The sequence below is a fragment of the Protopterus annectens genome, chromosome 9.part0 (assembly GCF_019279795.1).
Source record: "Protopterus annectens isolate FY-2018-M chromosome 9.part0, PAN1.0, whole genome shotgun sequence".
Taxonomy (NCBI): domain Eukaryota; kingdom Metazoa; phylum Chordata; order Ceratodontiformes; family Protopteridae; genus Protopterus; species Protopterus annectens.
Genome location: NC_056743.1, coordinates 541906229 through 542050407, shown reverse-complemented (window position 1 = coordinate 542050407; position 144179 = coordinate 541906229).

Sequence of the window (144179 nt, the reverse complement as noted above, 5' to 3'; positions counted from 1 at the left end):
TAACCTGCAGTAGCTAGTAATTCCCACTAGATGTCATGAGAGGGTTAGTTTATAGCTTCTATGAGAGAGCTAGTAAGTCTGGATGTACTTTATCCATGCAGAAGGTTATTAATACATACATAAATTTATTTTCAAATTTAGAATTTTTAAATTGTCCAAGACAGTTTAAATAAATGTATTTCGTAGGATCATAGGAGATTACTAGGCTAACCCAGCCACTGGGGATGCACAAGCCAGTGCATTTCTTTGTGCCGGTCCCAAGCCCAGATAAATGTAGAGGGTTGCGTCAGGAAGGGCATCTGGAATAAAACTTGGCCAAATCATTCATGCGGACACCAGTAAATATTTACATACTGGAGCGGTCGAGGCCCAGATTAACAACGACCACCACCAGTACTGTTAGCCAACAGGGTGCTGGCGGAAATTGGGCTATGGTTGGCCGAAGGAGGAGAGGAGGGGGAAAACATGGCCGAAGGCAGGAAGAGAGGAGAAAGGCTAGGACTGCGGTAGTGAGGGCCGGAACTTTGAATGTTGGCAGTATGACTGGTATAGGGAGAGAACTAACCGATATGATGGACAGAAGGAAGGTTGGTATACTGTGTGTGCAAGAGACCAGATGGAAGGGGAAGAAGGCTAGGTGTAAGGGAGGTGGGTTCAAATTGTTTTATCATGGTGTGGATGGGTGGAGAAATGGCGTAGGAGGTTTCCTGAAGGAACAGTATGCTAAGAGTGTTTTGGAGGTGAAAAGAGTGTCGGATAGAGTGATGTTTATGAAGCTGGAAATTGATGGTGTAATGATGAATGTCTTTAGTGCATATGCTCCACAAGTTGGGTGTGCGATGGACGAGAAAGAAAATTTTGGATTGAGTTGGATGAAGTTGTGATGACTGTACCCAAGGGTGAGAGAGTGGTGATTGGAGAAGGTTTCAATGGGCATGTTGGTGAAAGGAACAGAGGGGATGAGGAAGTAATGGGTAGGTATGGCGTTAAACAAAGGAATGCAGAAGGTCAGATGGTAGTGGATTTTGCGAAAAGGATGGACATGACTGTGGTGAATACTATTTTAACAAGAGGGAGAAGCATAGGGTGACATACAAGAGTGGAGGAAGATGCACACAGGTGGATTATATCTTATGTAAGTGTGTCAGTTTGAAGGAGATTGGAGACTGTAAAGTGTTGACCGGGGAAAGTGTAGTTAGGCAGCATAGGATGGTGGTTTGTAAGATGACGTTGGTGATCAAGAAGAGGAGGAGGAGTGTGAAGGCAGCACCAAGGATCAAATGGTTGAAATTTAAAAAGGGTAATTGTGAGGTGGAGTTCAGAGAAGAGTTAAGACAGGCAGTGGGTGGCAGTGAAGAGTTACCAAATAGCTGGGTACCTACAGCAGGGCTAGTAAGGGAGATGGCTAGAAAGGTGCTTGGTATGACATCTGGACAGAGGAAGGATAACAAGGAGACATGGTGGTGGAATGAGGAAGTACAGGAGAGTATACAGAGAAAGAGGTTGGCAAAGAAGAAGTGGGATTGTCAGAGCGATGAAGAAAGTAGACAGGAGTATAAGGAGATGAGATGCATGGGAAAGAGAGAGATGGCGAAGGCTAAGGATAAGGCATATGAAGAGTTGTATGAAAAGCTGGACAATAAGAAGGGAGAAAAGGACCTGTACCGACTGGCTAGACAGAAGGACCGAGCTAGTAAAGATGTGCAGCATGTAAAGGTGATAAAGGATAATGAGGGAAACATACTCACAAGTGAGGAGAGTGTGTTGAGCAGATGGAAAGAGTACTTTGAGGGGTTGATGAATGAAGAGAATGAGAGGGAGAGAAGGTTGGATGATGTGCAGATAGTGAATCATGACGTGCAATGGATTAGCAAGGAGGAAGTAAGGACAGCTATGAAGAGGATGAAGAATGGAAAGGCTGTTGGCCCAGATGACATACCTGTGGAAGCATGGAGGTGTTTAGGTGAAATGGCAGTGGAGTTTTTACCCAGATGTTTAATGAAATTTTGGAAAGTGAGAGAATGCTTGAGGAATGGAGAAAAAGTGTTTTGGTACTGATTTTTAAGAATAAGGGTGATGTGCAGAACTGTAGTAACTACAGAGGGATTAAATTGATCAGTCACAGCATGAAGTTATGGGAAGGAGTAGTGGAAGCTAGGTTAAGAAGGGATGTGATGATTAGTGATCAGCAGTATGGTTTCATACCGGGAATGAGCACTACAGATGCGATGTTTGCTCTGAGAGTGTTTGTGGAGAAGTACAGAGAAGGTCAGAAGGAGTTGCATTGTATTTTTGTAGACCTAGAGAAAGCATACGACATGGTGCCTAGAGAGGAGTTGTGGTATTGTATGAGGAAGTTGGGAGTGTCAGAGAAGTATGTAAGAGTGGTACAGGATATGTACGAGGGTAGTGTGACAGCAGAGAGGTCTGCGGTGGGAGTGGCAGATGCGTTTAAGGTGGAGGTGGGATTACATCAAGGATTAGCTCTGAGCCCTTTCTTATTTGCGATGGTGATGGACAGGTTGACATATGAGATCAGACAGCGGTCCCCATAGACTATGATGTTTGCAGATGACATTGTGATCTGTAGTGAGAGTAGGGAACAGGTGGAGGAGACTCTGGAGAGATGGAGATATGCTCTAGAGAGAAGAGGAATGAAGGTCAGCAGGACTAAGACAGAATATATGTGTGTGAATGAAAGGGAGGATAGAGGAATGGTGAGGATGCAAGGAGTAGAGGTGGCGAAGGTGGATGAGTGTAAATACTTGGGATCAATAGTTCAGAGTAATGGTGAGTGTGGAAGAGAGGTGAAGAAGAGAGTACAGGCAGGATGGAGAGGGTGGAGAAGTGTGTCAGGAGTGATTTGTGACAGACGAGTACAAGTAAGAGTGAAAGGGAAGGTCTACAAGAGGGTAGTGAAACCAGCTATGTTATATGGGTTGGAGACAGTGGCACTGACAAAAAGGCAGAAGATAGAGCTGGACGTGGCAGAGTTAAAGATGTTAAGATTTGCACTGGGTGTGATGAGGGTGGGCAGGATTAGGAAGAAGTATATTAGAGGGTCAGCCCAGGTTGGAAGGTTTGGAGACAAAGCCAGAGAGGCAAGATTACATTGGTTTGGACATGTGCTGAGGAGGGATGCTGAGTATATTGGGAAAAAGATGCTAAGGATGAAGCTGCCAGGTAACAGGAAAAGAAGAAGCCCTAAGATAAGGTTTATGGATGTGGTGAGAGAGGACATGCATGTGGTTGGTGTGACAGAGCAAGAAGCAGAGGACAGGAAGAAATGGAAACAGATGATCCGCTGTGGCGACCACTAAAGGGATCAGCCAAAAGAAGATGATGGTAGGAGATTACTAGGCTATTGGCCCTGAGGCCCTTATAAGCCTAGCTACAAGTTTAGCCTATGTTTAGACAAGTCCAGAGCCTCTGTCCAGCAGGGACACAGGTGGAATACCAAGGGTGTTTTTTTTTCTGTTTCCCATCCATCCAGTTATCCAGGTTGCACTTAAAAAGGGATAATGAGGTACTCTGGTTGACATGGAGAGGGAGTCTATTGAACAGATGGGGGAGTCTCTGGGACACAAATCTGTCCCACCAACAAGTCCTATTGATATCACAGACCAGGTTGATGTCGCAAGTATGGGTTGCTCTAGTGGAGCTTGACTTGCAGATATGTAGCCATCCCACCAAGGCAGGTTCTGAGATTGATTTGTATGCGAGACAGAGGTTACCTCTGAGCAGTCTGTATGAATCTGAGTAGAGGGACAGAGCTTTCAGCCTGTCTGTGTAGGGGCAGATGTTTGAGACCATGGATTCTCCTGGTGAGGAACTTCTGTGGTCCTCCAGCTGCTGCATGTGCTTTGCAAGTTACATGCCGAAGGGGGCACTGTACTCAATAACTGGCCTTATAAGGGAAGAATACAGGGATCTTATGACCTCTTTGTCCCTGAATGAGATACCCTTACTTATGAGGTGGCCCATGTAGAAATCTTTCCATACAACGGAAGCAACATGGTGGTCAAAAGTCAAATTGCTATCAACCTGGGTTCCCAAATCCCTCACTACTGATTGTGTGTTTAGGAAGTTGTTATTAATGTAATATATGGGGATGTCACTCTCTCCAAAGGGGATGAAGCATTTTTTGGAATTCATCTTGAGGCCATGTTTCTAGCACCAGTCATATGTTTGGGTGAGACCCTCTTGGAGGACGTCTACATCACTTGGGGAACTGATGACTGTGCCCAGCTTGCAGTCATCTGCAAACCTGGTCAGCCATAGCCCACTGATTTTGGTGTGCACTTCAGAGACGTATATTCCAAATAACAGAGGCCCCAAGACTGATCCCTGGAGAACGCCACTCATTACGGGTCTACTGCTTGTGGTGGCTTCCCCTAGTTTGATTAGGTGTGCTTTATCAGTGAACCAGTTTGCAAACCATCTGGTAACATATGGATTAATGCCTAGTTGACAGAGTTTATCTATTATGTCTGAGTGGGGAATAGTGTTGAAGGCTTTGGCCAAGTCAAGGTAGGAAGTGTGCAAGGTCTTCCACTCTTCCATGGCTTTGGTGACGGTCTCAAAGAGGTTGACCAGATTTAAGAGACATGACTTCCCTTTGCTGAAGCCAAACTGTGTGGGATCGAGTGTTTGGAGGTTGCCAATGTCTTTGTTAATGAGGTCAACGATAATCCATTCCATGGCTTTGCAGATCAGGCTAGTTAGGCTGATGGGTCTATAATTTCCCAGATTGGTGGACGCTCCAACTTTGTGTAAAGGGATGATAGTGGCTGTCCTCCACGTGGCTGGGACAAAGCTGGTACTTAGGCTTTGGTTGAATTGGGTGCCTACTGGTGCTGCAAATTCATGCCTGAGTTCAATTATGACATCATTTGTCATAATGAATCAAGGAAAGCACTTTTCTATTTTACTTATAATAGCAGTCTCCATCAAATGATATTTAACATAATATCTATTAATGTCAATGGATTGAACAACCCCGTGAAAAGGAGTAGTGTCAACAAATATTTAATGTTACATGTAGCAGATTTCTCCTTCATTCTGAAATCCCACTTAGTACCAGAAGATCTAAACAAATTAACCTTTAAGGATAATAAGATTTTGGTAAGTTCAAACTACAACCACAAAAGAAGAGGTGTCCTAATTTTGCACAGAAAATCAATGAGAATTCCAGAAATAGTTGACTCATACTCAAGCAATGGTGATAATAAGGGTTGGGAGGGTGGCCTAATGGTTAAGGTGTTTGCCTTACAAGCACAAGGTGCAGGGTTTGAGTCTCTAGGATAGGATAATTGGCTACTTACAACAATGGCTCCTAGTAGCAGCTAGCCTAGTACTATAAGTTTGCTTTTGCACTGTATCATATTTGTTATCATCACTGAGATACGTATGCTGTTTTCATAATCAGTTTTGTCACTAACTTTCAACAGTTTAAATTAAGATATTTATGCTGCTGTCATAATCAATTTTGTTACTAACTTTCAAGTGTTAAAATTGCTGCTCATGTAAATATTCATTGTTGGACTATCGCACACTAATTACTTTGTATATAGTCTCTCTTACTGTGAATTTTCTGTAAATACATTGAAGCTTTTTTTCCTCGGGTCTCCACTGAAAATGGGCTTCTAGCTTCAGTTAAACTAACCCGGTTAACAAATGTCAAATAAAGTAAATAAATAAATAATAGTCTTACTAAAACTCGATAAAAAAGATGTACACTTTTGCAAACACCTACTGGATACCAGGTATTGGAACTAAAACTGTGAAAAAACATTTAGACACCATAACATTAAAGTCTAAAGGTAAGTTACTATTAGCAGATGATTTTAATTGTATCTTGTCCTCAACTGATACCACAAGCTGTAAGCCCTTCAAGATGTCCCCTGTTGCCAAGCACTTGAGCAACTACATAAAAGACAGAAATCTAATTGACATTGACGATATAAAAATATTATTCTTTCTGAAGTATTCTCACTACTCTTACAGATTTGGCACACACACCAACATTGACAAAGTCTTTGTAATCAGTTCTTTACTGGCCAAAACTGATAATGTAATACTGACATCATGCCCTATGTCTGACCACAATGCTATTACCTTCAATGTAGCACTTAATACTGACCCCTTACACTTCTGTCAAAGAATACTTATTTAGTAAAAGTACAAGGATTTAAAGAATGTTTTTTAAAAGCAATAAAGCTTTACCAAGATGCCAATAATAATGGAGAGGTTTCAGATATTATCCTATGGGACACTTTAAAGATAGTTTTACATGCTAAAGTCAAAAGTTGGTATATAAATAAAAGGAAAAAGTGGGATAAAAAACTGGGAGACATACAAAAAGAAATTGATGAACTAAAACTTACATCAAATGACAAATCTGCATTAGCTAACATATGTAAACTGAACAAGGAATATCAGGATATCATGCAGCATAAAATATCAATAAATCTGGAAAAAATCAGATTACAATCTTATTAAATTAATCCCAAGATTATGCACAGGATTGTGATTAGATCTAAATATTTAAATGAGAAAAGTCATATAAAGGAAATAATATACACTAGAAGTAATCAGACTATAAATGTTACAGGTCTAAAAAAATACCTTATTTTTTAAAAACCATAATAATACTAATAATAATAATAATAATAATAATAATAATAATAATACTAACTCATCTACATGTGATAGCAAAAGTATAGACAACTTTATTGCTAATAATATTCAAAAGAAGCTATCCAAACACAATATTAATAACATAGATAACCCATTTTCCTTTAAAGAATTAAAGGAACAAATAAAAAAATTTAAGACAAAAAAGGCACCAGGGCTGGATGGTCTTATTCTGGAAGTGTAAAAACTCTTACCTGATAACATCTTGAAAATCTTAGCCAGTGCATTCCAAGAAGTTAAAACTACAGCAAACATCCCTCTCTCATAGAAATATTCTATCATCTCTCCCATCTTAAAACCAACCAAAGAACCGAACCTTTGCATATCATACAGGCCAATTTCTTTACTCAAGATTGATTACAAGATATTCATGTCTATCTTAGCAGACAGATTAAATAATATCCTTTTAATATTAATTCATGAAGACCAAACCAGGTTTATCAAAAACAGAAAGGTACAAGACAATGTAATTATATTACTGTCTTTAATAGATTTAGCAAACAAGAAAAAAATGAGCTTTCTATTTTAAGCCTTGATACAGATAACGCTTTTGACTCCCTAAGTTGGCCATATTTGTTTAAAGCTCTACAGAAATAGAATTTTTCCACAAACTTTATAGGATTAATTAAAACATTGGGACTATATCAGAATCACGAACATTCACAATGTCGATTCTGACATTGTTGACACGTAAACAGCGAAACCGCAGAACATCCAAGAGGTAAACAAAATCTCTGTAAAGGGAGAGTTCCATTTACTTCAATGTAGTGCGGTCTTGCAGTTGGAATATTTAAGTAGCGGGGGGGTGCAGGGGGGCTTGCCACCCTGTTTAAAGCAAGTAGGTCTATTTTTTGACATTTTGTAATGTTTTTATTAGGTGTTCGATGTTACTGGACTTCAACGATATGGTGTCGATCATATCATATTCGTAGTTCAGTAACTTTGAGCACCTAATATAGACCCAAAAAATTATATAAAAAGTCCATAGCCTATATAAAGATTGGATCTTATCTATCTTTCCCATTCAAAATATTAAGAGGTACTAAATGGGGATGCCCCCCTCCCCATTACTCTTTGCCCTTGCTATTCAGCCTCTTGCAAATTATGTTAGAAATGACAGCATTAAAGGATATAAAGTGTCAGACAAATCATCCCCCAAGATACAACTGTTTTCTGAAGACCTCCTTGTTGTTGTATCTTTCAGCTTTTCCTGGTTAGGGGTCGCCACAACAGAACTCCAGTCCGCTAATGATTGGCAGTAGATTTTATGTACCGAGTTGCCAGCCCTGATGCACAACCTTCAATGAAGGTACGCCCGTTCACGCATGTCTCCACACAGAAGATGCTTTAGCTGAGAATCGAACAGGACAACGTCTTACTGTGAGGCAACAACGCTACTGTAGCACCACCACAAAGACCTACTAATAACTTCTAATGATACTGAAAATTCAATAGATCACATATTACATAATCTACACTTCTTTGCAAACATCTCTGGTCTAAAATTTAATCACAACAAAACTCAGGCACTTCTAGTGAATAAAAATGTTACTATAAAACTTAGATCAAAAAGAGACCTGAAACTGGGAGGGCACACATATTAAATATCTAGGTATCATTATTGAATCTAATCATAAAACAACAGTCACATCTAATTACCAATGTATAAACTCAATGACTAGTCTAATAGCTGGAACAGACTCTTCTTCACATTTAAAGATAGACTAACTTTAATCAAAATGATACTGTTACCTAAAATCTTATTCATTGGCCAAGCTCTAATAATCCCACCTGTAAAAAATTAAACAGAAAATTAATAACTTATTACTCAACTTCCTTTTGTATCTCAAAAATACAAGAATTCTCTTCTCTGGCACACCACAAGCTGGGATGAAGGAGGTATGGTTTTTTGATTTTTTTTTTTTTTGCTCGCTCATTTTATAATAGTATTGCTTTGGAATAATACTTCTTATACATCATATTGGAAATCAGTACATGAAACCTTACTTCTTAATAGCAATAGGACATTGCTTGAACCATATACTCAAATACATACAAACATCTTTATATGGATTTTAAAAATATACATTCAAAGTGAAAGGTCAAAACTTGTTGTCACATCTATTATAAACCAAATACTGATGTTGCTTAAAAAATTATGTTTTCTAATCAATTAATTAAGAATTTATTAATAATTATGTTTCCTATTGCTTACACAAATGGGGCGGCCATGGTGGTGCAGCGGTTAGAGTTTCCGCTAAACAGCAAGAGGTTCTCTGGTTCAATCCTCAGCTGGGGTGCCTTCTGTGTGGAGTCTGCATGTCCTCACTGTGGTGGGTTTCCTCCGGGTGCGCTGGTTTCCTCCCACATTCCAAAGACATGCTGCAGGTGGAATGGACACTCTAAATTGGCCCTAGGCGTGAGTGCATGTGTGTGTGTCTTCTGTGGAAGGTTGGGCACCGGGCTGGCAACTCGACACCGTAAAACTCCACTGCCAATCATGAGCGGACAGGTGATCCACTGTGGCGAACCCTAACCGGGAAAAGCCGAAAGAAGAAGAAGATTGCTTACACAAATGAATGCTTGATATCTTTTGATACTCAGAAAATGTTAGAATTTAAGACGGGTGATCTATTATATTGGAATCAATTTCTCTCAGAAAAAAAATGAGTTCTGCAGACTATTTAATCAGCAGATATAGTTTTCAAAATTGCAATTGGCTAGACATCCAAATACGTAAGGATTTTATACATTCTAAGCTTGTACCCTCATTAGAGGCATACAATAAGTGTAACTCAAAAATCTTGGATTTTATCTCAATAATTATTCATAGCTCACATAGGAACACTTTATACAAATCTGTTATTTATAAAATTCTCAGAAATGATTTTAGCAAAACAGAATTTTTTTTGGAATTATAGAAGTGAAGTTAATAGACAAGTACTCTCAGAAAAAAGGATATAAAACTTTGTTTACAGTCAGTGAAGGAATCCACATCTTCCCTGTTCTGGCATATATACACATGGAAATGTTTACATAGTTGTTTTTCAACCCCACATAGACTAGCAATAATGTACAAGAAAGATAAAATAAATTGCTGGAGATGTGGACACCCTGATGCTGACATAGATGCATAAGGTTGTTAATTGCAAAATAATTTCCCCATTTTGGTTAGACTTTAAATATCTTTGTAAAGCTCTATGGAATGACATCTGTATAATTTCTGACTCCCTTATCCTTTTTAATCTTCTTGTTCCTGAAGTCATACCTAACAAACAAACATTTTTGCTATGGCCTATCCTCTCTATAGCAAGGAAGATTGTTACTAAAAATTGAAAATCCAACTCTACTCCTGTCTTTAAAGTTGAGTTTATTAATCTTGCGAAATACATTTGTAAGAATGAGATTACTACTATAAAAGCAAGCACTAACAACATAACTCATCATTCAATTGCTTGTACAAAATTGTCTAATCTGTTAGAGAATTATTACGTGTTCTCCTATGTATATTGCTTTCTTAGTTGTTAAGGACATTGTATATAATTTATGTGTTTTTTTCTTGTTACTATACTGTTAAATTATTGTGTTATAAAATGAATAAAAATATTGTGGAAAAAAAAGATTTAGCCATGAGTAAGAACTATTTATCAACACCCCCAACAGACACCAACTTGGTTAACAACAGGAAAAACAATACTCCTCCTTAAGAGTGAACCTGCAAGCTATCCTAAAAACTTTAGACAATTAACTTATCTTCCAACAATATATAAACTATACACTGGAATTAATACGGATAGAGTTTATAGTCATTTAGAGGATAACTCAATCTTAGCAACAAAACAAAATGGTAACAAAAGAAAGTCATATGGAACAAAGAATCATTTGTTGTTAAATAATATCTTAATGAAGAACTGTAAAAAGGGGAAGAATCTAAGTATAGCATGGATACACTGCAAAAGAAAAAAAGCATTTGACAGTATCCCACATTGATGAATAAGAGAGTGCTTAGAAATTTATATGAGACACCCTACACAGATCGATTACATTACACCGACAATGAAGCAGCTGCAAACCACTTTGCAGTTAAGCTATGATAAAGGACAAATTATTATTCCTGGGTTAAAAATTCAAAGGAGGTTATTCCAAGGTGACTGTTTGTCACAGCTGCTCTTTTGTATTGCCCTTAACCCATTAGGTTGTCTAGTTAAAAGATTAAGTCATGGCTATAATTTGTCTCCAGGAAAACAACAAAGTGTAAAGACTTCTCATCTTGTTTTTTGTGGATGATTTAAAACTGTAAAGTTCATCAGATGAGAAGCTAAAAGTACAACTGCAAGTGGTCAAACTTTCTCAGATGATATAAGAAAGTAATTTGGTCTTGACAGATGTGCAAAAGCAACTTTTAAAGTAGAAAAGCTGCAGCACCAAAAAAAAAAAACACATCAGTCTGGGACAGGAATGTGATATAAAAGGAGTTTAGCAAGAGGAGGTTTATAAATATTTGGGACTTGATGAAGGATCAACTGTAAAACATGAACACATGCAAATAGATCTTAAGTAAGAAATATTTTAGAAGACTAAAATGAATACTTGAAACAGCTCTGACATCTCAGAACAAAGTCCAAGATATGAACCAATTTGTTCTTCTTGTCCTAATTTACAGTTTTGGAGTGACTGACTGGCCCCAAAATGTGTTGGATTAGTTTGACAGGAAAACAAGTAAAAAGCTTCATGCTCATCAAATGATTTATAATAATCAGTGTTTACAATGATTATATATTCCCCATTCTGAAGGAGGTATGGGCCTCCTCAAAATTGATTACATGTATAGATCCACAATCGTAGGACTGCATACATATCTGCTAACCTCACAACACTCAACCGTAGTGATTAAAACATAGTGAAAATAAGTCTAAGATGATTTCCCTGCTTAGTTTATCAGAAGTATGTTGGTGTAATGTGGAAATGGAAATCAAACAAGAAATGGATAAAAAAATCAGGCAGCAATTGGATGTGCCAAAAAACAAAAGAAAGAATATAAAGTTAAAGATCAGATGAGAAGGTAAGAAATGTGGAAAATGCATCAATATAGTTGCAAGTACAGAAAACTTTTGGAACAACCTCATGTCTATCAGGAATGAATGCAGGTATGGTTAAGGAGAGGTGAATTAAAACCAAAAGATGAAAGGTTAATATTGGTGGCCTAGGACAGTGGACTATGTACATATTGGTTTACAAAGTCCACTGAACATGTGGAAGAAACAGACAAATGCAGGTTCTGTAAAAAAGAATTGAAAACAGTCACACATTTTGTTGCTGGGTGTAATACACTAATGCCAGAAGGACTGTAAAATGAAAGGCATAATAACGTGGCAAGACTGCTGCATTGGGAATTGTGTAAACATTATAATACTGAAGTAGCTGAAAAACACTGGAAACATGAGCCTCAAAGCAATATAGAAAATGATTAAGTGTATATCACATCGAATCACCCATTACCAACAAACCAGATATAATAATCCATGAAAAGAAGACAAAATGTAGCATTAATCATTGAAATTGCTGCACCCAGTGACTACAGTGTCTTATATACAGAGAGAGACAAAGTCATAAAATACCATGATTTGCAGGTAGAGATGAGAGTAACGTGTAAGAAGGATAACTAGGCAGTTCCAATAGTTATAGGAGCAATGGGTCATATAAAAAAAGAATTTCCTTCATTCTTAGATACGTTAGCCGATACATGTAACTCCATATGAAGTGCAGAAGGAATAATTTCTGGGCACACTGCAGGCACTGCAAAGAGCACTTCTGGCTAACATCAATGATTAAAACAATAATCATTTCATTAACATTAATTATACTTTTATAGTGTTTAGTATGTTAGTTTGAGTTGGAGTGTTCGCTCTGTTGGTTGTTGCTGCTACTAGCCGTCATTTCTTCCTCTAGGCCTTTTCCTCTTCCCTATCCTGGCTAGATTTAGAAATAATTATCCAAGCTTGTTTAAGTTATAGAACTTGGTAAATTAAAAACCTTGGTTAACTATGTTATTCCGAAGAGGAGCACCTGGAGAGCGGCAATCAATCCACGTTCTGTTATGAAAATAGATTATCCACAGGGTTATTGACCTAAGTTTCGTCCCCACATTGGGACTTCATCAGAGTGGTTGGAGACTCACATACATTCCTTTTTGTTTGTGTCCACCCATTAAAATGGTTGGTTTCCCGGCAAATTATTTAAAGCTACATAACCATTTTGCGGGTGCAGTGGTTAGCATTGCTGCCTCACAGCAAGAGGTTCTCTGGTTCGATCCTCAGCTTGGGTGCCTTCTGTGCGGAGTCTGCATGTCCTCCCTGTGGTTGCGTGGTTGTTTCCTCCAAGTGCTCTTGCTTCCACCCACATCCCAAAGACATGTTGTAGGTGGATTGGACACTCTAAAATTGGGCCTAGGTGTGAGTGTGTGCATATGTGTGTGTGCCTTCTGTGGAAGGTTGGGCGCCGGGCTGGCAACTTGACACCGTAAAACTCCACTGCCAATCATGAGTGGACAGGTGATCCGCTGTGGCGACCCCTAACCGGGAAAAGCCAAAAGAAGAAGAAGAAGATACTTTGATTTAGGAATGGGGTCTATTACCATCATAGTATTAGAACCCCAAAAGACTTGGAGAAATTAAACCAAGTACTGCCCATATTTACATGAGTAGGACAGCATCTTTCTTCAACTTGGTATGCTTTTGTATGTGTACACAGCTTGTCTGTTTGGGAAAGAGTGTTGTCTGGAGTCTTTCCATATTCTTTCATAGTAGGTTCTGCTTTTAAAATATTGTTGTTTGCATAACTAAATTTCACTTTCATGGAACTAGAAGAAGTTGTACAACACAGAAAAATAGAGCAGTTCTAGAAAGTTTTCTGTTCTTTTTAATAATAATAGTGTTGCAGATGGATGCGGTACATATACTTCAGGATAATAATCTGTGCTTTGATAGTTTTCTTCCAAATAACTGTAAGCATATAAGGGAATGCTTTAAAACTGGCAATTTCTCATTATGTGCTGGTCATTCTCTTCATATTGCAATGTCCACTCTGGCTAATTTGTGGTGCCTTACTAAGACTGCATCCATCTTCTATGTGCAGTTAATATTGGAAGTGGAAGACATGACTTTGTTATGCAATTACTATACTGATAAACATTTTCTGGCTTACACAAAGAAAATCATTTCCTTACAAAAATGGTCTTTGTGTAGTATAACTTCTAAAGTAATGTGATACTGTAAATGATATTATTTAATAATGCAAGTATTTTGTCTATAAATAGATACATTTATATACATAAAAAATAGTTGCAACTCATGGAGATGTGAATCTTTAATCTACAGACATATATTTGCAGACTTAGATGTATTTCATCACTCATACGTATATTAACACAGCTGTATAAATACAGATGAATCACCAGTATTCCCTATATTTTTATACAGATGCAGTTCGGTGTAGAAATATATTTATGCTTTTTTTTGCATTATTATAATATTAGAGATACGTATTTATAGTGACACATATTTCCCCTAAGAAATGCCTTGACTTATAACATTCATATAGTTTATTTTTATCTTTAATATGACAAAAAAATAATTAAAAAAAAAAAAGTAATACTTATTATACAATAACTCTGGCCTTCTCAATGCAACCTGGTCAACCCTCTTGACCAGGTCGTTGGGCCTACCCTTCTGTAGGTCATTGTATCTACGATGGCATTATTGGCAATGGCAAGTACTCCCTGTCAGGGATGACAGGCGCTCAGCCAACCCTGCACTAGCACTTATGCACACCTGGTTCTGATCCAGGTATGGCTCACTCAGAAGGAAGACCATGATCTTGCACTCCTTATATGACCAGCTGGAGCTCGGTCTCATGCCTTTATAGGTGAGGTCATTATTCAAACTGGCAGAACCAAAATGTAGAAAGTATGAGCATGGCCGTGATCCACAGGTTTAGAACCACTCCGTCTAGTGCATGACATCACCCAGCTAAACCCAGTTAATCAGCAATGGCATTAGTCCAGGTTCTGTTATTATTGGAAAGTTTGGTTTTACCAAAAATACTTTGTCACCTACCTGTTTTTTTTTAATGCAATATATTCACATTTCACTTATATGGCAAATAAAAGTCATTAATGCAATCATATTTTTTTATATTAATTAAAATTGTTGCTGTGCATTGCCTTAACTACCTGTTTGGAATATTACACATCCATGCCTCATGACATACAGTAACAGAAATATTATGTTTTTTTTTTGGGGGGGGGGTGCTTTTTGCAGAAATAAATATTTGTGTGTGTGTGTTTGTACCAACTCTTAGTAGACAATGAGTTTTCTGTGGTGATAAGGAGTGCCATATGATGTAAGATGGGCTTGGAATATGCTTTACAGTTGTGCAAACTCACATGCATATGACTCGATCCTGTCTTTTCCAAGCATAGTCAGCCACGAGCATAACAGTGGCTCTCCATACATTCCCATGGCTTGCTAGGGAATGTTCAGCACTGCTGCAGACTCTGCTTCTTTCTGCAACGATTTCATGTGAACCTGGGGTCATGTTCACAAGGAGCAGAGCCTTAACTTTATACAAATGTGGCTGTATACATTTGTGTATTACTGCAATTCATAGAGATAAGTGAAAAGGAGCCTAATTTGCATACAAAATGCATTAATGAACCTAAACTTAAGTAGTAAAAAAAAAAAAAGTTTACCACCACTGTAATGACTTAGGAAAACAAGAATTAATAACAGAAATATTGTAAATTAACATGAAGCAGTTCAAAATAATGTAAATGTATTGCATTCACTTCAGTAAATGTTTTGTTACAATCATATGATGGCACACTGCAATCACTTTAGTGAATACCATACTGATGTCATTTGCAAAATGAAAATCATTACAGCAGCAGTAGAAATGATTAGTGAACACTGAGAAAATCATTTACTTTGGTGTCATTTACCGATTGTGCATAGCTGAAATGCAGTGATATAACTGTCAAATACTGAAGTGGCAGGTATGTTTTATTGGCTGAAAATACATGTGTTTTTACTTGGACATTTCTGAGTGTGACGAATAAAAACAACAGGCTTAGGATTACAATAAAGTGGTAGAAGTTTTGGAAAGAATGAATCTGTTAATAAAATGATTGGTTTATTGTTGTGAATGCACTTCAGCACAACATTACTTGGCTGAGCTGAGATTCTGCATGTGTATGTAATTGTGGAGTTTGTGTCACCTAACTTTTTTTTTTTTTTTTGTTATGAGAATGGCAGGCATGCTTTCATTGTTGTGTTATTTGACTGATGATAACATTTGACTGATGATAACATAGAACGTTTTTTTCTGTATGGCTGTAGCATGTTTTTATGTGAAGTGATGATACAGAACACGGGATCAAGGCAGAGAAAGGACAGGTTTAGCCATGAGGAAAACAACATCCCCATGGCAGCCCTTAGGACATATGACGAACTTCTGTTTGGTAAATACAGGCCCAAACAAGCTAACCAAGAAGAGGGCAAATAATAAGGTTGGTTCTACTAGAGCCAATGTGAGGCTAAATGCAATTGCACAGGCCAGAACTGGGTGAATGGGGCACCTCAAGCACTTATTCCTTTAACACCAGAGAAGGAATACCCCCTCTCTATTTGTGGGGATGACCATGACACAGAAGATGATAATACTGGAATAATCAGAGGAGTTTGGACAGTGGCTAGTACTGTCTGTAGCGGCAATCCTCATTTGCTAAGAAGGTCGGTTTATAAGCCAGTAACATATATTTATATAGAAAACTGATTGTCAACATGGAATGATTACATTAAACACATGACAATTACTATTGACAGGTGAACCTTCCTCACCTACACAGAATGACAAGGAAGGCCGTGAACATGGTAAGTGCTCATGTCTATAAATGTCTGTATTTATACAGTAAAAAATTGCATTGCCTCATAATTTCACCTCCTTACTAAGCATGCAGAAGGGTAAGCTACTTTTTTATTGGTAATGCTTTCAAATATTTTTTACAGCATTAGCAATGGGAAAAAAAAAAACAGTTCTATTATACCAATACATTTGGAGAAAATCATCAGCAGAATGTCTGTTTTAGATGTCAGTGATGATAACATGGTTATATTTATGAGGCAGCAGGAGGAAAGTTGCATTCAGTCCCCAAGTTTAACGGCATGATTTCACACCCTACAACATGCTAGCATCTCTTCAGGAAGTGACAGCACATGACAAAGTCAAGCACATTTTGACATTACACTCCAGCTTGTACATTGAGAAAAATCATGAATCTCTAATCCAGTATCTCCAAATCCAGTTGAACACTTTTAGGATGATGGCAGAAATTCAGGGGGGAAAATGTGTTTAGAGAGCCAGGTGCAGGAATTTGTTAGAGCTACCTTTGCCTTAGTAATACTAGTTTTACACTGCTTTCCGGAAATAGCAGTACATTGTGCAATCAGTACTCTCATACCAGATAAGGGACTTTCATGTAGCAGTCGTCAGAAATAATGCGTACCTGTCACTGTCCCTGATTTCACAGAATGTCCCTGATATTACCTCATATTTTTGTCCTGTCCCTTGTAAAAATGTTGATTTGCTGGTAAATCTTTCAGGATTACAGGCAGTTAGTAATGCCAGGCATTAGAGTTTCATACTTTTTATTTTCCATAAATGCATGTTGATGCAAAACATGTTATTCTAGTAACTCTGTAACAGAACTAGAGCAATATTTAAAATGTGTTCCTGACTTTAAACATTTATTCTGCCATCTGAATTCCTGAGCAAAGAACATGAGAGTTTTAGTATCTGGTGTATTGACAGTGTTTATAACGCTTCCTGAAAGAGAAAAAAGAAACATCTCTGAAGATCAAAAGGGTTTGATTCTCTTATTAAAGTCCCAAGAAAGCACGGAGATTGGCCATTCTGGGCTATAGATCTCTAGTGCTTACTTTGCTCAAGTTCATTCACTAATAACCGGCTTTATGTTAAACAGGGGCATCTCATAACCCTGGTTAGGTAACGCGTAATCAGAGAATGAATTAACTTTTATTTTCATTTGTTCTCATTGTCTCCCAAACATCATCAGTTTTTGCAAGGCACTCACGCAGTTACGGATGACTGGGGCCTCCCGGCTGCTGCAGGCATTGTGGGTACCTAAAGCCATTAGGAATGTTAGTTTTAGTGTAGAGAATGGCCACCAGCAGGATCTGAGTAATTCAAGGGCACTATGTTAGTGGTAAACATTTACTGAAATTATGAAGCCTGCTACTTGACAAAACAATGTTATAGCAACCAGAGTTATCTTTGAATGTTAAAGGAAACATGGCATCAATCCTTGGGATTCTTCATCTTAAGAGTTATTATTACCTTTCTTATTTAAGTACACATGATTACTATACTGGATTGTTGTGGTTGAGGGCCCCCAGCAACCACAGGCTTCACTGTGCTCTGCTGTTAGGATGCAGCCTCTTGCAACACACACTACCTGGCAATTCAAGGAATGGTGTCCCTTCCAATTGGGGTACCACTCCCTGTGTGGACCAGATAGGGCCACATTTTCAACATGGGTGCAATGTATTGCACCAGTTACCTCAGGATAATTTGCCAACATATAAATGGCACACAAAGTCCTTGCTCATTCCTGAGGTAACTGTGGGAAACAGATAGACTCATCCACACATACCAAGTGTACATCCAGGAACTCCTGCAGTATCCTCAAGGCAGAAGTCTGTGAAATATGTAGCATGTTCACAGTCTGTCTCTGGAATGTCACATGCCAAGTATAGTGAGGGCTTTAGAAACCTTAGTATTCACAGTGATAGAAGGTTCACACACTCCTAAAGTATCCCTATAAGGATCATAAATTCTCACTAAAACCTTTACAATATCCCTATCTACTTTAAACCTTTCAAATATCTTATAGGTTCATACGTTAGTACTAAGCTAACTGCTTTTATTGGCCATTTGAAGCCTAGTCAATTATCCCATGTAAGAATCAAACCTTGCACCTTATGTCTGTAAGATAAACACCTTAACCATTATACCAGCCTCCCACCTGATTAGCAAAATTCTAGTGGTTTATTTTCTGCTTATATCTCTAACTTTTTGACCAGCAAGCACAGCTGGGCACAAGCAATTTTAGCTCAGCCAAATAGCTCACACTGGGAAATAGCAAATCTAGCTGCAAGTCACAGTATCGTCACTATCTGAAAAGTAGACAGGATAGGTGCAAATTCCTCTTTATATAATGACGTGGGACAATTTAAATATAAATCCCAAGTAATTCAGCGAATACTTTGTTAGAGTTTGGTCTTTTACATATCATTATGACTTCATTTGCTAGGCTTATTCATGGTCACTGAGCTTGAATGTAAGTGGGGATAGCCTTAACATGTTTGCATTATGACTAGGAATACCACTCCTACTACCAAATGTCCTGATTTGAATTTAAGGGTAAAGCACAGTGGGTCAAAAATATTTTTGTGTTTTTTAATGAAATTTTTGTGGTTTTAACCTCACTGCAGATCTGTTGACTTTTACAATTTATTATTGGACTGCTAATATGGGTGTTGTGAATGGAAGTTTAGTTTTAGTCCTCTGGAATGGAAGACACTGTGATTTGTGCTTGACTATTGAACAGATCATCAGGAGTTATACGATGATTTTATCATGGCTGAGATGTATGACATCATTTGGTGTGCCATTTTCAGGTTAATTACATGTATTTTCCTTACAGCACTGTATAATAACATTTTAATCATGTTTATTTTATTCATTTTCTCTACCGCTCACTTGACGCGATGAGCTTTATTTACTAGAATAAATAAAAAAAGAATGCAAATGGGCAACTTCTAAAGCAAAAGTGAACGAAAAAAGCTTGTGTTCACTAGCTCATGAAAAAAGAAAAAAAAAACTTACCAGAACTTAAAAAAAAAAAAAGTTGCTTAAGAATAAAGCTGGTTGTTCAAGATGTGATGTTGTTGCTGCACATTAGACTCTGAGCATAGTAATTTCAATGCAGAGTATTATTGGTGACATGATATGGTAGCCCTTAGAGAAAGATCAAGACAGGTGCTCTGTTCCCCCTCACGGATCACTTTCTCTACAAGGAGCAACTACTTGAGTGAGAATAAAAATGAGTGGTATTGCCTGGAGAAGTCATCCATGTATGCAGTACAACAGTGCTTGTCCTTCTGCAAAAAAAAAAAAAAAAATATATATATATATATATATATATATATATATATATATATATATATATATATATGGGTCTACCTCGACAGTTAATATAATCATATAATCGACACTCATTTTGTAACAACAACCCCCCCCCCCCCCCCCCCAATGTTGTGCAACTGGAATTGATATATATATATAGTTGGGGGGTGGGGGGGGCCCCAGGGGGGTAAGCCCCTAAAATGCTTGGTCGCGATCAAATGCCATATACCAACAAGATTCCCTGGCTTACGCCACCCAAGAAAGTTATTTTCCTGTGCCACTGTCAAGCAGTGACAGAGAAGTGATCCCCGGGGTGTATTTCCTATTTCCCATCCACTCATCAAGATTTTTCTTGAAGAGTGCTAATGAAGAACTTTGCTTGACATAGATGGGTAGCCTGTTCCAGAGTATGGGAAGTCTCTGGGACAAGAATATATCCCTCTAGCATATCCTGTTTATTGTGGTGACAAGGTTTAGGTCCCTAGAGTGTGTAGCTTAAACGGATTGGGATTTCTTTAGGTGTAGCATGTCCAACAGCTCTGGGTTTGACATAGCTTTATGTGTTAGGCAGAGATCACCTTGGAGTAGGTGATATGCTATGGAGTAAAGCTGGAGTTTTTTGAGACGGTCAGCGTAGGGCATTTGTTTGAGGCCAGTAGTCCTCTTTGTGAGGTACCTCTGTGGCCTTTCCACCTGCTGCAGATGTTTTGTGAGGTACATTCCAGAAGGGGCGTTGTACTCTATAATGGGTCTAATGAGTGTCGAGTAGAGGGGAGCAATAACCTCTTTTTTTCCTGGATAAGAACCCTTTTATGATGAGGTGTGCCATGTAGAAGGACTTCCTGACTACTGTGGTGATGTGACTATCAAAGGAGAGACTACTGTCCACCTGGGTCCCAAGGTCTCTTATCACGCATTCGGTGTTAAGTAGATTGCTGCCTATGTGGTAGTTCATGGGTCCAGGGTGTTTTACTTTTGTTATTAATCATAGGCGTGACTCGGACAGGTACTGCCTCCTCTGTGCAGTTATGAATGTGGGTATACAGTGCTTTTGTATACAGCTCAGAGTAGGCCTCAGTGTCATCCAGGTTTGGTGGGACTCAGAAGTTTAATAAGCTTGATGTAATTAGCTTTAGCAAAGTTATTAATATGTTTGGAGTTTGATGGGGATTCTAGGCTAGTTTTTATATTGAAGGAGATCATTTTGTGATCAGATCTTACCAGGGAGGACTTAATGCATGGGATGGAGCAGTATCCCCCCATGTTCATGAGTACTAGTTTCTAGGACATTTGTCCTTCTAGTTGGGGAGCTAACTAGATGCACCCGGGGGTTTGCACTGACAAACTCCAAAAAACACTGAGCAAGTGAATTATGGGTCATACAAGTCCACCAGGTTATGGAAGGGTAGTTGATGTTGCCCATAAGTATGATGTTAAGCTGAATGTTAAGAGATTTCAGTAGGTTTAAGTATGAGGTGTGGTTTTCCACACTTATGTTAGGGTATCTATAGCTAATAAGATATGATAAAGGATCACATCTATGGGCATGGGCATGGAGCAGCTCAAGTGAGTCATTTTGCTGGACCAGTCTAGCAGTGTACTAACTGTACTTGTCCTTTATGAACAATGAAACACCTCCTCCCTTTTGTTTTATCCTGAGCTGGAAGGGGATCAAAGTGTATGAAAGGCATTGTGGCCTTTGATAGTGGGGTGGTTTCCATGGTTCTGAACCATGTTTCCATGACTGTACATATCTCAGCATTCTCCAGGGTGAGGAGTACCTCCAGGGAATGCATTTATTTATTTAAACCCAAACAAGTAATCTCTGTCGTATCCCTGAAGTCTCAAAACAATCCACTAAACAAGTGTAGTTGGTCCAAAAGCAAAACAGTGTAAGAAACTTCTCTGTTTGGAAGATTTTCAGTTCATATATTTCTAGTTAATCACTGTATATTAATCAGATCAGGCAAAAGTCATAGAAGTAGCAAACTTAATCTCATCAAGTCAAAAAAAAAGAATAAACAAATAAATAAAAAATATATAATTGTACAGAATTACTAAGTATATGAAAGTAATCCAAGCAAGGCAGGCAGTCTGTTTCAAGTCAAAAATCCTTTATTAAGTACACAGACAAACAATATAAGTAAAACAAAAATAGAGTAATAGTTTCTCACAATATATATATACAAAAATATATATATATATATATATATATATATATATATATATATACTTTTTATCAGGCAAGGGAGTGGTTTATTGTGCTGTAAAACATACTGTTATTGGTACAGATGTTAAATTCCCATCCCTTTCCCCATCAGTGTGACATTTGAGCTGGTCCTGTCCTGCTTAGTAGCTGTCATAATACTTAAGACTTAATAATCCACTTAATAATCTGGATAAATAAGTGGTACCACATCATTATAAATTTTATTTAAAGTACATACAGGTTATATTATTATGACAGCTACTAAGTAGGGCAGTACCAGCTCGAATGCCACACTAATGGAGGAAGGGTTGTGAATTTAACATATGTACCAATGACACTGTTTTACACCACAATAAACCACTCCCTTGCCTGATTAAAAAAAAAAAAAATATATATATATATATATATATATATATATATATATATATATATTTAGAAAGCTTGTGAGGAAACTATTACTCTATTTTTGTTTTACTTGGATCGCTTGTCTGTGTACTTAAAGGATTTTCTACTGGAAACAGACTGCCTGCCTTGCTTGGATTACTTTTGAATATTTAATAATTCTGTACAATTATATATTTTTTATTCTTATTTTTTTATTTTTGTTTTACTTAAGATGAGTTTAAGTTCGCTAATTCTACTACTTTTGTCTGATCTGATTAATATACAGTGGCTAACTAGAGATATATGGACTGAAAATCTTACACAAAGAGAAGTTTCTTACAATGTTTTCCTTATTTAAACTCTTAACATTGAGCAGCAGTACCCCTAGGTAGTAGTAGTAAGTGTTTTTCTTAAGTTAAAGGATTTAACATCTTGGCACAGCCCAAAAAGGCACTGTGGGGATAGATAAAGTTTTTGCCAGTATCCAGAAGCCAAGTGGTGACAAGTACAAACCCTCTCTGGAAAAGCATTGTGTTCTGTCAATTATGTCTCCCCCAGGCAGACAGATATTGGGTCTCTCTGTTGTGACAACAATAACTAAGCCAATTGTTAAAGTTAATCATTAATGCTGGTACTGCGGCATCATCATTGGTCAAGGTAGGATGCTTCTCAAGGATAGATTCATACCCGCATGGGACACATATTCAGACAGCTCCATCATGTCTCTCTTCATATAGTCCCGTGAGTTAAGTCTTAGGTCATTTACTCCTACATGGAATATGACTGTTTCATGCTGGTAGTTGTGGTTTAAAGACCTAAGTACATGTGCGGTCTGGTGGATCCTAGCTCCAGACAGACAGCTCACTGTGATCTTCTTCTTGTTTAGCCTGGTAAGGGGGACATCGCTATGCCTTACAATGGAATTTCCAATAACCAGAATGTTTGTCTGTATGGTTTATTTCGTTATGTGCTTGGAAGCTGGGCTAGTATGATTTTCAGAGTTATGTGTTTTATGAGGTGCTGTCTCTTTTAAGAGCATGTGGGACCAATGAAATATGTTTTTAGTAGGTATGGAAGTCTGGGTAGATTACAACTGAGTACTTCCACATATGTGGGTCAATGTGTTTGTTCCTTAGTGTTGCTAATGAATGTTTTGGGTGTATTGCTGACAACCTGGTTTGCATGTTTTGTGTGTGTATGTGAGAGCTTGCCTCCAATGACATTATGTATCTTCATTTCTCATACACTGTGTTTGCCTGTTCTAAAATTAAATGGTTGTCAGTGAACTCTCATAGTAGAAACAAAGAAGACAGAGTAGTGCCTATCCATTATACCAGATCCTTAGTACATGGGAAGGCGTAGGGAAGAGTCACTTAAAGGTCTAAGTGAGAGTGTTTAGTAGTATACTATTAAATGATCTGCAGTGGTGCTGCAGGCTGCACAAACTGACAGCTCTTTGAGACTATGGAGAGTGTTTAGAGAATTACAAACTTGAGACCTTTGCTTAATATACAAGGCAGGGGTAACTGCATTTGGATGATGTGCAAACACAAAGCTTTTATATCAGGAGAATGAAAGACTTTTACATAGTTAAGATCTCAGATCAGTCAGATGAACATACGATAAGACTACCACCAGCAGTTCCCAACTCGGATGGGTTGAATCCGCTTGAATCTGCTTCCACCAGAGTGCAGAAAAAAATCCTTTTAATGTAAAACAGATTGGTTTTGAGGTCAATTGCAGTTACAAATACTTTACAGCAAAAAGCAGAATTCCCGCTGTATCAGGAATCCTTGGGAATAAGTTGAAAAACCCTGAGAAAAGTTCTCAAATACAGGCAAACATATGCAAATATAGGAGAACTTATACTAACACAGAAAAAAAATTTGCAAAACTTAGAAATATGTTGGCAAACCTGGGAGAACTTTTTCAAACTCAGAACAGCTTTTGCAGTATCAGAGGAGGTTAGGAAATATCAAAAAAACAGTTAAAACAATTTAAGAGTAGTGTAGTAACAAAATGTGCAGGCTAAAATAATAGTGATATATTTAACCAAAGCAATAAATACAGCATAGAACTGTTAAATATCACTGAGACAGAACAAGTGCAAAAAATAGTTATATTAGCTTGTTAGATCCACAGATGGTTTCAGATGAACCCAAGGTCCTGAAGTCACAGGTGTTCAAGCCAGGCACAGTGAAACTCTGAATATATGATTTAGTTCATATTAAACTGCATTCAAAGAATCTCTAAATCAGTAAAAAAAAACAAAAATACACTCTGAAATATCAATAAGATTATATATTAAAGTTTTGCTGATGTCATTTTCAACACTGGTTTTACAGATAAATAATTATTCATCCCTGACGGTATACTTGGGTTAGTTTTCAGTTGCCATAAAAGCTCTCTGTGTTAGAGCTGTGTGTCCCATTTCCCACCATGTGGATCAATCTCAATCTTCTCGGTAATCACAAAATTAAATTGAACTTTTTATATCATGTACACTGAAAAGAATGTTTATATAATGCATTCTTCACATTGGCTGTGTTGGTGTTGTTGCATATGTGCTCAAAAATTATTTTTCTGAGCTGCTGCTCAGTCTTTGCTATATAGAATTGATTACCTTACTCACCAGGATTGAGTGATCATATACCTGTAAAACCAGTGTTGAAATACAAGCATTGGCAATTTGGATGGGCTAAAGGGGTGTAAAGCTTTCCCCCCTCTTCCCCATTTCTTCTTTATATTATTAATAATGTTTAAAATAAAAAATGTATCCATAAAAATAACTTGAACATTTTGAAATACAGGATAAAATAAGATACACCCAATATTTGAGTAATACAGATATTATGCATGGGTTGCAGGATAAGTTAAGCAAACATAAGATATTGCAAAATATGAATGATGAAAGCAACACAGTTTTAAAAACTGAAGGATAAATGAAAGTCATTCTTCAAAACTTGCTATAGATGGGTTATTAATTTAGAAAACAAATCAAAGTGGGATAAACTGCCAAATGTTTGCACATAAACAAAGACACTATGATGTCTGCATTTCTTTCAGGAGAGGGTAATATTAAGTGAAAGAAATTGATATGGTCGAGAGAAAAAAATTACAGATTTTTTCTTCTAATTGATAAAGTCTTTTATATATACAAGTGGAGTACATGTATAAATCCATATCTGACTAGACACACCCACCTTTCATTAAATTATATTTTTCCATACATCGAGGAATGCAGAATTTCCTACAGTTCCTCTTCAATAGGTAGTTGTTGATGAAGTGAGATCCACTAAGGTGGGCTATAGTGAGCTGAAGCAGTTTCCTGGGTCTATATTATATGCTTGAAGAGACTTTTCTTCAAACATATAATCATCGACACATAAAAAGTGGATGCTCTAAAGTGTGGCCACATCCACAATTTTTTTCCTTGGAAAACAATTCATTTGGCCATTTTCGGGAATTGCCATTTTCCCCAACGTAAAGTGATCTCAGAGATGGTATATTTAGTTAGGGGGGTGTGGGGGGCACAGCCCTCCACTTGATTATGTTTTGAAGTTTGTGTTTTTTGTGTACGGCCAGCTTCTCCTCCTAGATGAGAAAAATAAGACTTCGCTCTGAACAAAAGAAATCATATTAAACTTAACAATGGGAAGGCTAATGGTTGTTCTGTTTAGTTTGTTCTTATTAAAGTGTTAGGAAAAGAAAAAATAGAGATTGATGGTAAATGATGTCTCCATATTTCTACAGTGCTTTTTGTGAACAAATGATGGCTATACTGGGAGAGCTAAAGTTGAATTTCAGAAGGTCTTGTGAAAATAAACTGCTATTACTAGAACATAGCTTCTTGGACGCTGTGATGAAAAGTTTTCTTCAAACTACAGAAATATCTTTAATCTTATGTGGATGCCAAAAAGGAAATTTGAGCCCCTATATTAAAACAGTATAAAACACTGTACATAAGCAGATGTCTTCCCATCTCCCATCGCAGTGCATGTTCATATACACAGAGACCCAAATGCGTCCCTGCACATACGCACAAACTTAAAATAATCAAGGCAAGTGTGTGGTGTAGAAGAACTGCCATGGCATGGCTAGCTAACCGATGGCTCTAGATGATTGCTACTGCTGAAGTGACACCCTGACCCTATGTGCAAAATGTGGGAAAAAGAGGATGAGGAAGGCTGGATAATTACACACACTTTTTTTTTTTTTTTAATTTGTTTACAGGGTTTGTCTGACTGGGTTTAATCACAAAAAAAAAATCATTAGAGGTGTATTAGTTTGTCAGCTATGTAACGGATCATGTAATTAGAGGTTAGAAAATTAAATAAATGCAGATGAGGGAAGGAACTAAGTAGAACAGAAACTGTCAATATTTTAGTTAAAAGATGGAGCATAAAGCAAGCTCAGAGACAAAATAGATGTGTGTATATGGTTTAGCTTCAAAACATCGTAGTCCACATTGTCAAAGCTGAAAACAGCGAGACTAAAACATTGTAAGTGTAGAATTACGAACTCCCGGAACATCGTCTTTCCTCTCTGGGAAAGTAACCATTTGGCCATTGATAAAAAAAAAACACAACAGGTAAGAAATCACACCCGTTGAAGTGGGGAGCTTCACACCCCACACCCCCCCTACTTAAGTATACCAACTGCGATTGCACTGCAGTGGAGAAATGGCAAAGTTCACCATGGTTGCCAAGTGGTTACTTTCCCAGCGATGAAAGACTATGTTCTGGGACTTCGTGATTCTGCAGTTATGAAGTTTTGGTCTTGACATTTTCAGCTTCAACAATAGGGACTGCAAAATTTTAAAGGGGTCCATGTATATATATATATATTTACTTATTTATTTAACATTTGTTAACTGGGAAAGTCCAACTTGGAACAAAGCCAATTTTCAGTGGAGGCCCGGGGAGAAACACTCCAGATGCATGTCTTTGAATGTGGGAAGAAACTGAACACCCAGAAGAAACCCACACAAATGTTAGGAGGACATGCAGACTCCACACAGAAGGCACTCCAGCCGAGAATCAAACTGGAGGCGACAAGCTACCACTGCGCCATCCATATATATGTATGTGTGTGTGTGTGTGTGTGTGTGTGTGTGTGTGTGTGTGTGCGCGTGTGTGTGTGTGTGTGTGTGTGTGTGTGTGTGTGTGCGCGCATGTGTGTGTGTGTGTGTGCGCGCATGTGTGTGTGGCTAGCATAAGGTTTAATTTAGAAGTACAGAGCTGGGGTTGAGCAGTGTCAGAAAACAATGTATAAAGCTGGGAAATGCTAGTAAACTAAGAACCTGCTCTGGGGCACATGATTCTGAATAAAGAGAAATGGTTTGAAGATATGGCAAGCAGAAGATAACAGAGGCATTTAGCTTGGAACCACTGATTTGATAGGTGTAGTCTTAGTTGTGTTTTAATTAGATTTCATCCTGAATTCTGTAAATATATATGATATATAGCTAGTCTATAAATATCTCCCGAAGTCCTATTCAGATATAGGACATCGTTATTATTTTGGAAAACTTGGAGGGGGTTAGAAAGGCCCCTGGGTCATTACCTAGAAACAATCTATAAATGCATTTCAGTGGTAGTCGAATGTGATTCCATACTTTAGCTACACTATTTTAATAATGACAGTTAACTGCAGTAGTGGAGGATTTGGTTATGGTGATTAGTGATTTTTCTAAAGAGCATAACATTCTTCTGTGGGTGTAGTGTTGTATTAAGTTGTTAACAGACTGGACAATTTTCTGGCTTATAGAGAAGTCTGTATATTGCAGTTAGCTGAGAAAGAGGTAGGTGATGTGGTAATTCTTATTTATTTATTTTATTTTTGTTAATTAGGAAGGTCTGACTGGACGAGGTCTGTTTTCAGTGGAGGCCGAGGGAGAAAAACTCCATTTATGTCAAAAATAGGACATTATAACATCACTTATATCCAAAATGGTACATTAGAGCAATACAAATATTATACAAAGTGTGGGAAAAACCCATTGTTCAACTAGCAGTGTCAATGAAGTGAGAGATGAAAGACAATACAGAGTATTCAAATAATTAACATTCTACTATTAGTATCTAGTGAGACAGAGAAAGGGTTCCACAAGACAAATAGGACATTACAGCAATATTTACATCAAAAATGGCACATTACACCCATACTAATACATATAGAAAGTGTGGAACAGGCATTTGTTCTTCTAGAAGTGTCTAGTGAGAGATCAAAGGCCTTACAGACTATTCCAGTTTGTGACTATTTACATATGTACATTATGTTTGTAGTGAAAAACAGGCAGAGAGTGCATCACGTATAACTCTACTTTGTCGGGGTGTCAAATATTTGAAGAACCATGGCTACTGGGCATAAACAAGAGATGCAGGGATAGTACAGAGACATTAGAGTTTAGGACTATGTGACACATGGACAAAGCCAGGAGCTTATGAGATGGGCCTTAAGGGTGTTTTTGAATTGATTGGAATTTGCTGCAGCAGTCACAGGTGTGGGGAGATTATTCCAAAAAGTAGCTGATCAAGACATCTATTTACATAAAAAAGTGAGAAGGGAAAGAAAATAAATCAATCACAAATGGTGAATTCATACTTTTAAACGAATAGTACAAAAAACAATATTGTTAAAGTGAGTTGGTTCTTATCTTTACAACACTCATAACAGATGAGTGATAATAATATTAAGACCTGGAAAACCCTCAATACTCTCAAAAGACTCTGAGCACAATGTTGTAACTTTAGGAAATTTACATTTTTTTTTTTAATCTGCGGTAGTGTTGTCGCCTCACAGTAAGACACCGTCCAGTTCGATTCTCAGCTAGAGCGTCTTCTGCGTGGAGACGTGCGTGAATGGGCGCACCTTCATCAAAAGTTGTGCATCAGGTCTGGTAACTCAGCACGTAAAACTCAACTACCAATCATTAGCAGACTGGAGTTCCGCTGTGGCGACCCCTAACCGGGAAAAGCTGAAAGACACAAACAAACATTTTTTTTAATCACTGATAATGTGGTGAGGTCTGACAGAGATGATGACCCTGACAGCTTGTTAGAATTCAAAGATGTAGTTTTTTCAGTTAAAGCATCTGCCTTTCCAGGTCTTGTGCAGAGTTATAACAGTTACAGTCCTCCATTCACATGGCACAAAGCCTCACTGAAGGCTGTGTTTAAGTACTGACTACAGAGGACCAGATAGGTTAAGCTTCATGCTATTTAGAAGGTATCTTTGGATATCATCAGACCCATTAAACCAGTGTTCTTAGCCTTAGAGAGTGCACTTAGGACTGGCTTCCTAGTGTTAGTTGGGGGATTTGTTTGATGGTTTGGAGTGTGGCTGGGAGGGGTAATAAAAACTGGAAATTAATTTGTCAGCTAGCAGATTTGGTATATATTCCAGCTCCATCTAAGTGACTCTATTAACAATCAGTTCAGTGCACTGCTGTGTACTGTCTGAGGATGCAGCCATAGCTAAAGAAAGCCTTGTGGTTGTCCTTAAGTTGTCTGGCGGTTTTTAGAACAAAATTAATTTTGGTAGACTTCATTTGCCATTATAGCTGCTTGATAAGATTGTGTATATTTTTCTGGGCACTGCACTTACTAAGTTTATCTGCAGCTTTTTTTTATTTTTGTTTTACAATCTGTTTATGCTTAGATTCCATCAGGGTAGTTTGTTTTTTGAATTTCTTCTGGGCTTGTTTCTGGTAGGCATAGCTGTCTCTGTGCATCTATCAGCATAGTAGTACATGGCCACCATGTACAATTCTGTAGACAGCTGTGTTTTCCTGGTTTGGAGAGGCTTGAAATTATGTCAGGTAAGCACTTAATAGGTAGTTTGCTTTGGAAGAGTTCATACGTCCTAGCTATTACAGGGATTGCTGGGGTCACATCAATGACTTTTATTTTGAAAGAGACAGCTTTATGCTTTGACCATACCAGTGAGGACATTACACTGGGGGTGGGGGTGCAGCTTTCTCCCCTATTTGTGAAATCATATCCAGTATGTCTGCACCCCTAGTGGGAAAATGGACTAACCAGAGTGTTTGCACTCAAAAGATAAGGAATCTCTGGTTAAGCAGGTAGGAGTTATGAAAGATTCCCACTTTTATAGAGGAGTAGTTAAAGTCCACCATGAATATGGTATTCAGTGGAATCGTAAATGTCTCCAGTAGGTCAGAGTATGAACTATACGTTTCATTGGTCATAGAGAGTGATCTATAGCTTACAAGGATATGATATGGACTTTACCTTTTGTATTCTGGACATGGAGAAGCTCAAATGCATCATTTTGTTTAACCAACCTTGAGGCGTATTTGTTTTAGATGTAGATTCAGACAACTACATGTTTAGACCCTGCCTATGCAGTAACTGTTCTAAATGTGTGCAAGGCATTACATCCCTGCCCTCTATGGCTTTAAACCTTCTCTCAGTATCTGCACAGATACTGACATTCTCCAAGGTGAGAAGAGCTTAGAGTACGTGGAGTTTTTTTAGACTCCTAGTACTGAGTAGCAGCACCTATAGATTCCCTTGTGATGATTTTGTCAATTTGGCATTGCATAAAAAGGCACTATGTGGAAGGACAATGTTTTAGCCAATATTCAAAAACATGAAGCAGGAATCCCTACCAAACAAACCAGGATTCCTGCTTCATGGTTTTGAGTTTTTAGAAGAAATTCTTGCCCTGTGGTTTTGAATTTGTAAAATCCCTTAGTCCTTTTGTTTATCAAGATGCAAAAGCCTAATGGGGGCAGGTGTAGAACATACTTGGAAAAGCAACATGGTCATTTGCCACTGGTACTTGTGGTTCAATGACCTGAGTCCGCAAGTGATTTTGTTAGGGTTCTTAATTGTCTATATGCTAGCAGAGTAGGGTTATTCATGTTTTGTTGTATGAGTTGTTTAGTTGCTAAGGATAGCCATGTGGCAGGATTAACTTTGACTCTTTTGATTATGGGGGTGGGGGTGGTGTGCTACTGCATTAAGAACACCTAGGAAGATTTTGTTGAACTCAGAGATAATGTCATCTATGGGAAGAGTCTTTAGTGAGTCCCAGATGAGGAGATGTAGTGCAATAATAGATGTGCCTTCTTGAAAAGTAATGTTCTTACCATGCTGTAACAACTATTTTGGGAGGTCGCTTGATACCTCATAGTACAGACTAGTAAGTGATCACTTAAACTGGTTGACAGGGCTCAGTGGGATATTTTATTTGGAGATAATGTTTGAATCCAGTCACAGATTGATCAGGCTTAGTTAAATCTGATTGGTTTGGTGATTTGGTGGGTTAACTTGTACAGATTGATATTACTGGTTGGACATATCAGACTGAATGGTTTGTTAATCTATATTAACATCATACTCTATCACAGTTTCCTAAGCGATTTTTTAGGAAGCCCAAAAGAGCATACATTGCAGTGTCTTAGCATTGTTACATGGAAGTGTGCTCATACCCATGATTGTGATTTTCTTGTGAGTGTTTAGTTAGCAAGACTAGCAGAATCTCTGAGTTAGAGAAAATTGGCATGGTGTGGGGGTACAAGGAAGATATTAACTGTGCTTATGTAGAAAACAGCAGCACAACCAGCGTTTTTGTTGGGTCTGTGTAATCTGATAGTGCTATAGCCTGGCAGTGCAATTTCTTTATTTTTCATTTCCTGGTTTGTATGGCAAGAAAGATGTCTGGAGTGCACAATGCTATCGATGCATACACTTCAGGGATTTTGTTATCGATATTTTGCAAGATGGAACAGTATACATATGAATACTAAGGTGGAATGTGAGCGAGGTGGATGTGATAAAGGAGCTGATGAGGATATGCTGTCTGTTGTCTGAATGTGCTGAGTGCGGCACGGGTATGGGTTGATGTCACTGCTAGGTTATATGGTTATGGAGGTGTGCACACGTGTCCTTGCCTGTTTTTTGGGGTTTTATGTCTTGCATCTTTCTAATAATACTGACATTGATTAATTTATATGCATGATAACTGATATATATAATATGATAATATATTATATATATATATATATATATATATATATATATATCATATAGAATATAATATGATAATAATATCATATTTTATATATATATATATATATATATATATATATATATATATATATCATATATGAACATAATATGATATATACTGATCCCAAAACAGACCATCTTCAGAAATATGTAAACCAGAATGTCCGTGTGTTAGAATTTATGAGTATATTCATTTCAATACAGCACAAAAACTGTGTTAATAACTGCAACTGCAAAAAGATACATTATACCATAGCCTACAGATATTAATAATGGGATGTTTTGCTGAGAATGGAGCAGGCTCTCCAGCAGATGCTACCTTTTTCTTGCAGTTCCTCAACAGAGCTGAATAATAAACATTTTACACATGCTCATATTTTATTAAAAAAAAAAAAAAGCAACTACATGAGAAGCAATCAGCAAGTTGCAGGTATGGCCCTTTAAGAATGCTAAACAATCTGAATTGTGGCAGAAGCTTTGTTTGGAGAAAAGGGAAGTTGGAGAATCTGCAACAGTACAAACACGCTAATGTTTGATGAAAAAATATAGCATTGTGAAAATAACTAAAGAAAAGATAAATTATATGCAGCACAGGATAAACATGCACAGAAATAAAACAGATTAGAGAATTGCTCTAGGTGCTTAAAAAAATGGTAATCGTAGTACCCATCCCAGGAAATCACCTAAATGAAATTATAGCTGAGAAAATACAGATTCTGACAAATTTCTTCCCACTAGCAATAAAAAAAGAAAAATCCCCAGGATGAAGAAGAGGTAAGGTCGTTCCCCTCCAAAGCATGTGTTAGTCATATTATATTCTTTCCATGCAATAGACTATGTCTTAAAAATGACTTCAATAACAAAACTAGCGGCATGCAAAGACATAAACTTAAAATTAGTGCAAAACTATTTTTTGCCTTGTATGACAACATAATCAAAGGATCATAGGAGGTTACTAATCTTACGGCCCCAGAGCCCTTTTAAGCTTAACCAAGTTCATCCTATGTTTCCAAGAGTGTCTAGTTCAAGCAGACACTAAAATCAGCATATAGTACACTTTGGCAGCAGTCATTGGTCTGTTTTTTTTTTAACTCAGATGGCATCAAGTAAGAAACTAAAGCCTGCCTTGTTTTTTTATGGTCAAAATGGCTAACACCGGGCATTAATGTCTGAAACACAGAAGGGGGAAGAAAATTACTGCAAGTGTTTTGGACTGGTGCAAGCCTCCCACACAACCCCGATGCAGAGGCAAGACTCTCCAACCCCTTAAAAACTTATTTATACAAATTACACAGCTGTAGCAACCTGAAGAAGGGAGAAATCTCCAAAAAGAAAGGAAATACTGACAGTGATTTCCTATGGAAAACAGTGATGAATGTTGTGACCCTTGATGTATTGTTCCTTAGCAAGTAATGCTCAGGAAATTTCATCTCAGCCACCTGTTCATGGGAGAACACTAGGCTAACTGCCCTGAAAGGCCATTTTAAGCCTAGTCAATAACCCAATGTCAGAATCAAACCTTGTACCTTTTGATTATGAGGTAAAGACCTTAACCATTATGTCAAGCCCACCACTTAAATAATTATTCACAGGTTAGTACTAGACTAACTGCCTAGTCAATTACCCCATTTCCGAATCAAACCCCTTATCATGTGTTTGCAAGATAAACACCTTAACCACTATGCCAACCCCCCCCCCCCCAACAACCTGTACTTATACCATGGCTAAGAGAAGAGAGTGACACACAGCTGCTGTCAATTAAAAATATCAAGTGACAAAGAGGTTGAGGCAATGATCATATGATATGCTTTGTTCAAAAACATTCCTCACAGTAAAACAATACTGCTAATATTCTAAAGCTCTTTTTAAGATATAAAGGTCATAATATTAGCATTATGAACACATACTTTATAAGGGGTGTGCATTTATAATATTGTTTCAAATTGCTTTACTGTGCTGTTCTAAAATGTCACAGACTTTACAAGCTCTTTGCAAATGCCCAGTGGAAGACACATTCATAGGCTTATAGCTATAGAGGATCATACAAGGTCACTGATCTAGTATATAATTTGTAGCCTAGCCAATTAAACCACCCATTTACCAACACATGAATTTATAAAAGACCACTGGTCCCTGACCTAGTTTGGCTCCTTTCCAAGGAATCATATCTAGGAAGGAGCAAATGAAGCAGCCAACCCAGATGTAAACTGTTAGGGGATGCAATCAGTAAATCCATTTTAATTTTTGTTCCCCATATGTCCACTATGGGGCTGTAGAGCATGAGGGTGTTAGGATCTGGTGCTCCCCGTAAGGAAAACTGCAGTAAGAGATCAGAGACGGATCCCGTTGTTTGACCTCATGTACAGCATTAAGAGCATTTCAGGTCATACATGAGGAGTAATGTGAGAGGATTACGTATTTATTTTTTTGGGGCTCTTACATAGGAACTATGGACTAGAGCTTTAGGACTAGGCAAGGAGCACCAGATGGGAGGATGGACTTTTTAAGAGCTGGAAGGGGGAGCACACAAGGAGTGGACTTATGACTGGCCTTCCAATCATCCAGACTGAACTTAAAAAGTGTCACTGAGATACTTGTATATATGAACATAGCTTTCCTAATGCCTCTTAAAAAAAAGTCACAAATCTGATAACCTGTCATAATTTGCCTTATAGATGAAAGCTTGTTAATCTCTTAAACTGGATGGTATATGCTCAAACTCTAGGGCCATGCATTGGCTTATTATTTCTCATAGAATGCAATGGACAGAAGGATGAATGGGTTACATATATCATCAACCTGTATGAAGTGTCACTAGAAATATCTGATTTGACAGTCATGAGTTTCAGAGCCAAAAGGCACTTCCTTACTTATTTTGATTTTAGGGGTATTCCTGGAGGTATGGGATAGATGGCTGCCCTGGTGTATTATACACTAGTCTAAATTATGTTGACATCTATCACTGTTTTTCGAATGAGATGGGTTGTGTGAAGAAACATTGCATATATCATGCTGGACAGTATGAGTAGAAAACAAAGTTTTGCACCACAAAGCATAAATGCTGACTTACTGATTGTATTTCTGATGTTTAGGTTAAAGTACCAGTCATAGTTTGTGTCCTGCAATGTAAATTAAGTCAGCAAAATGTCGTCATGCAAAATAGCTGTGGCACTCTTGATTAAGGGACATTTTGTAAAATGGGCAGCCTGTGGAATGTATGAAGTTAGCAAAGCAACTTGTTGATGTGGGCATCAGATGTACACAGGCAAGTGGCATTTGTAGACAGAAAATGGGGGTAATATTCCAGGACATATCAGTACAAGATGATGAAAACAAGAAAGTATGCTTTTGGGTTTTGTAAGTTTATGACACCGTATTCTATCACTTCTTATGTAAACGGATTCAAATTTAGTGTAAGTATCTATCAGGAGTTTGCAGGACACAACTCCTAAATACTGGGTCATGAGGTAAGAGGCATGCTGCAAAAATGCTTTAAAAGTGTTAACACTGAGTTTCATGAATCACTGTTTTTTTTTTTTTTTTTTGCATGCACAGTTTATCTAAGTGTCAGGACTCATAACCCATTTAAAATGTCCACACTTTAATACTTTTAGGAGAATGCTAAACTAATAAAGGAAATTGGCAGGCATGAATTCCAAGCAAACATTCAAAAATGATCACATGCTAATAGGTTGGGACGTTTCCTACAGTGCCTCTAATTATACTGAATATATTTTTTTAGGAATTGGGAATTTAGAAAATCTTACGGTTCAGCAAGGCTTGATTTAAGAAGAGTTTGCACATTTTCTACTGAAAATGCAGATTTGTTTAGGAGTATCCTATTAACTGTTAGACTTCTGTGAGTGTATTTTTCTCTCTCTGAAATGCAACAAATTTTGTGCAGACTGCATAAAGCAGAGAGATAAATAAAAGGTACAGTAATCCATAGGGATTTAGTTTCTACATACTTTGCTAAAGTTCAATCTGGCATTATTTAGAATTATGGGTTTTAAACCTTAATGTTCCTGCACAATAAATATAATAATATTTAAGACAAATTGTTATTTCCACAAGCAAGATGGTGTTTTATGCCATGTAGATTTAAGAGATTTTATATAAGGGGCACTACAGAAACCTTTCAGTTCACATTACAGGACATCAGAAATATTAATACTTCAGAATTTCAAAAACTCAGAAATAAAACCTTTCTGGAAGCACATCAAAATGATAACTAAAAACTGAGATGTAAAAAACATGTTTACTTGGCATTCATCTATTAGATGGACAATATGACTAAAAATAAGCTGCATCTAGAAAGGTGGAAGCAAATTAAATATTCACATTTCAGACCTTTGGTCTTTCTCATATTAATAAAGACATAGCTTTAAAACCATAATTATTAGCTTGAGTACATTTGTTATAATTATAGCATTTGTTTCAATAGACGCATTGGTACTGTCTAAGGATTTTATTGTGATGTGATGAATTGCTTGATCTTGCACCTCCAGATAATCATTGACTGTGTAATTATATAATTGGATAACTAGATTCTTAGTCACTGAACAAAAGCATGTTTTAAATGATGCACTTTTATCACCTTGAAGGCCATGAGCCATGGCAACAGGAATTTATTGGATTCTTAGTAGAGTTCTTTTGCATTCTTGAGTATGGTTGTGCATTCCTAAATAAAGGTCTACTAAGATTTTTTTCTACATATCACAATTTGTAGTACATTTCTTTGTGTTACAAAATTATTTTATTAATATCTGAGATTTTCTACAGATTGACAAGTATTACAGTTTACTTTTTTCTGTATTCCAAAATGATTTTATTCATAATATTTACATGGCAATCAGCAGCCATTCTTATAGTAGCATCATGATTCTGTCTTTGCAATGACCAGTAATAACCAGTTTTCATAAAATCAGTTGTATAACAGTCTTATTTTGAGTTCCAGCTGGTCGTTATTAGCATGTGCAGCGGCAAGTGCGTGTTAAAGATTTAAGGTGCGACCAAAGACTGGAAAACAAAAAAAATATATAAATCTTATGGAAGAGCTAAAATGTATACTACTTTTGTAACCCTGTGTCCAAACTTGTCACTTGTTCACAAAAGAGTTAGAAATGAATACTTTTATTGATCATATTTATCGAGCAAATAGTTATAGACTGGAATGAATATATATATCTATATGTATCTATCTATATATATATATATATATATATATATATATATATATATATATATATATATATATATATATAATATGGGTCTACCTGGTAACACCAACATGCCAAAAAAACGACAACGAAATAACTGACACAAAAACACCGAAAAAAAAGTTCAAAAACAGGAAACTTCACATGCTCAACAAACCAAAATCCCAACAAACAACAAAACAAATACCTTTCCCAAAAAACACACACACACAACACAAGCACACCAAAAACCTTACAAACCTACACTAAACCTTACATACACAACTATCTATGCACTAACCTTAAGCTTAACCCTAAGGTCTGTCACTATCGCACACTTACCTTACCCGCACCCTAACCCTAACTCACTTAATCCACCACTAACCCTAAAGTCCATCACTATCGCACACTTACCTTACCCGCACCCTAACCCTAACTCACTTAACCCACCCCTATACATAAACTCCGTCACTATCGCACACTTACCTTACCCACACCCTGACCCTAACGTCCGTCCCTATTGCACACTTACCTTAACATGTCGGTGTTCTCAGCATCGGGATTCTCAACTGTCGGTCTTCTCCATTGTCGATCTTCCGTCTTCGGTGTTCTCGTTGTCGGCATTTTCAGGTAAACCCATATATATATATATATATATATATATATATATATATATATATATATATATGTGCACATATACATACATACACACACAAACATATACGCACATACGGAAATGCACATCTGTCTATATGTATATATGATTATATAACGAATGTTCAACATGTTAAATGGCTGATGCAAAGTGACTGACCACAACATTGCTGAAAATTCATTATACTGAAAACAGTATTACTTCAAAATCTGTAGATTAAAAACACATTTATTTTCTGATTTAGAAATAACTATCAAATATTTAGTTCAAATTTGTCTGAATAGTGGTAGTGTTATGAAAGTATTTTTCTAAGGTAAGGTGCACAGTTTGGGTTGGGGGCAGGATTAGTACATCATATTAAGTTGGGCAGGGGTGTGAAGCTGACCTTAACCCTACATCTTACCTATGAAAAAACATTTCTATAACACTACCACTATACAAGACAGCTTGGGCACTCACTACACACACATACAAACACTAGCCAAAACCTATCCCCTTACCTAATCCGGTACTTTTCTGTTATCGGGGCAACAATTGTAAAGAACACTTAGAATGCTAGAACGTACTCAAGGATTTCACAGCTGATGCGGATTTGTTGTGTTCTTTTCAGGATAGTCAGAAGACACTAGTGTATTTATTGAGTCAAAAACATCTCAGGGGAGTTGGGTAAAGGCAGTTTCTGTGATTTTTCTACTGAATCTTTAGATCGTTCTGCTACAGACTGTCATCCACCAAGTAATTACGAAGATGTGAATTTGGTTTTGAATTCGGATTATAACTCTTTCTGTTTGGACAATGAAGTGGACAACGGTAGTTGTGGCAGTCTAAACATGGATGAAGTATTAACTAATTTAGAAAAGGCTCTAAAAAAATCTTGTGCTATTATTATGAAGAGTCACTGTTTTGAACATTGTGTTAAAGCACGGAGAGTGCCAAAGTGTCTCCATGTTTTGAAAGTGCCTAATGGGGTCAGCATGGATGATTCTTTTTTTTTTTTTTTTTTTTACAAACTGGTGCAATGTTTTAATAAGGTCACCCTATAATTTTTGAAGTTAGTCATTAAATATAATCATGAAGTGTTAGTTGAACTCCAACTACAGCTGGAACACTGGGATCGAGAAATCCAAGCACTCTTTTCTACTTTCTGTGAAACAAGACTCCAATATGAGCATATGCTGATTGGAGATGATCGTTATGAAAAGACAGTGGGGGCTCATAAATTAAAGAAGATGGAGCAACACCACATAGCGTACAACAATAACACAGCTTATTTGGTACACTTGACTTTTACTATGCAGCAGCAACATGCAAGGAAATCAGTTAATTCAAACAGATTTCAGCACTGCTCCTTTACACTACATTCTGTGATGAGAAACAAGTTTAGCCAATCACAACCCAGGTCTTATCCTATCACAACTCAGATCTTAGCCAATCACAACCCAGGTCTTCCTATGTATCTACAAATACAGCCAGAAACAAAACCTATAATTCTTTGAAGGAGGCTTACATACAGACTGTTAACAACTGCTGTGTTATAAATTATGAAGATAAGTTTCCTGAACTAGCTCCACACAGATCTAATGTCTTAGAAAACAAATCATCTGTGATTGTTATGCATCCAGAACAAAGCAAGGAGCAAAAAAAGTTACAAAGAATGAATGTCAACAAGAAACCAATATCTGACAGTTCAGTTCTGACAGGAAAATGACTGTCGGTGTGGTACCCACATCAGCGACAGCTGTGAAATCCTTGCGAGTGCGTTCAACCATTCTAAGCACTCTTTACAAATGTTGCCCTGAGAACGGAAAAGTATCACTAATCCTTAATGCAAGCACTCATGTATACACAAAGTATTTCCTTACCTAACCCACAAACAAACACACACACACACACACACACACACACACACACACACACACACACACACACACACAGGCTAAAGCTATTGGATTACCATAAGCCTAAGATGTGCATAGCAAAATCTTTCCTTTTAACTAATCCCTACCTGAAATGTAAGCCATGCACACACATTCCCCAAGAGTATCACTTTTTACCTTCCTTGGCAAAAGAAGATGTCAGCCAACCCAACATTTCATTGCTCTGCTTATCAGTCAAACTAACATGCCCTACACTTTGTCAATCAAAGAATAGTAAAACATATTATATACGTTTATAGAGGATTACGCATGAAACATTCCTTCTTAAAAGTATTAGAATTATTTCTACCTTTTTATCTAAAGTCATAGTCTATCGACAGATGAATCAAATATCATTTTTATTTATTTATTTTTCTCTTTGCTGACTAGGTTAGCACTAATAGGCTATTGTCCTGTTTACAGGGGTTTTCCTACTTATTATGGGGGATTGACCAGGGTACAGGGGAACTACCCTTACTTTTTTTACAATATGTGCAGCGGTATCTTTCACATCCATCTAAGTCACAAGCAACATAATCAGATGGGATCTCAGTTTAATGTCTCATTCAAATGATGGCACTCTGCCAGTGTTGGAAATTCATCAAAGTACCTGGTGTGGGACTAAAATCCACAGCCTTCTGATCTTCTACCACCAAAGGTGAATGTGCTACCTGTTGAACCACTAACGTTGATATTATTGAAGTATTAAGTATCAATAATGATTACGGCATGTATTTATTTGTTTGTGTGTTTTAACTGGGTGAACAAGGTGGTCCAAAGACCCTTCTCAGTCATAATCCAGTCCACAATGCAAAAAGGGGTACATTCAGATCAAAATATATGAGTGTGAATAAAGATACATTCAGTAATGATATAAAGAAGGCAGTATAACTGTGCAGATTTTGTTATATAATTATATATAAAAATGTTATATATTGTTATATAAATTACATACGGTTTATATAGCTGTTCTAAGCAAAGAGATATTATGCTTTTGTTTATTAAGGTGTTTCAGCAGGGAGTAGAATGGAGACAGCTTTGTTTGTGGCCCAACTTATTAGGAAATGGGAAAAACAGTAACATAGTCAGACAGTAAATATGCATCTACTGTAACAAATGCTATAATGGTAGCACTGTACATGCATTTATATGCAGCTTACTCCATTTTAAACCTAGGACCAAAATAGAATGCCATGCACCAGTCCATTGTTTGATTCCTTCAGCTACTATTGACCTGACTTTAAGTAACTTATTCAACCAGTAAGTGCTCTTGGGTATTTGGGCTTGCCTCCACAATGGTCTTTTGGACAGCATGCCTAGCAGCTATCACCTATGAGCGTGCGATGATGAAGAAATAATGAATTAAATTTGAGGGACACATGGAACCGGTCCTATGTGTAGACCAGCAAGCTGCCATTCATTTGTTGAAAAGTACCAAAAAAAAGAAAATTTCACATCTGGTAAAATAGTTACTATATATATGAACATTAGCTGTTTGTTATTTGTCCTTCAAAACCTGTAGCAAAGAGCTGTAGCAGCTCCTTGCTATACTTGCTAACATATAGGGAGTATTTTGAAAAATTTACTTGGTCTCAGTATTAAACATGTCTGCTTAAATGATAACTAGCACCTGGGCTGAAAAAAACAATCATTTACATACGATGGTAAAACAGTATACAAATATATAAACACCATGGTCTTCGCACTTGTAACTGCTGTACAACATTCCAAAAAGCCAACTGGCTGACATTTATCCCGACTTTTAAATTAATAAATGAAAATTACTGTCTGCTATTAAACAGTAACTTTCAGATTAAAAGTTTCTCCCCCTCTTAGAAACCGAATGACATAAATCTAAACAGAGCTCCGTTTTCTCTATCTATAGCTGAAAGTGCACTTTCAAAAATCACATATTTGTTGCATGGAACAACTTACCCAATTAAATAAAAAGGAATGTACAAGCTCCTTTGCACTTCCTTACAGAAGTTCCACTTCTACTATGCGTAGCAACCACATACATTCTTTTTTTTAACATATTTTGAAATGAAACTTCTTCAGGTGAGGTAGTGTGTACATGGAGTGAAATGGAAGTGAGATTCTGCTGGACAATGGCGCTGTTTGGTGCCCAACAGTACAATGTCACACCCACACACACAAACACTTTTTTGCTCATAGCTCTTTGTCAGGGACAAATCTAGAAATAATCAGAGACACGTTTAAAAGCTAGTAGTATTAACTTGACAGATTGACAGAATAAGAGAATATAAATTAATAAACATTTTCTGAAGTAAAAGTATTCTGTAACTTTAGTCAGACAGGTGAGAGGTATGCCTGAATCACTCTGTGTGTGAGAAACTATGACATAAACACACACACACACGAACACACAGATGCGCGCGCGCGCACACACACACACACACACACACACACACACACACACACACACACACACACACACACACACACACACACACACACACACACACACCTTCTTTGTCCTAAACTGCTTATTATGTAAGTCTTTGGTCTATTTTAGTTGTAGATACATGGAAAATAAGTCTTTGATTGTTTTTATTATCGTCAGCAGTGCTAAATCCTGGAATGTTGCTCTTCCCATTTTACAAAATTATTACTTTTAAAAGCAGAGTGGTGAAATTTATGAGGAAGTGCACCTTCAGCGGCATGTCAGGCAGTGTAATAACTTGAAATGTTAGGATATGTGACCATTTGGGTTGCTGACTGATGATTATACACAAGCCCCTGGATTCACTAATCTTCCATGCAGGACTAGCGTGGTCCTGCACGGAAGCGCCCATGTAGGAGAACAGCAGCGCGCCATGCATATTAATGAAGGCGCATTGCCCGACTTCCCAGGCTTACATGGAGCATGTATGAGTGCAGGGGGCGTGTTTAAGAGCAGAGCTCACAAAATAAATACGCCCCTGCAATGTTGAACAGCAGAAAGTAGAAATAAATGAGCGAGACAGCTCAAAGGTGTCCACATATCCCCACCAACAATCCACCATATGTACAACAGCAACAGGACATAAAAATCAAAAGAAAAAACCCTATATTGTTTTTTAAACTCTGAGTACAGCTAACAGTAGGTACACGGGTGTGCCCATTGCTTAACTACGGTTAATGCTGCTTAAAAGCCCGAAGAGGATAACAAAGAAGATATATGCAAATGAAGCAGCACAGTAATAGTGTAGTGGGCAGAGCATTTGCCTAATGAGCAGGCATTCCCAGTTCAAGTCCCACTGCAGCACAGTCTATTTTACATGGCAAAGCATGGTATAACCAATATTTGTATTGCAAAATCCACTAAATAACATATAGTTATGAACTGGAGTACTGTAGGAAATGTACATGTGAAGAGTCAGTATCATAATAAGACAGCAGTAAGCAGGTGTAAGCACAGATAAGCAGTAGTAAGCATATGTAAGCACTAGTAAGCATGTTTAAGTGCGTTTGCACGGGGGTAAGCACTGTCTACACAGATTAAGCAAAGGAGAAGCTAACTGGGTGTAAGAAACTGTGACCGGAACTTAGCAGTGCTTACTTCTGTGCAAACCCACTTACAACTGCTTTAAAGTGCCTGAATAACACTGTATACAACGGCCGGTGCTCTGCCCAGCAACAAAATAAACAGTCTCTGCAAGGCTCAAACCCAGGACCATGCACAGCATACACAAAATGATTTACCACTAAGCAATGCCAGATATGCATAAATCTTATGTTTTCAGAAACATAACATCCAGCCCAGTCATGCAACAGTACAGAGAATGTATACCTACATCTAGATGTATGTGTGTGTAAATATATTACTATCTAAATGGATACAACATATCTATATATGTAGTTACATATATAAATATCCAGAAATATATATATATATATATATATATATATATATATATATATATATATATATATACACAAATATATGAACACTTATACATGCAAATGCTGACATCTACACACATATATATATATATGTCAACACCAATATGTCCACATATACACAGCAAGTTACATATATGTACTCAGATATATATCTCTGTAGGTATATACCGACATAGTTCTAAATATGTAAGCAAATATATATACCCATATAGGTAAATATGGCCAGACATCTGTAGATAGCAATGGTAGATTAACAGAAACATATATGTCCACATGCACCGCAATACACTGATTTCATTTTATTGTACGTGTTTCATTTAGATAGGGATTTAAATTAGTCCCCTTTTATGTTTCATGTGTTTATATCACATTCCCCTCTCCCCCACCCACTAGGCGGGCTGACCAGTACAGGCCCATCCAACCCAGGCCATCCTCGACCCATACATTCATTACCCACAGGTCCCCCCACTGCACACATGCAGCCACCATCCCTTCCCTGGTTACCAGCCCGTAGCTACCACACCACCACACATTGCCCACCTGACACTCCTACCCCCCTTGGGACTCATCCTGTACGTTGTCTCGACCCAAGTATCCTAGGTCTGCCACACTCTGTAGTCCATGCACATAGCCATGCGTACCTTTGCAGCCATGGTTTTAGAGGAAAGCATAATACCCAATTTTTGGGTTGTCCCGCATGGGACAAATGTTTCCATGGTAATAACAATAGACTTCACATGTGACTTTGTTTATACTAACGGTTTTATTTGTAGGTATTGCAAAGCATACGTGGCACACAAGGTTGCCCGGTATGCACACGAAACCTAATAGGAACGTCCAGGTCAGGTATACGGGAAACACACATGGGTTAAAGCCTGTTTGTGCACGGGTAAGCACTGCCTACACAGGTTAAGCAATTTAGAATCTAACTGAGTGTAAGACACCGTAAATGGAAGTTAGCAGTCCTTACCTCCATGCAAACCCATGTACAACTGCTTTAAACTGCCTTTAGCACTCTGTATCCAATGGCCGATGTTCTGCCCAGCAACAAAATAAACAACTCCTACAAAGGTCAAACCCAGGACCCTGCATACCATAGTCAATATGATTAACCACTAAGCCACCGCAGATATACAAAACCCTGATGTTTCCACAAACATAGTATCCAGTAAAACCAGTCAACATTCCAGGACATGTAGCTACATATGTAGATGCAGATGTGTGTGTGTGTGTGTGTGTGTGTGTGTGTGTGTGTGTGTGTGTGTATATATATATATATATATATATATATATATATATATATATATATATATATATATATATATACATATATATATATATATATATATATACCTAACTAAATAGATATATACCTTTCCCTCTCTGTAGTACATATGTATACATATACAGACATAATATATATAAATACCCACATATAGATATATATATATGCAGACAACCATACATCCACATGTCATTATATATATATATATATATATATGGATCTACCTGACAACATCGACACTTCAGAACAGTGACAACGACTTCACCGGCGCCAGAAGATCGACAAGTCAGAAGACCGACGGAGGAAAACACCGACGCTGAGAACACTGAGATGGGGAAAGGATGTGTAAGTTTGCGGTAGTGACGGACGTTAGGGTGCGAGTAAGGTAAGTGTGCGATGTTGACGGTCTGTAGGGATAGGGGTGGGATAAGTGAGTTAGGGTTAGGGCGCAGGTTAGGTAAGGGTGCGAGTAAGGTAAGTGTACGGTGTTGGCGGTCTGTAGGGATAGGGGTGGGATAAGTGAGTTAGGGTTAGGGCGCGGGTTAGGTAAGGGTGCAGTAGTGATATTTTGGGTTAGTGGGTTAAGTGAGTTAGGTTTAGGATGCGGGTTAGGTGAGTGTGCGATAGTGACAGACCTTAGGGTTAGGGTTTCGGTTAGGGTTGTAGATAGTTGTGTATGTAAGGGTTAGTGTTGGTTTGTAAGGATTTTGGTGTGCTTGTGTTGTGTGTGTGGGTTTTGGACAGGGGATTTGTTTTGTTTGTTGTTATGATGTGTCGAGTGTATGAGGTGTCGTGTTTGTGAACTGTCAATTATGTGGTGTCGGTGAAGTCGTTGTCGGTGTTATGAAGTGTCGATGTTGTCAGGTAGATCCATATATATATATATATATATATATATATATATATATATATATATATACACACACACACATATATATATATATATATATATATATATATATATATACACACACACACACAAGTGTGTGTGTATATACACAGATATATATCCATGATATGATACAATACATAAGAATGACATATGATCACAGGCACTGCCAATGGGGGTGAGGGGCCCAATCAACATACGTGTAACACGTACCATTACTCCCCAATCAAACAGGGGAAGCATACAAAGTAAATAATCCACTGCTCCCTAAACCACAGGCAGGATACAACTAGTGGGGGAAACTCTGTGGACCCGTTAAGTCTAATCTAGAAACATAGACAGGAACGCCTGGTGCCATGGCCAGCTCAGGTGGGACAGGTGGGTTGACTGACATCAGCATTCCTATATGGGCTATGGTGTTGCCATTTTTCAACAGATAAGGGCCAGTAATAGTTAACAGCAGTCAGGATTACCTATAACAGCATGCATAGATATTCCCATTACCACAACACTAGATATAGAACAGCTGCAGAGCAAGGGGAACACATGCACATATCCTGCATGACATATGTACAAAGGATGACAGATGTGTGAATAGTGCTATGAACACTGGCAGAATATTGGCATGGTGCTGTGGTAACCACAGACATATACTGTCATACCACTGTGATTTGTGAAGTATGTCCTATCTGGGATATGAAGTCAATGGGCCAGATTCAGGAAGCCTCCGTGTAAGAGTTATAACTCTTACACGGAGGCTGCAGTTAAACGGTGTGATGTCAGCATGTCATGCATATGCATGAGGTGCATGAGGCATGCTGAATCACACTGTAACTCTTACACGGTCCATGTAAGAGAGTAGGGGGCGTGTCCGTAGGCTAAGCCCTGCATGCGGACACGCCCCCGTAAGTGTAGAATGGCTGAAAGTAAACAGCCACGAGAGGCCATGGAAATGTAAATAAACACACTACACAACACATTCCCCTACAGACCATCAGTGTACAAAGTGAACAGAGGCTATAAAATGAAAATAAAAACAGTTTTATTTTTTAACCCCGTAAATGTGTGCTACTGTAAGGCCAGGTGCTGGTGTGCTACTAGCAACTGCAGTTAGCAATCAGTGAAAAGGATATGAGAACTAAATATGCAAAGTAAGCCAAGAAGAAATAGCTTATAGGTAGAGTTGCTGGCTTAAGAGTAGGCAGGCAGGGTTCGAGCCCACACAACAACCTTTTTTGTAAATAAGCACTAAAAAAGCCCCTGACAGTATTGTCCATATGTAAAAGTATACCCTTTTGTAAAATGGAATGAAATGGAGCATATATATTGAAGTAACACAATAATAAAAATAATTAGAAATGTACTGATAGCTAAGCTGCTGTGAGACAGAGTGCCCAGAATCATGTAGTGTTTAAAAGCTGCAAACTGTATGCCCGTTGCTAAGCACCGGTTTAACAGGCTGAAACTGTTTGCAACTAGCTGTGCTTAGCTTAACATGTGTGTCACTAGCCAATTAAGGTGTATCCCAGCGCACACCATTTGCGCGCCGCTCCCACAAGCTAACTGGCAGTGCGCATGCGTTAGCTCCGCACAAACGAGCGCAGACCTGCTTTTAAGTGCTTAAAAGTGCTTATGGTATGTTTGATTGACAGGTCCTCAACTCATTTCTGTCAGGAAAATTAAAAATCGGTGGTTAGATTCGAACCCAGGATACCATGCACTAGAGTCAAGGTACTAAACCACTAAGCCATGACAGCAATACCTAGAAATGCAGAAATAGCATATATATGGGATAAAATCCAGAATGGAGCATGATAAAGCATTTTCAGTGAAGTAGATACAATTCCAAAATGGCCAATCAGAGAAATGTGCGGGAAAAGTGGCATATATAAGCCCCATAGGCAGGAATACACAGCAGAACCAATTGTAGAACAGACCTGCAGTCAGAATGAGTGGAGTAGGTGAGGGACGTTGCTATCGAGCACAGCGTTGGGGCATTGAGGAGTCCAGATACATGGTCTGGCTCCTTGTCTGCCATCACGAGGCCCAACTCATGCAGGGCCAGGTCTCATGGGGAGCGTACAGGGCGGAGGCATGGGACCAGTTGGCTCGTGATCTGACCAGTGCTACTGGCATTCCACGCACTGGTGAGCAGGTCCATCACCACCATGCGGACCTGAAGCGACGTAAGCAAGAACAGTTGACCGAATGGATCCAGGAGGCCCGGGATATGCCCAACGTCCCACTACTGAGTAAGTTACATTTTACTTATGTATGTAAGGATTTCAACTGGCTGATACCGTGGAGATGTGTAGTCCAATATTACTTCTTTCGTATTACAGCTGCAGGTGTCCGCTCTGCAAACCGCGAGACGCATGCCCGTAGGCTGCCGCGCCACCATGCAGGTTAGTAACCCCACCCAGTACTTGTAAATAAATATTATACTGTAGCATGTATCAGAACACTGCAGTGTATTGATTAAAAGTAATATAATGTGCAAGCAAGAATTGAAAGTCTGCAGGTATGGCTGCAACAAGTTCATCAGTATGCAAGTGTAACTGGAAATATAATTGATAGAAATAAATAGTGCTGTAATACAGATGTCCCACCATTAATTAAATATAGTGTAACCTGCAGTAGTCTCAAGAGTACAGCTTCAGAATCTGAGGTAGTCACATGTGAGATATATCCCCTGTTGAAATGCTGAATCATGACAGAAGTGAGGCTTTTGGAAAGTGTTTGAATCACCACCAGTCTAATATGTGAACAAAGCCTAGAAGTACCAACCTGAACTGTGAAGTTGCAGGATGTGTGAGAGTGACAGAAAGGGTCATGTATGAATAACTAAAGTAGTAATAACCCCTGAATATATTAGCCCCAGTGTGTTTCTACAGAACTAAATGCATGTGGGAAGTACTAATTAACATCCCAAACTGATTTCAGTGTGTCAGAATCTGGAATGTCTAGGCCAAAATCTGTATATGGTGATAACAGTAAACAATTTGCAGATAGAATGAATGATTATCTGACAGACTAAACAGCCATAGTTGTCCCCTGTCCTGTCATCAAAGTGTAGCAGGATGATGTATCTGATCAAATTCAAAATAAGTAGGATAGTGATGTATTTGTAACAGGTGTAGCATGACAGTCAAATAAAAATTATTTTGAAACATCAGCCTCAACTTAATTGTGTACCTATTACAAATGTATATCAATGTGTAACATGAATGTGTCATCACTTTCTATCTCCACCCAACCCTATAATTCCATATAACAACACCCAATAAATATTGGTATGTGAACATTTCATTAACCATGGACATTCGTCCGTTTCAAAAATATATGCATGTCTGTTTGTGCATGTGCCCTGTTCATACCTGCAAATCTGATGGCCTGTTGCCATTAATCAACCCTGCATGTTGTTTGATTGTGTATTTCTGTTCAAATAATGCATGTGATATTGATATGCCCCTTGTTCAATGGTGTTAATATCTGGGTGTTTGTTTAATGGGAATACCAATGCATGCTGTTACAACTAATCTGAATGGAATAATATGCCACTAACCCAAACTAACATAACTAGTCACAAACCTAGAACGCTTGGGAAGGCCGGTCCCAGCGGACCCACCTCTCCCACCTCAGCTGGCGACTGCACCTGGCACTAGTGCCCAGGCCGGACCCTCCTCTGGTGGCCCTGTGCCACCTTCGGGTGGAAGTGCTGCAGGGGATGGGGCCCGTCCCCCCTCTGCAAGAGTGCCCGGAGGAGTTCGTCCACTCACCCTCCAAGGTGTCTGGTCTGTGGTGCGAAGGGAGATCCAAGACTCCGTTCTTGGGCCCCTACGCCAGCTTGAGGCTCGTGTGGCACAGCTAACGGCCCTGCCCGTTGCCCCGCCTACACAGCCCCCAGCACAGCCCCGTCCTGGGCTGTGAAGGAACAGTGGCAACTGCCTATGGGTGGGGATATCAGTTCCTCTGTTGCCATCTGTGGGCTCATGCGTCTTGGATATCCCAACCTCCGTCCCCGTCAATTGTGTAACCCCCCCACGTGTGTCATACCCCACCCCTGTATGCGTCTTGTCTGTCTTGTCTGTTAACCTACCCAACCTACCTCCCCAGCTATACCGACTTCCTTCACCTGACATACCACTCTCACCTGAAAAAAAAAAAAAGGGCACTCTGTACCCACAAAAAAATTACGCCCCATACATAGCTGTCCATGTCGCACACATGTCCGCTTGACATTGAAACTGTTAATTACAATTGGCTCTACAACAAACATTAATGTTGTCCTGACACCTCTCTCAGGGGTGGAAGGTTTCAAATGAAATCAAATCAAAGACATGCATCTCGAGCATTTCTCCCCGGGCCTCCGCTGAAAACAGGCTCTGTGGAACCTAGTCGGACTTTCCCGGTCAACAAATGATAAATAAATAAATAAATAAAATAAAATAAAATGTCTCACCAAAATACATGGAAATGCACAGCTGTTGCTGCTAAAGACATGGGCATCTATGGGCCTTACCTACATCCCTCCTGCAAATCCCACGCTTGTTTCCCTACTGTCTTACCCTCTTTGTGACCCCTTTTTCACCACTTTCCTGTCACCCCTTTTTCTTTTCTTTCAAAGAAAATAGCACGGGTGTGCGCTTGTGTTAGCGGAGCTCACCGTCAGTGCACATGCGTGAGCTCCGTGCAAATGAGCGCAGACCTGGTTATAAGTGCTTAAAAGTGCCTTTATGGCACTTTGATTGACAGGTCCTGTACTCATTTTGAAAGTCTGGAAAGAAAAATAAATTCCCACTGCCAGTCTCGAACCCAGGACCTTGGTAACATTAGTCTGTATGACCTACCACTAAGCCATGACTGCCATACAAGAACATAGTGCTAAAATAAATATAACATGTAGGAATCAATATAAAGGCAATATAGGAGGTGTACTACCCAATGCATTTCAGGTAGAGTTTTAATGGCCGAATTACTGGATTCCCACACTAGTTCAGTGTTAACAGAAACAGTCCTACTAATTGTTCGCTTGTACATAATAATGTAAGGTAATGTACACATAAGAAGGTATGTAAATGTACACATACATATATATAAATATATAGTAATACATATGAAATATAGTCGTAGGTGTCAGTATCCATACACACTCACTACAGGAGACAGTGAAGATAAATGCAGCAGCCAGAATCTGCAACACAGCCTGACCCCTCTGAGACCCACTAACCCTTGTAACTGCTTAAAGGTGGCTTCAGCACTTTGATTGATAGATCCTGTACTCAATTTGAAAGCAAAATACAAGCATACTAGTAGGCCCTACCACAAGACCATTGTAACACTAGTCTGTATGACCTACCAGCAAGACATGACTCTCATACAGGGATATAGTGCTAAATAAGTGGAACATGTAATAGTAGGAATGAAGATAAAGGCAATATAGTATGTGTACTACCCTAAGCATGCAGACAGACTTTCACTGTTCCAATTACCGGATTCCCATACTAGTGTGTGTTAACAGAAACAACCCTGAAAATTGTTAGCTTGTACCCAATATTGTCAGCTAATGTACATATATGACAGTATGTATATGTACACATATGTATATATAGCAATACATAATAAATATAGTTGTGGGTGTCAGTATGCATACACACTCACTACAGGGAACAGGTGGGAGAAATGCAGCAACCTGAATTCACAACACAGCATGAAGCATGAGAGATGTACTAACCTTCACACTCACAGAACATTTTCCAACAGCATACCAGCATGGTCCACGCCCTTACAATCTGAAAGGGCAACGCCTATCTCACATACCTTTTTATAGCACTGTCCTGAAATCACAGTGAGACATGCAATCAGTACACAACTGGCTGTATGCAATTAGCCAATGCTGCCTTACAATTGGTGCAGAGGCTATCACATGGGCCTATGCAGATACCTACAAGAGCATTCAGTACCCACACTCCACACATGCAATACAATCATTGCACAAACCTGAGAAAGAGAGAGAGAAACAGAAATAAGAAAATAAACAGACTGACAGCAGCAAAACCAGCAGCAGCAGCAGAAAACAGCAAGCAGCACCACTGACACAGCAACAGCTGCCACAAACACAGGTAATGCAAAGTAGCAGGTTAATACTGTGTTTACAGTGACACCTCCAAATGTATCATAGTTCACTATCTATAGGTATGTCCATGAGATAGGTTGTGTGTACATAGTCCTGAAATATATACATATGTAATATTGCTGTACATGTTGCCCATACTTAAAACTTCCATAGCTGAGAACACAAGGCCAGTTGTGCATATGATGCAGTAGTTACCAGGGTCAGTAGAGGTTACTCCTCATTGGTGTGGGACCACTGTGTATGTATGGCACTGTTCAGGTACATATCCCGTAGTATGGCCAGGGATTAATATCAGTCTGTCATGTGGTGCTATGTCCTCTAGGGGTGAATGTAGCACACATCCAGGGAAACCATTTTGTAACAGTGATGCTATGTGTTCTGCAATGTTGAGGGTGGCTCTCACCTGGACATGTGAGAGGATAGGGAGGTTACAGTCATCTGGGATAACTAATACCACATGTGTAGGAGAATGGGGGGGGGTACCTGCACCTAAACTGTCTGCAACAATGTTGCCAATATCTGTGCATTTGGTGAATGTGAAGCATCTTAACACTGCTGACCACAGATGCCTTGCCTTCATGTGAATCTGCCCTGTGCTGCAGTAGCCTCCTGCTATTGTTATACAATGTGCCTGTATCTGTAGTCCACTGGACAGGCTTAATAAGTGGTGTGCAGATGTTCTGGGTTAGATATGTGTGTGCACAGTACATGCAGTATGTGGGATGTCTGTGGTAAGCATATGCAAAGGGGCGGTGTGTGTTGTGGCTTCCACTGGCCCAATGGGCTGCATGGATAGCATCACTGTCATAACTAGTGAATAACTGTGTAATTACATGCATACATAGCAAGGTAGTGTACTGTGCTTGTGGTGTTGTTCGGATATGTATATCCAGGCTGAGTAATGTGTGTCCACATCACAGGGTTGGATGGCAACACACATCCAGTATGTAGGGATGAACACCCAGAGTGTGTCAGACGTGTCACCTGTGAGAAATATCTGGCCATTACCTGTGCATCCCCCACAACACACACACATGCAACATATGACAGAAGTACTATAGCAGTACACACATGTTCATAGGTTCATACTAGGCTATTTGCCCTAGGGCATTGATAAGCCTAGTAGAATATGTTTGTCTTTCGCCACCCACTTACAAGTTATGCTGCTATGCCCTTGTCCGACGTTAGTATATTGTGCCTCTGTCTAACAGTGACATAGAAGTGATACCTGGGGTACAACTATGATCTCCATCCACTCATCCAAATTCCTATGGAAGAGAGTCAATGAGGGACTCTGCCTAACCTGTAGTGTGAGCTCATTACAGAGTGAAGGGAGCCTCTTGGTTAGGAATATGCCCCTCCAGCATGTCCATGTATGTCAGTGCTGAGGTCCAGGTCTCCTGAGCATGTGGCTGTATGGGACTCTGATTGCCTGAGGTGCAGCATGTTCATTACTGCTGGGTAGGACATGGCTGTATATGGCACGCACAGATTGCCTCTGAACAGGCAGTATGCCACTGAGTCCAGCTGGATTTCCTTTACCTGGGCAGCATATGACATCTGTTTGAGCCATTGCATCCTCTTGATGAGGTACTGTTGTCCTGTACCAGTTGCTGTAGGTGTCTGGTTAGGTACATCCCAAAAGGTGCATTGTACGCAATTATAGGCCTGATGATGGATGAGTAAAGAGGCACAATGACCTCCCCTGCCATACATGTGAATCCCTCATGATTAGCTGGGCTATATAACATGTCTTTCAATCCACGTTGGCCATGTGGTTGACAAATGACAGACTGATACCATGTTTCTTCCCCAGGTCCCCAACTACATCTTCTGTACTCAATGGCCTAACACCTATGTTGTACTTTGCCACCAATGTGGAGGTGTGGGAATCTGCATTGAATACTGATACTCCCCCTCCCTTGTTCAAGTGTTGGGGCCGACAAGAATGGTAACAGCTATAACTTGGTAGTACTGGTGTGCTCCTGTGAAACCTGAAACAGGTTTATGTTACTGCACAGATATCGATGTCCAGAATGCTAAGTAGGGTTTTGAGTGCGCGCATCCTGAGGTCTAGACTTCCGGTGTTGAGTAACATCACTCTTACTTCCTCATCCTTTGTGATACAAATGGATGTGGGTTTGCCTTATGAGCCTTGCCTAATACAGGCACTATGGGTGTAGCAAGAGGCTCCGCCAAATTCCAATAGGACAGGGGTGACGGGTGCAAGCTGTCCCTAGCAAAGCATACCACCCCAAGATGGCAGGCATTGGCACACCTGTGAATGACACCAGTATGTCAGTCAATTGTTGGAAGGGATCATCGTGCCTTGATATTGTGGCATCGTTCTTGGTGAGGGTAGGATGCTACTCAAGGTCAGGGTCAAACTGTCTTGGGCTACGTGCTCAGAGAGCTCTGTACTGTCTCATGTCATGTAGTCCAGGGAGGTATGTGTCAGGTCATTCACACCAGCATGGACACTGACTGAGTCATACCTGTACTTGCCTTGGGGTTACCTGAGTGTTTGTGTTATGTGGCAGGTCATAGTGCCCGACAGGCTGCACACCGTGACCCTCACCTCGTTAAGCCTGGTGAACTTGATGTTAGTGTGCCTGATGATAGAGGCACCTAGTACAGGTGTATGAGGTGTGTTGTTTACTGTTAATGGCTGTGAGTGTTCAGCACATTGGCTTTGTGTGATATGTGTTGCACGTGTTCGTTTCCGTGGTAGTGGTTGCCTGAGTGTCTGCTTAGGAGGTCTCTGCTGCACAGGCAGACCTGTAGTCCAAGCCTACAAGTATGTTCATGTGTGATCATGTGTTAGTTCTGCTGTCGTGGTAGGTCTATGTGAGACTGGAAGTGGAGTGAGTGTGGTTTCCTTCACCACCTGACTGGTTATGGCGGTATTGAGTAGACAGAGCCTAGCCTCCAGTTTGGTATATGGTTGCATCACTCACATGAGTTTGAATTTGTTGTTAGGAGGAGGGTGTTGTCTGTGTACATGCAGCTGTTATAACATTGTCTCTGGAGTACCACACTCACCAGCTGGACTGGGGAGGGAACTGACAACTGACCTCTGGACATGCTAGAATACTATTGTGAATTCCGTAATAATTGAAAACAAGGTCCAGTGGGGAGTGAGGGTGTACTGATATTACCTACAACTGCTGACTGATATAAAAGCGTCAGTGAGCAAGTGCCAGGTAACCTAAGTGCAATGTGTCACAATTAAGTAAATGCAACAATGACAAGCAGTCACTTGCTGTCATGTGTAACATGGAAATACATACAGTAAGCAATGCAGATATCAGTAGTGAGTCACAGACGTGTTGAGAAGCTGTGTATTATGTGGAAGTAGCATACCAGTGAAATAACAAGCTAACAAATAACAAGCATATAAACAAAGGTAGATCCAGGAGGCCTGGATGTAGTGTTTGCTACAGCAAACAAGGTGTAGCAATGTCAGTAAGATACAGCTCAGATATGCAGGCACTATAAACCTGAAACCAGATGTCCCCAGCTATGAATGGCAGAGTACAGCCTATTGTCACACACGAGTGCAGACCACAAACCTTGTTAATGTTAAATAACTGGCCTGAAGGCCAACTGCCTGTACCAGAACTAATACACTTGTACACTGGGCCCTCAATCAGCAGTTCCCAACTTCAATGGATGAAAGATATGTGTCCTGCCACCACAGTGCTTGCCACAAACCTCCCTAATGTAAAACAACTGGTCTGAAGGCCAAGTCCTTAGTCCAAATGACTTAGAATGATAGCTACACTGTAATCAAGTTACAACCAAGCAGTAATAAGTACAATTTAATACTCCCTGTATAGAATGTGTACCATGTATTGCTGAGATACTATGCTGATAACCTGTTTGTGTACCTTTCCAGGTTAACATGGCTCCAAAAGGAACCCAGCATATTCTGCTGCAGAGGATGACGTAATTCACCAGAGCCTGGTGCGTGACTATGCCATCCTGTTCTCACGCACCACCCAGAATCAGCAGGAGAGGTCTGCACTGTGGCAAAACCTAGTTAGCAGGATAAATGATGTTGGCATGCATGATAGGACATATGAGCAGGTGAGACATCACTGCAGTGATTTGATTAGAAATGTCCGCCAGCGTGCTGCAGATATCCACAGGCAACAGGTTGCCACAGGTGGGGGGGTGGCCACATCCCCTCACCAGACAGGAGGGGCTACTGCTAAGTGTTGTGGATCCAGCCCCAGAACAACAACAGCAACAGCCATGCATCATGATGGAGGTTGGATCCACACAGCAGCAAAACACCGAGCGTGCAGGTAAGATGCCATATTTATTTATTGTTATTACTTTTACATTTGTTGACCAAGACAGTCTAGCTGGATATATGTCCATTTTCAGTAGAGGCCTGGGGAGAAAAGCTCCACACATAACATAATAAAGGCAGACAGACAAGTTGTTAATACAGACAGCCAACATAATAGAAATATACACCAGCCCGTTAATTAAATCAACATACATTTAAGGAACTCAAACAGTTTAGAGTCATACACAATGTGCTGTCGGTTTCAAAGCAATTCTACCTAAAGCATAATGGTTATGCAATAAGGCAAAAGCCATATAGATAATAGTTAGGGCTCAGAAGGGTAGTGAAGTAGAAGGAGTATGAAAGATAAAATAATAGGGAAGAGGCAGGAGTCAAGAAGGGAAGTGAGGAAAAGAAGGAAGACAGTCAAGAGGAGGTGGGAGGGATGGGAGAAGTAGGTCAGAGCATAGAAGGACATCAAGGAGAAAGAAACAGGGTAGAAGCTAGTTTTTATGCACAATGAGGGGTTAAAGGTAAAGAGAGGGTGGGGAGAGGGACGTTAGCCTGGAGTACTACAAGAACAAAGCCAGTGGGTTTGGAAGTACAGTTTGAGTTGACGTTTGAAGAGAGGTAAGGGTGAGATTAGAGTTAACTCCTTGTATGTACATATGACTGTTCTGTACACTGTTACTTCATGCACGCATAAGGTGTGCATGTGGTATGTATCTGTCATCATGATATGTAATTGTGCATGTGTGATACAGACATTATGAGCAGCTGATGTGTATAAGGGAACTAGTGTACTACTGTACTGTATCATGTGCAAAACAAATGGCACACTTGTGCCCACTGACATTACTCTCTTCACACTTCCATGTCCCTCCAATCTAGCAACGAGGCAGGCCATACATGCTGGTGAGTGTTTTTAACATTACCTGAAAAACAATTTATAATACTAGTAAGAGTAGTGTAACTCTGTAGTAGACATACTGGTGAGTGTGTTTAATAATACCTGTAATACCCAGTTGTACTAAATTAAGAGTAGTGTAACACGGTACTGATGTGTGTGTTTACTGTGGGGTGTGCATGTGTGCGAGTGTGCCTGTGCCCATGTGTGCATGTGTGTTAGTGTCCATGAGTGCATGTGTCCATTTCTGAATGTGTGCATTAGTATTAAAGTGCATCTCTGTCAAATATGTGTTGAGACTGTAATCTGTGTTCCCTGTTTTCCTCCCGTAGGTTCTGGTGCTGCTCTGGTGACCTGCAGCAGGGAACCTGAATCTTGTGCCCCAGGTACTGATGATGATGAAATGTCTGTAATGGTGCAGGAAGGTGTGCCTGGGTCCACCATTGGTCAGCCAATTGACAGTACACAGCTGTCAACCCCACACGCGCACAGTCATCCTGCCGCTACACCCTTTGTCACCATTGTCCCTAGGTGATGGACAGTCTGCAGTGGGCATAGATCAGGGTAATGTGGTACCTGTGGTACATGCATCCCCACAAGGCAGCCATGAGCAGGGTCCTCCAATGGTACCACGCAGACAGTCGCCCATGGTTTCTCGTGGGGGCATCCGTGGCCGTACTGCCTCTGGCCGACGTGCCCAAGGAGGTATGTCAACCTCCACTATGTTTCGAACTGTCATGCAGGCACAGGCACATATGGAAAGGTACACCAGACAGGGTCTGAGGGAGCTGAGAGCATGTCACACAGCCATGACAGACAGCATGCGTGACGTTGCGAATGCTATCCGTAACTTCACAGATGTCGTTGACAGATGTTGTGGGGGCATAGAACAGCTGCTCCACAACCAGATGTCCATGGGCCAGGGCGATGGTGTGCATTTGCGTCGACGCGTGGCGTATGCCAGCAACAGCACCAGCTGGCAGTGGCCGCGGACGACAACAGGCCCACTCACGCACCTCAAGTGCCAGCACCAGCCCCAGCAATGCTGGGTCTCTGCTGTCATCAAGACGCCCCAGGAGACCACATGCACGTGGCTCTGGACGGTCCCAACAGGGAACTGTGTCCAGTCAACACACCCCTGCTTCTGACGACAGTACCCAGTCTGGGTTAGTACCAGATACGGCCCGTAGCACCCCTGCCAGGCACAGGTACCGTGTCCGTGCCCACAGATACTGATCTGGATGACCTGACAGGTGCAGTCTGTGGCTGTCCACAAAACCCTGTACATGGCAGCCATTATGTGGGACTGTGTGCGTGCTTACACACATGCAGAAACCTAACACCTAGGGCAAACACATACACACACACACTGCACCAACACTGGTCCAACCTGTACTGCTGCCCCTCACAAACAGACATACACACACATGTCAATTGGTGTTACCAGTGGCTGGCTTGGGCATACCTAACCCACACCCTGTGCATATGATGACGCTGTGCCACCTCCTGCATACTACAACATTGGTGCAGGAAAAAGTAAACACGTTGCTGATGCACAGGGTGACTACATAGATGTGTATAAGTAGTAACATGTTGGTAACTGTTCACTGTTCCAGTATGATTGTGTGTATATCCCAGCAGTCCTGCTGCAGTAACTGTATGAATGCCCTCAATTGTTATCTGCACCCATACTACTTACCAAAGTGTACTAGCTGCACACCATCACATGCTAACATTGACTATGGGAATGCGCATCATGTGCTGTTATGTAGATTCAGCTATATGCATCTGTTCTGTCACACATGCATTTATACACACCCTGCTACCCACACACATGCACACACTCACCTGCCATTCCCGTTATTTATTACCCTACATGAGTAGCTTTCGATACATGACAGGTACACATTTGAGAAGTGCACTGTGTTGTTTACTACTGACTTCCTCTTCTCTACCTGTACTCACAGGGTGCAGGCAACCTCATCAGTTCAAAGATGTAATGTGCATCAGGTACTGTGGTACCCTGATTGCCACATCAAACATGTTTCCCATACGGAAATGCACACACAGACACATCCCACATCCACACACTTGCCACATTCAGGCTTCAAAACACTATCTAGGTATATTCTGGTACAAATGTCATGTTACAGTAGCATGTAACACTATACTGAGTACTGGCAGTTGTCTGTTGTCATGTTGTTTGTATAGAATAAAAGAATTGTTTGATTATCCTACTTTGTTTTGTGGATATTACTTGAAGAAGTGTTACCTTACATGTGTTATTGGTACCACCACCTTCTCTTTTGTAGTTTTGTTTGTATAGGGTGCTGTCAACATCACTGCTTGTTAAGGGTAATGAGCACCCTGCAATGCATAGCCCCATGTGGCAAAAGCCACATCCCACCCTCATCATTGTGCACACACACTAACCCCACCCACAGTAAAACACATACTTTCCATTTGCAAGATTCAAACCCATACCTAATTGTGTTATGACAGTAGAAACAGACACATTAGCAGAGTGTGCTATTTGCAGTAGTTGGAGAAATCCTTTCTAATGCTGTACTTAGAGGGTGCTGACATCATCTGTGTGTAGGAGGAGGGATGTGCACCCTGTAGTGTGTTCTCCCAGTTGGCAAAAGGCACTTATCCCTCCCAGCATAGTGCAAACACATAAACCCCACTCATACTAACACACATACATTCCCTTTGCAGGATTCAAACCCCTCCCTAACTATGTTATGACACTGGAGAAAGACGCATTAGCAGAGCTCGCTATGCGAATTACTGGAGGACTTTAATACAGGTAATATAGTTATAGAGTCCTGACATCATCAGTGTTTCAAAAGGGGGATCTGCATCCTGTACTGTACTGTCACAGTTGCTAATAGGGGCATTTCCCACACACACATCAATGTGTTCCAGCTTTGCATATGTGGGGGATCCAGTACTCCAGTGTGATTAGTATATGATTTGATTGCAACAATGAGGGATATACTCCCAGTGGTGAGCATTTTGTACTCATGTTTGTGATGATCAGGTCTAGTATATCTGCCCCTCTTGTGGGAAGGTTGGTTACCTGTTCCATAGCTAAAGAATGTCTGATCTATGGGAACCCTAGAGCTTGGGTATTGTGGCTTGTGTAATGTTCACAGTCTATGCTTGGGTAGCTGATGTCACCCAGTATGATGGTGTTTGCAGAGAAATCTATACTCTCCTGTGTCAGCATGAAGGCTGTGTGGGAGTCCTGAGTTTGAGAGGGTGCTGTAAGAGCTCCTATGTGTCTCTTTCCATGTGGTCCAGGGAGGTACGTCTCAGGTTGTTTGCACCAGCATGGACAATGACTGCCTCATAGTTGTACTTGCTGTGGAGTGACCTGTGTGCCTGTGTTATGTGGCATATTCTATCACCTGACAGGTAGCTAAATGTGACCCTCACCTTGCTCTGTCTGGAGGGCGGCACGTCTGTCAACAGCTCATGTCAAGCAAGTTCACACCCCTCATAAATGATGTGGAAACCTTCAAAGGCCCCAGGCCTGTTGAAAATATGGACCAGACTGCAGATACCTGTATAAAGGCATTCTATGGGCACATTCAGGAATGCATGGATCATGAAACCACATATGAAAGCATGACCCAATTCTCCAAAGGCAGATGTCCTGTGTGCCGGACACCAGCCATAAACACACTATACAATAGAAGGATGACGCCACTACATGATACAACAACCTCCCAAAATGTGAAGGCACCACTGATGAGTATTGGAAGACAACTACAGGCACCCATACAATTGTCTAAGGCCATCTTTGAGAGAAGATTCCACAAGCCACTGAGGAAAATCACAAGACTTTCTGTAGTTATGTTAGGAACCTGGGTGGTACTACCCAGATATGCTCAGAGGTAATCCAAGATGTCACACGAAATACAAAACACACAGACATTGCCATCATCCTAGTGGACAGGTTCACTGCTGCCTTCTCCCCACCCACCACACCAAAAGGGCAAATATGTCTCGCGGCAGAGTGCTGCCCCCCCTGACATCACAGATGCTCAGGTAAGAGATGCCCTTCCCAAAGCAATAAACACTGCATCAATGGTACCAGACAGTGTCCCAGGCTGTGTCCTACATGAACCACAAGAAGAGCTACACCCAGACATAACACCACTGTTCAATCCCAGCCTTACTACACGATATGTGGCCAAAGAGTGGCGTGCAGCAACAGTGTTCCCTCTACATTCAGGTGGTGCCTTCATGGATCCTGGACACTATTCACCCCATATGTCTGACTAGCTTTGTCTGCAAAGCTATGGCAAGGATCATGATGAACCTCACATATCTAGATATTGTGGACCTACAGACATGTCACCATACACAGTTTGGCTTTGTTAATGGCAGATCCTGCCTCTCAAACCTGTTTGATTTCTTTGACACAGTCACCAAGGCCACTGTCAAGGGGAAGGAGGTCTACACAGCCTACCTGGACCTTGCATAAGCCTTTGATACAATACCCCACTTGTGCATTCTAGGGAAGCTCACCAGTGTACATATTAACCCCTATGTTACTATGGTTATTGCACAGTGGCTCAAGAGCAGAACACACATGGCTAGAATTGCTGGAGCCATGTCAGCCTCCAACCTGGTACAAGTGGTGTCCCACAAGGCTCAGCCCTGGGAGCTGTCATGTTCATTATATATTTATCATAGGTACAGGCCAACATGGAAGTACTGTGGCTGAGCAAGTCACAGGTGACTGCAAACCGGACGCCATAATCAACTCTCCAGCTAACACACGCATCCTCCAAAAGGGCCTCTTGCGTCGTGTTTACACGACTTGTGCCACAGCCATGGCCTCAAGGTGAATGACAGAAAGCGTATAGTCATCCCCTTTGTCAAACACAAAGTGACCACAAAGTACCACATATGTGTTAATCCATTAAGTGCAGACGAAGGAATTATGGACCTTGGGGTGCACAGGTTGATAGCATTCTACCATTTGACAACAACATGGACAAAGTGGTTAGGAAAGCATGTTATATGGGCCACATCATCATGATGGGATCCACATGTAGATCAGGGGAGGACATTGTGCCCCTTTACTCATCCCTCATCATGCCCATAATTGACTATGATGAACCTGTCGGCATGCACCTTACCAGACACCTGCAGCAACTGGAGATACCACATACGTACCTCGACAAGAGGATCAAAGGGCTCAAACAGATGCCACATACTGACTGGTTAAAGAAACAGCAGCTCTACTCAGTGGCATACTGCCTCTTCATAGGCAATCTGTGCCTGACATATAAAGCCATGTCAAACCCTCACTTAATGGCCATGCTGCACCTCAGAATATCCAGATCCCATCAGGATACACGCTGGAAAGACTTGAACCTCAGGAGTGATATACATAGGACATGCTGGAGGGGCACATTCACAACTCAGAGGCTCCCTTCATTCTTGAATATTATCCCAATAGAGGTTAGGCAGAGTGACTCAGTGACTATCTTCAAGAGTGATATTAATGACTGGATGTGACATTGTAGGGTTACCCTGGGTATCACTTATGTGTCACTGTGAGACAGAGGCACAGTATACTAACCTTGGTAAAGGGCATAGCAAGACAGATTTACAATGCATGTTGAAAGCCACACACATTCTGGCTAGGTGGATACATGCCCTGGGCAGACATCCCTGTATGAACCTATGGACCTATGTATCTTGTTCACCATTGGCCCTATGTGCTGTTAATCACCAATGCAATCTCAATACTATGGTAGCATGTGCAAAGGTCAGTTGTCAGTCACCTCTATGGTACAGTTGTGGAATATGTGTGTCATGTAGTAATGTCACAGCTGCCACATGCACACAGTCAACCCTATCCCCTACCCATGGATGTACAACACATGTATGAGATGGAAACACATGGCCAAACTGTGGACTAAGCACTCTGAACCCAGTACTGGCATAACCTGTCTGGTGGCATGAAATACTACAGTGACAGCAATACCAATCTGATGTGGACCTACACGGACAGCAATACAAGCATGGAAACACACCGGGTCAGTTGTGGAGCCTAAGGATAGCATCCTGCATGACTGGCAGACATCTCTGCAGCTGGCACACAGGCATACATTAGGCCTGCACACAGCACGCATAACACATAGCACACAAATCCTGTGTGTCAAACAAGCACAGTCTGTACAGCTATACAACACTACTGCCGCAGTTGTGTTAGGTACTTTTATTGTCCAGTACAGTGAGAACATGCTCACCAGGCTGGACAAGGTGTAGGTCACTGTGATATGCTCATGGGGCACTGTGGTCCACCACATAACACAAACATACAGGTCAGTCAGATGCATGGACACATATGACTCAGTCATTGTCCATGCCACCACAGCTGATGTGGGATGTCCCTCACTGGGATACATGATAGGGAACATGGAAGGGATCACTGAGCAAGTGACACAGGCTGGTAGACCGCTGACCTTGGTTGGCATCAGACCCTCACCAGGGATTCTGACATATTACTGAATGCTAATGAATTAGTGTAGCTACAACACCCTAGCTGAACGGTTCTTAGCATGCAGTCACTGCATTGCTATGGAATAACGTCTTACCACTCCCACAACAGGTGAAAACATGCAGCACCTGTACATCAACAACATGTAGACTATATGCCCCAGACCAGGTGTGTATCCCTCACTACTAGGCTGATAGCATCTACATCTCACACTGTATATACACATCCCACATGCAGCACCTGCACAGAAGACCACAGTCATAATGTTACCCTGTGCAAATACCATGTATTCACATGTGGCAGGCATCACACATGGTAACTATTGAAGGTCACAGGTACATATGTGTATTTGGCACACACATACATCATGTGTGCATTGCCATAACTGGTTTAATCAATGTCATGCATTATTGTGAGGGACAACCCGCACACATGGGCATTCTGTGTGGGCAAAACACACGTGGCATGTCTGTAATCAAAAGCCATACATAATTGTGATATCGTTTAGAAAGGGGTATATGCATCCTGTAGTGTGTTTTCCCAGTTGCCAAAAGGGATATTTCAGTCATACACACTTACCACTCCCCCTTCATACACATTTGCTGGATTCAAACCCCTACCTAACTATGTTATGACACTAGAGACGGACGCATTAGCACAGCATGCTATTCGCATTACTGGGAGATTTCCTTTCCCCTGATATACTTATAGGGTGCTGACATCATCAGAGTTTAGAAAGTGGAATGAGCATCCTGTGGTGTGTTTTCCCAGTTGCCAAAAGGGATGTTCCTTTCATACACACTTACACACACACTTACCCCCTTCACACACACTTGCCACTTGCTGGATTCAAACCCCTACCTAACTATGTTATGACACTAGAGATGGACGCATTAGCACAGCGCCCTATTCGCATTACTGGGAGATTATCTTTCCCCTGATATACTTATAGGGTGCTGACATCATCAGAGTTTAGAAAGTGGAATGAGCATCCTGTGGTGTGTTTTCCCAGTTGCCAAAGGGATGTTCCTTTCATACACACTTACACACACACTTACCCCTTCACACACACTTGCCACTTGCTGGATTCAAACCCCTACCTAACTATGTTATGACACTAGAGACGGACGCATTAGCAAAGTGCGTTATTCGCATTACTGGGAGATTTCATTTCCCCTGATATACTTATAGGGTGCTGACATCATCAGAGTTTAGAAAGTGGAATGAGCATCCTGTGGTGTGTTTTCCCAGTTGCCAAAAGGGATGTTCCTTTCATACACACTTACACACACACTTACCCCCCTTCACACACACTTTCCACTTGCTGGATTCAAACCCCTACCTAACTATGTTATGACACTAGAGACAGACGCATTAGCAGAGCACGCTATTCAGATTACTGAGAGATTCCTTTTCTCCTGATATACTTATAGGGTGCTTACATGATCAGTGTCTAGAAGGGGAATGAGCATCCTCTGGTGTGTTTTCACAGTTGCTAGGAGTAACATTTGGACCAAGTGTGTGAGCATGCCCAGTTCAGCCTTCCCATGGCATGTTGTGTGAAAGATGTCTCATTTATCTAAGTGTGTGAGCATGCCCAGTGTGGGCTTTCCATATGTTGAACTCTGCAGCCCATCACATTTGTGGATGAGTGTGACCTTCAACAAATACCTCCAGTTTATGGTTGTGTGTTCTGTGCCATGTTGTGTAGTTACTGTCCAAATGCTTTTGTGTGAACACAACAGGGAGTATACTGTGCCTGCAGGTTTTGCATGAGATACTTTGCACACTTGTCAACATCCGTTCATACTGACCTAACACTGTAGTACTGTATAGTGTAGTGGTTCAGTACTTTCACTGTGGTGGTCAGTATCCTGGGCTTTAGTCCTATCACTGCTTTACATTTCCATAGTGTGCACAACAGCCTGGTTAGGGTCCAGTTGTGCACATCTGCACAAAGGCAGTGCCTCTATGGACCCTGATAATTACTGCCCCATAAGCTTAACAAGTCTAGTCTGCAAATCTATGGAGAGGATCATAATTGAGCTCATAAACAAAGATATAGGGGACATGCAGACATTGTACCCGTCCCAGTTTGGCTTGGTCAAGGGCAGATCATGCCTTTTGTACTCGGTTGACATCTTCAAAACGGTCACTTAGGCCATTGTTGGGTAAAGGCAGTCCATACAGCCTACCTTGGCCTTGCAAACACTTTCAACACAATACCCCACTCAGGTATTGTGGAAAACCCTAACAACTGAAATGTAAACCCATATGTCACAAGATGGGTTGCAAACTGGCTTAAGGACGGGACCCACAGGGTTAGAGTTGCTGGCACTATGTTAGACTCCAGGCTGGTCACAGGCGGTGTCACACAGGGCTCAGTCCTTGGCCCCCTATTGTTTGTCATGTACTTCCCAGAAGTACAGGCCAACATGGGAGGACTTTGGCTGACAATGTTTGCAGATGACTGCACACTGGGCCATAGTGGACAGTGCATCAGACATGGATATCCTTCAGAAGGGACTCACGGTAACTGATAGCTGGTGCCAGAGCCATGGCCTGAAGTCAAAGTGCACAACATGTGTAGACATACCCTTCAGGAAAAGCAAGGTAACCCCAAGCTACCATATAGGTGGCAATCTTCTAAGCACAGAGGAGGTTATCATGGACCTGGGGACCCAGGTTGACAGTCGCCGTTCTTCTGACACTCACGTTGCTAAAGTGGCTAGAAAGACCTTCTACATTGTCCACCTGATCAGGATGGGATTCACATCCAGATCTAGTGGGTCATTGTTCCCCTGTACTCTTCACTTATCAGACCGATGATCGAGTAGAATGCCCTATTCTGGATGTATCTCACCCAACATCTGCAGCAATTGGAGACACCCTGAATGTCCCCCACCTAAAGGATAAAGGAACACCAACATCTGTCATATGCTGCCAGATTGAAGACACTCCCACTCTATTCAGTCACATACCGTCTGCTTAGAGGTGACGTGTGCCTGACATGCAAGGCCATGTCCAAACAGGGATTAATGGACATGCTCCACCTCAGAATTGGCAGATCCACCTGAACCAGTAGTGCAAGTGACTTACACCTTAGCATGGATGTACGTTGGACATGTTGGAGTGATAGAGTTGTCACTCGGAGACTCCCTATGCTGTGGAATACAATCCCGGTCCATGTGAGGCAGAGCACCTTGCTGGCTGTGTTCAAGAGGTATCTTGACCTGTGGATGGGAGGTCATACGTTTAACCCGGGGATCGTCACTGTGTCACTGCTGGAGAGAGGCACGACAAAATAATGGGCACAGTACTGTTTCCATATAAGGGGTGGTGTACCAACAAACTCTGGGCTAGGCTTATACCTGCCTTAGGGAAGATAGCCTAGTATAACCCTATGTACCTATGAACCTATCTGACCATGTTGCATTATGTTCAGATGTGAACTACTTACAACAGCCTCATCCAACATCAGTAGTGTATTCCACAACATGGGTGTACATTGGGAAACACTACCGATGTGCCCTAGGCCATTTCTAATGCTAGTCGGATAGTGTGTTTGTCCGTCAACACATTGTAAGTGTAGTTTGCCATGACATATGTCTTGTTTAGTATACTGTGCCGCTGTCTACCTGTGACATAACATTGATACCCAGTGTAAACCTACCATCTCCCATCCACTCATTAGGATTCCTGTTGAGGGGAATCAACGAGTGACTCTACGGATAACCTGTACTGGTAGTTTACTCATGGGGTGGCTTCTGTGTTATGGATAATGCAGTACAGCCTGTCCTATGTATGTCAGTGCTGGGGTTCAGGTCCCTCATGTGCATAGCTCCCTGCCATTCAGATTGTACAAGGTGCAGCATGTGCATTGATTCCAGCTTGGACATGGCTTTCTACATCAGGCACAGCTTGCCTGGGTGGACAGCATGGCAGTGTGTGGAGCTGCACTCTGTTTAATCAGGCGACACATTACATGTGTTCCAGCTCTTTCATACTCCTGGTGAGGTACTGTTGTGGACTTTACAGTTGCTGGATGTGTCTGCATGAGGTACACCCACAGGGGCTGTTGTGGTAATTTCTAATGCTGATGAAAGATAACTGCAGAACCACAATGACCTCCCCTTAGCTAGATGTCAGAAAGCATGGACCATGCAATCACAAATAAAACAGGACCCTCTCCACAAAGGGAAAGTGGCCTGTCTGGTGGACCACAGCCATAAACAAACTGTATAACAGATGAGGGATACTAATGCAAGACAGAGCTACATCTCCAAAAGGGAAGACAGCTGTGATTAGCACTAGTAGAAAGCTACATTATGTCATAAAGACATGCAAGGTCAACTTGGGGACATAAATCACCAAAGACAATGAAGGTAACCACACTGCTTTCTTCAGTTATGTCAGACACCTGGTTGGGAACCCTCAGATATGCTCAGAGTTGGTACACAACAACATATATTCCAGTGACCTGACAGATATTGGCAACATTCCAGCGGACAGCTTCAGTGCGATTTACCTCCTCCCTCACCCCCAAAAGAAGATAGTTATCACAGCTGTATGTAACCTCACTGTCATCTTGGATGTCCATGTGAGAGCCAGACTCAGCAAAGACAAGTACACAGCATCAATGGGACCTCCTGGTATCCCCGGTTGCATGCTATGTGAACTCCAGAAGGAGCTGGACCCATATATACAAATGCTATTTAACCTTAGCCTTGCTACAGGATATGTAGCTGAACACTGGCGTACGGCAACAGTGGTCCCACTCCACAAAGGAGATGCCTCCACAGACCATGGCAACTACCACCACACAAGCTTAACCAGCCTTGTCTGCAAAGCTATGGGAAGAGTCATTATGGAGCTCTTACACAGAGACATTGCTGACCGACAGACCCTTGATCCCACCCAGTTCAGCTTTGTACAGGGCAGATCCTGCCTTTTGCACCTAGTTGACTACTATGAAACTGTCAGTAGGGCCATTGATGAGGGCTACGCAGTCCACACAGCCTACCTGCACTTGGCTAAGGCCTGTGACACAATACCCCACTCAGGCATCATAGACAAGCTCAACAGCTGACATATAACACCATATGTCACAGGATAGGTTGCAAAATGGCTAGGAAACAGAACCCATAAAGTCAACATTGCAGGTGCCTTGTCAGATTCAAAGCCAGTCACAGGTGGTGTCCCACACGGATGTGTCCTGGGACCCCTCTTAATTGGTATTTACTTTTCAGATGTGAAAGCAAACATAGGAGGGTTGTGGATGACAAAGTTTGCAGATGACTGCAACCTAGGCACCATAGTGAATACATCAGCCGGCACACACATCCTACAGAATGCCGTCACAAAGACGGATAGCTGGTGCCAGACTCATGGCCTGAAACTGAATGCAACTGATGTGTAGTCATCCCCTTTGGGAGGAACAAAGTACCCACAGATCAATACATAGACAGCAACCCACTGAGCACAGAAAACAAATCAGACACCTGGGGACACATGTAGATAGTGACATCTCGTTTGACACCCATGTTGCCAAAGTAGTTAGAAAGACTATCTATTTTGGCCACCTTATCATGGAGGGTTTTCCATCCAGATCATAGGAGGTCATTGTACCACTATACTTCTCCCTTATCAGGCCCATGATTGAATACAAAGCCCCATTTGGTATGTACCTCACCCAGCACTTGCAACAGCTGGAGAGACCCCAAAAGTACCTTACCATGAAGATCAGGGGTCTACAACATGTCATATGCTTCCAGAATAGAGGAAACCCAGCTTTATTCAGTGTCATACTGCATACTTACAGGTGACCTATGCCTGACATACAAGACCATGTCCAATCAGGATTTGGTGGACATGCTCCACTGCGAGCAATCCAAATCCACCACAACCATGAGAGCTGCAGATTTGAACCTCAGCACATACATGTATAGGACATGCTGGAGGGACAGAGTCATAACTCAGAGGCATCTCACACTCTAGCAGAGTATCCCAGTTCATGTTGGACAGAGTCCCTCACTGACTCTCTTCAAGAGACATCTGGACAACTGCATATGAGACAGAGGTACAGACTAGACAGAGGCACAGTCATATTATTCAATTACGTAAGGGGGTCATAATGTGTCACTACTAAGTCAGAGGCACAATATTCGGAATCTATTCTGTACACTTATTACCACTATAAGGGGTGGCAATAGCCACATCACTATGGCTAGGCATATACATGCACTAGGGCAGATAGCCTACTAGTAAACTATGACACTATGAAACTATGGTTTATGTGTAGGTATTGTCAGTCAAGCACTATGATGTGGTTTGGGGGTCTTGATATCTCACTGTATTCCAACATTGTTTTGTCTATTCCTTCTAGCATGTCTAGGGATCAGTTGCTAGTGTCCTCTCCTGCTCAGCTGGTGAACCTGGGAATATTGAGGCAATGTTACAATTGCCTCATGTACACTGACAACCCTCTCCGTCTCCCATAAAACACACATACATGTGAGAGATGCAACTATATAACCAAAGTGGAGGCTGAGCTCTCTCAACATAGGACTACCAAGACCAGAGAGAAGGTGAAGGTAACCACACACATCACAAACCCAGTCTCACATAGCACTATCACAACTTAAAATCATACACATAGACACACAAAGACATACTGAGGCTCTGATCAGAATTCTACCAAAACAGCAGCGGCCACCACAGCAGACACCCACACAACTGCCTCCACAGGGCACAGCACATGCAACACATAGACCACAGAGTCAGTGTGCCAAACAGTCACAGCCCTTAAGGCCAAACACAATGCCAGACACACGTGTCATAGGTGACTCCATAGTCAGGCACACTGACGCCCCTCACCAGATCGAAACGGAGGAGGTCACAGTAAGCTGCCTATCGGGCACTGGAATCCACCACATAATGCAAGCACTCAGGTCACTCAACTGCAAGTACAAGTCTGACCCAGTCATTATCCATGCTGGTGTGAACAACCTGAGATGTACCTCCCTGGACTACATGGAAAGAGACATAGAGGGAACCTCTGATTATGTAGGCCAGGCAGGTATGACCCTGACCTTGAGCAGTATACTACCTTCACCAAGTATGATGCCACATAAACAGAGACAAGATGATCAGCTGTAATAATTTGCTTAAACTATGGTGTCATTCAAAGGGGGTCCAATGTCTGTCTGCCTGGGATGACATGCTGGACAGGCCATGCTGATTTGCAAGGGACGGCTTGCACCTGTCACCCCTGGGCTTCCAGATTTCGGATGATGCTCTTGCCACCCCCATTGTGCCTTTTTTATGCAAGAATCATATTCTACACCTACCACCCTAGAACACAGAAAAGGAAAGACACTAAGGGTAATGCTGCTCAATGCCAGAGGTCTCAACCTCAAGCTGCACACACTCGACGCCCTTCTCAGTATGTAGCACATTGATGTCTGTGCTGTGCCTGAAACCTGGTTCACGGCTTCTGACAGCACCCCGGCACTATTGGGTGTTACCTCATATCATGCGTTCTGGCACCAAAATCCAGACAACACCAGGAAAGGAGGGTGGGTGTCCATATTCATCAAGGACACCCTCACCTCAAGGTTGGTGGCAACACACGATGCATCGGAGACCATCCAGGTGCCCGTAACCATAGGCAAGACTGCTCTGCAGTTTGTAGCATGTTACATGCCACCCTCTCAAACTCAGGTACCTCACACAGCTGTCCGAAAACACTGGAGAGGATAACTGTATCTCCAAACACCATCATACTGGGTGATTCCAACTATCCAAATATAGACTGGGATCACTAGTCAAACCCCAACACTCTAACCCAAAGGTTCCAAGAGTTCATACACTCAAATGCCATGGAGCAACTGGTCACCATACCCACAAGTGGAGACAACATACTAGAACTCATCATCACGAACATGGGGTCACACTGTTCAACACCAGCAGTATACCCATCATTGGTGAGATCAGATCATGCACTAATCTCAGTGGGAGTCCACATCCCACCCACACCCCAGATGGAAAAACAAACAGTGAAGACCGTCTCAAATGCCAACTTCACATTTCTAAGGACTGGTGTGGTCTCTTTCAAGGCCCCCAAGCCAGCGGACCCCATTACCCAAGCCGCTGTATCACTTACAAATGCCTTCTACCAGCACCTCCAGGACTGCATGGATCAAGCAATCCCAAACAAAACAAAGAATCTTTGTACCACAAGCAAGCATCCAGTCTGGTGGACCCCAGCCATAAACAAGCTCTACAACAAAAGGAAGGAGCTACTACAACATAGAGCGACATCCGTAGAAGGGAAGACACCCCTGCTCATTATGAGTAAAACACTGGGTTCCCCCATACAATCATCCAAGGCAAGTTTTGGAAGTAAACCTGCTCAGGACTCAAGGAACAATCATGAGGCCTTTTTTACCTATGTTTGACACCTGGGAAGAAACTCCCAGATATGCTCAGAATTAGTTCAGAATGATGTAAATATCACTGAACCTACAGACATTGCCAACATACTGGCTGACAGGTTCAGAGCGGATTTCTCCCCCCCTCCCCCCAACTGGAGGGGTATCTACACCAGAGGATTGTAGCCCCCCAAACATCTCCAATGCTGGGGTGAGAACTGCTCTATCCAAGGCAGAAAACACTTTATCCATGGGACCAGATGGTGTCCCCAGTTGTGTGCTCCATGAACTCAATGAGGAATTACACCCGCAGTTAGGGCAGCTGTTTAATCTTAGCCTCACCTCAGGATATGTGCCCAAGGAGTGGCATACGGCAATGGTGGACCCACTTCACAAAGGAGGTGCCTCCACCAACCCCGGAAACTACCATCCCATCAGCTTGACAAGCCTGCTCTGCTAAGCTATGGAGAGGATCATAATGGGAATGATAAATGAAGACATAGGGGACTTGCAGACGTTGGATCCAATCCAGTTTGGCTTTGTCAAGGGCAGATCATGCCGTTTAAACTTGGTTGACTTTTTCATGACAGTCACCCAGGCCATTGACGTGGGCAAGGCAGTCCACACAGCCTACCTTGACCTGGCAAAGGCTTTTGACACAATACCCCACTCAGGTATCATTGAAAACATCACCAGCTTAAATGTGAGCCCATACATCACAGGATGGGTTGCAAACTGGCTAAGTGACAGAACACACAGGGTCAAAGTTGCTGGTGCCATGTCACACTCCAGAGCTGTCACACGTGGTGTCCCACAGGGCTCAGTCCTGGGCCCACTTTTGTTCATCATCTACTTTTCAGAAGTACAAGCAAACACAGGAGGATTATGGCTGACAAAGTTTGAAGATGACTGCAAACTGGGAACCATAGTTGGAAACCCATCTGACACAGACATCCTTCAGAAGGGTCTCATAGACACAGATAACTGGTGCCAGAGCCATGGCCTTACATTAAATGCTAAACAATGCATAGTCATACCCTTCGGGAACAACAGGGTTACCCCTAGTTCCCATCTAGGTGGCAATCCTCTAAGCACAGAAGAGGTTATCAGGGACCTGGGCACCCAGGTTGACAGTAATATTTCATTTAACACTCACGTTGCCAGAGTAGGCCTGGGGCTGTTCCTGCTATTAGGACAGAGGTGTGACCTGGTAGTGTCAGGGTGCTGATGTGGGCTTTGACCCTGTTTTCTATTACAGCACTGATATCTACATTCTCTATACTGTGTGCGTTTACACTGCACACATTTATACTTCTGGCATTGGGTAGCATTACGTCTAGGTTACTATCCCTTGTGGTACCTATGAGTTAGGTTTGTGTTTTTTGTGGTTTATGATTGGTGAGGGTGGATGTTAGTCAGGTCCTCAGGTGTGCATATGGTACATGGTATTACATTACTTAACACATGGCATTCATGCCTCAGGTGGTGCTGCAGGGCTGCCTCTGTCGGATGCACATACTACACTCCCTGTACATGTTTGGAAGCAGGTTGTGTCATGTTAGGCATCCCTGTTACTATATGAGTGAGTCAGAGCGGGTATCAGTCCCAGTGTTCCTACTGACCAAGTGTATGTGCTATGCATTGCCTCTTTGCCAAGGCCAGGGCATACTGGGCACGCCTCCTTCTGCCTACTGGGACAAGGTCAGGTTGTTGTTCCTCCTCTGAGTCACCCTCTGCCTGTGGTGGCCTTGGCAATGGTGGGGGGATGTTAGGCCCAGCCCTGTGCTGGTCCTGCTGCAGCTGTTTCCACAGGATCATATTATGTAGCATAGCACATATCATGACCATTTGGGTACATGTAGTTGGTGTGTACTGCAAGGCTCCACCAGATGTGTCCAGACACCGGAACCGTGACTTGAGCAGCCCAAACACACGCTCTATGACATTACGTGTTTGTGCGTGTGCCTCATTATGGCGTTCCTGTTCAGGTGTGTGTGCATTTCTGATGGGTGTCATCAGCCACGGCTCAAGTGCATAACCTGCATCCCCCACTAGGTGTCCGTGTGGGAAGTCCCCACTGGCAAATGATTGGTACAGCTGCGTCAGATGCCAGATGTGGGAATTGTGGTAGCTCCCAGGGCAGCCAGCACACACATTCATTATTATGCCCTGGGCATCACACACGACCTGGCAGTTGATGGAGGGGTATCCCTTGTGGTTAATGTAGACTCTACACCGCTCACCAGCTGGTGCTTTGATGCGTACGTGCATGCAGTCTATTGCACCCAGCACCTCAGGGTATCCCGCTATTTGCTGGAAGAGACACATATTGCTGGCCACAACCTCACGGTCATTAGGGACATATATATGATCACCGACATGTGCTGACATGGCATCCAGGAACTGGTGCAGTACCCTGGAGGCTGATGCCTGTGATATCCCCATCATATCACCAGTTGGTCTCTGAAAGGTACCTGTTGCTAGTATTCTTAGGCCAACACATACCTTGGTTTCCACTGGGATGGGTTCCCCTCTGTTGATTCTGTGTGTGAGATGTGGCCTGCACAGCTCAACAATCTGCTGCAGAAGGTCTCTGTCCACTCTGTAGCGCTCTACTATCTCCAGCTCATGTAACCCATGGTAGGTGACCCTGGGCCTGTATACTCTTCTCCTTCTCCTCACTCTGGGTTGTCTGTCAGCATCTGCATTGTCACCACCCTCAGCAATTCACCTATGCCTGATTATAACAGCTATGGCAGCCCCTAGCATTTCTGCTCTGAGTTCAGCTTTTTTCAGTTTTCAATTCTGATAGCTTACTTTCTTGCAGTATCTCTTGTGAGAAACACCCTGCACTGCTCTTTGCAGTGGTTTAAATGCTGGGTTGGGCTTCTAGTCTGCCTGCATAATTGCCTGCTTCCAATTGTTTCCAACAATTAACTGCAGCAGTATCCTCTGGCAGTTTCCGTGTATTTTAGTTGTTTCCTGTTTCCTCTCTGTTTCCTGAGGGGGAGCAATGTGCACACCAGCTTAAACACGCTCACAGTCACTTAAACGCGCACACACATCCCTACACGGTGTTACACGCGCGCACACATCCATACACGGTGTGAACTAGGCTGATTCATGTTAAAACGCGTGCACACTGCCTTCCACATGTGCACTCCCGCGCAAACCGTTGTAAACGGTTTGCAACACACTCCCATATGTTGAGCCTGCCTTACACACACGCATGCATGTATATCAAGAAACTTTGAGTGTAGGGATAGCGTAAACCTTCAATTTCTTGACTTTCCTAGTGTTCTGTTGGGACACACCTCCCTCCCTGAAGTCTGTCTGTCATCTTTCACCTTACATTGCCCTCCAATCTGGTACATTTGTATCTATCCTTCCCCCCCATGATGTCACCTACCTCTTACTCTGTTCCTCCCCCTTCTCTAACTCTTACACTACTCAGAAAGTGCTCATTACCTATGTAGCAGTGTGATTCAGTATTGTAACCCTCATTTACATAGGATTGCCTAGTAATGACTAGTTACATGTCTTACACGGAGCTTCCCTTGACAACCACTAAACGGAGGCCATATTGTTTTTGGTCTGCAAGTCCCTCCATTGACATTCCATGTAATACATAAATCCCACAATTGTGGGCTTATAAGCTTCGTTTTTAGTTTTAGGTAGCGCACCCGCTTGCGGGTGCGCTGCAGTTAAACCTCAAAATCCCCTGAAAAAAAAAAGTTATATAACATATTTTTGCAAAGGTTTTTCATGCCAATGGCCACATATTTGGCCATTGGCATGCTTAATGAAACAAATGCACCCTTTATTTGGAGCTGACATAGCTCCGTTTATAATTTTGCAGAAATGTACTCAGTTGTCAGCTGAGTACATTTCTGCAGCTAACACGTCCGTTACACGGACTGGTTTCTGCTTTGTGGATCGCTCAGATAGCTGATTTGCATATCTTTGAGCTGCAAATGAGGTATTGAGCATTTCCACGCCCAGTCCGTGTAAGAGACGTGTTAGCTGTCTCTTACACGGAGATTTGGGCTGTTCCTGAATCGGGAGGCTTACACAGAGGCTTACACTACTCTTGAACTCCTTGTAAGCCTTCCTGAATCTGGCCCAGTAACTCTCATGGCTGTAACCATGTACTGACTGCAATCCTCACACTATGCTTCTGCCATTCTCAGATAGGTGTCCAATGAGTAACACAAGGAACAAAAGGTTCAACACACTAACAAGTCTCCAGATGACCCTACAGATGGGAGTTTCCTCATAAATATTGCACTGTCATGACAGTTCTTAAAACAGGCAGACTAGCCATAACCACACACACTCTGTTAAACCAACATTACTCTAAATTAAGAACAGCAACACTTACATTCTGAAGTCATGTCCGGCAGCACAGGTATCACATGCACCACAGGAGCTATTGAGCTGATCTATGGGCAAAGGGCATGTAAAGGTGTCTGACATCAGTCGGAATGCTTCAGTATGCCAACGGGAGTTTTACCAGGTGTGAATGTGGTTGGAAGCATCATACACTACAAACAGGGTGCCAGTACTGACGTGCATGTGTGCATTGCTTCACGGGTCTGTAGTGGTTGGCTGTGCCAGAAGGCTGTACAAGGCTAGTTGAGGGGTATACCTTGGCATCAAGCCACATGACAACGGTCTGCACTGTGGATCAGATGTGTAGTGTCAGGATGTCCCACACAGGCGGGTATTGTATTCACCATCCTATCACCTGAGTTAGTATTGTGTGTGGCCAGTGCTGTGCAATGCTTGCCATGTATGTGCTCTATAGTCCATGACACAGACAGTGTATGGGATGTGCACACATCCCACATTCATGTACAGTGACATGTGGAAGTGTTCCTGGATTGCCAGGCCCATGTTATGTACACAGATTGTTATCACATGCACCACTCCTGACCTCTTGTGGCATTGCATACTCATGGACAATCCTTTGTGGACCACATGTGATGGCACTACAGATGTTGTAGGCATCCATTGGGGAACATAGTGAAGGTGCACTGTCTTCAGTTATGTGCCTATTGTACTAATGGACAGGGTGTCATGCCCTCTGTAGCCTACTGCAATCACACCATGGTTGCTATTTGTGAACAGTAGGCAGGGTACTACCAACATAGTGGTAGCTGTCTAGGCAAGTGTGTTTGTGTATGAGACACAGGTTCATAGTGTACTCTGTGTAATACTAGGGTTTCTTACTTTGTTCACCAGGCCTTGTATCACATGTAGGGGTGTGGATTGGCACCCCAGCATCTCTGCTAGTTGACATATGTCATCCTTGTAAGGTGGACATTGTGACATATAATATGGCCACCATATAGGAAAATTACAAAACCGGCTCCTCAATGGATCCAGGTGTTACACAGTCACAGCCACCTCCACACAGGTTATGTATTACAAACACACACACACACAAAAACACACCTACCGTGTCTGGGGATAGAACCCCTACCTAACTAGTTTATCACACTACAGTATTACGCAGTTATAGCACATGCCACAGAGATTTCTGGGATATCTTTCCCCAAAGGTGGAAGTTGATGTTGTCAGCAGACTTGCCAAAGTAGGGCAATGGAAGTTGTAGTGCCTGTGAATGGCTTCAAAAACTTTGCTCCCCACTCTGACAAAGGGGCACACGCAAACATTTACACTTACCATGTCTGGGTATATAACCCCTACCTAACTAGTTTATCACACTACAGCATTACATAGTTACAGTACACACCATGGAGATTACTGGGATTCTGCTTCGCCAAAGGTGTATTTCACACGGAATGACATCATCAGGCTTGTTAAAGAAGGGCAATGCCAGGTGTTCTTACTGTCCACAAAAGCATTGGGCCCTACACATACACAAAGACTCACAGTTGCCATGAATGGGATTAGAACACCTTCATAGGTTCATAGGTTCATAGGTTTATACTAGGCTATCTGCCCTAAGGCATTTATAAGCCTAGCCCAAAGTTTTGTGGCTTACGCCACCCCTTATATGAAAAAATACTGTGCCCATTAGTTTGTTGTGTCTCTGTCCAGCAGTAACACAGAGATGATTCCCGGGGTAAACCTATGATCTCCCATCCACAGGTCAAGATTTCTCTTGAACAGAGCCAGCGAGGTGCTCTGCCTCACATGGACCGGGATTTTATTCCACAGCATAGGGAGTCTCTGAGTGATAAATCTATCCCTCCAGCACGCCCTATTTATATCCGTGCTAAGGTTTAAGTCGCTTGCTCTAGTGGTTTTGGTGGATTTGGATTTTTGAGGTGGAGCATGTCCATTAATTCGGTTGGACATGGCCTTGTATGTCAGGCACATGTCACCTCTGAGCAGATGGTATGCGACTGAATAGAGCTGGAGTTTCTTCAATCTGGCAGCATATGACAGATTTTGGAGTCCCTTTATCCTTTTGGTGAGGAACTTTTGGGGTCTCTCCAATTGCTGCAGATGTCAAGTGAGATACATCCCGAATGGGGCATTGAACTCGATCATTGGTCTGATAATTGAAGAGTACAGGGGAACAATGACCTCACTAGATCTGGATGTGAATCCCTTCATGATCAGGTGGGCAATGTAGAAGGTCTTTCTAACCACTTTAGCAACGTGAGTGTCAAAAGAAAGGCCACTGTCAACCTGGGTCCCCAGGTCCCTGATAACCTCTTCTGTGCTTAGTGGATTGCCGCCTATATGGTAGCTTGGGGTTACCTTGTTTTTCCCGAAGGGTATGACTATACATTTTTTGGTGTTTAACTTCAGGCCATGGCTCTGGCTCCAGCTATCTGTTTCCGTGAGTCCCTTCTGAAGGATATCCGTGTCCGATGCACTTTCCACTATGGCGCCCAGTTTGCAGTCGTCTGCAAACTTTGTCAGCCAAAGTCCTCCCATGTTGGCCTGTACCTAACTACTACAGCACATTAGAGCATTACTCAGTTACAGAACGCGCCACAGATAATACTGGGATACTCTTCACCAAAGGTGTATTTCACAGGGAATGACATCAGCAGGCTTGTCAAAGAAGGCCAATGACAAGTGTACTGACTGTCCACAAAAGTATTGGGCCCTACACATATGCACAGACACACACACACACAGACTCACAGTTGCCATGAATGGGATTAGAACACCTATCTAACTACTACAGCACATTAGAGCATTATGCAGTTACAGAACGCGTCACAGAGATTACTGGGATACTCCTTCACCAAAGGTGTATTTCACAGGGAATGACATCAGCAGGCTTGTTAAAGAAGGCCAATGATAGCTGTATGTACTGTTCACAAAAGCATTGGGCCCTACACATATGCACAGATGCACACACACACTCACAGTTGTCATGAATGGGATTAGAACACCTACCTAACTACTACAGCACATTAGAGCATTACACAATTACAGAATGTGCCAAGGATAATACTGGGATACTCCAACAAAGGTGTATTTCACAGGGAATGACATCAGCAGGCTTGTCAAAGAAGGCCAATGACAGGTGTACTGACTGTCCACAAAAGTATCGGGTCCTACACATACGCACAGACACAAACACACATGCAGACTCACAGTTGCCATGAATGGGATTAGAACACCTACTTAACTACTACAGCACATTAAAGCATTACACAGTTACAGAATGTGCCATGGAGATTACTGGGATACTCCTTCACCAAAGGTGTATTTCACAGGGAATGACATCAGAAGGCTTGTCAAAGAAAGGCAATGAAAGGTGTACTGACTGGAAGGCTACCAGGGGCAATTGTGTACACTGATGGACATTTGCACATCATATGTTTTTGCAAAATGGGGGTGTGCTGTGTAGAACAGGCCTCATGAGAGGGGAGCTGTCTATCACTGTCTGTCACTCTCCTCCCACATCTATTATGTGTATGTCTGAGCTGTTATAGTGTGCTGTCCTTGGATATATGTGCATATTCTCATCTGTTGTGTGTGCAGAGCTTGACTGGTGTGTAATGTGGAGTGTTTGCACATACATCTGTGACTAACTGCTGTGTATAGTCCAAAGTTATTTCCAGACATGGCCTTAATTTCTCTAAGTGCATGAGCATGCCCAGTATGATCCTTCTGTAATTTGTTTTCTGACATGGCCTTAGCTTCTCTAAGTGTGTGAACATGCCCAGTATGAGTGACTGTATTGCATGTGTGACTCCATTCTAGGTTGGCTGTACTCCAGTGCAGGTATTTGTGCTCTACATCTACAGCTAGTAACCTACTTCTGCAGGATATCTGTTGATTGGTTGACAGTGTGGGTTGACATTGGGCAAAGGCTAGTGAGTTTGTTGCTAACTGTGTCTGGGTTGTTTTTGCTGCATGGTTTTGATGTTGGCAGGGATACTCAGTGATATGTGGTGTGTTACCCTCTGATGTGTTAGGTCATCAACTACTGACAAGTATAGATATTTGCTGGCAGTAGGTTCCTGGGGATTACAAGTTGAATATAGCTCTGTCCAATAATGTGGTGTGCAACCTACATATTCTTGCACACTTATGTCATTCTGGCGTGGAAACTGCAGACACTAGCTGATGGGTCTGTGTATATGGTCCAGCACCTTGGTGCTGTTGTGGCTGTGGGTCTTATGCCCTTACAATTATCACCATGACAGGATGGCCATATCGTGCTGTGGCCATACATCCCAGGTATTCAGACTCATTGAGGTTATCCAGAAGCAGGGCTCATTATTCTGTTCATTAAACCTTCACAATTTGGTTTGCAAGCAGGTTTGTGGCCACCCATCCCAGTGTTTGCAGCCATGATAAGTATGTGCACACATCAGGGTTTCACATGTCATACACTCCATGGTGGTGTTGCTACCCCCCCTGTTCTCTTCCTACCATTATGCACATGATATCTGATCGGTATGCCTATAGTTATCACTCCATCCCAACAGTATGTACAGGTTGGTCCACAGTTCATGCACTGGAACATGCTGGACATACTACTGGGATTTGTCAAAATGTCCTTGCATTTGTGTTCTGTGGACTGTGTTTTGTCATTATGTGGGAGTCCATGGGGTAACATGCAGTGGCAGTAAGGGCATGACACAACCTGTGACAAAGGATGGTGGGCATTGGGTACTGATGCAGGCTATCTGTAGCAGGCCAGTGCATTCTGTCAGTTGTACAGACCCAGGCTGCAAGGCAATGCATTCCCCTGGGTTGACAGGATAGGTGTGCAGGGTGGTGATGGCAATTGTTTCTGTCCTTATTTATACATTGATGTGGATTCTGGCAGGGTGCATCATACAGCTATGGACACAGCTGCATGGGACACCTCTTCAACATGCTGCATTCTGTGAGTATTCACAGAGTAATGTGGGGATCATATTGTACTCATTCACAGCAGCAGGGAGGTGGCCTGTGTGTTACCTGAGGCTGATGTGGGGCCAGACTGGCTGCATGTGTGCTAGGGTAGCTACCTGCAACTGCCTCATAGGTATAAGTGGCCCTTTCTTCTGCTGGTCACTAGTGGGTGGACACCAGCAGCCTCTACATGCATCATGCCTCTGCCTTTTGTGGTCAGCCAGTGTTTGACCACAGTACATCTTAGTTCCCCATACCACACAACCAACTGATGTGTTGTGAACCTGTATGTACAAATGGAGGGTGTCTCCATTTCACTGTGAAATTTTAAACAGTCCCTCTCTACAGTACTGCCACCTGTGTACTGTGTGTACGTCTGGGCCAACATTAATGCCATGTCCATCTTCCAGATGGTGACAGTTGTGAAATCTGTACAAATTATATGGTCTACTGCTGCAACATGTCTTGTTTGTTTGGCACTGCAGTTGCGTGGACTTGGCGTAGTCATCAGCAGTACTGACCATTGGACACCAGAACACAGCATCCATGGCTATTTGCTGAACACTTTCACACAGCATACCACTCAGAACTACCTAACAGACAGAGCTCTGCCTATTGTAGACATGCGACTATCCATCTTGCTTATTTGACCAGCTCAGGTACTCAGCACTCACTGTTATTACTCCCACACATGGCTGGTAATACATTTCTACATAGGGTTGGTGGGGGAACACATCACGACTGTGGACATGTCCTACAACCACCTGATTTGTCAGGTACTCTGTTGGTCTTCCACACAACAACCTGACACTCAGATCTCTGCATATTGTACACATGCATCATTCCATCGTTATAATTGGGGCAGCCCAGGTACTCTGTGCTCTGCTGCTGTGATGCCCACACATAGATGCTACTGCTATACTACATAGGATTGGGGGGCACACCTGACAACTGTAGACATTTCTGCTATACCCACCTGCTATTTCAGGTACCCTGTTGGCCTCCACACATCAGCCTGACACTCAGAGCTCTGCATATTGTACACATGAAGCAATCCATCCTTCTACTTTGGCAGGCACCTGTTTTCTGTGCTCACTGTTATTACTCCAACACATGGAAGCTAATACATTTCTACATAGGGTTTGGGGGGCACACCTACAAATTGTGGACATTTGCTTTGACCACACTGGTATTTCTGGTAGTCTGTTGGCTTCCTTTTAAATCTGCATTCTGACCTATCCTGCAGACTACAGGCATATCAGTGTAGTAGAGTTTATAGGTTTTATTGACATACATTGCCATTTCAGACTTCCTACCTTTCATGACTGACATCCAACTTCCCCCAGTGTAGGTCTGGAGGGGGACTGATCTTCACTACCATACCTTGAGGACCTTATCATAGCCTTTCCTTGTGTTCATCTACACCTATCCTACTGGCTGGGTGGAACTGTTGTTGGGTATGTAACCCTGCATGACATGCATGTGTGTGCCCTATGGACAGAAATCTGGGCCAGCACATGTCCTGCAGTGGGATTTTTCACTTTGTCTGTTACTGCCTACTTTGTTTACACCAGCATTCATTATGGTTTCATGCTGCCCATATAGCTGCCCACTATCTGCTGCCATCACATTCAGCCACCCAATTCCCTTCCTTGCGTGTTTGCATCCATACCACTGGTACAACTAGCAGACCATACTACTTCATTCAGTAATTGATAGGAAGAGTGAGACTTACCTTACTGCTGTGGCAGTATTGAGGATGGTGCTGGAGGGCTGTCTATTTCAGATGCACACAGAACACTCCCTATACATGGTAAAGCACAGGCAGTGTCATTTTTGGCATCCCTTTTACTGTATGTGCAAGTCAGAGAGAGTTTCCATTCCCTGGGTTCCTACTGTGTCAGTGTGTGTGCTATGCATTGCCTCTTTGCCAAAGCCAAGACATACTGTGCAAGCCTCCTTCTGCCTACAGGTGCAGGCACAGGTTGTTCCTCCTCCAAGTCACTCTGTGCCTGTGCTGGCATTGGCAATGGTGAGGAGCTGTGTGGCCTTGCTCTGTGCTGTTCCTGCTGCAGCTGCTTCCACAGGATCATGTTGTGCAGCATGGCACATACCATGAAAATTTGGGTACATGTAGCTGGAGACTACTGCAACGCTCCCCCGGATGTGTTCAGTCACCGGAACCGTCACTTCAGCATCCCAAACACATGCTCCCAAACAAAATTATTATTCTTGTTTGTGCGTGTGCCTCATTATGGAGCTCTTGTTCAGGTGTGTGTGCATTTCTGATGGGTGTCATCAGCTATGGTTCCAGTGCATACCCAGCATCCCCCACTAGGTGGCCTTATGGGATGTCCCCACTGGCAAATCTCTAGTACAGCTGCATCAGATGCCAGATGTAGGAAATCATGATAGCTCCCAGGGCTTCCAAGACACACATTCATTATCATGTCCTGGGCATCGCACAAGACCTGGCAATTGATGGAGGGGAAGCCCTTGCAGTTTATATAGATCCTGCTATGTTCATGGGGTGGTGCTTTTATGTGTATGTGTGTGCAGTCTATAACACTCACCACTTCAGGGTATTCTGCTATTTGTTGGAAGAGACGCATATGCTGGCCAACACCTCACGGGTGTCATGTGCTCACCGGCATGTGCTGACATGGCATCCAGGAACTGGTGGAGTACCATGGATGCTGATGCTTGTGAGATCCCCAAGATATCCCCATTTGACCTTTGGAAGGTACCTGTGGCTAGTATTCTTAAGCCTAACACATATCTTGGTTTCCACTGGTATGGGTTCCTCTCTGTTGGTTCCATTTCTGAGGTGTGGCCAGCACAGCTCAACAATATGCTGTAGGAGGTCCCTGTCCACCCTATAGTGCTCCACTATCTCCAGCTCATGTAGCCCCTGGTAGGTTTCCCTGGGTCTGTACACTCTTCTCCTCCTCCTCACCGTGTGTTGGTCATCAGCATTGACATCCTCACCACCCTCAGCCTCTTGCACATGCTGGTTTATGATAGCAAAGGCAGCCCCTTACATTTCTTCTCTTGCTTTCACCGGTGGTGCAGAGTTTTCGGGAAAAAACAAGGATGAAAGGTGTTTGCATAGTTTATAGTGGTGTGCTGGGCTAGGCTTGTCTGCTGTTTGTGTAACTGGCTGATTCTGATACATTTCACCTGCCAGCTAAGCTAGTTCTTCTTGATTACCTTCCTACTGCTGATTTCCCTTCCCACTGCCTCCCTGTTTAAGCCCATGTGTGCGCCACGCAGAGTGCTCATATATGCACACTGCTGCTAGTTCCTGGTTTAACTTCTTTGTTCTTCCTGTAAAACCCAGTGCATGGCCCGCACACCCGCTTATGCTTTGTAAAGAGTGCTAGGCAGGTTTAGACACACCCCCTGGCCTAGCTGTGCTAAGCTAGGAGCAAACCCGAGCCACAGGCTTCCAATCCACTTACAGGATGCCTGACACACCCCCCATGATGTCACCTACCTCCTAGTCTTGCACCCAGCTATTCCTACCCTTACATAGTTGGGACCTGCTTCACATGCTTGGGAAAACTGGGATTCACTATCCTTCCCCTCATTTGCATTAGACTGCCTGCTAATGCATAGTTACATATCTCATACTGAGCCTCCCTCTTAGCAATCACTACTCACTGGCCAGGTTGTCTTCTGCCTGCCATTGACATGCGTGGCAGAATATGGATTTTAGTTAGAATGCTTATTTTAGGTTTATTTTCTTATTTTCCTCTCAATCCTGTTTGCGTGCTGCTGACCTATGCTTAAACAGCCGAAATTGGCGAAATAAAAATAAAAATGATTTTTTTATTTTTTGTATTGTTTGCAGTGTCAATGGCCTTATACTTGGCCATTGGCATGCTTCCATAATGATATGCAGCCTTTATTTGGTGCTGTCACAGCTCCGTTTTGTATTTTGCAGGAATCCAAGTACATTTCTGCGGATAGCACTAGTCTTGCATAGACTGTTGCAAGCTTCCCGGATTGCAAAATCACCTCATTTGCATGGATTTCACCTGCAGATGGGGTGATTTGCATACCAGAGCTTAGTCTGTGCAGGATTAGTGCAGGAGCACTCATGTACGCCCCTGCAGGCTGTTCCTGGATCGCACGGCAGACATAATGCCTGTGTGGGCTCCTGCACCAATCTTGCACTCCGTGCAAGATTTTGTGAATCCAGGGGAAGGTCTTTATGTTAGCTGCAAGAAACAGTCAACTGTTGTGGCAGACTGGAATATCGTTTCAATTTCAGTGCCATTAGGCTGTAATAACTGCTTCTGCATTACGCCCATGTTTCAAGTCCTTAGTCAAAATAGGCATTGTGTCTCTCTCACACACACACACACACACACACACACACACACACACACACACACACACACACACACACACACACACACCATATCTCTCAGTTGAATCAGAGAGGGACAAATGCAGAAATGATAAGGGGACACTTTTTTAAAATGTTAATACTATTAACATGAGATATTGACAGAATAAGGAAATGTGAATTAATATACTTTTTGTGAAGTAAAAGAATTTTATAAATCTAATTATTGTCATTATTTATTAAGTATCATTCACTGCCTTATCTCCAATAGTCACCAGTGTTTGGATGGATTAAGAGGCACAGAGTTAAAGGTTAAGTCAAAATTAGGGACATCCCTAAAAATCAAGAGTTGTTGAGAGATTTGAGCACAGTGCTGCATTTACTAGAATAATGTAAATTGTCTGTGCCTTTCCTTATTGTCATTTAATTTTTATTTGTCCTCCTAAGCTTTATTATCATATTGAAGTTGAGAGTCCAGTGGGAAATATTTTGTTAAACAATTCTCTTTATGTCTGCTTTTTTCTCTTTGTATCTTGCTGTCTAACTCGTCTCTTATCTCACACTAAAATCAGTAAGTCAGTATCTCCTGGAAGGTTTTGTACTGAGGCGCTAGACAATAACATACTTTAGGGTCTGAACTAGTGGTCTTGATAAAATCAGTAAGAGGTGATGGCTATTTTTATGTGGCAATATCAAAGAACAGAGCCCATATAATGACTGGTATATGTTTTTGAAAATGCAGTTCTAAAAAGTGGGGCAAATAAAACTAATAACTGTATTACCTGCTAACACAGTATAACAAAAGATTGTGGCAATAACAAATAACAATCCATAATATTTCACACATTTAAAACATGTTCTTCTGAATATTTAGAACTCAACACTGTGTTATCTTAAGGCTGTGATAAAACCCAGACAACAGGATACAAGCCCTGTATTTAACCACGGATGACCTTTTTATGTACCACAGAAAAACCTCTACTGGGTACTAAATACTTAACAGTACAAGTAACAACATACAGGATCCTGGGGTCAAGAATGTTCCTCACTCATCTAATTTACCCTCTTGCCATTTCCTCTCATCAGGTCAATACAGGGCAGAGGGTCTATATTAGAACATCAAAATTTCAGAACTTCAAATGTTCTAATATCGACACCTACTAACCGAAAACTGATAAGACTGAAAATTTAAAACATCAAATTTTTTCCTAGGGAAAAAATTTGCTGTTCCAAAACACATACACACAACAAAAACACACCAAACAAACAGCAATCCACACACATACACCTAAAATCTTACATCTAAACCTACACTAAACTGTACATACACCACTATCTACCCACTTACCTTAACCAAACCCTAACCCTAAGGTCCGCCACTATCGCACACACACTTCACCCACGCACTAACCCTAACTCACCTATCCCACCCTAACCCTCATGTCCACACAGTCGCACACTTACCTGAACCCGACCGTAACTTTCCACCACAGAGCTGAAAATAGCAAAGCAACAGGAATAGACAACCATATTCTTTCCCTAGGAAAGAATTTGGTTATCTAAAACTTTGCTATTTTCATCTTTCACTTATTAGGTGTCGATATTAGGACATTCGAAGTTCTGAAACTTTGATGTTCTAATATAGACCCAGGGCAGATGACAACCTTTGGGAAAAGAATTTTCCCTCTGGCTTCATGTGGAAATTTGACTTCTCTATGTCTTTTTCCCATGCCTGTCACACTTTGGGATAACTACTATTAAGTTATAATTCAAGTAAATGAAAAATAATACATACTGGTTAAGAAAGTAAAAGGATAAATTAATATTTTAACAAACAGATATCAGGTGGTTAAAGTAAATGACACCAAGGGTTTGAAATTTCACTTAATGGGAAAAAATTACATTGGGGTAATGCTTTCTTTAATTACCCATTACGTTATGATTTATAAGTTTGCCGTTTAATTTAACTTCTTTACAAGAACTGCATTATATATGTATATTATTGTAGCACCATGTACAAAAAGAGAATCACACACACACATATATGTGTGTGTGTGTGTGTGTGTGTGTGTGTGTGTGTATATATATATATATATATATATATATATATATATGCCAAATGCAGACAAAAAATAGAGACAGTGAACAATACAGTAAATAAACTATTACATCAGCCTATAGCAAAACAGAGTATACAGAAAAAAATCAAAAGCAGCATGCGTACACACAGAGTGTCAAGTGTCTATAAATACAAACAACAAGAAACATGTAAATGACCTAGTTCTGCATAACAGAGACTAAATATATAACTAAATAAAGATTTAAGAAAGGATACGCTTAAGTTTGCTAATATCTAGCAGTAGTCGGGAGACCATTATTGCAATAACTGAAAATATATAAAGTAGAGATGTTTAAGAAAGAGTTATATAAATTTAATTTGAGGAACAGGTGATTCTGACGCAGGCTCTTTGAATAAATATTACTTACTTAGGGTAATAAATAGTTAACTGCCATGATGGAAGCAGGCACAAAACAAAGTACATGCTAATGTTGTGAGTATGTAAGTGTTTGAAGGGGTACTTGAGCAATCTCTGGTTAGTAAATATGCATCCGTATATACCAAAGGATAGAAGTGTGCATTACCGTGCGTGCAGCTTTGCTTCTTTTCCTGCTTTCTGAAGTGAAAGTTCTTAAGGCACGTTAATGCAAGTTTGGAGTAAAAATAAAAGTGAAATGGAAATGGAAGTCATACTCCACCCACAGAGCTGGACATGGTAGTGCAAGTTCTCCTCATAGAAAGGTAGTGCAAGTTCTCCTCAAAGAAAGGTAGTGCAAGTTCTCCTCATAGAAAGGTAGTGCAAGTTCCGATTCAAACTCCGCCACTTTTACAGCTCTACTTATTGTTTCAGTAGATATACATACACACACACACACACACACACACACACACACACACACACACACACACACACACACACACACAAAGTGATCAGAGCTCTGAATCTGCTCAGTGAAAAAACTCTTGGGTTCATGCAGGCATCAGTTTAGGATGACGACAATACATGCTTAATACTTCAGACCTTTTCATAAAAAATCTAGGCTTATAATTGTATTTGCTTATAGTGTACCATTTGCTTTCCTTCGTACTTCCTTACAGAAGTTTCACTTCTACCATGAGTGGTGACCACGCACATTCTTTATTTTTTTTTGCGTCTTTCGGCTTTTCCCGGTTAGGGGTCGCCACAGCGGAACTCTGGTCCGGTAATGAGTGGTAGTTGATTTTTACGTGCCGAATTACCAGCCCTGACACACAACCTTCAACAAAGGTATGCCCATTCACGCATGTCTCCACGCAGAAGATGCTCTAGCTGAGAATCGAACCGGACGGCGTCTTACTATGAGGCGACAATGCTACCGCAGCACCACCACCACATTCTTTATTAATTTAACATATTTTAGTATTGATTTTTAATGGTAAGAAATTGACAGATTAAAGGCATTGCCACAATAATTACTTCCATTGATGTAATTTCTAAAGTCATTACACTACATTGTTGTGTTTCAGGCTTGCATGAGGCCCTATATTACTTTATAATTTTAAATACACAAATTTAATACAGGCAGCCAAACCAGTGCTGTTGGCTTGAAGAATACCACAATTTATCCCCAATAATGTTTCACAAATTGTACAATAAAAATGTTACATGCATTAAAACCTGCCCATACAAGCTCCTTAAATAAATAATAAAAACATCTCAACCTTCTAAGCTGTGAAACACTAGTTCTCAAAAGGAAGTGCATGGAAAGTGTGGGACGCATACTAACTGCTACATTTAGAAGCACACTATGTGATTATTTTCCATATCTGAAAGTTATTTTTGGGTCCATGATTCAAGAGTTTTATTATTACTGCACATATATAATTATGATCTTTTAATTATGGATGCTTATCAAGCCCATTGACTAGAGAAGGGCATGCAACAGAGTTTCTCTTAATGCGGTACAATAATTAAAGCACAAGAGAAACATAATACACTTGAGAGATTCACCATCTCCCCCCATTACCTCATTACAAGGAACGACCTCATTTATGGTGTTAAAAATGCAATATTCCTCAAAATTCCACATTTAAAGGGCTTATCACACATTCAGTGTTAAAAGCCTTTTAAACTGCTACTTATGGTAGAAGCCTTTTTTTAACTTGATTCCCTACAGTCTCTCACACTTGCCTTATAAAGCAGTCCCCTCTCTTGTGGGGTTTTTGACATAGTTTGTTACTAGTTATATCCACTGCACAGTAATTTCAAAGTACGATTTTGTTTTTCCTGGTTTTAAAGGATTCCTGCTCTCCTGTTAGTGCCAAGAGTACTGTGCATTTGCAAACTGATTTGCCTTGCACATTAGTGTATGTGTTTGTTTTTTTCTTGCTTTGCCCCCCACCAAACTCACACCTTTATTCCATTCTGTCCCCTCTCATATTTGCATACATCATAACTGCAGCTGAAAGGAGCACAGTACACAGCTACTCAAGCAAACATACATATCCCATGCCACCATCCTTTCCCAATCACTGTCTGCCAAGCAAATTACTATCCCTCACCCATTTTTGATCTTTTCAGGCTCTACTTGCCCCCCCCAAAAAAAAAATCCTGAGAGAAAGGTTAATGTCTTGAAAGGCCCTCTCCTCTTATCATCTCATCTTACACTCTTGCCTTAGGTGCAGTGGTTAGCGTTGTCCAAAAAATGAATAAAACCACAAGCGGAAAGAAAAAGTCACAAATCACATGATGCAGGCAATAAGAGCAACAGAATCCACACCAAAAGAGGATTTGCAGGCAGCCAAAAAAGGAAGCAGCAAGTATGCCAGGAACTCCACAATCACTTCTAGTTTATTGCAAAAGAAACAAGTGTAGATATAAGCACTTTGGTCCCAAATACTAATAGGAACTTAATCAGATACAAACAAAATACAGAAATGCATTCTTTTACCTACTTTTTAACATGGTGTTATTTCCTTATCTAGTCAAATGCATTAAATTAAGGCTTAAAGCAACACAGGAATAAAAAAGAAAAAGGACAAATGCAGCAGTAATACATAAAATTAACTGAATTACTGTATCCACAGATGTAAACATCCCAAAATAAAACTAGACTACAATAAGTTGTAGCATACTGTTATGTAACAATTTATATATTTAAATTGTTACATAACAGTATTCTACAACTTATTCTAGTCTAGTTTTATATTGGGATGTTTACATCTGTGGTTGGTGTTGTCGCCTCACAGCAAGAGCTTCTCCCGTTCGATTCTCGGCTGGAGCGCCTTCTGTATGGAGTCTGCATGTCCTCCCTGTAATCAAGTGACATTTAAAGACATGCAGGAAGGTGAGTGCATGAATGGGTGTGCCTTCTTTGAAGGTTGAGAGTCGGGCTGGCTCCTCGGCACCGTAAAAATCCACTGCCAATCATTAGCGGACCAGAGTTCTGCCTCCCTAACCGGGAAAAAAACGAAAGAGAGACTTATGGCAGAAGTTATATCAATCGAACAAACTTTTTTCACAAAAAGTTGCACATTTTAGCCATCCCATAAGCTTCTGAGTTGCAGTTTTTAGTAAGGCATTAGTAGTAGTTCCATATTTTGACAATTTGTTCCACATTATGAGCATTCTGGAGACTGAAGGTTGAAACTCTGGGGGGTAAAGATAACACCACTACCTGCCTGCTCATCAGAAAAGATGAAATAACAATCTAATATTTTCACAACTTCTGATGCAAACAATCTACCTTAACTAAAAAGCTGCGGGATGAGTAGTAGTCTCATCAGTGAGAAATCAAGGACCAGATTATGGACAAGGAGCAGCTGGGTATATTCATGTCTAGTTTGTTAACATCCCATTTTATTCAGCACTTGACAATAATTACTATGTGATAGTTTTGAACAAAGTCAGCAGTCTGAAACAATTCTGAAATGTCAGTAAGTGCATTTCCCAATAAAGTCAAGTAACAAAATAGTTCTCATAAGGCACTGCTTAAAATTATCAATAACAATGTCACAAAAGGAAATATTGCTAGCTCCGTATCTGGAATTTTGTAAATAATTATATATCATTTGTGAATATCAGCAAGATGCAATTGCTTTTGTTACCACTATATTAGAACTGTATGTTATGTGTGTATCAAACTGCTGGTACAAAAGTATGTGCTGAACAGGGTTTGTACAGTACTAAGCTTCAAAGATGTATCCACAGTGTACCCTACTGAAACACAGAAGATTAATTTGCAAAACTTAAGAATAGGTGAGGTTAAGTTATTTTATAGATGAGCCATAAACAAAAGATGTTATCTTTCAGTTTCAGTGCAGTAGCACACACAATGTCTAGAGCTAGAAGTTTTTTTGTATTGCCTTGAAAGAGAAGTAATTATGAGGCTTGAGATGTGGAAGCTGCACAGCTCTGATCTATTTATTTTCACAGGGAGATGTTGAAGGGTCTATATCACATCAGCAAATGCTAAAAATAGTGAACACTGATATATCGAACTTCAAAGTCCGAAAGCTGAAAACAGTGAAGGAAAAATTTGCTGGGCCATTCTCTGGGCTTTGCTGTTTTCTCCACTGTGGTGCAATCTCAGAGTTGTTATATTTAAGTTGGGGGTGGGGGGCAAAGCCCCCACTTAATTTTGACTGTATATGGGGGTTTTTTTGGATCAGAAAATTTTTTCCCTGGGAAAAAAAAATGCTGATCTGTTCCCTAGCATTTTTCAGCTTCTGGCTTTGAAGTGCGGTATATTTTTAGCACTCGCTGATGTGATATAGACCCCCCGCTGTTAAATGCTACAATCGAGGTTTAGCCTTGGAACTGAAGTCAGGTGACAAGTGACGTCATGCTGCAAGTATCCCAGCAGTAATATTTGAAATATTAATTTAAGAAGTCTCTGAAAGAGAGCTTCTGTGCATTTTGTATTTATTCTTTGACCTGGAAACATCCAGTCACCAGTTCTGCCTGCTTGTTGCTCGTAAGTAAGTTTTTAGGGCATAGTAGCTCTTTTAGACTAAGAAAGGAATACAGTAAAGTATCGCTTAGATGTTTTCTTTATTTATTTGAGACTGTCCTACAATGTTGTTTTAAATATTATCTGCGATTTTGAATTCTGATGTAACTGATTACTTATAGAGTATTGTCTTGTTCTTTTATTATTTATTTATTATTAAATATATTTAAACCTTTCAATTATGGCTGGTCTATTTAGAGATATTTAAGCTCTTAGAGTAATTGCATATCTATTTGGTGACACTGTGGGCCACTCCTAATAGCCTGACTCTTGGTCAAACTACCATTTGGATTAATAGTAACATTACACAGTAAGACTGGACACCCTTTGCTAAGGGCCTTAAAGCAGATGATAAGTAGTGGCTGGTGGTGGTGGAAACTACCTTATTGTCTAGGCAGAAGGGGGCATAGCTAGTAAACCTGTGCCAGCCTCTCCCAGGGGTGTGTGTGTGTGTGTGTGTGTGTGTGTGTGTGTGTGTGTGTGTGTGTGTGTGTGTGTGTAAAACAAACCTCAAAGAGTGTGTGTGTCAGCTACTTGGGCAGGGACACAGAGCACTGGTTGGACAGAGAGGGTACTGGAGATCTTGGTTTGGCCACTCAGCTGAGATCTCAACCTTATAGCTGTGCCAGTGGGGAGTTTTATTGGGGATCATGAGAAAGAGGGTGAAACCAGCCCCAGACTGACTGTGGTCTCTGTGTGCTCTTAATGGAAATTGCACTTGTCATCCTCTCAGTGTCTACGTTCCCCACTGTTATCAGTGGTGAGCATCAAAGCTTCTTGATTACTGGGCCAGTGCTAGGGCATCACAAACAAGTTCCATGGCATACAGCACATGTGTGTGTGTGTGTGTGTGTGTGTGTGTGTGTGTGTGTGTGTGTGTGTGTGTGTGTGTGTGTGTGTGTGTGTGTGTTTGTGCATGGTGCCGGAGTTTGAGGTAGATGTTGCACTACTTCTCTATGAGGCAAACAGCCCAGCACAGTGGGCAGTCTGAGTACCTTTTTTGTTTTACTCGGAACTCTTACTACCGTGCCTCAAGAAGTTTAACTTCAAAAAAGAATTACCGTCCTCCAAAAAATTAGAAAATTATTTAAAGAGCACCTGATGAAGGTAAGTGTTCCTGCTTTGCCAAGCCAGAATAATGATAAAGACCCGGCTACTCTACAACAAGTTGTATACTGGAATTTGTTTCATTGCTCCTTTATTTCTAAAATTTTGTTCATTACTTTTTATACATGTTGAAATAATGAATATCAGTGTTATAAAAACTGTTTAAACAGCTATAATGTGTTATAAAAATTCAACATGCATTGCATTTCTGACAGTGTTCTGCAAAGACTATTTTACTGTTACCTATCTTGTGCAGGGTTCTCTGTATTATTGTAGAGAACAGCCAGTGGTCAGAATGTTCACAGTATCTAACATATTTGTGCTTTTTAATAGCACTGTTGAAAAGGTAATATCTGTTAAAAATATTTGCCACTATAGCCTGGGTCATTCCTGATAAGGGTTGTAGTTTGGCCAGTGTACCTACTCTGGTTACAAAAATTAAGTAAATAAATAAATAAATGGCTCTGTACAGTTACAACTACTTCTAGCACTGAGGGGTGTCAATGCATTTAATTTCATTACTAATAATTATTTGGTGGTTCAGCATATTCTGAGAAACAAATTTCGCCACCATCTTTGCCTGAAAGCACCTTGATGTCTGCTTTTGGGGGGAGTAGATATTGAGAAACTCAGTTTTAATGTAGTAGATTAGCAGCCCCCCAGCAACTTTAGGGTGTTCTCATTGCTAGGCTACCTTAAAAAGCACTGTGGTGATGTAATCAGAGCAATCACTTACCTATATGTACAGTATCATAATGCAGTCTTATGCTAGTATAAAAAAGATCGCAATCAGCAAATTAAAACATAATTAAAAACATGATTTTCTGAATGTTACTGAATACAGTTCAATTCTACAGAAATACTGAAAAAAGTCATCCATTGCTGATTATTTATTGCTTTTGCCCAGGTGCTATTTTATAATTTTCCCTTGCTGCTTCGAATATTCTTTATATTTGCTTGATGTAGAATGTAACATCAAAACTTGATAATGTCATATCTCAAAATGATAGCAAGATAATATAGCTGTGATATAAAGGTCATTGCAGAAAAGGGCCACCCTTTCATATGCCAGCTGTCAGAATGGCATGCGGACATTACAGCAATAGAATCAAGGGGAATCAACAGCTTCCAGCAAGTCATGCCAAGAGCATTCAGTGACTTATAGCTGGAGAGTTCTCATTGCTTAAAATACAGTGCACTAGATTCTCTGTAGACTGAGGGCAAAGGACAACAGCAGAATGCAGGCTCCCCCTCTATATAAACCAAACAGATGTTGTGGCCAATGATAATGGTAGCAGAGTAGGCACATAGGAAGGTATTAGAATCCCCCAACAAAACACACATAGTATGAAACAATGTAGGAGCCTGGTGAAAGTAGCAAGCATCATTTCTTTACTTTTATATCAGGCTTACAATACCCCTGTTGTTTGTCTACTGTAATTCTGACACTTGTAAGTGCAAGTCCTACAATTAGGGGAAAAAAGTTAAAAAATCCAAGAGAACAGCAAATGCCAAATATCACTATTATTCATTCTTTTTTTTTTTAAGGAGGGCAAGCCCCTACACTCCCGATGTGAGAAGTGAGCTCCCAACACCCTCAAACTTATATACCCAAACTCTCTGCAAAATATAAATATTCTGAGAAATGGCAATCTCAGACGTACTATATACTGGTCTGCATTTTCAGTCTCACTACTCCGGGTGTCACACTAACGAGATCTGGAATGTCAAATGGTCACCATCCCTGGCAGATGCATTAGCCTGTTACAGCTGGTTGAATCCTAAATGCTGTTGCTTCAGCAGTCTGACATAACCTTATGCACGTGTTGCTAAAAACTCTGCACTAATTTCTGCACACCATCTGTTTTTTTCTGTTATATGCCATTTCATAGGGAATTTGATCCCTGGAATGATGTTGCATCAGTGGTAGTGGTGGTGGCGGGGAGGGGGGGTGTTAATCTCCAGATCCAAAGTAGTCTTAATTCCCTTTTCCTCACATCTCATCAGATCCATCATTGAATATGCCCTCTTTTACCATGCATTTGTCTAAATGCATCATTCAGCTTGAGAGACCTCAGACTCCTAACTGAAAAGATCAATGACATCACAGTCCTCACGTGTCTAGACAGACCAGAAACCCTCGTCTTGTACTTGGTCTTTTACAGGCTTCTCCATGGGGGTTTATATTTAACTTTTTAGCCATGAAACATCTGAACTTCACTGACCTCCTCTCAAATATCTGGTTAAAGGAACCAATCCTTCAACAACAGATAAATATGACATGGTGAAATTGATTCATATTTTGATGTACCCCCCACATCTGAAATAAACTTTGACAATATGTTAAGTAGACAAGCACCCTTGCCACTTTCAAGCTAAACCTAGATACTTATAAGCATCATCAAATTCACCCTAGTCTATCTTGTGTTGCCCTCTTTGATGCTGTAGAGAGCTTATAAATAGGAATTATTAGCTTGGCTTGCAATGCGGTGAAGACTGATTGGCACTACTTACCTACAAACCTATTTTTGACTAAGCATGGCACCAATTTTCCTTCAATATTTTGACATTGTAAACAATATTTTGACATCTTAACCTAATTGTTGTATCATCTTCTCGGATGGTATTTTTCATATTTGTGCATCTGTATGCATGCTCTCTTCATTTCTTATGTGATCTTTTTCACCTGGGTCGCACCCGTAAATTGTCCTCTGATATCAGCGCACTACCTCAGTAAATATGCAAGCAATTAATGCCCTACAGGGCATGTTTTAATGTGTAATTAACAGCCCCCAGGGGTGTTATGAGGCCTAATGCTTCAGGCAGAGGACCACTACACCCCTGGAAAGGCATTAATTACACAATAACACACACCCTGGACTGTACTATTGTGTTTATAGAATGGGCTCTCTGTAAAATTGTTGTGTTTTACTTATTTAAGTACTTTATTATTTTTTATATATATTTTTGATGTAAAATAATTCCTCCACCTAATGTTTCAAAGTTGCTGTAGTATATGTTAATAGTGCAGGAGGAAGCATTTTACTTCCAAAATATAACACTTAAAAAAATAGCCAGGCATTTACTTTATTTTTTGGTCCCTTACTCCTAAAGGTTTGGTTTGTTGCCAGTCATTGGAAATTGAAGTTGCTAAATAATGGCACACATTTGAGTTTCAGGCTATTATTTTCTTCAGGAAAATTCATACCAACACAAATCATTTTAATTAAGCAAGATTGTAACCTTATAAGAGCAGCAATTAAAATCTGTTCTTATCGTTGAGTCTTTGTTCCCGCTTTATTTTAGGCTTTATCCAGATTTCTTCAGCTAAAAGATCCAGAGGTATGCAAACATTCTTGACTGTCACTCTCACTCAGTCTCTCACGTACACCTCTATTTCAGAAAATGTATGATAACCAAATCCTGATAACCATATAAAATATGTTCCTATTTTGAGCCATTGTCCCCCATTTCCCCAAATGTCTGTAGCTTTTCTCCCCAGGCCTCCAATGAAAATGGGCTCTGTCCCAATTGGACCTTCCAGATAAATAAATGTTAAATAAATAAAATAAAACGAAATACATTTATTTTAGGTTTACCAGATATTTTGAGCTAAGAGCCAACAGAGCATACCTTACAACTGTCCAGATTTTTGGCTTGTATGTTTGGTCTGATCCTTATAAAATGTGTTGTTTTCTGGCAAATCACTGGGGATTCATGTCATTAAATAATGACAGACATTTGAGTTTCACAATTCATATCCTTCAGATAGTACATGCTAATGGAAACCCTGTTGTTCTAGCAACTTTCTAAGTTTATAAACTAAAGGAAAGTCTCTCTGTTGATCAGTGGCAGTGAAAAACATTGAGCTGCTTCTCTGCCCCCCGTGGGAGTGGTTACAGACTTGAAGCTGTAGTTTTATTGGCCGTTTTGGGTCAATTCCTGGCTCTTTCCAGCCCCTGCTATCAAGCATGCTTTAGAGTGCTTTAGTGCAATTTAGCACGGAGTTGCCACTAGAGCAGCATCGGGCAGCGCTGGTTTAACAAGGTTAAACTTTTTCTGGCTCCATAAAGTCTGTTCTTCATTTTTTCCCTTAGAACCGCTCTACTAGTAATCTAAACAGTATATCCCTTAACTAAAAAGTGCAGCACTTGTTCCTAAAAGCTTTTACTTGTCTTAAAAGCATCTTCTTTTCAGGTTTAGCACTTCTGTATTATACAAAGTCCCTCACTAGCAACCCCCCCCCCCCAGGAGTACCCACTTCCTTACTAAGTCCTCTCTTATTCAGTTACACTAACTTCTAAATTTCTCTAGCATGTCGAAGGGCCAGATGCTGGTGTCCTCTCCTGTCCAGTTGGTGAATTTGGGAATATTGAGGCAATGTTACAATTGCCTCATGTACACTGTCAACCCTCTCCTCCTCCCACATAACACAAATACTTGTGAGAGATGCAGATATTTAGCCAAACTGGAGGCTGAGCTCTCTCAACTCAGGACTGGCAAGACCAGGCAGGAGGAGAAGGCAACTACACACACCACAAAACCAGTCTCACATAAAGCTATCACAACAATGAATCAAACACATAAACACACAAAGTCATACTCGGAGGCTCTGAGCAAAAATTTACCTAAACAGCAGAGGCCTCCAAAGCAGACATCCAAGCAACTGCCACCTCATGACACACCGCAGGCAACACATAAACCACAAAAGCAGTGTGCAAAGCAGTCACAGCCCTTAAGGCCAAATACAACACCAAACATACTTGTCATAGGTGACTCCATAGTCAGACACACTGACGTCCCACTCACCAGGCTGAACAAGGAGAGGGTCACAGTAAGCTGCCTATCGGGTGCTAGAATCCGCCACATAACACAAGCACTTGGGTCACTCCACAGCAAGTACAAATATGACACAGTCATTGTCCATGCTGGTGTGAACGACCTGAGGCGTACCTCCCTGGACTACATGAAAAGAGACATAGAAGAGCTCTCTGATTATGTAGCCCAGGCAGGTATGACCCTGACCCTGAGCAGTATCCTTCCTTCACCAAGAATGATGCCACAACATAGAGACAAGATGATCAGCTTTAACAATTGGCTTAATTTCTGGTGTCATTCAAAGGGGATCCAGTGTCTGTCTGCCTGGGATGACATGCTTGACAAGCCACGCTGGGCTTGCACCTGTCACCCTGGGATTCCGGATATTGGCTAAGGCTCTTGCCACCCCATAGTGCCTTTTTAGGCAAGGCTCAAATTCTAAATCTACCACCCTAGAAAACAAAAATGGGAAGAAACTAAGGGTAATGCTGCTCAATGCCAGAAGTCTAAATCTCAAAATGCACGCACTCGAGGCCCTTCTCAGTATGGAGAACATCGATGTCTGTGCTGTGACTGAAACCTGGTTCAAGGCTCCTGAGAGCACCCGGCACTATCAGGTTTTACCTCATATCATGCTTTCCGGCCCCAAAACCCAGACCACACCACAAAAGGAGGGGGTGTATCCATATTCATCAAGGATACCCACACCTCCAGGTTGGTGGCAACGCCTGAATCGAAACCATCCGGTGCAATTAACCATAGGCAAAACTGCTCTACAATTTGTAGCATGCTACAGGCCACCCTCTCAAACTCAGGAACCCCACACAGCCTTCCTGAAGACACTGGAGGGTATAAATGTATCTCCAAACACCATTATATTGGGTGACTTCAACTACCCGAATATAGACTGGGAACATTACTCAAGCCCCAACTTTCTAGCCCAAAGGTTCCTGGAGTTCATAAATTCAAATGCCATGGAACAACTAGTCACCGTCCCACAAGAGGAGAAAATATACTAGATCTCATCATCACAAACATGGGGACAAAATGCTCCACACCAAGTATATCCTCATTGGTGAGATCAGATCACAAACTTATCTCACTGGAAATCCACCCACACCCCAAACAAAAAGAAAACAGTGAAGAACTTCTCTAAAGCAAACTTCACACTACTCAAGACTGGTGTGGTATCCTTCAAGGCTCCCGAGCCAGTGGAAACCACAACCCAAGCTGCAGAAGCCCTTACAAATGCCTTCTACGAACACCTCCAGGACTGCATGGATCAGGCAATCCCTAATAAAACCAAGACTCTTTCCACCAAGGGCAAACGTCCAGTCTGGTGGACCCCAGCCATAAACAAACTTTACAATAAGAGGAGAAAGCTGTTACATGATAGAGCAGAATCCATAAAAGAGAAGACACCCTTGATCATTATTAGTAAAAAAATACGAGCACTCATAAAATCATCCAAGGCCAACTTTGAGAGAAAAATCGCAATAGATTCAAAAGACAATCATAAGGCCTTCTTCAGCTATGTTAGAAACCTGGGTGGAAACTCCCAGATATGAATTAGTCCAAAATGATACAAAAATCACTGAACCCACAGACATTGCCAACATACTGACAGACAGGTTCAGTGCAAACTTCACCCCTCTCCCCAAAAGGAGATAACTATCCCAGCAGAGTGTAGCCTCCCAGACATCTCAAATGTGCAGGTGAAAGCTGCTCTCTCTAAAGCTAAAAACACAGCATCAATGGGACCGGATGGTGTCCCCAGCTGTGTGCTACACGAACTCAATGAGGAACTAAACCCACATATAAGGCAGCTGTTTAATCTTAGCCTTACCACAGGATACGTGCCCAAGGAGTGGCGTACGGCAACTGTGGTCCCACTCCACAAAGGTGGTACCTGTACGGACCCTGGTAATTACCGCCCCATAAGCTTAACAAGCCTGGTCTGCAAAGCTATGGAGAGGATCATAATGGAACTCATAAACAAAGACATAGGGGACTTGCAGACATTGGACCCGACCCAGTTTGGCTTTGTCAAGGGCAGATCATGCCTTTTGAACTTGGTCAACTTCTTCGAAACAGTCACCAAGGCAATTGGTGAGGGAAAGGCAGTCCAAACAGCCTACCTTGACCTTGCAAAAGCTTTCGACACAATACTCCACTCGGGTATTATAGAAAAACTTACCAGCTTAAATGTAAACCCATATGTCACAAGATGGGTTGCAAACTGGCTAAAGGACAGAACCCACAGGGTTAGAGTTGCTGGCGCCATGTCAGACTCCAAGCCGGTCACCATTGGTGTCCCACAGGGCTCAGTCCTTGGCCCCTTGTTGTTCGGCATCTACTTCTCAGAAGTACAGGCAAACATAGGAGGACTATGGCTGACAAAGTTTGCAGATGACTGCAAACTGGGCGCCATAGTGGAAAGTACATCGGACACAGATATCCTTCAGAGGGGTCTCACGGAAACTGATAACTGGTGCCAGAGCCATGGCCTGAAGTTAAATGCCAAAAAATGTATATTCATACCCTTCGGGAAAAACAAGGTAACCCCAAGCTACCATATAGGTGGCAATCCATTAAGCACAGAAGAGGTTATCAGGGACCTGGGGACCCAAGTTGACAGTGGCCTTTCTTTTGACACTCACATTGCTAAAGTGGTTAGAAAGACCTTCTACATTGCCCACCTGATCATGAAGGGATTCACATCCAGATCTAGTGAGGTCATTGTTCCCCTGTACTCTTCACTTATCAGACAAATGATCGAGTACAATGCCCCATTCGGGATGTATCTCACCCGACAACTGCAGCAATTGGAGAGACCCCAAAAGTTCCTCACCAAAAGGATAAAGGGACTCCAAAATCTGTCATATGCTGCCAGACTGAAGAAACTCCAGCTCTATTCAGTCGCATACCGCCTGCTCAGAGATGACCTGTGCTTGACATACAAGGCCATGTCCAGCCCGGAATTAATGGACATGCTCCACCTCAAAAAATCCAAATCTACCAGATCCACTAGAGCAAGCGACTTAAACCTTAGCATGGATATAAATAGGACATGCTGGAGGGATAGATTTGTCACCCAGATACTCCCTATGCTGTGGAATAAAATCCCGGTCCATGTGAGGCAGAGCACCTCGCTGGCTCTGTTCAAGAGAAATCTTGACCGGTGGATGGGAGATCATATGTTTACCCCGGGAATCATCTCTGTGTCACTGCTGGACAGAGGCACAACAAACTAATGGGCACAGTATTTTTTAACATAAGGGGACAAAACTTTGGGCTAGGCTTATAAATGCCTTAGGGCAGATAGCCTAGTATAAACCTATGAACCTATGAACCTATAAGAGCAATATTTAAAATATGTCCTTATTTTTGTTCATTTGTCCCTCTTTACCTGTGGCTCTGTCCAGATTTCTTGTTCTGAGAGGTTAAGAATTATGGCCAACAGGTATGCAAACATCTTCACTGATACTGTTGCTGCCTGGGATCACTCTTACTCTAGACACACACACACACACACACACACACACACACACACACACACACACACATATACACACGCACATTCACACGCACGCACACACATACACACACACACACTTTTTTCAGTTTCTATTAGTTTACACTCACTAAACAGCAAAAGCGCTGCTTAGCGAGTGTAAAATATTGGCGGTCATTAGTTTTTTTTTCAGTCTGAGCTCCATGGCCGCTTGATATACTGCCGTAAAGCAGTGGACTCATTTTTCGGTGGGCATCACTTGCTCATTAATATTCTGCTGTAGAATGTTCATTCTCCAATCAGGGTGCTGATGTACAGTTTCCCCAGTCTCTAAAAGTAAATAAAAATCCAAATGTTGCTGTGATCTTCCTGTTAATGGATAGACACAGAGGGAAAGAGAGACAGATGCACACTGAGACAGAGAAACAAATGCACAGACAGAAGCTTGTTTTAATTCTGATCTGTCTCTTGGCTTTCCCTTGAGTCTTCATTTTTATTCATTTCAGTGTCTAACTCTATCTCTCCCCTTGTCACCTGCAAACTCTTTGTTATGACTTTTGCTGCCATCCCTACACACACACACACACACACACACACACACACACACACACACACACACACACACACACACACACACACACACACACACACAAGCGTGCATTTTATGCGCATTAGACCTCATCAGGAGAGTTGTTATTCCCTGTAGCAATCAACAGTTGTTACACAAATGATGTTCTGATGTTTTTAGATGAAAATTGCTGCTATGCCTCATTACTGAACTTGTATGATTTAAGACTTCTCCAAACAAAAGGTATGATTTATCTACAATCTACTTCTAGTCAAATCTCTGAACTTATCTCTGCAGTAAGTGAATAGTCTGTTCTTCTCTGGTGAAAACGTACTTGTTCAAAGCTTAATATGAAATTATAATTTGAACTCAACGGTGGTGTAGAATTTACAAATGCTATCAAATACTCATTGCTTTGACGTGCATTTTCAAAACAGTTTATTCAGCAAATCCTGACATCCCATTACTGACAAATGTCATGTCTAATACTAAACAAAACACTTGTTCTTTGACTCCAAGACAGATCCTCTCTCAACATTCAGTTTCACTATCGTCATTCTGTGAGTGTCCTCCTGTAAAAATCGTGCTCACAGAAAGTGTCATTCAAAGAAAAGAATGAAGTGAGAAAAAATGGCTTTACCAAGCTGTACTAAGATAGGAAATAAATCAAATTATAAACATATATCCTGCAGTAATTTTATTCAGTTTGTATCAAAAAGAAAAAAATGTGGATATCACTTAAATTTTAGAATTTTTTTAAACTCACACAGTATACTTAAAAAAAAAATGGTTCTGGCCAGACGTGATAAGGACATGAGAGAAAGTCTTTTTTGGTTAAACAGTGCATCTGAATTTGGTCTCAAAATAGAATAGACACACGGTTTAGTAGATCTGTATCAAGAAATGCAAAATAATAACAAAATAAGTATTTCTCTGTTTTTAGAGCATTACTGAAATTTAGGTACATCATACCTACAATGAGGTTGAAATAACTAGCATGCCAGAAACAACTTATAGCCATGGAGGTGGCCACAATAGCAACATTGTTGGCATGAAGAGAGATTCTCATCAGTTCCGAGGTAACGGTTACAAAGTGAACTGTATCATTTATGCACAGTTTTCATTAGTCTAGCTACTTACAAGTCTTGATAAGACTGATCTGGGATGAGCTGCTTACGTTAGAAGTTAGTGTGTTATTTCAGTGACATTTTTATGCTGGTTAAGCATTGTTCCTGCACCCCTCTTTCGCAGTCACATTACCATTTAAAATATATTTGATAAATGAGACAGCACATGTTTACTTAGTGCTCCCATAAGAAAAGAAATACATCCGCAATTTATTATAGAGTCAACAGAACATCAGGAAATCCCGCTCAGTATAGAAAGACCAGTTTTATTGTCAGAGAATTATAATCTAATCTGTTCAAATCGGCTCAGACAGAGACAGGCAAATTTCCTAAAAATAGTATAGGTATTCACGTATTAGTATCACTCTTGGAAAGGTGTTAGAAATTGTTTATAAGAGCATGATAATAGTACTGTATTTGTTTTATATGCATTCACTATAAATCAAGTACTTCCCAAAAGCTGGGACAGAACTGAATGCAGTCTAATGATTTAACATTTTACTATTTATGCTGACAAGAGTTACAATAACAAAATAATACCTTTAAATAAAAGTGGGAGGAGTACACCAGCCATTCATTTTTTCATCTGTTTTTTTTTTTTTTGGTGTTGTCAACAGGTAGCATACTTGCCTTTTGCACTGGAAGATAAGAAGGTTGTGGGTTACATTGCCACTCGTTGCAATCCTGCTTAATTACACAAAGTTATGCAGCTGTATTCATAGATTTGGGGTGGCACAGTGGCACAGCGGATAGGTTTGTCAGCTAACAGCAAGAAGTTCCCCTGTTCATTTCTTGGCTGAGCTACCTTCTGTGACTAGTCTGCATGTCCTCCATGTGTTGGTATGAGTTTCCTCCCACATTCCAAAGACTTGTAGTAGGTAGACTGGACATTCTAAATTGGCCATAGGTATGAGTGTGTGGTTTGGAAGAACTACAGCAGGAGGGCTAGCTACCTGCTGGTATAAACCTTGGCTTCAGATGAAAGTGACAGTCAAACTCCATGTGTACAGATGGGAAAAGGGGGTTGTGGATGGATGGAATCTTGCTGTACTCGAGAAGGCCAGCATGTAGGTATTTTCATTGTGGGTGAGGGGCTATTATTGATTTCAGCAGCACTTCAATGGCACATTTTAGAAGATTTAAAAGATATCTCTTTTAACTATGATGGAGCCAAACACACACTCTCTAATGAGAGTTGGACTTTTGGCCATTACCACAACTAACATATTAACTGCAGGAAACTAGTCTGCATAAATGTCAGGAAATGTGCATGACACCATTGTCTGAGATGTATTTTGTGTTACGTTAACAGCCTCTTTAGTGTTAATTTCACTATAAGTGCCAATAGGTGTAATAATGTTTCTAATTCTTGTTTTTATGTTTTGTGATGATATTGTGTTTCATCTTGCCATTCAGTTCCACATGTACTCTGAATAAAAACTTCCACTGAATGAGAATCATTATCTGTATTTCGGCAAGGCTTGTTTTTTGTCCTCCTCTCTACCACATTCCGCATATGCCATATTCTCATTCTTTATGACTGGATTTATGCTCACAGGACTTACTGGCCACTTTTTGATTTACAACACACTGTACTATTTTATTTACTCAATGCATACAAGTCTATAACTTGGTAGACACTCATTTGCTCATACTCAGCCCTCCATGGTAAAATGTGCCTGTCCTTAAGAGATACTTAAAAACTCTTTTCATCTGATTCTCAGTACTAAACACTCATCTCCAGAGGGAATTCCCTTTTTGCCTTATTCATATATAACTCACAGACACTGCACGTTTAATAGAGATTGATAATTCTAAAGTAGGATTATATTGCAAAACTGTCTACCAGCAAAACAGCAGATAATTATTCTTCATCTTACTTACGGTTTCTAGAAATGCAGTCATGCATGTAATATCAGAGTTGCAGTTTATGTCCCATTATATTATGGAAAAAGTTGTCAGATGACAGATTTGCCTTTCTCATGTAAATATATCCTGCAGAAAAATATTTCAATTTTTATTGCACACAGCATACAGATATGTTTAGATATATTCTTGACTGTATAACAAACAACCAATAGTAGAAGTTGGCTCTTTATATTTCATTTGAATTTTTTTTTTTTTGCTGCAGCAGTGGAATAAAATAAATGTTTCCTGAAAGCATTCAAGCATTCTTATCAATAAAAAGCAATTTCAGGTAAACTACCACTGTGTTCAGAAAAATCAGATTTAAGTTAACAAGAAAGGAGTCAGAAATGTCTCAAGAGGCAAAGGTTACCATTCTGCAGTGAAATTTAAGCATACATTTTAATTTTTAAAGCATAAAAGCCATTTTTTTTAGAATAGTGAATAACAGAAGGCTTTGTAGTCCAGTCTAAGCAGGTACAGCAGAAATCAGCACATGTTCCCTCATAACAGCTAGCCTAGTAAACAGAATATAATAGTAAAGATTTACATAGTTCTTGAAAAATTTATTTGGTACAGTACTGTCTTATACACATGCATGTGTGTGTATGTGTGTATCTGTATATGTATGTGTGTGTGTGTATATGCATCCTATCAAGATTTAAGGGTAATGAAGGCTGACTAGGGTGGGGCTATAGTTATCATGCAGTCTAGTGATTTTGAGAACACAATGTTACAACTTCTAAGTGACGAAGACAATTATATTGAGTTCTCTCTAGATTATGTTCAAAGTTGTTTTAAAAGGGCTGACTGTTTATTATTTGACCTTTTATGTCAGGGTAACATTAGTCATTCTACTAACAGATATTTATAGGTTGAATTTCCTAGAATGGCTTTGCTTTACATAGGCTCATAGGTAGGTACTAGGCTATTGGCCCTAGGACCTATGTAAGCCTAACCGTCAAGGTTCCCTAGCTTTCGCCACCCAAAAAAGTTATTTTCCTGTGCCCCTGTCGAGCATATCCACAGAAGTGATCCACGGGGTGAATTTCTTAATTCCCATCCATTCATCAAGATTTTTCTTGAAGAGTGCTTATGAGGAACTTTGCTTAACGTTGATAGGTAGCTTGTTCCAGAATATGGGAAGTCTCTGGGACAGGAATCTATCCCTCCAACATGTTCTATTTAATGTGGTGACAAGGTTTAGGTCCCTAGAATGTATATTCTGGAGGGATTGGGATTTCTTTAGGTGTAGCATGTCCAACAGCTCTGGGTTTGACATAGCTCTGTATGTTAGGCAGAGATCACCTTGGAGTAGCTGATATGCTACTGAGTAAAGCTGGAGTTTTACGAGATGGTCAGCGTAGGACAACTGTTTGAGGCCCATAATCATCTTTGTGAGGTACTTCTGTGGCCTTTCCAGCTGTTGCAGATGTCTTGTGAGGTACATTCCAAAAGGGGTGTTGTACTCAATAATGGGTCTAATGAGAGACAAATAGAGGGGGACAATGATCTCTTTTTCCTGGATGAAAACCCTTTTGTGATGAGGTAGCAGGATTTCCGAACTACTGTAACAATGTGATTATCAAAGCAGAGACACTGTCCACCTGAGTCCCAAGGTCTCTTATCATACCTTCAGCATTACATGGACTGCCACCTATGTGGTAGTTCATAGGAAAAGACTTTTCACCAAAGGGGATGACAGTGACCTTTTTGGCATTCAGCTAGAGGCCATGGCTCTGACACTAGGCATCTGTCTCAGTGAGGCCCTTCTGTAGGATGTCCACATTGTTTGAGGACTCAACATTCACCTAGTTTGCATTCATCTGCGAACTTCGTCAGTCAGAGGCCCTCTGTGTTACAGGAGAGGACCCAGGACTGATCCCTGTGGTACTCCACTTGTCACTGGTTTGAGGTCAGATTTGGAGTCTGCAACTCTTCCAGTGTGGCTTCTGACAGTGAACCAACTGGCAACCCATCTTGTGACATATGGATTTATACCCAGTTTAGTGAGTTTATCTATAATTCCATGATGGGGGATGGTGTCGAAAGCTTAGGCGAGGTTAAGATAGACTGTGTGGACTGCCTTGCCCTCATCTACAGCTTTGGTGTATGTTTCAAAGAAGTCAATCAGGTTCAGGAGGCATGATCTGCCTTTCACAAACCCAAACTCGGTGGGTTCCAAAGTTTGGAGGTTACCTATTCTTTGTTTAAGAATTCCATGATGATGATGATGATGATGATGCATTCCATGGCCTTGCAGACCAGGCTTGTCAGGCTAATAGGGCGATAGTGCCCAGGGACCGTGGTGGCTCCCACTTTGCGGAGTGGTATACCTTTTGCTGTGCACCATTCAGTGGGTACAAAGTCTGACGTGAGGCTATGATTGAACATGCTTAGGTGGGGGGCCAGTTCATTCTGAAGTTCATGTAGAGTGCAGCCTGGGATGTAGCCCGGTCCCATGGTGGCTGTGTTCTTGGCTTTGGAGAGTGCAGTTTTTACCTGCACAGTTGTGATTGCAGGGGCTCTGCATTCTTCTGGTATAGATATGGGCCCTTTAGGGGGTGAGAGGGAGGTAAAGTTAGCACTGAACCTATCAGCCAGGATGTGGCGATATCAGTTGGTTCTGTAATTTTCGTGCCATTATGCTGTAACTCACAGCAGACCTGGGTGTTGCCATTGAGATTCTTGACATAGCTATAGATTGCTTTGTGGTTGTCCTTAGAATCAGTGGCAATCTTGTTTTCATAGCTAGCTTTGGAGAATTTTATGAGGGATCTCAGTTTCTTAATGAGGCTGACAAGGGAGCTCCTCCACTCTTGGGATTTTATTTTCTTCTGCAACAGCTTCTTCCTTCTGCTGTAGAGTTTGTTTATAGTGTGGGGGGGCACCAGATTGGCCACCTTTTTTGGAGGATAGCGTCTTGGGTCTGTTAGGGATAGCACAATCCATGCACTCATCTAAGTTCTTATAGAGTGCATTTGTGTAGGATTCTGCAGTCATAACTGCATTGCCCATCTGCACGGATGCCGTGAAGTTTGTCACGTCTGTCTTAAGAAGCATGAAGTTGGTTATAGTCAAGGTCCTAGGTAGCAAGCCTTTGTTTACATATAAAAAGTTGGCAAACATCAAGACTATCTCGGAGAAAAATATGATTAAATCTAATGGAAGGGGGCAAGCATCCCATGGTACTTTTGCCTGTGGTCATTGCAGGCAATGTAGAATCATGGCAAATTCTAGTTCTGCTGAACTTAAACATCATAAAATTTTGGGGGGGCTAGAAGTCGATATGATTGTGATTCTATATGTGTTGTCTGTATTGCTTTATGCAGTTCATACGCAAGTTTTTATATAGGCAAAACAATCAGGACTTTGGGCAAAATAATTTCTGAGCATGTTTTGGCAATTAAAAACAAGGACAAGGCAAATGCACTGGCATGTCATGCCATGGTATGTGACAACTTTAAAAAGTACACATTCTTTGCTCTAGATGCAGTTGATTCAGGGGCATTTGTTGGAGATTTTAAAGCCTTATTAGAATGTAGGGAGGGCAAATGGCAGATTGCTTTAAGAGCTATCTGCCAGGATTACATGAAACTATAAATATTAAGTGTTTCTTGCAATTGCAGAGACTTTAATAGATTTTTTTCATAATAGGGTAATTGCATTCTTCATGTTCATGAGGGTTGATTAACTTTAAAATGATGATTTTTTTTTTAATTAAATTTTTTGTAGTTATAAATATATATATATATATATATATATATATATATATATATATATATATATATATATATATATATATATATATATATAATATATATATATATTCTTTCATGACGGTTTGATTTTTTTATGAAGGCTTGATTGCTTAATTGTTTCATTGGTTTCAGTGGTAGATAATGGCATGGGATTTATATATAAGGGTGGTTTTATATTCATGCATTTATAATGAAGAACATCATGGCTTATTATATAAAGCTTAGTGCTTGGAGTCCGACTCTCTTTTTCATGACCTACTGAATATTAGTTTTCTTTTATCTGGTTGGAATGGATAGACACACACACACACACACATATATATATATATATATATATATATAGATATATATATATATATATATATATATATATATATATATATAATATCTAAAACCCAAAACATCTAATTACATAACATTGAGACCAGAACATCTACAACCCATAACAATGAATTTCATAACATCTAACAGTACAAATCACATGAGAATAACATCCCCTCCACATATAATGATACTAAACACACTTTTTATCTCATTTCTGACCTGCACCCCTCATGTGCAGGGCTCCAACCCCCACACCCCCTGTAAATTAAATATACCAACTCTAGGATCGCACTACAGTGTGGGAAAAGTTAATTTCCTAACCCCACTGTATCAAGCCCCCCTGCAGAAACATAGTAAAAAAGTGTGTTTGGTAGTTTGGTGTTACAAACATTATTTGTAAGAATTAATTTCACTACCCTAAACTTGCAAACTATTTACTTTATAGAAACAAAATGTCACCTTTCTGAAAGGACATCAATGCCCAGTATAGTCTTCCACATATAAACAGATGAAAGGGAAGAAGAGCTTCTGTTTTTCATATTGACACGGTTTAGTCAGTTTAAAGAAAATGGGAAAATCAGCTTCAGTGCAACTTTATAAATTCTAATGTAAAATGCTTCGTGCATTCATTCTCTGATATCCACAATACCCTTTTCAAGTCAGGAAAGATCTGCAGTGTGTAAGAAAAAGAAGCAGAAATAAGGCAGAGAAACAATTCTGGAATTTATGCCAGTTTGTTACAAAACGAGGGCAAACATGCACTACTCCTGCACCTGACTGTAAAGCAGAAGATCAATAACAGCACACCTGTTGTTATATTATGGGATAAGGGAGGCAATCAGTACACCTGTCAATACTGTACATTCAATGACAGGACAGCCAAATTCCACACAGCAGGGAACCGATTCTGAGACCCCAGAGAGCTATATTGTAATGACGCTAACCTCTGCAACACTGTGTCATCCACAAGAATGCCCCAGCCTGAGATATTTAAGTTAATCTTAGCAATAAAGATACTATTATAGCTTCATTCTAAATGAATTGCAAAACCCAAGGCAACTTCTTTTAAATATGTCTGACCATTTCACCTTTTTTAGCCAATGAAGTAGGATGGTCCACAGACCCTTTATAGCCAGTTTCCAAGCCAAAAGTGCAATGTTAAATGCAACATATAACATACAAATGTTTGGGCAACTTGGTGAATCCAATCAAACAGCATGTTTTTGGACAGTGGGACAAGGACAGGGTACCTGGAGAAAACTCATGCAAACAAGAGAAGTGCATGCAGTCTCCAAGCAGACAATGACTGGACAATAGAACATGGGAGCAGTAAGGCAGAAGCAGAAGCCTTCCCACTATTTCAGAATCACCATTCTGCCATGCTAGAATATAAAATGCACTGCTAGAATATAAAGTACAACATACTCCAACATGCAGCACTAGATTTATAGAATACCAATTTTGGCAAAAAAAAATGAACAGTCTTTCCTTAATGTACAGTATTTACATTGGGATTCTTAAAGGTCTCATCAACATTCATAGAGAAACACAAACGTTATGAACCTTTTGAGAATCTGTACATTTGGAAATGCAAAGAAAAATGCTGATTTCAACAGAACTGCACACTAGGGTCATAGACAGGGCATGTTTCAATATGAAAAACAGAAGCTCTACCAAACACACTTCAACTCTGTAGTGGATACGCATATGAGTTACTCTACAAAAATGAAGAGCTGATGCAATTCAAAGACAGCCATGGGTGTTTATACAGACTGCTTATTATTTATTTATTATTTATTTTACATTTGTTGCTTACTATGACAGTATTAATTGGGGGGTTTGAGGTGCATCAACAGGTAAATCAATTAAGTACTTGTGGAAGCACCCATCAGTGATACACTGTTAGCATTGTAGACATCACCCTCACTATCGCCACATACTTAACAAATGTCTTAAACTAAGGTGATTAAAAATGTCGACCAGAGTCTCCTAGAATTAGTCTAAATGGATCTATGTGAAAATTCTCCGACTCCTACAGCATTAAGGCAGCAACAGTTAGATTGGTCCCAACCTCTATCTCCTAAACACTCTACTAACATGAACGGCTTCATGAGGAAGACATAACAATGTCAAATGGACTAAAGATCCAAGTGTTGTGAGGCAGCAACATTAACTGGTGATCGACTGTGATACCCACCAAGCAGTATCATTTCTGTAAAATAAAACAGTGCAGTATGTAAACATGACTTCAAGCAATTTAATAATGACATGAAACATGGGCATGAGACAAATAAAAGATCCCATAAATAGCAGGGTAGTAGCTGTGATGAAGTTGATCACACAGGGAATTACCATTAGTTATTTTACAAGGCTTCCAATCACAGTGTACTGTAATTATTGTAATCTATAGTACAGAGATAAAAAACAAGACAAGGCTGGTTAAGGGTCTGCACTTCAACTTCATTTGTAGTTGTGTGAAGATGGCACATTATTGCAAGACTTTAGCTTTGTTTATATATTATACTGCACTTATACTTCCACAAAGAAAATTACATGCAACTGGTAGATTTTTTTGTATTTTGAACACAGTCTGGACAATCTTGTAGCTTATTTCACAGTTGTGGCAAGACTGTGATCTGCTGTCAGATTTGAGCCATATTTAGTCACTTATTACAGCATTACCAGTAAAGTTCTGCATACTCTGGTGCCTTAGTCTATGATAGGTGTTCAATAGTGGCAGTATTGTGAATTCTGGTCCAGGGTTTGCTTCAGTACTTTTTACAGCTGTATATATCTGCCTAAAGTTGCATTAAATGCCTGTTTAAATTTCTAATTCCCCCGTTTTTTGAATCTGTCCCACTCCTCAACGAGTCATTAACCTAAAAGGTTCTGAAATTCTAACCCCGGGACTTGAGCTCTAGTTTCTCCAGCCTCTGCCCCTTATGGCAATCTGAATTACAAAGTCCCACCCTCCCATCTTTCAGTGCTATTGACTTAAATAACAATAATAATAATTAAATAATAAATACTTAAATAATATTGACTTAAATAGCAACCTATTTAAGTATTTTCACTCCCACTGTTCTCCATATATATCTGTAATGCTAAGTTCGCACCCAGCAAACCAGTATAGCACTCATAGCTCTCAACCTATTAGCACAAAAAAAAAATCTGGACAAAGCCAAAAATAATGGGGGACAAAGCCCCAAAAATAGGGACACATTTTAAATATTGCTTTTACAAAGTTAGAAAGTTGCTAGAATAAAAGGTCTTGTGTTATCATTCAATTTCTAAAGGATATGAAGTCTGAAACTCAGATGCCTGTCATTATTTAGTGAATTCAGTCCTCAATGATTTTCCACAAAAATCCAGAAAACCACAGATTTTATGAGGAACAGTCCAAAAATGTGAAGCAAAAATCTGGACAGTTGGGAGGTATGATAGCACTTCAGGTAAATCTCTGTTACTAAAAATTGTCTCCAGGACATTAAACAGCACTACTCTAAATAAAATCTTAGCACCATTTAACCTAGTTTAGTGCCAAACCTGAGGGACCACGTAAGAAGACTGTTGTACAAGCCATTCCATGATCTACAGTGACCCACCTAAATACAGGTCCTGATAACATGGATATGCAATTTCTAAATGTCTTCATAAATATGGGCATCCTGAGACACTATAGCAATTGTCTCATGTTCACAAACAACTATTCAGTCCTTAATGAAGCAAACATAGTATGCAACAGATGCCCATACACAATTTCACTAAAGGCAAAGATCTCACAAACAAAACAAGCTTGTCAAGAACTCACACACTACATCTACCGCACAAAATGTCCAACACACACACACAGACCAACCTATGCTAAGGCACTAAAAAACAATCTTTCCAAACCTCATAGACCTCCTAAGCCTATAAACAGTAACGTCTATCCTCAGCAATCTGAAAAACACCAAACAAAAGCAACACTAAACACCAGACATACTCCTACACCTAGTGGAACCACAAGAGCCAAACCCATAAGGCAACCCAGCACATTACCAAGAACTCTTGTCATAGGGGACTCTATGACACACAGATGCCCCTTCGTACCAGACTAAGCAAGGAGAAGACAATGGCTAGCTGCTTAACTGGATCAAGGATCCACCATTTACTCACTTTTCTTCACCAAGGTACCAGTTCGATCATAGTCCATGTGGGAGTTAACAACCTAAGACATACTTCCCTGGACTATATGAAGAGAGACATTGTCGATTTCTCTGAATGTGTGCCACAGGCGGTATGTGCCTTGCACTCAGCAGCATTCTACTTTCAACAAGGATGATGTCGCAGTTTGAACAAAAGATGATTAATTTTAGTAATTGGTTTAGCTTTTAGTGTCTTTCCAGGGGAATTCAATATTTTTTCAGCATGGGAGGACATAGTTAACAGACCAGGTTAGCAAAGGACGGTCTGCACCAGTCTTCCCTAGGCTTGTGAATATTGGCTAAAACTTTATCCACCCCCTTAAAGTCTTTTTAGGCAATGCCAAAATTACATATCCTACTGGTGAAGCAAATAAAACCAAAAGAAACCTAAAGGTGTCACTGCCCAAAACTAGGAACCTAAACAAGAGACTACACACTCTAAAAGCTCCCATCACTCTGGAGAATACAGGCATCTGTGCTATTGTTAACACATTGTTTAAATCTGCAGAAAGGGGGGGCATGGCTAGCATGAGCCTTGAGTAGCAGCACTTTCTCTCAGCTCTGCCTTATCACATCTTTTATTTAAGGAATTTTTGAAATTAACTATCTAAATAGTAACTATTTCTATTTATTTAGACTCCCCTTACAGTTTATTTGGATAGTATCTCATTAATTTTAAAATGTTATTACTTTTTCCTGTCAAATTTCACAAGACAAATTATTGGTATCTGACTTCAGTATGAGCTTCACAAAATCTTCTCACCAGGACACATCATTAAAAAGGGAGCTACAATCTCTACTACCCACTATCCAAGAGCTATCAACTAAAATAGACAGAATAGACCTGCAAGTGGATAATTTTAAAGTAAAATGTTCACAGCAAATGTACACTTTACACCAAGACTTAAAACAGCAGAAAGAACAAATTACTGGCATAGAAACCTCACTGAATGACATGGACTGTAGAATTCAAGAAAATGAACATAACTTGGAATTTCTCTTAAAACAAACTCTTTACTTCAGTCAAAGATTGATGACCTAGAGAATAAAAGTCATAGAAATAACATCAGGATCTTTGGGTTGCTGACAAAATTGAAGAAAACAACATGGAGAAACTTTTAACCTCATGCATTCCTGAGATTTTACAACTTTCTGAACCCCTCTCTTTTGGTATTGAAAGGGCTCACAGATCCCTGGCTCAATCTCAGAACAATAAAAGTAATTCCACAAGGTCAGTGATAGTCAGATTTTTATCTTCACATGATAAAGAAATTGTATTAAAGACTGCATGGTCCAACTCGCCTATAAAATTTCAAGATAATATCATATGTTTTGACAATAACTATTCTTCCTCTGTGATTGCCAAAAGAAAACTATTTTTGCCACTACTCAAAGTACTAAAGAAAGCTCAAATAAAAAACACATCTGCTTTTTCCAGCCAAGCTAAAGATCTTTCTGCAGGGTGGTCCTAAAATATTTGATGAACTAGAACCAGCTATCATATTTATCAAATCAAAGAAAATATTGGAAAAGATAGATGAGATGGATTGGGCTACTTCCAATCACAAAAGATAAGCAGAAAATGGATCCTGGAAAACATCTGATCCTAAGAAGAAACTAAAAAAATTACACGAGGCTGTTCATATTACCTTTGTAGTTTTAATTTTGTTTTATTTCTTTATATATAAATAATTCTTGTTTATGACCCAGAAGTCTAGAGATGAAAATGGTTCAACAGGTGAGTTTTTTTTTGTGTTGTATGTCTGCTATTAATGAATATATACCTTTTTTTTCTCTCTTAAAGTCTTGCTCTATCTTACATATATAGAAATAATAATTAGATTAATACTTTCTCATAAGTTTCTGATCATACAGAATAACTAACCACCTACTTGATAGGTACTGAAAATATCTTGCCCAGTTATTAATAGTTTGATATGTTTTTATTACTCTTTTTGGATCTAAAAACTAGCATTTACACTTAAAAATTAATAAATGTACAGCTTATATTCATATACATAATGTAGAAGTGGTATATCTTGTCCGTTTGTTATAATACATAAGATTAGTTAGATATTTTAGTAAACTAGGGCTTGTTGTTGCACTGTTTGCTCTGATCTTTATTTTGGGCTGGTTGTCTAGTAATTCTGCTGTGAATTACACCTACGTTAATAGTAAAACAATGGTGGTTTGGTAGTTGGTGCAGGGTTCTGGAGGTTAGTGCATACATTTGTTGCTTTTGTTTGTAAATTAACAGGATAATAATGGTGGTATGATAGTTGGTACAGGGTTCTGGTGCTTTGTGAATTTATATGTCGCTAACGCTTGTTACACGTCTTTTGTTTTTTTTTCTTTGTTTTGCTTGTACGCTAGTATTCTGTTTTGGACAATGCGTATATGTTCTTGAGAGTAGCACTTTGTTGGTGGCATTGTCTTTGGTGATGTATGTGGTGAGCCCAGGAAGCTCTTGGCCTTTGCGATACATTTTTTTGCTTTGTATGTGATGTTGAGATTGTCCCAAGCAGCTCGCGAGCCTAATAAAAGCTGCATTTGTTGTTAAACTGCCTTACCATTTCCCACCGGAACTCTAGCAGCTTATTTTAATCCTCAAACTCGTTGAATTGTTTTCCGTATCACAGGAACGATTCCCGTTGCTATGTGACATCATCAGCGACTCGACAAATTACAAAGGGCGAAACCTTTCACACACCTCTTTATTCGGGGGTAAAGGGAATGAAAGGAACCAGTCACCCTACTTATAACATAACAGCAATATCAACATGAAATGCAGATGCATCTTTGTGTTTTACTCAACTTAAAGGTACTGTGCAGATTATATTGACTGCAGTGCTTCTCACAAATAGTTTTACCGTGAATGCCTATTATAAAGCAATGTTTTGTATGACCTCCTTACACTGTATTATAATATAGTTAGGCTCTCTTAGAGCCTAACTATATTATAAAGCAATGTTTTGTATGACCTCCTTACACTGTATTATAATATAGTTAGGCTCTCTTAGAGAGCTCTTTTTCAACCCTTAGCCAGTTGGTGTTTAGTTAAAGGGAGCTGATAAGATACATTGGTACAGTTAGAACTTTATTGATATAATTGGGAAAAGAAAGAGTATAAAAAGCAGAAAAGTATACATGAAACTATAACAAGATCCAAGTTCATGTTAGGCAGAGCCCCTTACTGACTCTCTTCAAGAGAAATCTTGATGAGTGGATGGGAGATCGTAAGTTTACCCCAGGGGTCACATCTGTGTCACTGCTAGACAGGGGCACAGTAAACTAATTCTATTATATAAGGGGACCTTCACTGTGTCACTATTAGACAGAGGCACAGTATTCTAAATCTATTCTGTGTATTTTTGTACCATTTCATGGGGTGGCGAAAACCACATCACTATGGCTAGGCTAACAAATGCCCCAGGGCAGATAGCCTAGTACTAAACTATGAAACTATAAACTATGAAACATTTACAAGGGTGACAGCTCAAGAAAGAGTAACATACAAAAATGTACATCTTATATGGGTTGTTGTGCAGTACTGCAAAACAAGTAAGAGTTTATAGATCATAATCTTGATGGTATAAGATATAGTAGCGAGATTCCTACACAGCCTAAACATTTCTTATAAAAGTAGTTAAAGACTATTCCTCATTACCAACTTGATACATAAAGCTGTTATGGTACAAGATGTTTGCTTTTTCTCTCATCAGAATGTATATTTAGTTTGTTTTGTTGCAGAAATATAATACATTACTTTATGTACAAGAAAGATTACAGTATTCCATGATAGGCCTCACAATGTCAGTGTACATCTATACTTTGTTGAAGTTTATAGTTTTGCTTAATGAACAGAAATTCAGTCTTGAACGTTTTACAAAAAGGAGAGATAGGACTGTTGTAGAGATTTTATGATTAATATATAGAGTAGTTCTTTCCCTGGATCCTTATAATGGAACCATTTACTTCTGAGTACAATTTCACTAGAGTTCTCTATACAGCCTTAATCTACGGTATTACAATATTGTTAACACGAGCCCAGACACTATTTTTGATCACTATCCTTACTTGACTTGAAAGTATTACTATATGCTCACATTTACTGCATGTTTGTTTCTAAGGGCAGTACATAAGCATAATTAATTGTCATTAGTGCACCTCAGCTGATTTTATTCATCTTGGTTATACAACATAATCTTATTTTAATATATGTTTAATAATTAGCTTATTGATTCATTGTAGTACAAATAGAATTATTTCATGTTGTTTTTCATAATTACTTAATAATATTTAACAATTTATTGATTTTATTATTATTCTATTTTAGTCGTGTTTACTTCTGTACATAAGAAAGATAATTTTACTTAAAAGCCATACGTTTAAATATATAACAGCTTGCAATTAGGCAGTTCCTGTTTGAAACTTGCTGCTAGTTAAAATGATAATTTGAGTGATAGATGTCACTCAAATTAGGAGTTTATAATTCCAGAAAGGTCTTGGGTGTTTTTTTGTTAAAAATTTTTGCTACAATTTATTGACAATGTTGTTTACGATGTTCACTGTAACTTACATAGTTGAAAGTTATAGGTTCATAGGTAGATACTAGGCTATCTGCCCTAGGGCATTTATAAGCCTAGCCAGAGTGTATTTGGCTTCCGCCTCCCTATTAGATTAGCCTACTGTGCCTCTGTAAAGTAGGTCACAGAAGGTACCCTTTTAAGATTAGTTTACTGTGCCTCTGTCTAGCAGGGACACAGGAGAGATCCCAGGGGTGCATTTGCGATTCCCCATCCACACGTCCAAATTTTGCTTGAAGAGGGTCAGCGAGGGGCTATGTCTAACATGAATTGGGATTCTATTCCAGAGTGAGGGAAACCTCTGGGAAATGAATCTGTCCCTCCAGCATGTCCTATTTATTTTTGTGCTGAGGTTTAGGTCCCTGGAGCGTGTAGCTCTAAGGGACTTGGATTTTTTGAGGTGGAGCATGTCCATTAATTCTGGGTTTGGCATGGCTTTGAACGTCAGGCATAGATTGCCTCTGAGTAGGCGGTAAGCAACTGAGTAGAGCTGGAGTTTCTTTAGTTGAGCTGCATAGGACATCTGTTTGTAGCCCATGATCCTCTTGGTCAGGTACTTTTGGGGTTACTCCAGTTGCTGCAGGTGTCGGGTAAGGTACATCCCCAAAAGGGGCATTGTATTCAATTATGTGCCTGAGGAGTGATGAGTAGAGGGGCACAATGACCTCTCTTGATCTAGATGTGAACCCTTTCTTGATAAGGTGGGCTATATAGAAGGTCTTTCTAACCACTTTGGCAATGTGATTATCAAAGGAGAGATTACTATCTATGTTGGTCCCCATATCTCTAATTACTTCTTCCGTACTTAATGGATTACCACCTATGTGGTAATTTGTGGGCACCTTGTTTTTCCCAAAGGGGATGACTATGCACTTTCTAGCATTTAGCTTGAGGCCGTGGCTCTGGCACCAAGCATCCATCTCTGTGAGACCCTTTTGGAGGATGCTTGTGTCAGCTGGAGATTTGATTATGGCCCCCAGTTTGCAGTCATTTGCGAACTTTGTCAGCCATAATCCCCCTGTGTTAGCCTTAACCTCAGAGAAGTATATACCAAACAAGAGAGGTCCCAGAACTGAGCCCTGTGGGATGCCAAGTAAATGGTTTGGATTCGGACATGGCACCTGCGATTCTGACCATGTGGGTTCTATCTCTGAGCCAGTTTGCAACCCATCTTGTGATATAGGGGTTGATATTTAAGCTGGTAAGCTTATTTATGATGCCCGAGTGGGGTATTGTGTCGAAGGCTTTTGCGAGGTCCAGGTAGGCTGTGTGGACTACCTTGCCCTCATCTATGGCTTTGGTAACTGTTTCAAAGAAATCAGCTAGGTTTAAGAGGCAAGATCTGCCCTTAACAAAGTCGAATTGGGTAGGGTCCAGTGTCTGGAGGCTCCCAATGTCTTGGTTTATGAGTTCCATGATAATACGCTCCATAGCTTTACAGACCAGACTAGTTAGGCTTATGGGGCGATAGTTTCCATGGTCCGTTGTGGCACCACCTTTGTGGAGTGGGACCACTGTAGCTGGGACACCGTCTGGTCCCATAGATGCTGTGTTTTTTGCTTTGGAGAGGGCAGCTTTCACCTGTGCATCTGTGATGTCAGGGAGATTACATTCAGTTGGGATAGGCATTTGCTCCTTTGGGGGGGAAGCGGGGGAGGGTTTGCACTGAATCTGTCTGCCAGGATGTTGGCTATGTCTGTAGGTTTGGTATATTTTGTACTGTTATGCAACAATTCAGAGCATATCTGGGAGTTTCCGTCCATGTTCCTGACATAACTAAAGAAGGCCTTGTGATTATCTTTAGTGTCTAGGGCAATTTTTCTTTCGAAACCTTTGATGATTTTATGAGGGATCGAAGTTTCTTGCTAATACTGATCAGAGATGCCTTCCCTTTTTGGGATTTTGCTCTGTCATGTAGTAGCTTCCTCCTTCTGTTGTATAGCTTATTTATGGCCGGAGTCCACCAGCCTGGTCTCCTGTTTTTGGAGGAGTGAGTCTTGGTTTTATTTGGGATAGCACGATCCATGCATTCCTGCAGGTGCTCATAGAATGCATTTGTTTTTAATATACCTTTGATTTTACCTCTATATCATTTTTTAAGTATATCAAGCAATGGTATTCCTTACATTTATCTTTTATACATAAACAGACAAAAGAGTAATAAATGTATAGACAATATGCATTATCACACATGGAAACTACCTCATGACTTCTTTACATTGTCTGTCCCTCAATGTTAATGGTCTAAACAATCCTAATATGAGAAGATCGTTAAATAAATACCTCAAATTGCAAAACTCCCAAATAATATTTCTACAAGAAACCCACTTGATATCAGAAGATATTTCTAAATTGGACTCTAAATCCTTTTCTATTCTAGCCAGTTCAGAACATTCAAAGAATAAAGGGGAGTTTCTATATTATGGCATAACAAATTACCTAAACCAAAAATAATAGAATCATACCAAGATAAAAAAGGTATGTTAGCATCAGTTATTATATAATTTAACAACAAAATATTCACTTTAATCAATACATACTGGATTCCTGGCTTTGGACTTAAATCAGCACAGCAACACACAGAACACATCTTACATTTTTCTAAGGGTAAAATCATTTTGGCCAGTGATTTTAGCTGTATTTTTGATAGCAAAGACTCTACTTTTATTAGTAAAAGAAAAATCTTGTCAACGGCTAGACTTTTGAAAGAATTTTCTGATTCTCTCCTGCTAAAAGATGTAAATAATTATGCAGACCCCAACTCTCTTTTCTACATGTTCTATTCACATAGGCATAATTCATATTCTAGGATAGACAGAGCCTTTGTTTCTAATAACATGGTTGATTCTTTAACTAGAGTAAAGGTAATTACATGTCCCCTTTCTGACCATAACTCCATAAACTTTGATATAAATATCCACTCAACTTCTAATGTACAGACAAAAATAATTCCAGCATATATCACTAAACTAAATGATTTTAAAGCTTTCTTATCTGAAGAAGTACATAACTTCATAGAACTTAACACAACTAGTGATACAGCCAAAGTCTTTATTTGGGACACAATGAAATCCTACTTATATGATAAAATAACTAATTGGTATAAAAAAAAAAGACTTATGTGGGATAAAGAATTAAAAGAAATACAATCTAATCTTGACAAATTGAACCTTGTTCTTTTAAAAAACAAAGATGACAAAGAAAAAAAAGAAATAAATTCTTTAAACAAAAAGTATCTAGAAATATTAAATCATAAAACCATGATTAGCTTAGAGAAATTTAAACTCATTACATTTTCATCGAATCCTAGATCCATGAATATTCTAGCCAACAAAACTAAAAGATTAAATAAATTTAACCATATTAATGACATTTTCTCACCACAGAAGAAGAAAATGGTCTCTGGTTTACATAATATACTAAACGAATTCAGAGAATTTTTTCATAATCTTAATTAGTCTTCCGAATTATTAAATAAAAAAAAAGACATACGGACATTCATTAGTAAAAACTCAAAGAAAAAATTAACAGAAGAGCAAGCTGAATTACGTTATAGACAGATTACTCTCAAAGACATTCAACTGCAAATTAATGAACTTAAACAAAACAAAGCTCCGGGAAATGATGGCATCATCCCAGAAATTTATAAAATTTTACCTAATAAAGCTATCACAGTTTTATATGCTGTTTTTAACATAGCACAAACTAAAAACTTCGGTAGTGTGGTTGCCTCACAGCAAGACACTGTCCCATTTGATTCTCAGCTAGAGCGTGTTCTGTGGAGACATGCGTGAATGGGTGTACCTTCGTTGAAGGTTGTGCGTTAAGGCCGGCAACTCAGCACGTAAAAATCAGCTGCCAGTCATTAGCGGACCGGAGTTCCGCTGTGGCGACCCCTAACCGGGAAAAGCCGAAAGACACAACAACAACAACAACAAACTAAAAACTTCATTCCACCATCGTGGAAATATACTTTTATAACCCCTATTTTAAAACAGGACAAAGACCCCACTAAATGTAACTCATATAGACTTATATCCCTACAAAATATAGACTACAAAATATTTATGTTTATATATGCTAATAGACTCAAAAATTTTCTTCCTAATCTAGTGGAGATGGATCAAACAGGTTTCATAATAAATAGAACATCTTACGACAATATTAAGAGAATATTAACCTTAATTGAATCAGTAAAGATTTTAAAAACAAATTTAACTATAATTAGTTTAGATATAAATTGTGCCTTCAATACAATTAATTGGGATTATCTCCTCATTCTTTTGGGGGAACTTCAAAATAGGTCCTAATATCTCTCAATCTATATCAATAGTAAAAGGCACTAAAACAAGGTTGCCTGCTGTCTCCTCTTTTATTCACCTTAATCATGGAACCCTGCACAAACTTGATAAGGGATAACACTAATATAATAGGATATGAATTGGGTTTTAATGAAACATCAAAAATTCAGATGTTTGCAGACGACATTCTGATTACACTGGGTGGCAAAGACCCATCATTGTCATAACTATTTAACAATATGGAGCTTTTTCAAAGGAACTCAGGCCTTAAATATAACCACAATAAAACACAAATTCTTTTAGTTGATCAAAAGAAAATTTATATACAAGATAATTTTAAGAAATATATAGCACAATCTAAACAAATAACATATTTAGGCATAATTATTACTAGCAGCATAAAAGATATTATAAAACTGAACTTTAATAAAAGTATTGCAAACATAGATAATTTAATAACTAGATTGTCTAAAATAAAATTTTCCATGGATGAGAAATTATCAATTATAAAGATGGTATTACTCCCCAAAATCTTGTATATAATTCAGTCCATCTCTATACCCCCAAGACATTTAGTAATCAAAAAGTTTAACACGATGATTAAAAAATTCCTTTGGCATCCAATTAAACCCAGAATTGCTCTATCAACCCATATGTATAGCTGGGATAATGGAGGTATAGCTTTACCCAACCTAGAACTTTATTCAATTTCTTCAGTAATCAAATCAATCACTCAGTTAATTGACAGTAAATATTCAGCAACATGGAAAGATTTTTTTACTTTGTCTATCTCAATCTCCAAAAAACAATGATACTCATATGTTATACTTAATAAATAATGCCTTTATTTGGAGACTGAAATAATATTTTTCTTTCCACTACACCCAAACATTTAAATCTAACTACATAACTCTAATTTTAAGGTCATTTAAAAATTTCATCCTTAGACATAAAAGATATGAAAGCTGGATATTTCTTACTTTCCCCATCACCTATACACAAGGGATTATGTTTACAGTAGATTATCAGAAAATGTCACTATTTAAACAAAAGACCCTCATAGCATGGCATCAATTTATGAACAACCTCAAATTAAAAGCTCTTAATACTATTATATAAGATAATAATTTTGACTCAGTACTATGGCTAGACCTACAAGAAGCAAGGAAATATATCAAGGGTAAACTTGATCTAATCCCTCCTTTAATTAAAACCTCAATTCCTAGTCTGATACAGTTTTTAACTCTTTTAACTCAACAGAGCATTTCATCAAAAGTTAGTCTTTCACTCATATATAAAACAATAAAATCAGACTTGGATATATATATATATATATATATATATATATATATATATATATATATATATATATATATATATATATATATATATATATATATATATATATATATATACAGATAATTACTGGGAATTTTTTACCACCACTAATAATGCCCATCCTTCAGATAAGGATACATTAAATATTCTTCAATCTGCTGGTAAAACAACATCTTCACACAAATGGAAAATTTTCACCTGGAGATTTTTAAATAGATCATTCCTTACACCTCATAATATCAGCAAGATAACTAAAGATAGTGTTTTATGTTGGAGATGTAAGAAGGAAATTAATGCAGACTGGATACATATATTTTATGAATGCTCACTTTTAAAGAAATTTTGCGAAGATGTTAATAACTTCTTATAAGCAATCTTTACAGATAATTTTATTATTACTAAATCACTTGTTCTATTTAACACTCCAATCCCAAAATGTGTAAAACCCAGCAAATATTCAATCTTATGATCTACATTGTCCATCGCCAGGAAAGCAGTCACAAAAAATTGGAAATCTTCACATAGTCCATCTTTTCAAAATTTTAAAGGTCTTCTAAAGGATGTTTCTAAACTCGAAATGTTGACAATTAGATCTAGATCCTCAAGGAATACAACATATAAATATTGGAAGATTATATCTGAACTATTAGAAAACCAATAACCTGAATGTAAAATCAAATCCTTTTTCTATTAGCATAACAGTAATATTTCATTCTTGTACAGTGAACATTTCTGTATATAGTTTATGGTATTATTGTTTATTATACCATTCTTTTTTTTATTTTTATCTAATGTATCAAAAATCTGTACAATTATTTTAATTGTGTATATTTCAGTTTTGATTTCAATAAAAAAGTTTATTAAAAAAAATCTGCAGAAAGTACTCTTGCAATGCAGGCTTCAGTACCTTTCACACAATTAGGCCATCACCTGCACAGACAGGGATTAAAGATGCAGGAGTTTCAATGGATATTAGCAAAAAGCATAACTTTAAGTTGGTTAAACACAATGATACCTTGGAATTTATCTATGCACGATTCATCATTGGCAAAGTGCCAAACCATATCCTACTAAGCTATGGGTCACCCTCTCTGTCCCTAGAATACCATAGGTCATAACTAGACCTACTGCATATGCTTACCAATAAAACAAATACCCTGTTCAAGGGACACAACTGCACTGCTGTAGATTGGGAAACATACACCACCTCATACTCACCTCCACAATGATTCCCAGACTTTATTAACACAAATACCCCTGACTAGATAGTGTGCACACCCACAAGAGCTATAAACATACTAGACCTGGTGCTCAACAACATGGGAGAGCACTGCAGCCCCCTCCCCAGTGTTGCATCTTCACTGGTAAGGTTGGAGCAGAAAGCTGCCTACTTTGAAATAAAAATCAACTTAATAACCCCAGCAAACCCTGTAAGAGTTAGGAGCTATTTCTAAGAAAATTACACCTTATTAAGCAATAGTTTTTCAAAATTCACTGCATATTCCAACCCCAGATTCACACCAACCTATACAAAATTGTTCACAGAGACCATGTATGACCATGTAAATGGCTGTATACAGTCTGCTATATCTACTAGAATTAAGACCAATACAAACTCTAAAAACAAAGTACGCTGGTGGAATATTAATCTTCATACAGGATATTACAATAGGAAAAAAATCATAAAGAACAACTCCCATAATAATTGGCAGTCTCTAATTAAACTTAACAGAAAATAAAGAAGACCAACAGGGTCAGTTATAAGGTCAATATAACCTCATAGGCTAAAGATAACCACAGAGCCTTCTACATCTATGTCCAATACCTCAAAAGCAGGAGACATCAGTGTAATGAACTTGTGGTCAATGGTGCAACCTTCATTCAGCAGTGACATAATCAAGTTGCCGTCTTACAAATTTAGCTCAAACATTGCCCCCCACCCGACTGCCACCTCCCTCCCTCCAGCAAATAACTACTGCATAACACACCCCAACTGTTTACAGGGAGCAGCTCTTGCTGGTATTTGCCAAGTCCAAAAACACATCCTTAATAGCCCCAACAATATCCCAGGATGCTTCATAAATAGCTGGTTACATGATCTATAAGGACCACTTCAGTCACTTTTCAACTATAGCCTCAAGACAGGCTTTGCACCCCAAGAATGTGGAAATGGCATGGTTATTCCACTTCACAAGGGTGGACCATCCACCGACCCTGGAATCTGCAGACCTATTAGTCTGAATAGTCTAATACGCAAAGCCACAAAATGAATAATTATGAAAATGACCAAAGATATAGGCAACCTTCAGACACTGGAACCAACCTGGTCTGGCTTGGTCAAGGAAAAATGTGGTGGACTTCTTTGAGAAAGTCACCAAGGTAATAGATGAAGGGAAAATATTGCATACCTGGACCTGACTAAGGCATTTGATACAATACCCCACTCCTGTATAGTTTACAAACTCACTGAACTGGGCATAAACCATGACATATCAGACTAGATTGCCAGCTGGCTCTCAGACAGGACCCATGCAGTCAGAATTGGTGATACCACCTTCACTAACAGTTCAGTCACCTGTGGGGTACCTCAGGGCTCTGTGCTGGAATTGCTCCTACTTGGTATCTACTTCCTGAAGGTAAAGGTTAATGTCAAGGGTTTTTAGCTGACCAAGTTCACAAATGACCACAAAATGGCAGCTATCGTAGATTCTTCCCATGACACAATTAACTTACAAAAGGGTCTAACACATACAAATGACTGTTGCCAAAATCATGTACTTATACTCAATAACAAGAAATGCATTACAGCACCTTTTATGAAAAATGATACCCAGGATAATTATTCCATCTATAAGACACCTCTCTGAGCTGAGCAGTAATCAGGGATATGGGAACATATGTATACAGTAATCTGGCCTTTGACCAACATTTGAGCAAGGTTGTAAGAAAATCATTATATACTGCCCAACTTATAAGTATAAACCTGCCATTCAGATCCAAGGAAGTCATAGTGTCAGTTTATTTTGACCTTATCAGACACATCACTGAGTATAATGCCAAACATGTATCTGACCAGATATTTGCAACCGTTGTAATGTCCAAGGTTCCTTACCAGGATAATCCAGAGTATAAACACATTGTCCTATATGGATTGTCTTAAAGTCCTATTTCTATATTCTGTCTCCTACAATTTACTGATAGGCAAACTGTGCTTGGCATAAAAGTTGTCCAAGGATCCAACTTTAATGGAGCTTTTGCACATATGTAAAATGAACAGCAGCATCATAACTACTAGATTCAAAAATTCAGATGTTGCTTGCAAGATAAATAAGATGCATTAGTGAGACCAAATGTGTGCCTCAGAGAATCCCCATGCTCTGGACTAGGATCCATGTGAAGCAAAGTCCATCCCTAGCCTTATTTAAACATAACCTTGTCCAACGGATGGGAAAACAGAAATTCATCCCAGGTCTGGCCATCATGTCTCTGGTAGACAGAGGAAGACAGTAAAGCCCAGACTAACATAGCCCCCAAAATCCTCTAGAAACTTCCTAACTAACATATCCCCTCCTAATAAATGCTTTGATACATAGGGACATAACTGGGTCAGATTATACATCTAGGCTTGTAAAGGCTCTGGTGGCTGTTAACCTGCTATATAACTATGAACCTCTGAAGCAGAACTGGACATCTATAACTTTATGTTTGCCATATGAACTGCTAAACTCACAGCCATAACAATCAGTAAGCTTTGTCATTCACCAATACATGTTCAAATAACTGTAACTGTACAGTAGTTCCTGCATAGTGGTGTACCACAAACAGAGGGTGTAATCAGTATGGCCTAACTTATTCAGGGTACTGAATTTGTGGCATTTAGTAACATAATTAAATTGCGCAGATGTGAAAGAAGTGCAATAAATTCAACTAATAAGCAAACCATTGCTCAACTAAATTATTTATTTTACATACACACATGCACAAGGATCCTTCACTAGAGACTTATCTCTCATGGAAGCTCCTGGCAGGAGATAAGCTCAGCTGCTCTCGGACAGATTCATGAATTGAATTTTAATCACTCGTTTCCCTACTAGAACAATGTTATATTGGTAGGATGTTTTTTAATAGTAAAGAACTCCCTATGCACCTTCTTTACCTACTACTTCAGCTATTGCATTTATTCTGACTGAAAAAAAAAAAACAAAGCCACCACTATATTCACATTTTCCTTGCTTACATAACCTACCTTCTTTTTCAGTTTGCTTTTCCCATAACTACTGGTGGACAATGTCCAAGTCTATTTCAAAATCCTCCAAATTTCTGATGATTAAATCAAGTTTTTTCTTCCATTATCAATTTCAAAATATTTTCTATCTTCAAATTCTTATTAGAAGTAGATTACCTTCACTGCATGTCTCACGCACACATATTGGGAACAAAAAAAAGAACTGATTTGCCATAATTAATCATGTTCAATGGTACCATGTGGACCGATGTTTTTCAAAAGAAGACCAAACGCTTTCTTAGATTACAATTCTAGTTGAAGAGGTCAGTGAGGATTGCTGTTTACTCCCAAAGAGGATATTATAGAAAAGCCGAAAGACATTACTTTTTTTTATCATTCTGTTCTTGGATTTACTAAGATTAATAATATCATGCTTATTCACATTGCAGACGATTGTAAATAATGTAATGAACAGTAACATTACTCCTAATTACACAGTAACTTTTTTATGTTTGTTTGCAAAGGTGCTAAAATACCAAATAATGTGAAAATGCTATGTGGGATATGATGCTTGACTGTATCATTGTATACTGCAATAACATTCAGAGATGGTATTCATATGATGTTTATATATGTACACATGTATCAGCTATCAGCATTGTGCACAGAAATCATATTCGCTTAGTGACCAAGACATGCATCTGGAGCATTTCTCCCTGGGCCTTCACTGAAATTTAGCTTCGTTTCAAGTCGGACTTTCCCGGTTAACAAATGTTAAATAAACAAATAGTGTGGTATCTGACATACAGTCCATAAAACTGAATGTTATGGCTCCTACTGTAGAATCGCCACAAATACACTGTTATGGCAGCATACTTTTCAACTGTCAAGATTTTCGCAAAATATCCAGGTTTTTCATCTCATATTTTTGGAACGTTCAGTTTGTATGTTTTCTGGCAAATCACTTAGAATTAAATTCACTAAATAAGGACACATGTTGATCAGTATAGAATGAAAGTTGAAATAACAATGATAAAGCTGATTATATTACAAGCTGACTTGTGTCCTACAGATCTAACTATGCATGGCAAGACAGATGATTTAAAGGAATGATGACTCTTAAGTGCGGAGGCTTGGTGATACCCTGTTTTATACTTATTATGGTGCGAGTAACTCAAAGCATACAGCACAAAGCAGAGATATATTATGGTATTATGCAGTTAATTTTAAATGTACTAAAAAGATTTATGGAACTTTTTTCCACTGGTGATGTGTAGTTGCAGAATATTCTAGTTCGTTACAATATGCTTCAGCAATGTTGTGATATGCAAGTAATCAAGATGGCAGCCACTTTCTGTTGTTTATTTATTTCTTTTACATTTTTAAACTCTGAATCATCAGTTTCAGTGACTTGGCTTATTTTATTGTGCTGGAAGTGCGAGGTAGAAGTACAGTTACTGTCCACTCATCTTCTAGAAGGATCATGAAGGGGGTGGAGCGTTTCTTATTCTCATTCTGCATTTTTCTGAATTCGTTTCAGTGTATGTAACAGTGTCAGTTTCATTTGGCGGTGTGGTGGTATCAGATAAATTCTCTCAGATCTACATTCCATTGATTCTTTTACCACTTCTTGCTGGCAAGTTATTCAATAATTTAAGCAACATCAAACAGCCAAATGGATTGCAAGATGGAAGAACGTTTGGCGTTTAAATTATGTAATACTAAAATTAAAAGAGTAATGGTAATGCATGCCATGGGGACTAACTCCTAGTCACTGCATTTCCATACATAATCTAGAAGGCACTAACAAAGTACACATGCGTTCCTAAAGTCTTCATACGTTTTTACCTCGATGCGCCCAAATGTACTTTTTATCACTCACTCAAATTTTGTAACATCTAAATTTTGTTTGCAAGTCAAGATTTGCTAAGCTATCTAGACGGCTGACGAAAGCAAACTCTGTTTGGTCTTTTTGTATTGTGAATTCCTGCATCACGTTTGGTACCTATTTAACGAAATGACATTGTACAAGGCTTACTCTTTATAGCCCTCCTGCTGAAATCTGTTTTGGCACAGAGACTGTACTCATGTTTCATTTCCCTGCACCTGTAGTTAAGTCATTAGGCCCTTTTACTTGTTTAGTGTTTGTTAATTTAACAAATGTGTACAAGCTTGTCAACAGCCTAGTACTGTCAGAAAACAGCAGGTGGATTTAAAAAAAAAACTCCATAGCACACGCAAGTTTACCAGACATGCTTTCATTGACCTATACTAAAACAGTGCTCTTCATCCCAGTTTCGTCCACCATTTCTACCATTATATTTATATGCTGTAGTGTTCTCAAACATTTAATTAATGATAGGACAAGGCTTGCAATGGCCAGATTTGTGAACACTTTTACAACTTCATTAAAGGTATAGTGGCACCATAATGGGCTGGGAATTGCCATAATGGTTTGCTTACCTCACACACAGTACATGGTGTGATTCTCCATTTAGCATGAAAAGGCTTATAATGGCCATAGTAGCCATTAGATTAGAATAAACCTATGAACCTATAAAGGGTTAAATTCATTGTGGATTATAGTTTCATAGGTATTGTGACGACCCACCACTGTCAACCAATATGTGACCTGGATATCCCACCCCCGGGCCATTAATCAAGGAGCCTCAGTCCTCAGTACTGGCACCAGTGAGGGGATGTTCATGGGGAGGATACCATCGGTGGGCACTCCATTTGTTATATGTGCCTGGTCAAGTATATAGTGGAAGGGGCTTTGTACTTGACAATGGGTCTGATAAAGGCTGAGTACAGAGGAACAATGACATCCCTGGATTTAGATACCATGCCTTTGCTTATAAGTTGAGCAACAAAGAATTATTTCCTTAATTCCTTAAGTACATGTTGGTCAAAACCCAGGTATCTCTCTACATGTGTCCCCAAACCCCTGACTACTGAATCTACTCTTAGGAATGTGTTATTAATGAGGTAGTTTCCTGGAGTACCCGGCATCCCAAAGGGTACGATTATACATTTCTTGGCAATGCTTTTTAAACTGGTCTATGAGACCACTGATTTGTCTATATTAGCCCTTCCTGGAGCATATTAGTGACTTGGAGGAATTCTATGCCTGCTCCCAGCTTGCAATCATCCACAGACTTGGTCATCTAAGGGCCCAAGATGATGTCTTTGACTTTTGAGTAATAGATGACAAGGAAGGAGAGGATCCAGCACTGAGCCCAGAGGGAGTATACTAGTTATCAGCCTCTTTTATGGAGGTGGCTTCCCTACCCTAACTTCCTGGGTCCAACTGGCAATACAGTGTGTAGCACTAGGGTTTATGCCTAATTTCTTGAGTTTGTTTTTCAATGCCCAAGTGGGATGTTGTATCAAATGCCTTGGCCAGGTCAAAGTAGGCAGTATGCATCATTTGCCTCCATCCATTGTCCTGGTAACCTTCCTGAAGAAGACTACCAGACTGAGTATGCGTAATCTTCAAATGACAAAACCAAACTGGGATGGATGCAGTTGCATAGGTTCCAATGACATTTTTGATCATTTCCATGGTAATGCTTTTCATAGCATGCATACGAGACCAGCCACAATAATAGTCCTGTAGTTTCCTAGGTCGCTAAGGCCTAACTTTATGTAGAGGGGTGACTGCTGAAGTTCTCCACTCACATGGCATGAAGCCTGACTAGAACCTATGCTGGAACAGGGACTCCACTGGTCCTGATTGTTCATGATTCATGCTATTTAAGAGGAATCCTGGAATGCACACACACACACACACACACACACACACACACACACACACACACACACACACAAACACACACAGCTTGCAAGAATACCTCTTCCACACAGTATCAAAAGCCATCAGTTTCCCCTGTCATTCTGCATCATTTTGCAGAAAATTATCTTTCTTCTGCCACAAGAATTTGTAGCCTGCAATAAATATATTACTGTGTGGACAATATATCAACTGACACACTCAGGTGCCGCTAGGTAAGCTGCTAAAACCAGCTGTAGCACTCAGTGTGCAGCCAGTGCTACTGCTAAAGGAAAGGAGCACTTCATGTGTTAATGCAGTTCGGACTTGTTAAAGCCATTACCTCTTGATATGTATGCCTCTCTTACTTATGATCAAGCTTGCCCTCCTTTGAAAAAGTAACCATTTAAGCCTGCTGCTATGTTCCTGCCAGTGAAGACTGACCCATACTGACCACCCAAACTGCTAAGATAATAGAAATCTTATATCCTTTCAGCCATATAGCCAACTATATTACTTCCCATATTGAACTCTGACAAAAGTGTACCCAAGGAATTTATAGCTGATGAATGTTCTGCCACTTTTTTCTGTATAATTACATTGTTAACACTTACCCAGCAGATGGTTGATGAAACTAATTGTTTCTGCAACTCAGAAAGTGACCAGTCTCAGGTTTGTCCCACTCCACATGGGCTCACTCTGCTCCTTATTCCCAATTCCCAAGCACCCCCTCTATAACTACATTTTTGCCTACATAAGCCCCCCATTACAACACAGACCCCTCCTCTTCCTGTCTGTATACCCATTCCAATTCTTTAGTCATCCTTTTCCTTCTATTTCCCTTCCTATACTTCAAGATTTACCTTGATATCACTTCCTGAAATTTAACTTTTTATCTCTACCCATCTCAATCACCTATTTATCATCTTCTAGAAATAACTATTAATCATTTTCATTAACTCCACTAAACATATTGCTCAAATATTAAATGATAACAATGTGATTCTATTATTAAATGCTCAACTTCTCTGTCTTTTTCTCCCTATTTACTGTCCCTGATATGAATAAACAAAAATACTGTACTGTGGTGGTTTCACTTTCAAAAAACTTTTGTCCCACCCTGAAAAAGCTTGCTGCAGTCTCCGAGTCAGTGATATCATCAAGGCCACTGAATACAGGTCGTTTTCTGGCCATTATCCTCCCCAAACTGACATCACCACTACTGTCCTAAAAACCCACCCATGCTGTGATGTCACAGCACCCTGGTCTTTCCCATACCCATACAGAAATTAAAGGATAGAACAAGAAAATAGTACATGAGTCAAGTCTCCTGCTGTGAGCTGTCAATCACAGCAGGTAAGAACTGAAATTACCCTTAGCACTTTGACAGATAGGGAGGTTGTGTGTGAAGGTGGATGGGAGAAGTAGTTTAATTCAGGCTTCACAAAAGACTGCAGTTTAGTCATTCTAAAAAGAAACAGCAGTAAAAAGCACTTTGAAATTCTGTTCTGTGGCATTTGAACTGTTTGTGTTTTAAGTAGTCATTGAATGGCATGAAGTGTTACTTAAAACTAACTGAATGAAAGACAGCAGTGTATGCATATAAAATCAATGCAGTAACATGAGCTTTACTAAGAAAGAGGCCTACATTATGTAATTTGTTACAGACAAGCACTGCATTGTGGGATACCTAGAGGCAGACTAAACAATCAGTACTTCAAGATGCCAGACCCCATGTGGTCAGCCTCAGAAATTCTCTATAAAAATATTTAAAAACCTGTAAATAGTCCCATAGTGGTGTTAAAATGTAGGAAACACCAAACTATGATGAAATAAACATTTTTTTGAGTCTGTGGGTATGGTTCTCCTTTAAGCACACCTCTCCTCCTTTTACTGCCATACCGCACGTTATGTAACACTTATCTTATCAACTCTAAAATCCCCTACTCTTTCTTTTTCTACATACATTATCGGCCAACACTACTTGGACAAAATTGCATTTAACTTATTTAACTTATCACGCTACCCGCTTTACAAGCACAAATCTTTCTACTTCACCACCTACTCCTTCAAAATGAAATATAAGCCCAGTACAAAGCTGACATTATGCCCTTTTACTTGCATAATCAAATTATTTCCCTATGTGTTGATATACGCACTGATCTTGGCGCATACCTCTCATCTCTGCCATCCCATCTTACCTCTCCTACATCATAAGAAACCTAAAAATCTCCTCCATCAACACCCAAAGTATAGTAAAAGTAACAGAATTCCACTCCTGGATCTCACATTACTCTGCTGAAAATGTCACCCTCGCTGAAACTTGGCTTATTGTCAGCCTCACTGAAGCTCAGCTTACTGTCATTTATTCATTTACATTTATTTACCAGAAAATTCCAACTGGATATAGGTGTTTCAGCAGATGCCCAGGGAGAAAAGCTCCACAGAACAATAAATGAACAGCAGAGTACATGAAGAACAACTGAATATACATACAATAGCAAATAATACATACTGCAGCAAACATTAGCTATACATACAATATGAAACATAGTAATGAACAGATATACCAATATCTAGCTAGAGGCTAGGAATAAAGGTAGGATGTATTTACAGATAGTACTAAGCTCAAACGGATGCTGTTCTAATCTTATATATCTAAACCTTATATACATATATTGCACTAAAGTCAAACAGATATAAAGCAGATGCTCCACACAAAGGGGAACAAGCTAGAAGGGCTAATGGGATGGATGGGGAAGATAGCGGAGTAACAGAGGAGACTGAGCAAGTAGTCATCCTCACTGAAACTTGGCTTAAGCCACATAAAGACTCTGAAATTCTTCCAGCAGACTATACTGTTATGCATGCTGGTAGATTAAACAAAAATATTGGCGTGACAATCCTATTTTCAAACCACAATGCTGTCTCTCTCACTCTCTCTCATGTTTTGTCCCACCTATATTTCACTTCCCAGAGATACTAATTTAAAACCTGAAAAAAATAAACAATCATAAAAATTTTTGTATCATTGACCTGTATATCCCTCCTGGTAAAAATGTCTCTACCTGGAGGACATCCTTAACTGGATGTCAAATTCCATATCCTATAATGAAACTACAGTCCTCTGTGATGTCAACAATGACTGTCAGCACCTTGTAACAAACTATCTTTCAAACAGCATCAGCCTATATGTATTTACATAACAACCTGCCCCATTAGGGCAAGGCTAATTATTCACCCCTCACCAACCAAGCGACTAAGCAACTCACCCTACTATTCAGACATGACCAAAGGGCAATTTCAGGTATGCTCTCCAGTCCAGCTGGTGAACCTGGGTATCCGGAGGCAATGTTTCAACTGCCTCATGTACACAGATAACCCACTCCTCCTACCACAAAACATTAACATATGTGAGAGATGCAATTATATAGCTAAACTGGAGGCTGCGCTATCTCCTCCCAAGACTGGAACAAGCAGTCATGAGACGGAGGTTAACACTTGCACCACACATCCAGCCTCACATAGACATACTAAACCAGCACTGGCAAAAATTCCACATAAATACACAAAATCATACTCGGAGGCTCTAAATAAAATCCTGCAAAAGCATCACAGACCTCCAAAGCAGAAACCCAAAAAACCTGCACCTCCCGTCACAAACCAGACAACACATAAAACACAAAATCAGTGCACCGCACAATCACAGCCCTTAAGGTGAAATCACATACCTAACACTCTAGTAATAGGTGACTCTACAGCCAGGCACACTGATGTCCTACTCACTAGGCTGGACAAGGAGAAGGTTACTGTTAGCTGCCTGTCGGGAGCCAGAATCCGCCACATAACACAAGCACTCAGGTCACTCCAGAACAAGTACAAATATGACTCTGTCATTGTTCATGTTGGTGTGAATGACCTGAGATGTACCTCCCTGCACTACAAGAAAAGAGACTTCATGTAGCCCAGGTGGGTATGACCCTGACCCTGAGCAGCATCGTGCCCTCACCAAGAATGATACCACAGTATAAAGAAAAAAATGTTTAATTTCAACAATTGGCTAATCTTCTGGTGTCATTCAAAGGGGATCTAGTGTCTGTCAGCCTGGGACGACATAGTCGACAGGCCTCGTTGCTTCGCAAGAGATGGCTTACTCCTGTCACCCCTAGGATTTTGAATACTGGCCAAGGCTCTTGCTGCCCCCATAGTGCCTTTTTTTAGGCAAGGCTCAAAAGTCAAACCCACCTCCGTAAACAGCACAGATAAAAAAATGAGGGTTATGCTACTCAATGCCAGGAGTTTAAATCTCAAAATGTGTGCGCTCAAAGCACTCCTCAATATGGAGAAGGTCAACATCTGTGCAGTAACTGAAATCTGGTTCAAGGCTCCACAGAGCACCCCGGCAATACCAGGTTACAACTCTTACCACATATTTTGGCCACAGAACATGGACCGAAACACAAAAGGAGGGGGTGTATCCATATTCATCAAGGATACCTACACCTCCAGGTTAGTGGTGCAGCATGATACCCCCGAGATCATCCAAGTGCAACTAACATCAAGCAAATCTGCAATGCAAATTGTGGCCTGCTACAGATCACCCTCCATGACCCAGGACCATCACTCTGCCTTTCTGGAGACACTGGAAAACATGAAGGTCAAACCGAACACCCTGATATTGGGCGATTTCAATTACCCTACTGTTAACTAGGAAAACTACTCAAGTACAAACTCCCAGGTCCAGCACTTCCTGGAATTTATCAACTCAAATACCCTGGATCAGCTGGTAAACTCCCCTACCAGTGGTAAAAACATATTGGACCTGGTCATCACCAACATGGGTGACAGGTGTTCCACACCAGAGGTCAACCCATCACTGGTTAGATCAGACCATAAAGTAATCACTCTGGATGTCCACACCCCATCCCCATCCCCATCTAAGGAAACCACAGTAAAAAACTTTTCTAAAGCAAACTTCACCTTACTTAAGACAGAGGTGATAAGTTTCATAGCACCCATGCTAAAGGATTACACTGCACAAGATGCAGAAACCTTTACAAATGCACTCTATGAACACCTACAAGGATGCATGGATCGTGCCATCCCTAGCAAAATCTAGACTCACTCCCCTAAGAGAAGGAAACCAGTCTGGTGGACCCTTGCCATTAACAGGTTATACAATTGAAGGAGGAAACTAGATCAGAAAAAAAGCAAATCCAAAGAAGGAAAGACATCCCTGATCAGTATCAGTAAGAAACTAAGGTCCCTCATAAAATCCTCCAAGGCTAACTTCGAAAGAAAAATAGCCAAGGATTCGAAAGATAACCACAAAGCCTTCTTTAGCTATGTCAAGAATCTAATTGGCAACTCACAGATATGCTCTGAGCTAGAGCAAAATAGCACAAAATATACTGAACGCATTGATATTGCCAACATCCTGGCAGATAGATTCAGTGCAAAATTCACCACCCTCTCACCCTCAAAAGGGCCCACAACAATAACAGAAAAGTGTAGTGTCCCAGAAATCACAGACGCACAGGTGAAAACAGCCCTTTCAGAAGCCAAAAGCACAGCGTCATTGGGGCCAGATGGTGTCCTAGGATGCATCTTGCACAAACTACAGAATGAACTAACCCTAAACACACAGTTCAACCCCAGCCTCTCCACAGGCTACATACCCATGGAATGGTGCACAGCAATGGTTATTCCGCTCCACAAAGGAGGGGCCACAACTGAACCTGGTAACTTTCGCCCCATAAGCCTGAATAGCCTGGTCTGCAAGGCTATAGAGCGCATCAACATGGAACTCATTAACAAAGACATTGGGAACCTCCAAACACTTGACCCGACTGAGTTTGGCTTTGTTAAGGGCAGATCATGCCTACTAAACCTGGTTGACTTCTTCAAGACAGTCTCCAAGGCCATAGATGAGGAGAAGGTAGTTCACACAGCCTACCTTGACCTCACCAAGGCTTTTGACACCATTCCCTACTAGAGAATTATAGAAAAACTCACCATCCTGAACATAAACCCCTACGTCATGAGATGGGTTGCCAACTGGCTTACAAACAGAATTCACACGGTAAGAATAGCGGGCTCCAGATCTGACTCTAAACCAGTCACAAGTGGTGTCCCACAAGGCTCGGTCCTGGGACCCCTACTGTTCAGCATATACTTCTCAGAAGTACAGGCAAACACAGGAGGACTATGGCTAACCAAGTTCGCCGATGACTGCAAACTGGGAGCCATAATTGACTCTCTGGCTGACAGACATTCTCCAAAAGGGCCTTACTGAGATTGACACCTGGTGTCAAAGTCATGGTCTCAATATAAATGCCAAAAAATGAATAGTCATCCCGTTTGCGAAAAATAAAACATCCATGAATTACCACATAGGTGGCAGCCCCCTTAAACAGAAGAGGTAATAAGCAATCTGGGGACCCAGGTGGATAGTAATCTCTCCTTTGACAATCATATTGCCAAAGTAGTTAGGAAATCCTTCTATGCAGCCCATCTAATTATTAAAGGGTTTGCATCTAAAAATAAAGAGGTTATAGTGCCCCTCTACTCGTCACTCATCAGACCCATCATAGAGTAAAATGCCCCATTTGGAATGTACCTCACAAGTCACTTCCAACAGCTGGAAAGACCACAAAAGTACACCACCAAGAGGATTACTGGTCTCAAGCATATGTCCTAAGCAGCCCAACTGGAGAAACTCCAGCTGTACTCAGTGGCATATCGCTTACTCAGAGGTGATCTCTGCCTGACTTACAAAGCCATGTCCAACTCAGAATTGATGGACATGCTCCACCTAAAGAAATCCAAGTCATTGCGAGCCACTTGCTATAGTGAGCTAAACCTCGCCACAACAATAAATAGAACAAGCTGGAGGGATAGATTCCTGTCACAGAGACTCCCCACACTTTGGAACAAAATTCCTAACTACATTAGGAAGAGCCCCTCATTAAGACTCTTCAAGAGAAACCTTGACGAGTGGATGGTTACAAGAAAATATACCCCTGAGATGACTTCATTGGCTCTTCTTGACAGAGACTCAGTTAATCAATGGGGCGGCGAAAGCTGACACACTCTGGCTAGGCCTATAAATGCCCTCAGGCAGATATCCTAGTACCTACCTATGAACCTAAATAAAGATTCATACTTAGTCCAACAACAGCTCAGATTGCTTCATAGTAGACAGGATCCTAGACTCAGATCCTAAATTATACAGCTCTTTCAGAACCCTCTTGGACGCATTCACTGGCCACTATCTCACCTATGTCCTGACATTAATAAACCACAACCCAAAATATCAACTTCTAAAGCAATGCCATAACCTTGCCAGCTTTAAACCTGATGTTTTTAACACTTTTCTTCAATCTCCTAACTAGTCCAGTCTTTGCACCTTACCTATCATTGGTGATGTGTTTAAATTCAATTTACTCTTTCACAACACCCTAAACTGCCTTGTCCCCTTCAGAAGAAAACATACTATACCTACTCAGATTACCTGGCCATCTCACACTAGTTGCACACTAATGCACAAGAGAGACAAAGCTTCAGAAACTGGCCAAAAGCCGAATCTCCTGCTCATCTTCATACTTGTATGTATCTCCATAACTTTGCTAAAATTCAAGTCACTCCCACTAAACAATATTATTTAGATCCACAAATAAGCCATACAAAATGCTGGTCCTGTATTAACAAAATCTTGCTCATAGGCTCATAGGGTGGTACTAGGCTATCGGCCCTAGGGCCTATACAAGCCTAGCCATATCAATTCCCTGGCTATTTCTTCCCACACTATTTACTTTCCTGGACCCCTGTCTAGCAGGGCGACTGCCATGATTCCCAGGGTGAATTTTCTATCTCCCATCTAATCATCAAGGATCCTTTTGAAGAGGGACAAAGAGGCACTCTGCTTGACTTGTATGGGCAGACTATTCCAGAGTTTGGGGAGTCTCTAGGTCAGGAACCTATCCCTCCAGCATGTTTTGTTTATTGTGATGACAAGGTTTAAATCCTGGAGCATTTGACTCTGAGGGATTGGGATTTCTTTAAGTGTAACATGTCCAACAGCTCTGGGTATGACATGGCCTTGTATGTTAAGCAGAGATCGCCTAAGAGTAGATGATATGCAACAGAGTATAGCTTTAGTTTTTTAAGGTGGTCAGCATAGGACATCTGCTTTAGGCCTGTGATTCTTTTAGTGAGGTATATGTGCGGCCTTTCCAGTTGTTGCAGCTGTCTTGAGAGGTACATACCAAATGGGGCGTTGTATTCTATAATGGGTCTAATGAGGGATGAGTACAGTGGGACAATGACCTCCTTTTTTCTTGATGAAAAGCCCTTAGTGATGAGGTGTGCCACATAGAAGGATTTCCTGACTGTTGTGGCAATGTGGTTATTGAAGGTGAGACCACTGTCAACCTGTGTCCCTAAGTCTCTTATCACACTTTCAGTGTTTAGTGTACTGCCACCTATGTGGTAATTCATGGGTACATGTTTTTTCCCAAAGGGGATAACTATACCTTTCTTGGCATTGAGCTTGAGCCAATGGCTCTGGCACCAAGCATCTGTTTCTGTAAGGCCCTTTTATAGAGTATCCACATCATCTGGTGATTCAATAATGGCTCCCAGTTTGCAGTCATCTGCGAACTTTGTTAGCCAAATTCTATTAGTGTTGACCTGTACTTCAGGGAAGTAGATGCTAAACAAGAGAGGTCCCAGGACTGAACCCTGAGGTACTCCACTTGTCTGGAGATGGATTTGGAGTCAGCTACTTTTACAGTGTGGTTTCTGTCAGTAAGCCAGTTAGCAACCCATCGAGTGACATAGGGATTAATTCCCAGCTTAGTAAGTTTATCTATGATTCCAGAGTTGGGGATGGTGTCAAAGGCCTTGGCAAGGTCCAGATAGGCTGTGTGGACTGCCTTACCCTTGTTCACGGCTCTGGAAAAAATATACATCTTCACTCTGCAAATCTATTTCCAGTGGTGAGAATCAAACCTTGCACCTTGGGGTTGAAGGGCAAACACCTTAACCACTGTGCCACTTGTCCTTACAGGTCCTTACTTGTCCTTACTCCCTGGAACTTGTACTACCCCAACCCCTGCCCAGATAGGTCTCCCATACAAAATGCTAATAAATGTAACCCCCATTTTATAGACTGTATTGTTACCCTAACACAAAATCCCATACAAACTTACTACAGCTCTGATGAGGTTCACACTTTCAGTAAACCTGTTTTCTCCTTAAAAACTGTCTGTGCCTCACATGTAAAACACCTACTATTCAGCAAACTCAAGGTCTGCTCATTCTTGGTTAACAACCTACCTATAGAATATCTAAAGACTGGAGCTACTTCCATTTCTTATCCAGTCTCCATCTTGATCAATAGATCCACTCAAGAACCACATGTCCCATCTCACTGGAAATACTTTTATGTTGCACCTCTTCACAAATGTGGTAAATCCTCTGAAATGAACTTAAGGCCTCTCTCTTTTGTATCCCATTCTCTCTAATATTCTAGAAAACTGCATACTTCAGCAAATGTTACAACATCCTCTTCAAGAAAATCTACTAACCCATACCCAACCCATTGTTCATCCATACCATAGCACAACAGCTACCATGGTTGCCTTCTTAGACATAGTCATCAAACCTAAAATTAATAATAACTTGGTCCTCCCTCTTTTTAGACCTCTCAAGAGCCTATGACTTTGTCTCTCACTCCAAATTACTCAGTAAAATGTTTAGTCTTGCTTTATCTAATACAACACTCAGCTAGCACACTAGCTACCTTTCTTACAAATCAATCTGTAAAATATCTTCCTACATGCTCCTTTTTTCTCCCAGTTAATGCCTGTGGCTCAAGGCTCTATCCTTGGATTTCTTCTCATCTACAGCCTTAATAACTTACATACATCCTCCCAACCAGCTTCACTCATCCAATATGCTGACAACCCCACCCTCATCTGCTCATCAAACACTCATCCCCATATCCATTCTCATATACACATTACTCAAAAAGCCTAAAACTCAAATGAGCAATGTCACTCTGAAAACCAACCCTTCCTAAATCTGAATAAAATGATTTCATTACTAGTTCTCCTTAAATTTCTGACACCTATAAAAAACATCTTCAAAATAACTTTATTTCAATCATACAGATAAAGAAGTTCTGCACTTGATACTTATTTAAATAACATTAATCTAAAACTTAAAAACTGTGAGTGGGAATTAGTGGATAGATAGAAGCAAAAGCTGTTGAGAGATCTGCGTGATTATGAAAACGGGAAGGCGTTCATTTCCAAGGCCAACAGGAAGAAGTCTCGCAATCATGTGAGGTTTCAAAAGCCGGAAAACATTTCCCTGATGTACGATTCTTCCTTCTCTGCCTCAGATGGGTTTTACACATTTTGCAACGATGAATATGACAACCTGGAAGACCATCCCGCTTTACCAGCAGCACAACAACCAGAGCGACATTAACAAACTTTTTGGGGTGAGTCATTTCACTCTCGTGGGGGCAGACAAGGCACAAAACACGTTCTTGAAGCACAAGGACAGTTCCAGAGAGATGTTTACCCACAGAGGGGGTATAAATGAGGTAAAAGATCCAACTTTACCTCCAGTTAATAACAGTTACATTATAAACTTAGCTGGACATGTCTTTACAGATTATGAGTATTCGGTTTTGAATTGAGGTTTAAAATTTGTTCCTACTGTAGTGCCTCGTATTCATGACAAATGTGATGTTTTCAAGTTTAGTAGAAAATTGCATTTAAAATATTTTTTAGGAATACTATTGTGGAAAATGACCTTATACATAGTATTGATAATATAAGTGATTCTAATGATAGTTTTTTTACTTATGAGTCAGATGCCTCTTTTAATGCTTATTGCAGGTTAGACACAAGTAATGTACATACTAAAAGTATATTTATACCTCCTTATTCTAATGAAGAAGTAGTAAATTTGTCTAATATAATGAATTTTGCACTCTATGATGATTTTACAAAATTTGATAAAAATAGAGGGCATATTAATTACAATGTATCCATTATGGAATGGAAAGCTCTTAAAACATTAAGTAAAATGGATAGTGTTATATTTAAACCTTCAGATAAAGGAAACAAATTCGTTATTATGCACC